Source organism: Cajanus cajan, chromosome 2 (assembly GCF_000230855.2).
Source record: "Cajanus cajan strain Asha chromosome 2, NIPB_CcT2T_4, whole genome shotgun sequence".
Lineage (NCBI taxonomy): Eukaryota > Viridiplantae > Streptophyta > Magnoliopsida > Fabales > Fabaceae > Cajanus > Cajanus cajan.
In genome coordinates, this window is record NC_138518.1 from 44,460,827 (window position 1) to 44,605,005 (window position 144,179).

A 144,179-nucleotide genomic window follows, 5' to 3' on the forward strand; every position below is an offset into this window, starting at 1 on the left:
CCTTTTAGAATAAGAATAAATAGGAATAAGAATCTTCCATTACATGGTGTTAACATCTACCCTCATCACATTCATGTAGGTAGTTTCCCTTTTCACCCAAAAAATACAAAAAACAAAATACCCAAAAAAAAAGGTTATTTATCCAAACCAAGCAATATCATGCATCATCTTAGGAGCATCCTGAAAACATGATAATGCTTAGTTGAATAAACACAATGCATGCATATTCAACGCCATCATCTCATATCATGCATTCTTATTGAAGATCATGGAGGGGTCTAGGGGAGTGCAAGGGCAGTTAAAGAAAGTGGACTTCTTCTTATACCGTGCCGAGAGGTTGGACCACCTCTGTTCTTTGATGCCACATGAGGCTCGTGTTGAGTTCGAGAAATCATATGGACGAGTCCTCGATTTGATGAAGATATGTGTGGATCCGGCCTTTTTGAGAGCATTGGTTCACTTTTGGAGTCTCGATCTGCATTGCTTCGAGTTCCCCCAGTTTGACTTAGTTCCTACTCTCGAGGAGTACGAGCTCATGCTGCGATGGCCCAAATCAGCAGGAGTCTATGTTTTTCATGGTAATTATGTGGCCGTGGAGAGGGTCGCTACTCAAGTCAAACTACCATCACGATCATCTGCCTTAGTGGGGAACGGCAGTATCAAAGGTTGGAAGCTCGCTATGATTGAGGATCACCTTTCTTCCTTAGCTGGTGAGGGAGATTGGTTAGCTTTCAACAAGACTCTAGTGTTAGCCGTGTTTGGGACAGTCCTATTCCCCTTTCACGCTAACACAGTGGACCATGCCACTATGGATGCTTTCTTCGCATGGGACGTGCACATGAAGAGTCTCGTGCCTACCATTCTTGCTGACACCTTGCTTTCTATCAACATATCTCAGCAGAAGCAAGGGAAGATTATCCGATGCTGCACCTCCTTGTTATATGTGTGGAGCATCACACACTTCTACGCCTCTAGTCACATGGGGACTTTCCCCGATCCGTTGAGGAGCTTTTCGAAGATCCCCGTATGCCGCCGTTATGCTTCCGAATGGAAGGAAGAGATGGAACAGTGGAGCATCAAGCACTTCACATGGGTTTGTCCTTGGTTCCGTCCAAGCAACATATTGATGAGATGCGGCAGTTACCCAAGCGTACCTTTGATGGGCCTCAGAGGTTGTATAGCTTATTCACCTAGATTGGCTGTGAGGCAACTTATGAGGACTCAGATTGTTCCTACTAAAGAGGAGCTTGGAGGATTGTGTTTCTCCTTTGATTCCGAGCATCAAAGGGACATGCACGCTGTCGTTAGAACATGGGAGAGACCAATCTACGAGGGAGATCGAGAGCTTGGAAAGCCTCGGGTATCCGTCTCCACCGACTACGAGACTTGGAGGAGCGAGAGGGGAGTGCCCCAACCATCCACCTCTTGCGCAACCGCAGTCACGAGGAGGTTGCTGCAAGAACAAGTCGATGCCTTGACCAAGAAGCTGGAAATCATGGGAGCTCAGATGAGAGTTCTTGAGGAGAAAAGCGAAGAATCCAGTTTCGCCATTGACGGTCTACAAAGGCAGTGCAAGAAAAAAGACCATGAGATAGAGCGGCTCAAGGACGAGTGTGCTAACCTTAATGAGAAGGCTATTCGGGCATCTAAAATGCCAAAGGTCGAACCGAGTAGTCAACTCCAAGATGTCGACGCAAAGATAGCACGCCTTGAAGCCGAGTACGCAAGGCAGGCACAGTTGATCAAGGATATGCAAGATGATCTACTCTTGACTCGATCCGATGCGCAGCAATGGCAGGAAGTTGCTCAACAACAAACCGCAAGCCTTTCCGATTTTCGCAAGAAGGAAAGGGAAGGATTAGCACATATGGCTAAGCTCCGAGAGGAGAAGGATCGAGCCGAAGACGAGCTTAATGAGCTGCAAGCCATGATCAACTACTATATTCAAAAGGCGAAGGACGCTCAAAAGATTAGTGATAATATGAGCCAAGCGGTCCATACGCAAGCCGAAGCAATGGCCCGTCATGTAGAGGAAGCCGAAGTTGAATGGAGAAGAAACATGAACCCGCCTGTGGGTTTCTATCGGCTTTTCTCATTTTGTAAAAATTTGTTTCGAAGCATTGTATAATGAGTTGTACACTTTCTTTGATTAATAAATCGAATTTTGAGATCTATGAAATCTTTCAATTGCCTTTGCATTTCATAGTCATTCATTTGCATACATCTCTCCTAGTAATTCATTAATAACATTAATAAAAAGAAAGGATTAATCGATGCGTATGTTCAGAATGGATCGCACGCCGTTTGTTATTAAGTGTAAGCCAACAACCGCGCCAAGCGAACGCACATCAACTCCATTGTTGGTAATCAAGACGAATAAAGGGGAAGGTCCGACACCGTTGAAGATCACTGCTCCAAGACCTTTTCCCTACGAATCGAATAAAGCTGTGCCATGGATATACGACATCCATTCTTCTGCCGACAACGATATCTCTAACATCGCTGGACTTGGGGGCATGACTAGGAGTGGCAGGATCTACACTCCCGAAGATCTTCATGATAAAGCTCCCAAGAATAAAGGAAAGGAAAAAGAAAAGGAGAAAACCGAGGAAAATAAAGAACCCGAGGAGGAGACTGACGAGCTGTTAAAATATATCCGACAGAGCGAGTACTCCATCGTGGATCAACTTCATAAGACGCCAGCAAAGATTACTCTGTTGTCGTTGATCCTATGCTCCGAACCGCATCAGCAAGCTCTGTTGAAAGTCTTGAACGAGGCATACGTGTCGCACACTATCTCCCAAGACAAGTTTGAGGGGATTGTTAGTCACATCACGGCGAATGATCACCTCACTTTCACCGATGAAGAGATCCCCGCTGAGGGACCGAACCACAACAAGCCCTTGCACATCTCTGTAAAGTGCAAGGAATATCACATCGCTAAAGTCTTGGTGGATAATGGATCTTCCTTGAATGTGATGCCAAAAAGAACGTTTGATCAAGTGGCAATCAAGGGAATCCAAATGCGCCCGAGCAACATGATCGTCCGAGCTTTCGACGGTTCTAAAAGAGAAGTGGTGGGAGAAATCAATCTTCCAATCCAAATTGGACCCACCATCTTTAATGTCGAATTTCAAGTGATGGACATTACTCCCGCGTACAGCTGTCTCCTCGGCCGACCTTGGATTCATGATGCGAAAGTTGTTCCCTCTACACTCCACCAGAAAGTCAAATTCATAATGGGTGACAAGCTGGTGACCGTACAAGCCAAAGATGACATACTCATCAGCAAGACATCTGCCATACCTTACGTGGATGCAGCAGAGGAAGCTCTAGAGACCGCCTTCCAAGCATTGGAGATTGCCAATGTCGAAACGTTTCCCCGAGAAATGAAGAAGGTAGCCTACATGCTCACCAAGAACGGATACTTGCCTGGATAAGGACTTGGCAAGGATTCCCAAGGAATTCCCGAGCTACCCATTATTAAGGATAATCCGGGGAAACAAGGGTTAGGATACAACCCTAATAAAGATCAAAGGACGAAGAGGAACCAAGATCCTTCTCGACGTTCTTTAAGCCAGATCTTTAGGAAGGTCGGTTCACAAGCGTCAAGGCCGGTCGTCGTCATCAAGTGCTCTTCTTCTTCCGATAGGGATGTATAGACCTGATGACTGTTAGAGATCACTCCTCGGGGACATCCCGACCCCCGAGCCTCGATAGGGCACATGTTTCCGCTAGAATTATAATAAAATCGTTCTTTATTAGTTCTTATTGCTTCTTTTCTTGCTTGCAATAAATTTCTAGACCACATTATTTTTAACCTTGTTTGAATAAGCATGAATGAGGTTAAAATCGTCTTAATAACAATAAACCCGCATCATTTTTATGTGGAAGTGTGTGTGACAACTTGAAGCACCTTTCCTTGGCCTCGACAAGTGCCATCATGGATAAAAAAGAAATCCTTTAAGGACAAAATCCTAAAAACAAAAAAAGCTCGGCAGGAAACCCAAAAAGGGGGCTGCGCAAAAATAAGAGCAAAGAACCCGCTAGGAATCCCACGAAAGGGTGACCTAGGCAAAAATTAGGGTTGCAAAAATGAACAAAAACAAAGGTCCGCTGAGACGCCACAAAGGGGTGTTTTAGGCAAAAATAAGGACAATCAAAAAGCAAAAGAAATCCATGATGGTACCATGAGCTGAATTCAAAAAGAAAGGTTCAAGGGAAACTATCTAAGTTGTCGAATCACAACGTCAATAACAAGACTTTCTTAACTTCATAAGTGTTTAATCAAACAAGCCTAAACACATGAGCCTACCTTGGCCAGCCATTCTTACAAAAACCGTTTTCAAAACAATAATAATCCCCTCTAAAACACAAACTTTTGAACAAAAATATCTTTCCTTTCTTTTCTCTTGTCCCAAACGATTTTAGAATAATCTAGTAGAAACATGGAGATATAGTGGTCAATAGGAAGGTTGATACGTCTTCTAAAGGAAGGGAAGGATCACTGGGTTGATGACACCAATCTCGATATAACATGCATCATTCCTCGGTTACAGAAATCGGCAGCGCACAGCCCGTCTAGAGGAATGGCAAAAATCCAAGCAAAGAAACGCATCGGTTAATTTTTTTGAAAAATAAATCAAATAGAATTAGGTGCATCATACTGCATACATGCATACAGATGATAGGTGTACTGGAAGATCACTTATTCTCTATTTATTAAAAAAAAATGAACTTCAGAAAAAACAATGCGCCCGTACCATGTTCAGTACGCCCGTACTAAAATTAGGGTTATGAACAAATTTTCAACTCAATACGGGCGTACTGAAATGAATACGGCCGTATTGGCCATAACGTCCACACCAATATGGGCGTATTGAATTCAATACGGCCCGTATTGGCCCATTCTTTTGTACATCAACAGTAAGATCAGTACGGCCGTACTGAATTCAGTACGGGCCGTACTGACCTAATTTTTTCTATAAATACGTCCCTCCTCCTCTCATTCATCACAACATCTTCATTCCTCTGCATACTTTATCTGTGAGTGTGTTTGAGATCCCTCTGATTCCGAAAAAATGGCCGAGTCTTCAAGGAAGAGGCAGAGGGTCCCTGCGCAACTTGAAATGATCGCGTGGCACCAAGAGAGGTTGGATCTCCTCGAGTCATTCGTCTTCCAGCCGTCGAGGGTGCTCAACTTCAGCATCCTTCGGGCAATGGAATGGGAAGATGAGGTCAGAGGCTACATCGATGCCATAGGATGGGGGTTCCTCCTTGATCCCCACCCTAAGATCTATCCGACCGCGACAAAGGAATTTCTGGCTACCGTCGGTGTCACAGAGTCGACAAACAGCTACGGCGCAACGGTCTACTCTGTAGACTTCTGGATGAAGGGAGGATACCGCTCCCTGACACTGGATGAATTCAACGTCTAGGCTAGTTTCTTTCGGCGAGCCGATCAGTTGGAAGATCGGGACGCCGTCTGTGAGTGCCCTGATAATCTGACCCCGACCGAGATGTGGAAAGAGGTCATGGGTCAGATGGATTATCACGCTGGAGTAAAGGGTACCCGGCTCCCGACTGCGCTCCAGATTTGCCACAAGCTGATCACCGGCTCCATCCACGCCAGACTGAAGAGTCTAGAGTCAGTAACGCGGCAGGATCTGCTAGCTCTTTACTGCATGGCCACCAGGCAGAAGGCCAACCCCGGATTCTTTTTTCTCGAGCATATAAAGAATCTGGGGGCAAGAGAGGGCAGCGACGCTCGGCGAGGATACATTTTGGTCTCTACGCTTCTTTCACGACTCGCCGAGACTTGGGGGTGCCCTGATGGCGTAGATGCGGGGGAGTTGGCGCCCAAGCCTATCAATGCTGCCACCCTGCTCAATATGAAGATCATTGCTAAGGCAGGGAGGCAATATGTACGTGCGACCACCCACGACACCTTCAGTGAGCTTTTCGAGAACATCGAGCTCCCGGGTGAAGGGGACCCGCAGACAGAGGCCGACACCTTGCAGCAAGACACGGCCTACTTTGATGCTCGTTTCGACGCGTTGCAACAGAGCATCGACGCCCGATTCGACAATGCGCAGCACAGCATTGACGCCCTGAGACAAGATTTTGACAACCTGTCAGTCTGGCTGCATCGTCGCTTCCCAGACCCTCCACAGGATCCGCCGGCAGAGGAATGAAGACCGGCCATTTGCTGTGTTTTCCTGCTTTTTGTTTATTTTGATTGATCGGGCTGTGCCCCACTCTTTTTATCATCATTGTACAAATTTCATTCCGTTTGATTAATGAAATTTTCCACTTTCGAGTTCAAAATTCTTTAGCACTTTAATTTCTGTACAGAAAAAGCCGAAAAAGCCGAAATCGACAAAAAAGGCAAAAAATTCAGAAAATCCAACAATCGTACAGAATGACTGAGCCTGGAGAGGCTTGCCGAAATAATACTCCCCAGAGACATCTCAGCTTGCACTCTTGGGCCGAATTCCCAATGAAAGCTATCAGAGCAAGATCGACAAGATTCCCCAGTGGAAGCATGATCATCCAAACAAAATATCCGAGTCAAAGGACTTAGACTTCCTCAGTGGAAGATGGCTTTCCAACTCGAGCGACGAGTGAAGCTAAGCCTGAAGAGGCTTTCTAAATAATACTCTGGGATACATAAGATCCTCAATCCCCATTCGCCTACTCAGAGGCACTCCTTCAAAAAGAGAAAATCCGAAAAGATCAATAACTATTCCCCAAGCGGAATTCGGTATTCAGCTAAACACCGAACGTCAAGATAATCCGCCTAACAGAAGAGGCCAATCAAGATCAATACGACAGAATCCCCCAGCGGATAACAGCCTACGCAGAGGCAACAAAACCAGAAAATCAAAAAAAAGTCACCCGAATAAGGATAACCGGGATACTCCACCAACGTCGAAAGGACGTCAGCCAATCATAAGGCATCGCTCACCTCAGAAAGAGCATCTTTGTGTCTGCATCCCCAAGGAATCAGAATTTCCCCAGTGGGCACCAACTATGCAATGGAAAGTTGGGACACAAGAACCTATGAGTAACTGCACATCCCCTAGACGGATCCCTGCGTTATCCAGCCCTCAGCGGCACCAAAATCAAAAAACAATCGTCGAAGCAGCATCGTGGACTGTGGAGACAAAATCATCACAAATCCCTGGAGAGGGCAAACTCACGCTACCAAAGTGACCAGAAGCACGGAGGTATGCAACCCTGGGGAGGGCAAACTGCAGACCCTGGAGAGGGCAAACTCACGCTACCGAGGTCGTCAGAAACACCGAGGTATGCACGAGCCTGGAGAGGCGACGACTAATACTCAGCTACCGACGTCGTCAGAAACACGGAGGTATGCAGCTGCCAACGTCGTCAGAAACACGGAGGCATGCAGACCCTGGAGAGGGCAAACTCACGCTACCGAGGTCGTTAGAAACACCGAGGTATGCACGAGCCTGGAGAGGCGACGACTAATACTCAGCTACCGACGTCGTCAGAAACACGGAGGCATGCAGACCCTGGAGAGGGCAAACTCACGCTACCGAGGTCGTTAGAAACACCGAGGTATGCACGAGCCTGGAGAGGCGATGACTAATACTCAGCTACCGACGTCGTCAGAAACACGGATGTATGCAGCTGCCAACGTCGTTAGAAACACGGAGGCATGCAGACCCTGGAGAGGGCAAACTCACGCTACCGAGGTCGTCAGAAACACCGAGGTATGCACGAGCCTGGAGAGGCGATGACTAATACTCAGCTACCGACGTCGTCAGAAACACGGAGGTATGCAGCTGCCAACGTCGTCAGAAACACGGAGGCATGCAGACCCTGGAGAGGGCAAACTCACGCTACCGAGGTCGTCAGAAACACCGAGGTATGCACGAGCCTGGAGAGGCGACGACTAATACTCAGCTACCGACATCGTCAGAAACACGGAGGTATGCAGCTGCCAACGTCGTCAGAAACACGGAGGCATGCAGACCCTGGAGAGGGCAAACTCACGCTACCGAGGTCGTCAGAAACACCGAGGTATGCACGAGCCTGGAGAGGCGACGACTAATACTCAGCTACTGACGTCGTCAGAAACACGGATGTATGCAGCTGCCAACGTCGTCAGAAACATGGAGGCATGCAGACCCTGGAGAGGGCAAACTCACGCTACCGAGGTCGTCAGAAACACCAAGGTATGCACGAGCCTGGAGAGGCGACGACTAATACTCAGCTACCGACGTCGTCAGAAACACGGAGGTATGCAGCTGCCAACGTCGTCAGAAACACGGAGGCATGCAGACCTTGGAGAGGGCAAACTCACGCTACCAAGGTCGTCAGAAACACCGAGGTATGCACGAGCCTGGAGAGGCGACGACTAATACTCACCCTGGAGAGGGCAAACTCAACCTGGAGAGGCTACTCGACAATTTTCCCACCTGAAGACACTACAAGTCGGAAGGACGGCTTACTCCCCGAACAATTGGGTCAACTCCTTTACTTGTCAACCGGTACACCAAAAAAAGTCGTTCGACTAAGTAAAGGGGGGGCAGCTGTAGACCCCTAAAATTGTTCGGGTCGGAAATAAGACTCAAAAACTCTCGAAGACCGAAGGAAAGTCAGCCGGAAGGACTCCTAGAAGACCCTAGGATGATATTTTGTAGGTCTAGAAGTCTTAGAGTAGCTTAGAATAACGGTGTGTGAGGATTGGAGCTCAATACGCCCTCCTAGAGGTTCAGTACGGCCGTACTGAGCCATTTGAACTACAATACGGCCATAATGAAATCAATACGGCCGTACTGAAGTTTTTGAACTTCAGTACGGCCGTACTGTAGTTCAAAAACTCAGTACGGGCCGTATTGACTCCTTAGGTCGTACTGTGCCAATCCTATAAATAGGACGTCATTGGCTCATCCTTCCACACATTTTGGAGCATTTCTCCACCCTCTGGCTGAGTATTCTTGGGTTTTTGAGCTATTCTCTGCCGTAGAAATCTCTCCGAGAGCTGATCCGACTAAGTTCTTGAGTTCACGAGCCTTTAGCTTGAGACTCGAACAAGTCGAAGGGAAATCTCTTTGATTTCCATAGTTAATATTTATTTTTAGGGAAAGGAGCGAGCGAACGTGTAGTGGGAAGGAGCGCCAAAAAGCCTCCTAACTCCTTTTTGAATATATAAAAGCACGCTTCGAAGGTTTCTTTCCAAATCCTTTCTTTTACCGCTTTCATTTATCGTTTTTTGATTGTTGCATTGCACGTTTAAAGCTTTCATCATGTAGATAGTTTCCTTATAATCGTTCTAATAAATAGGGGTAGTTTAGTAATTTTACGCTATTATTTATGAAATAATCCGTCATAGGGAACCCGAAAGGGGCGTTGTGGGGTGCTAACACCTTCCCCACACGTAATCGACTCCCTTACCCAACTCTGGTTGTAATGGCCAAAGTTGATTTGCGAAAATCAATTACCTTATGTCTTTTTCCAATGTTTTAAGTAAAACATTGGTGGCGACTCCAAGAACCCCTTTTTGCGAAAACCACTAATCCATGGAGGGTCCCGTTTGGGATTAACACGGATTGGTGAGAATCATTTAACAAAATTGTTAGTTCGATGAGGTCTCAGTTTTAGAATAAGTCGTTCTGACAATCCATCATTTTTCAAAACTAAAAAAAAGAGAGTCCAACCATCGTCGCGAATGCCAATGTCCGTTTCGGCGGGTGGCGACAATAACAACCTGTGTTGAAACAGTCCGTTTCAATCTAGGGTTTATAGGCCTTTTTAGTAGTTTAGAACAGCCCGTTCTAGGCTACTAAATCTCCCTTATTGGGCTTTGAGCCTTCTACTGTCATATCATGTTGTTTTCCCAGGCCTCGGGAGCTCCTTTCTTTGATAATAGAAGTCTATTTCTTTGTTTGTATGCTCGAGATGAAATTAGGTGTCTACAATATTTATACAAAATATCAAAATAATTTCTAAAATACCTTCATATAATTTATGAAAATTGGGGTGTTACAATTATTCATCACTATTTTAAAAATAAACAAGTAAATCATAATTACTATTATTTTAAAAAAAATGTACTGAGAATATAATATTACCACACTTAATTAATTAAAATATATTTAATATTTTATTAAGAAAATTTGGGATGTTACATGAGAAATCATGTTGTTTTGGATTACTATCCAAAATTGATTGTTGATCTAGTAGGTGTAAGAAGATCGTATTGGTTCAGTAAGGTCAAGACACTTATACTACTCATATTTATTGTAGAAAATCTCCATATGTGAATGCACGACGATGCATGTAGTTGATGTGACACTTGTTATATGCCCCAACATGTAAAGAAATTAAAATAAGAAAGAAATCCATTTATAACTGGAGTAAAACATGTTCACGTGTAATTTACCTTTGAACATCCAATCAAATGAATATAATTATAGGACATAAAGTCATCAATAGTGTTGTTTAAACAAGAAAGAAGTAGTAAATCAATTTGAAATATAAATTCTTATTTTAATCCTGTTGTCTCGATGTCACATTATCAAAGCAAAGTCATCGCTTTAGCTCTCGAGACCTTGTGTGTCGACCTCATCACTTACACCATTACCTAAAATTAAACCACAATATATATAGGTGAGAAAAATAGTCAATCATGTGTGCAATTCAAGAAAATAATTCCACCCAACATAAAATCAACCCATATACAATTCATAATAATAACCAATCACGACATTGTTATTAATTCATAAATCCATCAAATAATATCACCATAACTACATCACAATACAGCTCATGCATCATGCTCGTGCTCACGTCAATACATATGCATTGCAACCTCTTAAGAAGCATCAACTTAGAGCATCGCACAATGGGCGAACTTTATCAATCTCCTTAGGCACCGCCACACATGACCACACCGTTTACATCACTTATGACCAGTGTCACACTATTAATCACCACTTATGGTTAGTGTGTAAATAATGCATCCCACATTGTTTACATTACTTATGACCAATGTCACACGGTTAATCACCACTTATGGTCAGTGTGTAAAGATGCATCCTTTGTTAATCACCACTTATGCCCAGGATAAATGTGTATGCAACATGTACTCATGCTCATGTCATGTCACCTCATTCATTTGTCATTTTTATCCATGTCAATGCACAATTAATTATAAGCCACATCCGACCACATTTGTAATCAACTCATCCAAATACACATCATTCATACTTAATCATATAATAGTCATCAATGGACATCATATAATTCACAATCGTCATCGAAATTCATCAATATATAATATATCGATAGTCTGCATCGGGATTCACCCAACTCTAAGCTACAATAAAGAGCACACAATATTTTCATGCATAGCTTAATATAATTTCACCCAGCGTTACGAGCAGACAAAGAGCATCATGCCTCTTTCATGCCTAACGTCAGGGAGTCACACCCAGCACTAAGGCCAAAGAGAAACTCCCCAAAGTGGTCATGCCCAGCATGATACGTTCCACACCCAACTTAACCCCTTCTAGGCTTCACATTCATCAGTATGAATGCAAGCCCAGTGCCAAATGCATTTTCTAGAAACACAGCACGAACAGGGCATTACCAAAATTTATAAACAATCATGTAATCATCTTTTTACTACATCAATCGATCACAAACACTTATTTTTACACAAAAACACATCATACAACATTAATTCATGAATTCACATATCAATTAACAATATCCTAATTGCTCAAGAACCTTAACCCACAGATACCTTCCAATGAATTCAATTATCCTCCCATTACCCATTCTCTCTTGTAATCTCACATATGAATCACTCATTTCCTTCCTCGTAGCTTATTGTGATGATCTGAACAATTTGACGCAGTTTAGGACAATCTAAGTACTTCTCCTTAGAGCTCCTTCCTTCTCCTCCTTCTATCTCTTAGTCCTTCCAAAAATGCCAAATGAGACAGGTCAGGATAATTCTTCCTAACCCTTCTCCTAAAAATTCACAAAATCGGGTCAACTCAGCCCATTTACCCTTATCTCATTAAATTAAATAAATTAATAATAAAATAATTTTCCACTTGTAAAAATAAATAATAATTCTAACCATAATGTAATAACATTTTAATAATACTATTATTTTAGAAAATAGGATGTTATAGTTGAGGTATATGCATATGATGAGGTGTTTTTGTTCATATGCTTGTTGATCATATGGTTGAATGACATTGATGTGGTGGAATATAAAATTATCATATATTAATGAGTTACTTACTTTTGAAATACTGTTGAATGCCATATTGAAGTGCCATTGTTGTGTTGTTATGATGTAAGTCATGAGGTGTATTTGGAGTGGTTTACATGTATTGGTGTTGGTTGTATAGTTGCTTAAAATTTTGTACATGTTATATGATTATTGTTTGTACATTAGCTTACCCTTACATATTTCTTTGGACTATGATGATCATGCTTATATAGGAGCAGAACAAGGTTAGATTGAAGGCTTTTGGAGTGTCAACAACCAAGTTGTTAGCAATATAACTTGATGCTACTTTTGTTTTGGTTGTTTTGTAGTGTTGTTTGATTGACAACCTAGGTTCATATATTTTATTTTTTAAATCATTGTATATACAAATATAATTGTATAGTATTTTTAGTTGTTGGCAAAAAATAGTTATACATATATATATATATATATATATATATATATATATATATATATATATATATATATATATATATATATTATTTGTATATTCAGGAACTGCATGTGTGTTAATCTTAAGTAAGAACTTGTATATTTTTTAACGGCTAGTAGTAGATCCGTTGAATATAAGGACCACAAGGAGTATTTACAATTTGCATAAAAGTTATTTGATTCTTAATTTTGTAAAAATATATTTTATTATTATTATTTTATTAATAAGTAATGTGATAACATAATTAAATTATACTACGTGTTGATATTTTGTTTACAAATCAGTAAGTAGTAGAAAAAGAAAAGGAATATCATAATCTATAAGCATGTATTACTATTATGTATGAAATCACTAATTAAATATTTTTTAAAATTTAAATTTAAACCAACTAATTTTTTTACCAACTAAAAACCATTATTTTAAGTTGTCGGTCAATATTTAAATTAGTCTAACATTAGTGAAAATTGATTAAAAAAACTTGTTCCAACGTATATTTTCTATTTTTATTATTTTCTAATTTATCTAAAACAATTTTAGTTTTTAAAATGAATAAAACTCATTCAAAGACTATATGTAAGTATATATAAATTATTTTTCTTAATTATAATTATTTTTATCTCTTAAACATATATTTATAGTTTTATATTCTAATTTCTTGTAATTTTATTTAATTTTATTACTTAATTATTATATAAGCCAAAATTTCCTCTTTTGCACTCCTTAATCGTTGTTATATTCTTTTGTGAAAATAATTATTATTATATTGGATCCTCAATTTTAGTTCGTTTAATTATACAATTATAGTTCTTTAATTTGATAAAAAAAAATAACTTATAATTTTAGTTCAATTATTAAATATTTATTTATTAATCATTAAAAATATAACTTTTATTAAACGTTAAAATTATAACTTTGATTATGACGTGACAATATTTGAATAACATTAAAAAAATAATATTTAGTAATATTTAATCTAATTTATATTTTTAATCCTCTTTTTCACCTCATAAAAATGGTAATAATCTCTTTTAAGTTATTGCTAATGTTTTTATGAAGAAAAAAAATAATTTAACTTAAATATTAATAAATATTATCTATTACATTATTTATTTAATTAATATTATCACTTATAATATCAGGTTCAATCTAATATTTTAATAGTCAAGAAATATACGTTTAATAGTCAAATTAAAATTAAAATTTTATAAAAATAGTTTAAATTAAAAATTAAACATAAAATTAAAAACAAAAGATTATAAATATAATTTTTATAATAATATTATTAATATCTACTTGTTTTATCATAATTAATATTTATCGAAAAAAAATAGGTAATTAACTTTAGTGTAATTTTTTAAGATATTATATAATATTAAAATATTAATTTAATTTCTGCCTAATTTGAATAAAAAGGAATCGCTTTCACCGTTTGAATAACCAGTCCTGATTTTGTTATAATATTGTCAGAAACATGTTTAAGTTTTGACCTGCAAAGCCGAATTTCACCGGGTTTGGTTGGTGGCAAGAATATACAAACACAAAGCACATTGCTTGAGTTGACATTTTTCCTTGTACGCAGAAATCTGCAACTGGATTGAAGTTTCAATCTTTCACCTATCCATGGCTTCCTCCCACTTTCTTTGCACTAACTATGTCTTACCCACTTCCCATAACCCCTTCAGAATCAGCCATTTAGCTCAGTTCAGACCAAATGGGTCATCCAAATTTCACACAAAGCTTCAGTTTCAGAGACCCCACTCGGTCAAAGCCATGGTTTCTGATTCCAACTCCTCAAGGAAACAAATAGAGGTTACATGTTTTGCCCCTCTTTTTTCTGGTTATGTTGTTAGTTGATTGAAGTTTCAGTGTGGTTGTTTGTGTTGAGTGGCAAATTTTTAGAGATAAAGTTTGAATTTTTAGTGTATCATGCCTTGGATTGAATTTTCATCATTTTTGAGTGTTATGATTTGAATTGGAGTTTCAGTGCGGTTGTTTGGGTAGAATGAGATTTTTTTATCGTGTTATGCTTTTGTTTGGATTGATTTTTGTGGACATATTTAATAAATGTTTTTTAAATGTCTTATTTTTTGTTGGTAAAATTAGATAGTGTATGACCCTGAAGCTAGGATAAACAAGTTGGCTGATGCAGTGGACAGGGAAGCTCCCCTTTCAAGGCTTACTTTGTTTTCTCCTTGCAAGGTAATCCACCTTCCACCATGCTTTTGCTTAGAGGTTACCCAAATTTGTTTGCTTTGTTTTAAATTACCAACCCTTCTGCTGCAGATAAATGTTTTCTTGAGAATAACTAACAAGAGGGAAGATGGGTATCATGATTTGGCATCTCTTTTTCATGTAAGTTGTGATCGCAATTTGGCAAATGCTTCATTGCTCTTTTGTTTCATCTACTTGTTAATGTGGTTTATGTATTCTTGAGCATGGCTGACTTGCATCTCGAGTCTTCAGGTGATAAGTCTAGGTGACATAATTAAGTTCTCTTTGTCACCCTCAAACACCAAGGATAGCCTGTCAACCAACGTGTCTGGGGTGCCCCTTGATGATAGAAATTTGGTACTACTGCTTTCCCTTTGCAGCCTTTTCTTCTTCTTGTCATTTATTTGTTCAGAGAATGTTATGTGGGAATTCTCTTTATTTCAGATTATTAAGGCACTTAATCTTTATAGGAAGAAGACTGGCAGTGATAAATTCTTTTGGGTATGAGTTAACAATGCAATTTTCTTCCTCATTTTTATTATTTTTAATTAAAGTGCATGCTTTTTTAGATTGCTTGGAATTCTACTTAGCACAAGATGTAATGTGCGTATTGTATATTCATGTTGTTTTCAGATTCATCTTGATAAACGGGTGCCAACTGGGGCAGGGCTTGGTGGTGGAAGTAGCAATGCTGCAACTGCATTATGGGCAGCAAATCAATTCAGTGGTTGTCCTGCCTCGGAGAAAGAACTCCAAGAATGGTCAAGTGAGATTGGATCGGATATCCCCTTCTTTTTCTCCCAGGGAGCAGCCTTTTGCACTAGTCGAGGAGAGGTTAGTCCAAACATTAGGTACCTTCCTTTCTCAAAATCAGATTTGAGAAAAACCGCTAGATGTTTACTTCTTATTTATTTTTAAATCTTACTGTGGATTTTCAATGTGTACCACCGATTGATATTGATATATCTTACAATTTTAATGTGTTGCTATAACTAGAAGTGTTAAGACTTGAGAGACTTATACCACTGTCCTGCAATACAACTTAAGAGTCATGGTCCAAAAGTTTGATAGTCATTCACTGCTGATTAAATATGAGCGAGTGATATTATTGTATAATATGACCAAAGGGCCCAAACTTTACAGTTGTTTGTTCAGATCACCTAGATTGATCTTTATTTCTGAAACCTTAAATAATTTAGTGCTAGAAGACGTTAGATCATTTTGTCATGGATGGGAAGGGATTTATATCTATTCATAAAAGGCTATTCTATTTGACAATTACTAAAGAACACGCTCTCACATTTATAAACCTTTTAACCTTGTGCAGGCAGCTAGACTTATTCAATATGATCTCCCAATCATTATATTTTATTCAAGATTTTTTCTTTCACTTGTGCAGGTTGTTCAGAATATCCCTCCACCAGTATCTTTGGACATTCCAATGGTTCTCATCAAACCCCCACAAGCATGTTCAACTGCAGAAGTCTACAAGGTATTTCACTTTTTGTAGTAATGAAACCATACTTCCTCTCCTCCTTTTATAGTCACAAATTTAACAACTTCCAATGATACAGCGTCTAAGGATAGACCAGACTAGTAATGTTGATCCTTTAACATTGCTGGAGAAGATCTCAAAGACTGGCATCTCACAAGACGTTTGTATTAATGATTTAGGTATGCTTCTAGCTGCATATCATTTTTTGGCTTTGATTTGATCTTATTGAATGCACATTGCACATAATTCTGAGGTGTTCAGTATGAAGGTAATCTAGCAGAACCGATATTCTACTGCTCTAGTCTCATTATATAATCATGTGTACAACATACTGAAATATCAGTAATGTCCCTCACTGTCCTGCAAATCAATCATTCCTATCATTGACATTATTGTATTTGATCCAGATGCACATGTACAAGCATCAGAATACTAAATGAAGTTGCTACTGTTCTGATGTGTTTGACATTTTCATTTGATTTTTAATTTTCTTTTCATGTATTTCCCTTTTCTTCATCTGCAGAACCTCCAGCATTTGACGTTCTCCCTTCACTCAAAAAACTGAAGCAGCGAATAAGTGCAGCTGGTCGTGGAGAATATGATGCTGTTTTTATGTCAGGAAGGTGAAAATAGTGGAAAATCTATTATTCTATAGTATATAGCCTGACATTTTTGTGAAAGTCATATATACTTGCTAGAGCGCTCAAACATTAAGAAAATCAGCTTAAACATAACATAAAATATTAAAAATAATGTCTTAGTAGATTTCTTTTTGGGTGACTCGTTATCATTGGAAAAATCTAGAGCTTCCTAACTTTTTGAAGCTGAATATACCAATTTAGAATTGTATAATTCATCTTGTTTTGAATTTTTTCTTTTTGTAAAGAGAGGAAACAAAACTCTTACCAAAATGATGCCATTGCCTCTTAGTATTCTCTGTTTGACCCATTATCATTGGAAGAAGGTGAATATAGAAATATTGATTATCAACCTAGATCTTTTGTCATGTTCATATTCATTTCATTTGACTCTCATGTATGGATGTGTTAAATGTCTCGGTGTCCTACAGTTTGGGCATTAGCCTTGTTGGATTGTCCATGTCTGTGTTCGAGTCTATGCTCTGTAGTTCATTGGTTGAAACAGTCTTTGGTGAAAGGGAAATCCTAACAAGGAGATTTCTTTCTTTTTCTTTCAGATTTTAGTCTCCAATAACAGATTCATTCTTTGTTCATTCTATCTTTCATTCTGTTCTTCAATTATGGTTTGTTGGTTCAAAACAAGCATCACTCTCTAAGACTGTAACTGTGTCTAAGTTGTATACTTTTTCCATGAACTTCCTCAGTAGAGAATTTTCCAGAAATACCCATGTAATTGAATTATTGAATTTATTTCTTTACAGTTCTAATTCTATCAAAGGTTCTAAGCAAAAGTAAACTGAATTTACGCTTCCCTTCCTGAATGATATTAATTATGCTGAAGTAGTCCTGTATTTGTTTTGGTCTCCCTTTTTCTTTGATATAGAATCTCTTGATTTTGAAAGATGCAATCATCTTATATGCTGTCTTAATACATCTCATGCAGTGGAAGCACTATTGTAGGAGTTGGTTCTCCTGATCCTCCACAATTTGTCTATGATGAGGATGAATACAAAGATGTGTTCTTATCAGGTAAGCGTCCATAAATTAACCTTGAAAGTGAAAAACTACATCCATCTCTGTGATATATTGAGGCTCTAGTTCCATATGCACACATCCACTTATCCAGAAGCTAAAATGATTAAATCTATGTTTCATGTGCTGCAACAATTTTTTGTTGGAAAGTTGGCAATGAATTTTGTTGTTAACATCTGTTAAGCATAAGATTATGCAGTGATTCCACATGAAATATAAGTTGTTAAGAAACATAAATCCCTTAAAATAGCTGATTTTAATTTGAAAAATATACAAAGTTCAACTCAGGGCCACTCTTTGAATGCTGTTCTGATGGGGCAAGTGAAATCTGGTAAGCCAAATGGCATTTTGGGTGGAGTCTGCTGAAAAGTTTGTCACTACATTAATTAAAAAGATGCATTTTTGTCTCATTAAATTTTTTAGATAGTGCTGGTGTGTAATGATGTGTTTTATGGTCCTTAAACCCGTATTTTTGGAAAAATATGATTTATTTTCTTACATATGGTTATTGAAGTTAAGAATAGTGCGTGAAAGACCCTAATTATAACAATCCTTTGCATTTAGTTGATGGAACAACAGTGAACAAAGGAGCACTTCTTCAAAGAATTGAATGACTGAGATTTATTGAGTTATAAGCACATATACTAATTCCTAAGTTTTTACTAATAAGTTAGGTGGAGTCATGTTCACCCCTTTAACTAGTTTTGAAAAGTTAGAATGCCACCTCCAATGATAGAATCTGAATACTCCTCCTAGTTAACAAATAAAGAATTTAATGCTTTTTATGTAATCAAGATGTTGAATACATTTATTTTTTTATTAACAATTTAATACTTTATAAGGCATTAGGATTTAGGAGGTTGTTTTAGAACAATATAGAAAAACTTCTGATGGTTTTGGTTCTAATGGGGACTTTTCACCTTTATTCATTTCAATTGCAGATGCATATTTTCTCACTCGAGAGGCAAATCAGTGGTACCAAGAACCTGCTTCAACTCCTTCTGCCTCTGCTGTTGTTTCTGAGTCTGTTTAATATATGATTTATAAGATAATTAGATAGTAATGTAAAATTAACTTGGCTTTTTCCCTGCACCATTTATTGATGTAAAAATAAGTCCTTAGTCTCCCTGATGCCAAACATGTTTCTTGACATTTTTGGATTGGATGTGGTGCAGATCAATAAATTGGAAGTCGTCACCACAAAAATAAAAATTTTAAAAATGGGGTAAATATTTTTGGATAACTAAGGATTACTAGATTTCAGATTTCAGCTGTGGCTTCACTAGAGAAATGTGTATATATTTTGAATTTTGAACCTCTCTTACATTTGCAGGTGTGCCTTTTTAAGAAAAAATTGAAATTTGGGGTGGTTGAGTTGAGTCTTTTAAGGGCTAAGGAGGAAAATTGACATCACAATTCACATGATTTCCTCACCCTTCTGTTTCATCTTTCCACCCTCAGAGTTTTTTTTTGGACATTTTTTACGGAAACAAGTTTCTGTTCTGTATAAATCAGTTTCCGTCAAATCAGCAACACCTGAAAAAAAAAATGGAATGCTACAGGAGATATGAAAACTCACGTGGAGAAAACAATGAAGGACGAGAAAATGTAAAAGGAATGAGATGATTGAAGATGAAGTGAGGGTTGGGGAGAGGGAGGTGTGAAGGAGTAGAATAGTAATTTCCCTAAAAACATATATGAAAAAAATGAAAATAAAAATTGGGGTGTGATGATTAAGAAGTGAGTGTCAAAATTATGAGTTTATAGATATTCTAGATTCAAAATAGAAATTAAATCAACATGCCTCCCCAAACGTGATTAATTGTATCGACAATTGAAAGTTTTGTTTTTTTAACTATTGGAAGTCTATTTGATTATAAGAATAAGGTTTTTTTATTAGGTATTTTTTGTAGATATAATTGTGGGACTAATCCTAATTCCGATAGTTAATAATAGTTGAACAACTTCGTAGTGCAAAGTTGTAGTCGGAAAGTCTATAATTTTTTTTACTAATAAAATAAAAAGTATTAGAAAAAGTTGTTCATATAATAATACAAGGAAACTCTTAAAAGTTGCAAGTTCAAATGTGTCAAAACACTTCCATGGTTCCACCACAACAAACTAAAGTTGAGGACTAAAGTTGAGGTGAATAGAAAAGAATTATTCCATTCAAACCAACAATTATGCAAATTGATGTCTATCTTAACTTTTGAATTAATAGTAAGTTAATCACTTATACATTGTCAGTATAAAAAAATTTTATACTGACAATTAATTAGATCTTTTAATTGTGTCATGTCACAATTAAAAGTAAATGTGTTTATAGTGACATGTCACAATTAAAAAATTCTGACAGTGTATAGGTGATTAACTCTAATAGTAATAGAAAAGATTTATTCTATCTTAACAATTCCTAAAACTCTGAAGAAAAAAATTATACTTTTTTGCATCCAAACTTTAGTCTTTTTAAGAACAATATACATAGATTAAGAAATATAGAAGTATTTAATAGATATGGATTTAGACTACAAATCTCTTATTTAATATTCCATTATCTCAATTTCATTATCTTGTTTTTGTAAAACAAGAAAAGAAAAAGAAGTGAATACTTCTTTCTCTAATAATGAATGAATGCATTTTAAAGTCTCTACACACTTGAAGATAATAATAAATGTAACACTTTTTTGTACAATTTTACTAAAATATTCACCCTCAATAAATATAATACTTTTTATTATAGTGATTGAATAATTTATGAAAGAATAAAGAAAAATATAATAATTAATATTACATTAAGTGAGAAAATTATTTATTTTGGAACATTTTCTAAATGTTAAAACTACAATCATTGTTTATCAAATGGATTAATTAATAGAGAAAATGTTTATTAAATGAGTATAATTGAGAAAAAAAAGTCTTAATTAGATTTGGTGATTCTCCATCATTTGGAAATTCAAAGAGGACAATTATCATGACAAATAGGATTTAATGCCCGAATTTAAACAAAGCATTGAAGTTGAATCATGAATAGTAAAGTCATCTGATTAGTGTTAGTATCAGTTCACTTCTTAAGTTAGACTTCTTAAGTTGGACTTCTACACAGTTTATAGTGCGTACTTGTAGCTGTAATATAACTAAAATGTCTAGGTTTGTTAGTACTTGGTCGGACGATCAAAGTTAAGGTATGGAAGTAAATTGTGCATGTAACAGGGAGTGACGAGGTATTCTGTAGTGTGCATGTGAAATGGTACCAGAAATTAAACGCCAGTTTTCCGCTGAAAGCTTACCACCAACATCATATCAACTATAGCATCATAAGAACAAACATCAAATCCACACATTTTTTGGTCTTTTTTTATTCATTTGATTTCTCCCCTCCACTCTACAGAGAAGGAGAAGAAACAAACTGTCTCGGCAAACTAAAAAGGTCTTTCCCTTCGAATGGAGAACTCCATTCCCGAGAACCTGATGTTTCAGCAGAGGATACTCCACCATCTTGCAATCCAGGCAGGGGAACAATGCTACCATTAGAGGGTATTGATCTAATTCCTGGCTGAGCAGCCACGCCAGAAGCATTTGAGCCATATAGAGCACTACTCTTTGTAAAAGGTGAAAGCCCTAGCAATAATGCATTGGACCGTGGTGGAGATAAACCTCGATCCAAGGACCAGTCTATGTTGGTATAATCAAATTGCATTGTACCCCCAGTGCTCCAATCTACCGGGGAAGTTGCCCCTGATGTTGCTGCCGATCCTAGCCCAGAGAAAAGTCCAAGAGAAGAAGCAGCAGCAAGCGTTGGGGATGTAGCCGCTCTACTCCATATGCTATTCCCTCGGTTGGTTGCTTGAAGATCTACTGAACTGCTATTGCCAGCCAGAAACTGTTGAGGTGGTTGACACTGAAGTTGGTGGTACAGTTGATTAGAACTGAAATAGTTTGAACTGTGGCTTCTAGTGCTAGTGGGGTGAGACATAAAGCCATTGGACCTCATGACTTCTACACTGTTGGATGGATACCAACTGGCAGCTGCTCCAGGAGGAGATGAACTCATACTGGCTGGTGGAATCTGCTTTGCATTTAGAGTTTGTGGACGCTGCATCACAATTACTGGCTCCCTAGCTGCTCCAGGTTGAAGGTTCTTATAATCACCTCCAACAGTCATATAAGAAGCTTCTGTCTTGGCAGGTGTGGTTGAAACTTGCAAGGGTGGTGCCAACGAATAAGAAACTGAAGGATTAGATCCTGCAGTTGGCCACCTCTTGTCAGCTGGTACAGCAGTTTGTTGAGATTTTGTCCATTCAGACTTTGGTTGGATTCTCTTAAGAGGCTGCACAAGTCTGCTGCCGGATTCTGTAGATCCTCCCAGCATAACCGCTTGCTTTGTATAGTTAAAATCCTTTTCATCTTTTTTGGGCTGATTTGGGGAAAGAATGGGTTTTGTCTGGGTCCTGGCATTCTGAATCACTACTCCTGACTGCTTACTGCTATGGGAAGGAAGATCATCAATTTCCTCTGGCTTTGGTAGACCAGACGGTCGATCCAGCTTCAAATCTCTCAAAGACTCTGCAGCCTTATCAAGATCACCCTCACAAGCAACAACTGCTCTTTCAACCTCCTGCTTTGAGCAACTGTACCTGATTTCTAGGTCTGCAATCCGAGCAAGTTCTTCTGATATATCAATTTTCAAATTACCCCCACCTATATTAGTATCCTTATGATTGTCTGCTTCTTCACCACCTTCAAACAGCCATGCTACTGATTCTTCTACCCTTCCTTCATTCAGTATCAATGCTACTGTTGCACGCTCATGAGAAAACCCCATGGCCACAAGCTGTTGCGCAAGTGACTCAAGTTTCCTTGACATAATATATCCACTGCAACGATCATGCAACTCTTGTGCTCGCCTTTCCTTCTGTCGTTGATGTTTCCTCTCATTCTTTTGGCGGATTTTCTCTCTTTTGTCATTATCAGCTCCCGGTACTGCTTCCAATCGAACAGGAGGATTAGAACCTTTCTCTTTAGGATCTTCTGACTCACCAGACCAACTACCATTGTTAGAAACAGAATCATACTCCACACTAGCTACCACAGAGCCAGCAGGATGTTCATCAGTCTCATCTATGTTCCGAAAACGGCCATTAGAATGTACTTGGGAGGTAGATGTTGGTGACATCTCCAGAGTATGGAAAGTTCCCGATAAAGGGTTGTATGCACTAGCTGGTACTCCAGCTACTGCATTACCAGATCCCGAGGGCTTGGCAGAAGATTTTTGAGCTTCCTTTCCTGCCTTTTTGTCTTTAGACTTGGATTTGGAAGCAGGAGACATCTCTTTAGTAGCAAATATGTCCCTGGAACATTAAAGAAAAATAATCAGATTAACTTGTTCTCTAATGGACTACCAAATTACAAGAGTCACAATATATGCATATCAAGAAAATTAAAAACCAAACCAAGTATATCAGATAACATTCTGTTAACATCAATAATCGTGAGTGTGGATGTATATGCAAACAATGAAGTGCTCAAGGATTATTGAAGGAAAATATGCCCCAGTTTATACTATAACAAACTACAAAGGGAAAAGAAAAAGACAGAGGGGGAGTAACCAATAAAAAAATATTCATCAATAAAATTCTACAAAATCAAATGGACCGTCTCCTTAAAAGAAGTCTCCTTCAGAAGAAACTGCTTTGTCCAAGATTACTGTGTTACATGCAGATTTAGTTCAGAAATTGGGTCTCATTTGTTCTTGCATAGTTCAGCAGTTTCTTTCTCTGGAATAACTTGATTGGCAAACATTAAATTTCCCCCAACAACCCTCAAAAATTCCTACATGTTAATTTAGATTATTTGTCACTAGCAGAGATGCTAAAAACTTTTGATGCTGTTCTTAAGTTGTGGCTCTTTGGTGTATTTCAGTGGAAAGAAATGCTAAAATCTTCACTAGTTGTTGGTTGTCTCTTTAGTTTAATTGGGATCTAATTGTATTCCTACCTTTATGGCATTTTTCTCATTGTCTTTTTGCTCAGGAAGGGGGTGAACTTGCTAGTTCAACAGAGAAATTGGTATGCCATGTTATATGTTTCTTATTCTTAGTTTTATTTTCTGTTATTGTTGGTCTTGATTATTTTACACACTGAGGATTTCTTACCCTCTTGCAATTGCATTTGTACCTTTCTCTTCTATCTTAATAAATTCTTTGTTTGTACTTTGTAGAAGAAAAGAAAGAAAGAAAGAAATTTCTAGCAAGAAGGAGCAAGGGCAATAAAGAAAGAAGGTTTATGAATTTCATAGGTCCTCCAATATCTTTCCAGCACTAAAATTGATTCAAAAAAGAATTTAATAACACATGACCTTTCTTTTACCAGTGATGAGAAGCTTCATTTATATGCATGGCGATCTCTGGAAATTTTAATAACAATTAAAGAATTCAAACAGTACATGATCTATTTGACAACAAAAAATCATGTTCATCGTTATAAACCAATACAAGGATTTCCTCTATCCCTTACTTATACACAACAAAAGTAGATAACTTGTTTGATCAAGTATTGAAAGGATATCACAATGAATTCACAGTGGATAATAAGACTCAACTGAACTAAAAAGACACAATAGCACAGGAAATCTGGGATATCGTATCCATTTCTTAGTCACTACTTCCTTCCCTTCTATCTACTCTTCTCTTGATTAATATTTCTGCATAAGTTTACAACAGAATTCCCCTTTAATTTTCCTCTATGGCCATGCTAACTTTTAATTGTCTGTAATCCCAATAGAATCTTTCCACTTACCATTTCTGCAATAAATCTTTCCCAAACAGAAGACTTTCCCCCACCATGAAAGACATACAATACCGACCTCCAAAAAATGTACAAATATAACATACTTGTCAAGTCCATAGATAACAGCATTCATTGCAGCCGAGCCTTAGAAGAAGACTCTATGACTTCTCCCCCCGCCCCCCGCCCCCCACCCCCCCCCCCCCCCAAACAACAACAAAAGAAAATGGTTTATGCCCTACATCCAGGAAAACACGTCTCCATTCCAGTCATACCATCACTCAATATTATTAATTTATTACCTAATATTCCCATTCTTCTGTACAGAATCTTATGATAGAAAGAAAAAAACTAACAATAGTAGTATGTCTTTAGTGGACTTCCCCACAGCATATTGATCAGTTGAAGGAACACTAACTAAAACAGAAACAAAAATCAGAATTGTCATTATTTGATTAATATTCTTTTCTAGCATGCCCCCCACATGAATGTGGATAGACTAAAGTTAATAATCATATGCACAGTCAGTCACATGCAAGTCTTACTAATTATTATTATCTACCTTCCAATCCTTTTTACTAAGAGGATAAAACATGACATTAAGTTCCAAAAGTACATCCAGAAGTAAACAAAACAAAGAAAACCAAATCCTAACTTAAGCAAAGATCATAACAGTCATGTGCATCCATTCAACTACCTTTGAACAGCATGCAATTAATTAGTACGGTAGTGACACTATTATACTAATGAAAGGATAACCACCTAGAAAAGCAACACGCCTCAAGACAAAGATCACATTCTCTGACAAAGCAACACATACAATCAGCTGCCTATAAACTCAATCATCACCATATTCGCATAGAACAAGCACAACCAAATAGTCATGAAAACTATTAGCAAAAAATATTTTCAGATTAACAACTACAGCATATCCAGTGCTACTAATCAGTGTCATTAATTGTTCCTCAGTCTTCGAAACAGATTGCCAACGTGCGCTCAATACAAACCAATCAACAAATTCCACAACAACCAAAAAGCCACCGCAAATCCCCTCGAAGGATCCATCAACAGACAAACCCAATCCACATCCAAACATGTCCCGAAATTCCGATTCCATAAAGTCGATAACCACCGAATGCGGAATGCAAATCGCGAAATTCCACAATTGCGCAAACAAAATTATAAACAAAACCTAAAATCTAAAAAGCTGAAACCAGATAATAGTGTCAAATTCGCACAACATCATAGCTATGGTACAGGTCAAAAGCTAAAAATACTTAAAGAGAATTGAGAAACAGAGGAAGAAGAAGAAGAAGGAGGAGGACGAGGAGGAGGAGAAGGAAGAACCTGTGGATCGAGCTCTTGAATGGGAAAACCGTTGAGAAGTTAGAGAGGGAGATAGGTTTTTCGAGGCTGAAAACTGAAATTGGGGGAATTAGGGTTTTGATTCGAAGAAACAGAAGAGATCCGAAAATTTGCGAAAAGCGAAAAGAAAAAATGCCCAAATCGTATTAACGAAACATATATAGTGTGACGATCAGTTTTTGCATTCCTCTGACATCTTTATTTATTTATATTTTATGTAAAAAAAAAACACACACACACACACACATTATGTCTTTTCTCTAAATTCTTTAAATAATAATCTATACATTTATATCTATATAACTATACATATCTATATCTATACATATAATAATTACTCCAAAATTTATAATACATATTTTATAATTTAGTAATTTTTTTATTTTCACTTTTTATCAAAAACTTTTATCCCTAATTTATATTACATATTTTAAAATTATTAAAATTAATCACTCTCCACAATAATATAAAAAGTTATATTATATGATTACTTATTTTAAAATTTAAAAAAAAAATTGTTACAATCATCTTCTCTCAAAATCTCTTCAAAATATATATATATATATATATATATATATATATATATATAAAAGCAAAGTGTCTGATTCACCTACTTTTTTAAAATAATAATAATAATAATAATGAGAAAAAAAAATAAATACCACTTTTAAATCTGAGGGAAATTAAGTTCAATTTTACTCATATTATCGATTTTTTTTGTTGAGCATATTAACAACTTGGTGGTAAAATAGAGTTACATAAAATTTAATATAAAAATATGTCATTCTTCAAATATAAATACAAATTCATATTATAAAATTGATATGAATTTTAATTTATATTTTTGATTATTTATGTTTTACTTAAATTAAATGGTATAGAAATATTATGAATGTACATAAAGAATGCATTGATCTTCTTATTTTACTGAATACTTTATATTCCAATTTAGAGAATTTGTACTTTTATTTTTTGTGCTAAAATATTTGACATTTTAAAATTTTAAAGTCTAATTTATATTTTTTCTTAATTATATTCTTATATATTTGGTAGATATTTTCTTCATCTATTGTTCACTTATTTTTTAAGAAATTGAGATAATGGAACATTAAATAAAGTTATTTTAACTCATCAAATTTATATGTATTTAAAGTTTTGGAGGGAAATAATAATAATAATAATATAATTTTAAAAAATAATATAAAGATTCTTTGAACACTATTTGTTTAATAATAAAATAAGAATTGAAGCAACCAAGTATAATTTTTTATTGCATGAAAATTGTTTTTCTTGTTTTTATTTTGCGGGATAATTATTGAAAATAAAAATAAATTTGCAGGGTATTAAGTTTTACGTTACAAACATCAAGGTACAAGTAATTTAAACATATAGGAAAGTTTAATTCTAATAATTCTACATTCTTTATTCTTTATTTGGAAGTCAAAGTTTATAGATTTAAATATAATAATATTATATCAAAGACTAGGATCTACAATATGCTTTATAATTAAGGATAAGACACATATCTTATTAGTTCTTGATTTAGGCATTTTTTTAACAATTAATAAACATGAATAAATAGAATTAGTGAATTTCATGGGAACTTATTCTCTTTTCAAATGGGAGAAGGAAGTATGAGAGAAGGAAGTATGAGTTGTAATCTAGTACATTGATGACCATAATTAAAAGGGTTTTCATTATTTTTTAATGAACTAATACTAACATCTGTTCATGAAAGTTTATAGTTTAATGAGCTCTCTTAATTTGATCACATAAAATAAAGTCTACTAATAATAAAAAGTTAATATAATTATTTTATAATATTAGCTCAAATTAATTATTGAAATAAAAATTTTCAATAATCTCCCGCTTAGAAAATATATTTTAACAATTATATCTTAATTCTTTAGGTGTACATTCGTATATTATTTCTCTTTAGACTTCCACTCTAACAATTTGGCCCATCTCATATTTTAGGGAACTATCATAGCTTCTATTGTATCGAGCACTTACTGTAACGACCCGTCATGACTGCCATACTGCGCAACACACAACTAACTACGTATATACATCTACTGAAACAATAATATAATATAAGCACATTAACATCTCATGAATACGTACAATTATGTTGCTTGACCAGCAACTATATACAAACAAATATATAGAAGTATCTACCAATAACCGGTAGTCTACAAAATAAAATCCAACTCCATGCACCTCCTATGGCCTCTAGCAGTTATCTCTTAGCCTATCCCTACTCTGTTCCCATACATCATGTGATCATTGTAGTCTAAACCACATGGAAACATGTAAGGGTAAGCTAGAAAAAATAAACAATTCATAATAATAGTCACCATATTCAACACAACAACAAGTAACACATTTATTACATACCTCTCAACAACACACACACACACACACACACACACAAACATATATATGTGTGTGTGTGTGTGTATGAAAACAACTTACAACACTAGTAACTTCACATCACTATCATCATCAAATAGTTCAACATACAACACATAATACTTAAACAACATATGAATATAAAAGCAACCTACAACATAATATCACTATGAACAATAACAACTTATTTCCCATGCAACACACAACACATTGACAACATACATCTCAGCAACACCTTCACAACTCGTCAACACATATAACTCATATCATTACAATATCAACTAATCAGCACATATAACCTATATCATCACAATATCAATTCATCAACGCATATAACTAATATCATCACAATATCAACTCATCAACACATATGTGTCGTCACGCATTTCAACTCAGAGATCTCCTACAACACAAGATGAGCAGCTTAAGTGGCTAGATCCTACCAAACTGACAACATAGAACCTTTTTGGGCTTGTTAGGTAAACAACAAATTTGGATAAAAATCCACAACACGATAACAGTTTCTCAGACTTTGTCACTTAAAAAAGGAAGCATAGTATTATGTCAAGATATGACAACTGGGTTTATGCCTACCACGACATTAGCTAGGTCAACTAAGCCACATATGGGATTAGCCTACTAACTATCCTCCAAATATTACAACCATCCGATACTCGGTTAGGAACTAAGTTCCGGACTTCGTACTTTACTTGAATTGGCCGCTTGTAATCAGTATAGCTCGACCTGACCCCTATACCGTAGTCGCTTCATAGACGTGTGCCTTAACCTTGCCCACACACGGGACCAACTAAGTCCTAGAGGAGAACAACACATCAACCACTCCAAGGGACAACTTCCCAAGGAGGGTTTTCAACAAATTGGGCTCTTAGAGCACCACGACACTCTCAATCCACACAATGGGATGAGTAACTTCGAAAACATCTCCCTTAGTCTTAGTCATCAACAACTCGTCATCACAGCACAACAACACAGTTATCAACTCATCATCTCAATCAACTTTCAACTTGAACAACACAGTCAACTCATAACTTTAACAACATCGTTATCATCTGACCAGCTCAATTATTAACTCATTTCAACTTTAAACAACACAATCAACTCAAAAACTTAATAGTTCAACTCACAATTTACAACTCAATCATCATAAAGTAATATCTTTTCAACACATAGTACAACATACAACTTTATAACAACACACAACTCTCATCTAACAACTTAGCAACACAGTCTACTAATAACTTATGTATAAATCTCAACACATCTACACATTTCACCTCATGCTCCTCACAACTCACAACATTATCATCATGCACTTCACAACTCTCAACTAGATCATCTCATCATATTTCATAACATATAAATAGTCATCACACAACTTGTAAACAACCTCACAACTCAACTACAACATGCAACTCACATCTCACTTACTAAGTATCCTCATCATACTACACAACATCATCTTTCCACGCAAAACACATCAACCCATGTTATGCAATCATCTTTAACCATTTACAACATACACAACACATAATAGAACTTATACATCTCGATTACATCCCATCTTCATCATAAAAGCATCATTAACAACATCATTAATCAATATTTTATCATTTTATATCATCATACAACATTTTCATCACATAATACAACTCATACTACATATTTACAACTAATTTATCATGCCAACTTACAGACATAAACAACCTAAATCAACCTAAGCACCTAAAACAACTTTCAACTTAACCAAATCACTCCTTGTGAAATGGCAACCTTCACATAAAATAGCGTATCAGGAGTTATACTACTCCTATCATACTCATCCTTATCTCATATGAAAGATAAGAAGATTTTATACAACTCTAATTAGTACACCAAGTCTTAATTCCATCATCTACCTTGTTAAAAATTCTAAAAACCGCAACATCTATAACCAATGTTGATAGCTTGACCATGTTCACTAAAACATCTATATCTGGAGTTCTATACCTCCTTTTTGGGTGATTCCAGCGCCATTCGAAAGCTAATATCCAAGGCTACAAATTTTATGAAGACCGCAAGACCAAATTCGGTCATCTACTCTTACCGCTTCAGCGCTCAAATCAACACTCTAGCGCTGGATTTCTGCCAACTCAATTTTGTTCCCACGGCTACAATAGTGGATCTCTACCATCCCCTCTTTTCCATGGTTGCGGCCATGAACCATGGCTATAGATGTGGATCTCTGCCATCCCCTTTTTTACCCCATGGTTGAAGCCATGAGTCATGGCTTAAGCGGTGGGTGCAAAATTTTCTGCATTTCCATGGCTTCCACCTTCAATCTTCACCTTCTCTTCACCAATCTTCCCTCTAAACATGATCGATGTCCATGATTACTACTAATTCATTCAAGAAACCCAAAAACCATACAAATTTCAACATGCATGCATTAAACTCAATGAATCACTCATTTTCCCCAACTCATCCAAGAACCCCACATCCCAACAACATGCAACCTTCCCAACTCAACTACTCAGCCCCAAATCACATCCCAATTGATAATCCAACTACATGCAACCCAAAATACAATAATAATTTGAGTTCTAGCTTCCATTACCTCGAAACGGAGTGAACGACAAACTCCGAGTTAATCCAAGGTTGAAGAAGAAGAAGAAGAAGAAAATGGAACGACAATCCAACTCCAGGCTAAAGAGAAGGGAGAAGAAGTGTCCCACGACTCCTGGGTTGAAGAAGAAGAAGGATGGATGGTGAACCTTGCTTCATAGCCCTAGTACTCACCACCTCATCCTTGAGGAAAAGAAAACAATAATAAAGGTTTAGAGGTTTGAGAGAAAATGAGAGTGAAGGAGGTTCATGGGTCTTACACTTACCACTAAGTCAAAAGCTATAATTTAAGACGCAACTCTTTCTACTTAATTGTAGCATCCCAAGCGCCACATGTCTTGACTGTGTCTTAACCCACTTAGACCTACGCCATGGGACAATTGATACAACCCAATAAACAATCTCCCCTTCAGCAATTGCTCCCATTGGGAATCAAACACGGGACCTTGGCTTTGATACCAATTATTGGATTGAGTACTTACCACTAGATTAAAAGCTATAGTTGATAGTTAGGGTACAACTCTTTCAACTTAATTGTAGTAGCCCAAACACCATGTATTTCAACTGTGACTTGACCCACTCAGGACTCCGCCATGGGACAATTGATGCAACTCAGCAAACAACTTCCATTACTAGCATAAAATGTGATTAGACCTAATGACCACCACATTAATACATTAAATGATATAAATCAATATGGAAAAGCAACATGAAAATTACATGCTATGTGATCTCAATCATTCAATGTCATATTTCAGTCATTAGAGATACCATTCCAAAATTCCTATTGCAAAATAATTTTGCACACACATTATACAAACAAATAATTACTAATAAACTTATAATTCCATATTTCTACATAAAACCAAATATAACATAATGTTTGTATCAAAGCATAGAACATAAAGATTCCCACTAAACTAAGGCAACCTTAGGGACAATACTTATATGAGAAACATGTCCATAAAAACCTTAGATGTTAAACCTTTAGTTAGTGGAACAAATAACATAAAATTTTTCCCAAGATGTTCTATGAAAATTATTTATCAAGAGCTTTTTCCTTCAACAATGAACAATTATGTTATTAAAACTTCTACTAAATTATTTGTTGTTGTTGAAGCATGATATGACTAACTCAATTGTCACATATAACTTAAGTAGTATTTCAATACCTTTTAATGTATGGTATCAAGTGAAAAGTACTTTGGTCATGTCTTATGATTAGATGTCTACTATATTGACTTCCTAAAAAATTAGACTTAGGATTCTTGATGATCGCTAAACTATCATATTTTTAATTTGTAAGCACATTCACTTGATGTATATAAATGAGATCATGAATTACTCTTCCCACAACTAAAAAGCATAATCAAACTATTATGTTTATTAAATTACCAATTCTTTCTTTGGGCTATAACTAAAACTAAAAAATGCCCCTTGGTGATTGATGTATTTTCCAATGCTGTAGTTCTTAAGAGTATTAGGTCTGGTTTCTAGGAATAATTTCATTATCTTGAATGAGAGGAAGAATGGAAACCTGTCCTATCTACCCAATCATATATACATAGCAAAAAGGCTAGTCTAAACTAATTGTCAATACCCCATACCTATGCAAAAAGGTGTCATTTCTCCATGTCTAATCCTCTATGGTGTCATCTCTAGACATCTCTAACGTGATGGAACTCTGAGTACTTGAAGAAAGAGAAGATGGGTTAGATCCATCGTGGTATCCATTACTAAGAACTCACGATCCATGAATCAAAGATTCAGCAAGGACAAACTTGTGCTTAGGATATACTTCCTATTCTGGTGTTGGCTCTCTAGTATGAGTAGGGATTGCCTCCTAGGGATCTAGCTCAAGCGCTGGAGGTACCACAACAACTAGAGTGGTTGGAATAGGATCGAGAGGTACAAGAGGTGGATGAGCAAGGTTAGACAGTATCGGGAAAAGATCAGCTAAAGTAATACTATGTAACTTAGATACTAGTGATACCATGGAGGTCTATAGGAAACTATGATGATAATCCGGGTCAACCTCCATACTTTGGGCTCTTCCTATTGCCTAGTCAATGCTTAATGAAATCGTGACCAAAGGATATTCCATCTTCATAAAGTCCCACATACACAAAAATAGAAAACAAATATAAGGAGTGAGAAATATTAATCTCAACTCTTGTAAAGGTAAGAATACTTACCTACTAGACTCTTATAGGGGAAACTAGATTTCAATGTAGTTATACTTACATAACACTAATATAGTTTGGATCCATACTTCCACATTTTGGAAGTGACTGGGAGTACACATGTCCCTACCCATAAATGGTACGATTCAATCCCTCAAATGAATCTTAATATATATCAATGGGATATTCTTATCCTTATCCAAAATTTGGGACGTACTCTCATACCGATCTTGAATGTTGGAACAGTCGTTAGGGTTACTAAGTTGGTTAGGTGGAGACTCCGATACAAGGTGCTACCTTCCTTAGTTTTCTCAACCTCCTAGTACCTTACACCCAAGGTATTCCCACTAGTATGAGACCCTCTGCCTTTCATCCCTCAGCTTTGCCAAGTTGTAACTTCCAATGAAGGGTGTCATGTCATCACATGTCCCTTGCATCATTATCTTTAATATAATATTACTGTAAAAACTCATTATATAGAGTTTTATCAGTCTCAGTCATCCTGAGCACCAATACACAATAATTTATAGAGTCATCTCACATGATACACTATTGAAGAAAAATAACATTAACCTATAATTCTTAAACAACTTATTATAATAGTAATTAGGAGTGCATGTAATTCAATTAACATAATAACATATTACTTTATAACTTACTTAAAATATCATACTTTAAGTAATTAAAATAACTTTGTAGTTTATTATGAGACAACCAAATATATATATTTTTTAAAATATTTAAAATAGGAGATAATTAATTGAAGTTCTCCTATATCTACATTATTAAAAATATGTGAAATTAATTTCTAAATTGGTAAATTTTGTATTTAAAATAAAATCACAAAATTTATAAGAATTTATCCAATTCCATATGCTACTAGAAAAAATTTCAGAAATGTATTTTATCAAACCAACCATATTTGGTAGTTTAAAACCCTTTAATATAATTTAAAATTTCTAATGTTTAGCACATTTAATAAAGTTTTCAAAAAGGTAAAATTTATAATATTGAATAATTCAAAGTGTTCCTACCTTCCCAATATCTAAAAATTTCAGGTTCACCTTCCAGAAACAAAATTATTTTAAAATAGTAAATCAAACATTAAAATTATAAAATTTATATGTGTGGAAAGCTTATGAAGTCTAGTTTTAGAATATACAAACTTTACTTTGAAAATTGTCCAAAGTTGGTGCAGAAAATTCATAGAACCTAGATAGTTCATCTTGGATCTCCAGAAATAAACATCATTTTGAGAAGCAAATATCTTCATCTTTACAAAATCGTTTTGAGCAATTTCAAAGGCTAAATTGAAGCCCTTCGAGTCTAGTTTCTAACCCAACCGGTTTCATATTATGTGGATGAGTAAAATGTGATTTATGAATTTTTGATTAAAAGATGTTCATTGAAGTATTGGGTTGGCAGATTTTCTGGTTAGGAGTTCTTAATTCTATAAAAAATAGCAAATGAGTTTCATAAATTCTATAAATTTTTTTGCAGAGTCTCCCCTGTATTTAGAACATTTTTCAAAAATAAATTTAGCAAAATATCATTCCAATAGATTTTCAGAAATCCCAAAGTTCAACAGATTCACAATATAATCCAAATTTCTCATTTTATATTAGTAAAATAAAAGAACAATATATCAACATGAGAAAGATAATACATATCAAAAAGATCAATTCTTAGTCTCCCTTACCTTAAGTAAGTGGAAAAAAATGGAAAGTGATGGGAAAATTTATGAAGTGGAGCCTTAAAGGGGTTGGAGATGGTTAATTTATCATGAATTTTGAAATATAAAAGAAGTGTAAAAAGAAAAAAGAGGAAGAATTTTGGTGAGGAGGGAATAGAAGAGAGAATAGAAAAGGAGGGATGAGGGCAGATAGTAATGAGTCTTTTTGGGTAACTGCTTTAAGAAGTGGCTAGACTTAGAGCTTGACCAGCACCTAGGGTGTCTTATTTTGTTACTTTCATGATATTGGAATTATAATTTTTTTTTGGATTACTGTATAATCATTACTGAGAATGATGACTCTACTATAAAAATATGTTACATATTTTGGAATTTTTTTTTATATATTATTATATATTTACATTCTAGCGTAGCTGACTCTTGCTCTATTTTCTTTATTATATATTATTTTATTTTGATTGGTTCTGGATGTGACGGCTTAGGGTGAGTCGTTACACTTATCAGACGAGTAAAGGTATTTTGGTCATTTTCTCCATAATTTTTGAAAAAATAGAAAAAATTCACAAAATTATATTTTAATATATATAACATGATTATTAACTCAAAAGATCATTTTATAATTTCCTAAATTTTTTTCCTCATCAATCCCTAAATATAGATAAGTAAGAGTAAAATCATTAATTTTATAATTTTTCGAGCTCTGACTTGAAATAATTATTAAAAATAACGATTAAGTAGAATTCAAATTTTTTATTCCGATGATACACATCATAATTTTGAGATTCCTTTTTTATTTTCAAATATAAAATCTTAAATTAAATAAACAAATATAAAAAATTGGGTTGTTACACCTAAACCCAAAATTTGCATGATATAGCTAGGAATGGCTTATAAATCCAACTTGGTAAGTGTTACACAATCCCACAATTGATAACATGTTTCTCTTCCAATTGCTCAGTCTAAGACACCGTTTCCAATAAGAAGTTAAAATCTAGTTTAATTGCTTTCTTATGAAAAATGGGGACACCTAAGTACTTACCCAATTTGTCAATATTTGGATGCCAAAATGATAAGTAATATCACCCTTCAGCTGCTCATTGACATTATTTGAGAGAAAAAATCCCTGTTTTGACAATATTAACCTTCTTCCCTGAACCCTCACAAAACAGTTTCATAATTAGATTAATGACATCCATTTGGTCGCTATTAAACTCAACAAAGAGAATAACATCATTCACGAAAGCAAGGTGAGAAATTATGGGTCTTCCTCTAACCAAAGAAGTTGGTTTCCACACATTATTATTGACTACTAACTTAATAAGGTGGAAGAGCCTTTCAATAACCTCCTATGCCATGGAAATGTTATCGTTGCTATGGTGATTGTGAATGAAACAACATTGGCATGACCCAATCATGTTTCCCATCACTAGCCTTGTTCTTTGGGCCACAATCTTTGTGATCACTTTATAAGACACATTATATAAGCTAATGGACCTAAAATTTCCTAGCTTAATAACATTGTTAAGCTTTGGAAGTAAAATAATGAGAGTGGCCATTAAGTACTTCAACTCGATGAAGATTATATTAAAAATAGATGTGACAAGATATCATGCAAATCACTTCCCATAATCTCCCATAATGATTAACAAAAGAAAGCTAGCAAACCATTGGGTTTATAGTTAACCATAGAAAAGACTACCTACTTGATCTCATTTGTAGAAACTTCCTTGTCCATGTTAGCTATATCAACTTCCTCAAGCCTCGAGTACGAAGATGATAGGCAAAATGACACAAATGAAATAACATTTTGAAACATTTTTTTAATTTTCAATTAAAAAGTTCATTTAGTAAATTTAACCTTGCTTGATTATATTTTGAAGAAAAAACAAAATACTATATAATATATAAAATAAGACCAAAAGTATCTTTTTAAACCAAGACCAACCCAATTGTAAAGTTACTAAAACTCACACTTTAGGCCCACCATGTAAAAGTTATTTGCTATTAAGTTTTGTAAAGCAAAAAATGTCACATATATGATAAAAGAAAGCCCAACAAATAACTCTTTTATTTCAACTTTTCAAATATAAAAATTCTCTTAAATTTTGCTTTAGGCTTAGGTCATTGTTGGTCTGACCTGTTTTAAACTAATTTCATTTCACCTTAATTAGAAAATAAGAAGAGAAATATTGATTACATTTTTTATTAATTTAAATTGGAGAAATATATTTTTCGATAATCATTTTTAATAAACTTAAACCAATTGTTTTATTGTAATTCTCTATCAATAAAAATTAACATCACGTATCAATAGAAAAGAAGAAAACATAATATTTTTTCTTATAATAATTTGTGAATGGATAAATTTTATTTTTCTAGTTATTTTTATGCATGATAAATTAAACTTAATATTAAGAGAGTTTACAATAATAACACATGCTCAATCAATCAACGTGGAATCCTCATTGTTTATGATAATTTGAGTGTAAGTATATAGTCATTTAGCCTTTTTTTTATTTATTTTTTATACATGATAAAAAGAGGAAATTAAGACCAAAGGCGAATGACATCCATGCTATCAACTAAAAGAAGAAGCTCCAACTCAATTGAACACCAGTCCAAATTCTGAGACTGTCATCATGAGATGCATCATAATTTGTGAGCCAATCCACACTAACATTACCTTTGATTCTTCTTATAACACGTGTGTGGATCAAATAAATTGTGACTTTTTCTTAAACAATCATTTAAGATAAACTTTGTAAGAAAAATATTACAATAAATTTATACTTTATTATTAGTATAGAAAGATTTATTTTATTTTATTTATCATTTATTATTATAGATTAGATTTATAATTAGGATAGAAATATAAATTTATTATAGATGTAGATGGAAAAAAAAATAATAAAAAAATTGGGCGATGAACATAGTTCCCTCTCATCCTCTACGCAAGGTATTTCCCTATTTAAAATTCGATTACACTTGCACACTATAAAACTGCGAGTGGAAGTTGCCGTTGACTCACTCACTCACACACACACACTAGACGCAGCTTCAACAACACTTTGAGATGCAGCACCAGCAAGTAGAAGAGCACCTCGACGTGCTCACCAAAACCGGTCACAAAACCGGCGTTTCCAAGCCCAGGTAATCGCAAACTCTCAATCGCTATTCGCCTCAGTTCCTCAAAGTCGTCTGCGTAACGGTTGCGTTCGTTCGTTCGTGCGTTCGTTCAGGGGAGACGTGCATCGCGACGGCGATTACCACCGCGCCGTTCACGTGTGGATTTTCGCGGAGAGGACGCAGGAGTTTCTCCTCCAACGGCGCGCATCGTGCAAGGACTCGTGGCCTGATCTTTGGGATATCTCCAGCGCCGGCCACATCTCCGCCGGCGACTCATCGCTTACCTCTGCTAGGTATTCTACTCTGCGAAATTAGCGTTTGCGTTTTGTGTTCGGTTGGAGAAGGCTTTTTCTGTTTTCTGTTTTCGGTTTGTTTTGTGTTTTTGATAAGAAATATAGTGAATGCGTGGCCAGCAAAAACTAAAGCAGATTAGTTTTTGGTTGGGAGTTTCGGGACATTATATGCACTCCATGAAAAAAGAGAAAAAAAGAAATAGTGAAAGTAGAAATTGTTTATTGTTGTTTTATTTTCACTTTTTGCTGCATAAATTTCAGAAAAAGGAAAACAGATACGAACAGCAAACATTTTCTTTGATAATCTAAATATTGTCATCGTTAGTCAATTTGGCATTTGTTGTGATGAAACAAGTCGGTTTAAGTGCTAATTTGGTTCTTGATATTTAGTGTTTGGATCCGCAATTGAAGCAACTCTTATTGCACTCTGTGTTTTACGTGTTTTGACATACAGACAGGGATCTCAGGTGTCAGTTTAAACACGCAGATTATGAAAGAAGCAAATTTAGTTAATGACTTTTGACAAGTGTGGTCGTGGTCGCTGACCTGCACTAGTGTTAGGAGATAGGACCAAACTGAGAGATGGTACAAACCAAATTTACTGTGGATTGCTAATAGATTTGTTTACTTAGTAATATAGATTAGATTGACTGGTATTGGTAGTGCCATTCTTAGGGACCAAATCGATCGTTGGTGCTAATTTTAGGGACCAAATTGATGTTTTGCTCCAATTTGACTTGTTTGGCTTAATTTTTTTTTTTTTTAGAAAGAGATATATTTTTTTATTTGAAAAGCTTTTTCTAGAAGTAAGAAAAAAGAAAATATTTTGTTAAAATAAGTTGATTCAAATGCGCAGGACTTCAAGTGTTGATTACATCTGATCTGATACCCATCATCAGAAATTACACATATCTCCTTTAATTTGCTATTTACGAGGGGAAATAGTGTAGGACAGTTTATAAGGTATTGGAAGAAGGGTATTGGGGCAAAGAAGGATTATTAGTGTAATTTTCTAGACATCAAGTGTTTAGGGTGTTTGGAATGAGTGTTAAACTTATGGGAGGTCAGTGTAATTACTCCCTTTATTCTTAAATACCAAAGTAGGATTTTTAGCAGATAGAGCTTGCATTACTAATCAAGATTCAAGTATGTAGTGTTGTTAAGCGATTCATTTTTCAGGAGGGAGCTTGAAGAAGAGTTGGGTGTGACCCTTCGCAAGGATGCATTCGAATTGATATTTGTTTTCCTCCAAGAGTGGTATGTAGTGTATGGTGTTTGTATTACTGTATTTTGTTAAAATATTAAGGGCGTGTTTTTTATTTTTTATTTTTTTTATTTTTTTATTTTAATATTTAATATGTGTTAATTATTTTTTACTTATAATTACATACATGCTACCACATTGCTTTTTTACTGTTTTCTATTTCGAAAATTTCCTTTTCTTTTATCATTTACCTCACGCAACTTTGAAAATTGAATGTAAGCAAGGTCACATTTTTATGATTATAATGAAAACTTATGAACTGAAAACCAAAAATCGAAAAACAAAGTAAACACTCTAACTTTCCTTTCAAGCTATGTTAAGGGTTTATTTAGACTATAGAGGGGTCTCTTTCACTTATGAAGGAGACTGTTAAGTTGATTTGTGTACCTTTATTTTTATTTTATTTTATTATGTGCTCATAGGATTATTTATTTATTTATTTATTTTTTTTAATCTTCAACTAATGAAATTCTCTCTTTTTTATCTGTGGACTAGCTGATGTTATCTTTAAATATGGAATGCAGTGTCATAAATGATGGAAAATACATAAACAACGAATATAATGATGTGTATCTGGTAACAACTCTTGATCGAATACCGCTGGAAGCTTTTGCACTTCAGGTGAGGATGTGTAAGATGTTTTCAAATTGGACTCATTGGATCTCAGTTCATTGAGAAACATAATACACCATGTTTATTCGATTATGGAGCTAGCCTTTATGACTTTTCATTATTTGAAAAATTTAGCTTTTTCTAGACGTGCTAGAATTCAGTATAAAGGTATAACATTTATGATCATTGTATATTATTATATGATTTTAATTTTAATTTAATGTTTTTGTTTTGTAATTAGTTATTTGAGCCTTATTATTGAATTTAAATATTGAGAACTTGAGTTTTCTGATCATTTTCGCTTGGTCTCTATTATTGATCTACATCAATTTATGTTTCGTAATACTGTCTTAGTGAGCGTAATTAGGGTAGTCAGTAAATAGTTGAATATAGTTCTTTTATTTTGAGTATTTCCTTTTAAATAATTCTTTGGCACATGGGAATTACTTTAGAATAACTGGTGGCAGGAATGTTTGACATAAAAGAAGTAAACTCCATGAAATTCTAGTCCAAAAAGATTATTTATAACATCAATAACATGAATGTCAAACATTATTTGTTGGAGCCCAGACGATTTTGACATCACAAGAAGAATTCTCAGGGTGGTAATCTGTAAGACTATTATGGGTTGATAGTTTATAGTCTCTGTTCAAGAGTGATTGTAGACAAATGCTTGTAATTTCATGTGCTAATCCAATTCTATTCCTTTTATGCCCATCCTTTATGTCTTTTCTAGTTGCATGCATGATTTGTATTATAGGTTTTCCAGATCTTTTGTGAGGGGATCTTTTTACATTGGCAGGAAACAGAGGTCTCTGCTGTTAAATATATCTCTTATGAAGAATATAAAAGGTTACTGGCCAACGAAGATTCAGATTATGTCCCTTATGATGTTAATGGAGAATATGGTCAACTCTTTGATATAATCGAAAAGAGGTATATTATTATTTGAAGTTATGGTCAACTCTTTGATATACTTGAAAAAAGTATACTATTACCAAGTTTTGAATAATAAAAAATTCTTATTAGTGTAGTAAAACTTCTTTCATTTTGCAATAACTGTTAAAAATTTATCATTATTGTTAGAGTAGAGAGGAAGAAAGAATTGCAAACAGATTTAAGAAGATGATACTTTGTTATTCCTTCCATATTTCTGTTACACCCTGTGTATATATAGAGATGTTATTACAACAACAAACAAACCTAACTGAATGTTAACTCAACTGATTACAACATAACAGAAATCTAACCCACCTGATTAAGAAACAGAAAACTAACCCAAGAGATCAGTTGTTTTCACCGATCTTAATACAGTATGCACAATTATTCTGGTTTGTTTTCCTGTACCAACATAGAATTTCACTCTCAGTTCAGATAGTCATGTCTTTCTATTTTCTCCCTTTTTAAAATGATTTTCATTCAATAAAAAAGAAGTGATGACAAGGGAGAGGGTGAGATATCCTCTGAAACATAACACAAGAAAACAAGGAAATAAAAAGAAATAGGAGCTAATCAAAGCTGTATAATAGTTGAAATTCCCTTGTATAGGAACCAAATGATGAATTTAACCTTTTTTATATTTTAGAGTATATTTAAGTTTACTTTTCTGAATGTTATTGTTAAAGTTGAGAGAATTGGATTTCATTTCATAACCTGAATAGGTTGCAAGGATGTATATATATAAAACTACCCAAAGTATATATATAAAACTACCCAAATGGCTTAGTGGCCCAATACTTATAGTATACTAAGGTATCCTGTTTTCAATATTTCTAACTTCTAACATTTTTTATTCAAAATAATTGAACTTTTTTAATACCACATGTGTTCTTGAAATGTCCATCCATCCGAAGGTTTTAGTGAGGAGTGTCTAACACATGTTGGTGTTGGAAGCGTGTCTGGCACTTAGATACTTCCTGCAATAGGAGTGTCTGTACTTTATAGCTTAGAAGGTGACTTGGTAATGTGAGGCACATGCTTAGATGTTGGCTTGGCAGGGTGAAAAGTGGCTGTTTAAAGTATTATATACATCTACACAAAATTCTGACTTTGTCACCTCTTAAATCCTTTTAAATATACCCAGACAATTTTCTCCAAAGTGAGGGGGAAAATGGAATATTCATCCAACACACCAACCATCTCATACCAAGCAAAATATTGCCACCAGTATGTAGGGATAAGCGTGTTATTGTTTCTGTTTTCCAATCCAAACTCAAACTGTATATGTTTCAAGTGCAGATCCCCTTGAATCACATGGCCATCTTAAAACTCAACATTATTTAACTCTTCTTATACTTTATGACTATATTTTTTGATGGATAACCGCATGGTGTTTAAAACAGTCATCGCATATTATATCCTTATTTTTGTATTCCTTACATTTACATATTTGTTGAAGGTACAAGGAAAATACTGTTGCACGCAGTTTGACTCTACAGAAGCAAATCAGTCGTTATGCTCCAATTTCCCTTAGTGCAGAGGTTGTTGTAATTTTTATTTTCATTTGTTTTTGGTTCTTATTTTATTGAACTGTATCTGTCTACTGTTTAGCTTTTAATTCTATTTGTCTCCCCTACTCCATTTTGTCAATTTGGAATACCATTAATGTATGACAAGGTTGTCAAACTCGAGAGTTTATGTAAATGTAAACTTGTGAAAACTCTCTAAACTCGACTTGTAACTCATAAGAGTTTATTGAATATAAAAACTATTAAAATACCTGGAAATAGCATAATAATTCTATATTTCAACTCCATAATCATGCCTACAACAATAAAGTAGCAAAGTTTGGTAGTGCATTACTACTTAAAAAGATCAAACTACACCAAATTATGCATAAATTCATACAAAATATAAGTTCTTAAAATGAGTGTTTAAATAAAATAAAAGACGATTGATGTCTTAAAATCTCCATGTCTAATCCTCTAATAATATCATCTCCAAGTCCAAGATCATCATGGTTGGTCTTATACTGCAGAGGGAAAGAGAGACAACAAAATGTTGTTGCTCAACTGCTGTTAATTAGGTGTTTGGAGAGAAATGGAACAGGAAAAAATTCCCACTCAAGAACAAGGAGTGCAAATTGAAACAGAGCATAGAAGGTTGGATAAAGATCAGAGTGGACAACAGACCTTCAGTATGCGGGAGATAATGGTCTGGTTGTGAGAAAAAGACAAGCACCTAACACCCCTTGAAGATAACCCTATGTGCAATACTGACTGAGCAGCCACGACGGGAACCCACGAGCACAGAATCCACAAGAATGTCTGCTAGAACGGAAGAGAATGACCTAATTCTCTGTTTTGAGAGAAAAAAAAAAGAGACTGAAATTCCCCTTACAGTGTCATTTTGGGAATCTTTTTTGCCCTTCTAAACTTGTCTACTTTCATACAAAATTGCAAGACTGTGGATTTAGCCTGATTTTGCTTGAGTTTATCTGAGCTTGCTCAAAAGCGATTTTGTTTCTGAGTTAAACAGGATCTGGCAACTGAATTTGTGCATTTATATGGGTTAAAACTCTATTTTGAACCTGGCACTTAACCTTTGAGCTGAATCAAATATCCTTACAATGCCACTATTCACAAACTATATAATTTTAGTTGTATTCTGTTTTTACTTGCCAACAAGACCTTGATCCTGAATGGTAAGCGGAATTCTGCATCACATTGTCCACATAAAGCCCCATATAAAAGCATTAGCAGGAAATGAGTATAGTATCAATTATCGAATATTTTATTGATTTATAGGCAAAAGGAAGAATAAAACATATTAACATTGTCTCTCTGTATAAATTAGGATTATAATAACTATCTTGATCGAGAACATTTTTTGGGATTATTCTTTTTCAATGAGAGTGTTTATAGCTATTTTTCTTCAATGTTTTTGGATATTTTTCTTAACCTCTTATCTGTTTAGTCTATCTTTTTTACTTTTATTTCTTATTTAAATTTCAATCTTTTTTAAAAAGAAAATTATCAAAAAAATAACCTTGTATCACAATATAAATTATTTATCATATGTATAAAATTGATTTATATGATTAAAAGTCTATGTTTATTACAAATTTCAATAATAATATAAATTATATGTTGAAAACTATTTAATTATTATAAATTTTAGTTATATAAAATAAAAATTTATTCTGTTAAAATACTAGCTACATATAATTACAAGGAGATTTATTATCTAGCAATTAATGCTATGGTGCTTTTAAAACTGTGATTAACCGTGAAGGATTTGGATTATTTTTTGTTCCATATAAATTTATTAGAAGTGTCATATATGAATGTTGAAGGTTATGATATCATTATTGGATGTGAGTTTTTCATTCCTTGGATAACTAGTAATATATTTATCCTAAAATTTATGGTACTTCTTTAACCTAATAACTAGTTTAATGTTCATTTTGGTAGTTGACAGGGCTTACAGATTCAGACAAAGAGGCTCTTGGTTTTGTTGTCAGGGCTGCAACTATTATGGATGAAATTTTTCATCTGCAGGTTGTTACAATCCATTTATAGCTGTGTTTGTAAGCATTTGTTTATTGTTTATGTATCTTTTCTGTATTTATTGTATGTTATTTTAATATGCATGTTCGTATGAAGTATATAAAATTTAATGGTAAGTTTGACTTTCAAACTTTTATCCATGTAAGTGATTTTTATATGCTTGTAATTATGTGTCATGTAACATGCTTGATACCTAGGTTTTGTTCATCATATCATGAAATTTGATGGGTATTTTATCTCTTGCTCCAAAATACATTTTAATTTGTTTTAACTGATTTGTGGAGTAGAACCAGGAAGATGGATATATTCAGAAGATAATGTGCATTGCTAAAGTTTTTCTATTTATTTCCCTATCAGTCATGGTACAGTAATCCAATTCTTAGAGATTGGTTGAAGGAGCATGCTAATACATCGGAGTTGAATAGGTTGAAATGGTCCTATTATCAAATTAACAAGAGCCCGTGGTAAGTATTTTCTTGACAATTCATTCTACCAACTGAATGGTGTATATAATTATAATAGATAAAAAGGCAGACTTCGGTGATTTCTTATGCCAGCCTGGACTTAAGACCAAAAATCATAGAATTTGGCTCATGCCTTTAGTATTGAGTTTCTCACCGGAATCTGTTTTCTTAATCTAAGCGAGTCAGCAATCCTTTTACAATTCAAGATCTGTTTTGACACTTGAAATCCCTAGGACCAAATGCCAGATAGTGTTCTTGACAGTATATGAACATCCATACTGCAAATTGTTTTAATATAAAATACAGAGTAGAACAGCAGAAACTACTTATATTAAAATACCCGTTTATATTCTGATATGTTGTATAATTGTAATCTATTCATTGTTGGCAGGTCCTGCCTTGATGAAGATGAGGCATTTTTGACGACTGCAGATTCAGCAATAAGGTTGCTCTCTGAAGCAACTAGGACAGTTAGAGATTGGAAGGGTTTGGAATACAGAGCAGCATTTCCCATGCAGAAACCTGCTGGTGCTAATTTCTACCCACCAGACATGGACAAAATGGTATCATTATGCTAAGCATATGCTGTCAAAAGAATTTGGAAATTTGAAAATGATAAAACTTTTATCTTTCAGGAGTTTGAATTATGGAAGGACAGTCTCGGAAAGGATGAACAGAAAGAGGCAACAGGATTTTTCAGTGTTATTAAAAGGCACAGTGAATTTATTTTAGATTCTCATCAGTCTAATAACAAAGCAGGTTCTCATGATCTATATATAGTTCCTTACTCTGAAGAGTACAAGTCTCTTCTTGCAAAAGCTGCTGATTTATTGCATAAAGCTGGGGACATTACCAGCTCACCAAGGTATGCTGTTTTTTTTTATCCATATTCTCATTATTAAGCTATCATTGTTCTGTTTCATGCTAAATACTACCTACAAATGCTGGTTAACTCATTCATTCCTGGTGTAGTTTGAAGAGGCTGCTACATAGCAAGGCTGATGCTTTCCTTTCAAATGATTATTATGATTCAGATATAGCCTGGATGGAATTGGTTAGTCATATTAACCTTTATAAAGTCATAGGAAAGTTGGTGAGGTTTGTTATGAGTGCTGAATAGTATTTAGCTACTCTCTCGTATCAAAAGAACTCCGTTACTTAGATATTCTATATCAAACATCTATGTAATTGTACTATTTGCTTCATTAATGTCAATGGGGAAGCTTATTCAAAGAATGCTAATTTTTATCAGGGTTCCATTTTGTGTGTCTGTATTCTCTTAGTCATGCGCGTAGACATGGATATGCTAAACTACTTTCATGATAGTGTTATGATATTTGGTCCTCTTTTCTTCCATATTTATTTCTTTCTTCTCCTGTATAGCATTTACTTACCAAGTTAAATCCGTTTCCTTTGTAAAACAAAATAGAAAACATCATGATTGTTTCTCTTAACTGCCTCTGGCTGACTAAATTTAAGGATTTATATGAGGTGATATTTTTTGATGTGATAAGGTGTTATTAATGTTATATTGTTTTAACTTGTTGCCGAATTGCTTTTAAAAATATGGGAGCACTTTTTTTCTCTCTCCTGCAAACCAGCAAGTAACAAGTCTAACCATTGGTAATTTACTGCTGCTTAGAGAAAATGTTACTTAGGGATCATTTTGAATCTAAATTTGACAAAATAATTTGTTTAATCTGGAAAAAAATGATCTAAGTAAAAGAATATCAGGAAACTTTGGCTTTGTCCGAACACACGGAATTCCTTTCTTTATGCATGTTTATATATTTCGACAGACATCCATCCACACACCAAACTAAATGCTTTTATAGGAACTTCTATGTTGCTTCTCGATGGGACTCAGAATCTGATCATGCAAAACATCAAATGATCACACATTGAGTCTAGGAAACCCTTTTCACTTGAAAATTATGCTTTCTCGGATAGGCTTTACTATCAGTAATCAGTTTGGGCAAAATATAGGCTTTCTGTAAATTATGTATGTTAGTATCCTTACTGTAAGTGTAATGTGTTTCCATTGTGATTAATTTTAGGATCATAAAATTATTGTTACCTTCTATTTTCTGTGCAGGACTCTAAGTTGGATGTCACTATTGGGCCATATGAAACTTATGAGGATAAAATTTTTGGATACAAGGTAATTGTTGACAATGAGACTTTGTGAAGTTTTTGCAATTAAAGTCCTTTGGTTATATTTAACTCGAATGATTTTTTCATATTGGAAAAGTTCATACTTGTCAAAATTATGCATTTTACTATTGACTGAAGTTGCATGACAATGGACATTCAAATTTTTTATTCTATTTATGTAATTTCAAATTTAGATCATGAAATCAGTGTCCTGCATGGTTTGACGAAGATTAAATTCTATTCATCACAAAGAATGTCAGTATTTACTGTCAGATTTTCGAACACATTGATAATTTTCATGGTTGCATCCCTTGTATTCTCTGAGTTTCTTAATAGTTTGAGCTACTTCTGCATAGTGAGATTGACCAGATGAGTCTATAGAGAGAGTATTGCAGTACAATCATAAGTAAAAATATTTTTCAATGACTGTCATAGGGAAAAATATCTTTCAGTGACTGTCATATGGAAAAATATCTTTCACATATCCATATATTATCTGGCGATAGTTACACTTGCCAGGACAATGTAAGTATCCGAAAGAATAAAAGATATGATATGTAAAGTTGCTTTGGTGAAATCATAAAATAACTTTGACCAGCCAGAGCTTTATGGACCTGGTTCTGATGTAAATTGAAGCATATCTGTTTAATCATCTATTGGATATGGATGCCATGTTCTAGGTTGAATCTCTAAATTCTTTTAACTATCATGAGCAAACAAATATAAATTATTCCAGTCTAAATTCGCTGCTTATCCCACTTGAAAAAGACATATGCAATTGTCTTTGAAATTATGAATGAGTTATTGCTATGCAATTCTTTTAGGCTACGTTTGAAGCTTATATCGGAATCAGGGACGATGAAGCAACAACTCAATTGAAACTCTTTGGTGATAATCTGCAGGTACTATGCATCATGCATTCATTGTGAAAAGTTTTGTAGTTTTTATTTTTTCTAAACAAGTGTAATTGACATCTCAATACTAAAATAATTCTACATCATAAGCTTCTGGAGCAAAATCTCCCAATGGACAGTGCATACAAATCAAAAGATGTGAATGCAGCACCTATCCGTGTTATCCAGCTTCTATATAATGCAGGGGTGAGTGTTAGGAATATTTGAATAGCGTGTTTCTCTCTCTCTCTCTCTCTATACATATACATATATTATGTATATATATATGTGTGTGTGTGCATATATATGTGTATACACACACACACACATATATATATATATGTGTGTGTGTGTGTGTATTGAAATTTGAAAGTAAGGAAAGATGCTTGAGTTCTCAGTTCCGACAGTAATTGTCCCGTTACTGTTCAATTTTGAACTAACTTGTTATCCAAAATAGTGGCGCAGAACATGATTTAAATGGACAAACAATACAGTCCGTAATTTCTGGCTTAAGCTGTTCTTATGCTGGACACCTTTTTCCCTAAGTCCTTTCTAATAAAATTCACAAGGTGTTCTTAACTGTAATGCAGTAATTTCTGCTTAAAACTATCAAACTGGAAATTTTACATTGATGAATTATTTCAGGATGTCAAGGGACCACAAACTCTTGCTTTCAATCTACCAAATGATGAACGTATTGTACAAGACCGGGGATCCTCAATGGTCATGCTTAAAAATGTTTCAGAGGCTAAGTAAGGTTTTAGACCCTCAAATTTCTAGTTTGTTCAATTTTCAAGTTACAATTGTGAATGGGTCTCTTCCGTTACTTATTTTCTCAATTTTTATGTTGGGGTAACCTGCCAATTCATTACAGGTTCAAGCATATTCTTATTCCTATAGCTGCTGCCTGTGTTGCAAAGGAGCAACAAGAACATGTAGATTTTGAATCGTTCTTCACTCATACAATTTGCCATGAATGTTGCCATGGAATTGGACCACATACAATAACACTTCCAAATGGCCAAAAGTCTACGGTCAGATTGGTCAGTTACAGAATATACCTCACTGGCTATTTCTTTGATTGCTAAACTTAGTGACATAGTAATGGTGTTAGTATGGTCCACTAAATTAATTCATATTATTATTAAAAATTTACTTAATGAGATCTGCCATGGATATTATGCAATAAGTATAGCATTTTAGGCTTATTTCTTGGAGGACTAAACTTAGTAATGTAGAACCATAAGGCAAGCGTGAGAAAACACTACATAGGGTTTGTGAATAATTTTTTTTACAAGAATTTTTATAAGAAAAAAAATAAGGAGGAAAGATGAAATAAGCTTCTCCATAAGCTAAAATTAGTTTATGTATGAACTAATTTGTAGAAGTTCTCTCATATTAGCTTCTCCAAAAGCTTATTTTTAATTTATGCATAAATTAATTTTAACTTCTAGAGAAACTTATTTCATTTTCTCTAATTCTTTTTCTTTTTAAAAGTGTTTATGGAGAAGTTTATCCAAATAGGCTCATAATGTCACTCCATATATTTGTTATTAATATTGTTGTTAAAGATATGATTTTATGTTTATGTAGATGGGGAAATATGTCAATGTTGTATAGAAAAAATTAGGGATTACAATTGTTATTTGTTTCCTTGATTAGATCCTTATTCAACAAACCTAATATGGTATCAATACTCTAAAGGTTCTTCTTCTCCCCCCTTTCTCTCTTTCCCTCTTTTCTTTTTCTTTTGTGGTCCTTTTTTCTACGGAGTTGTGGCTATGCATGAACCCACGACCACTATGCTGCTATTTGCCTGCTCCATTGCACCTTTTTTTGCTGGTGTCACACTCTGGTCAGCTGGGTTTGTTGCTGCATGCGCCGCCACACTCTGGTGTGTACCGTTCATGCTTGATGTGAATGTGAGTTTTTTGCACGTTTCACTTGTACCCACTTGTTGGTGCCCTTTCTTTGCCTTCCACATTTAGGTGTCCCTTCTCACTTGTTCTTGTTGCTTGCTCCATGGCCACTCTAGGTTCCACTTTTGCTACTGGATCTGTAGTGACTTTTACCACAATTTTGTTGATTTCATGTGAAAATTTGACTAGTGTAACGACCTAATAAGTTTCTACACTTTATAGCTCAACATTTAAGCAGTGGAATACATAAATCTAATTATCTAGGATTATCATGCAAACCGTACTTGGATGTACATGTAGCAATATATATGTATTGTTGAGAGTGATGGTGAATGAAGAGAACATATTCCTTGTGTATTGCAAAGCAAAAAATGTGTTTAAATACAAAGTAGTGGGCCTAGGCCCATAAGATAAAATAACCATAAGATAAAAGACTATAAGATAAAATTATATCTAACACTCCCCCTCAAGCTGGTGTATATAGATCATATGCACCAAGCTTGTTACAAATATAATCAATCCTAGGACCCCGTAATGATTTGGTGAAGACATCTGCCAACTGATCAGTAGAGTTAACAAACTGAGTAGTAATGTCCCCAGATAAAATCTTCTCACGAATGAAGTGATAATCTATTTCAATGTGTTTGGTCCTCTCGTGAAATACTGGATTTGAGGCAATATGCAGGGCAGCTTGGTTATCACATATGAGAGTCATCTGTGAAACTTCGCCAAATCTCAGCTCTTTAAGCAACTGTTTGAGCCAAATAAGCTCACACGTAGCAAAGGCCATGGCACGGTATTCTGCTTCTGCACTAGATCTTGCCACTACATTCTGCTTCTTACTTTTCTACGAAATCAAGTTATCGCCAATAAAGACACAATAGCCTGAGGTGGATCTCCTGTCAGAGGGAGAGCCTGCCCAATCTGCATCTGAGTATCCCACAACCTGGGTATGATTGTTGTAGCCATATAATAAACCTTTTCCTGGAGCACCTTTGATATACTTCAGAATGCGGATGACTGCATTCCAATGTCCTGCACATGGAGAATTGAGAAATTGACTCACCACACTAACTGTAAAAGAGATGTGGGTAGCTGGAAAACGGAATGAAACACGTTCTCCGGGCATCGATGAACAGTGGGTCCACCGGGAGGTCAAAGATTAGGCTCTAGATACCATGTTGAGAGTGATGGTGAATGAAGAGAACATATTCCTTGTGTATTGCAAAGCAAAAGATGTGTTTAAATACAAAGTAGTGGGCCTAGGCCCATAAGATAAAATAACCATAAGATAAAAGACTATAAGATAAAATTATATCTAACATGTATAAAACTCATTAACTGAAATCGTTAATGTAAAGCCCAATAAAAACATAAATTCTAAGTTGCTGATCATGCAACTACTACATAACTGTCTCAAAACAACCCAAACAGAAACCACTATCTCTAGTATGACCCTCAAAATCTGGCTCGTCCTCCATCTTAATCCTGCCTTGCTTTCATATAAATATAATCATCATAGTTCAACAAGAAGGAGAATGCAAGGGTAAGCTCGAGATAAAAAAGTACAATACAATATAAAAGCAATAAGCTAACTATATAAACAACTTCAAATCAACACTAGCCCAAGGCCCAACTTTGGAATACAAAACAACTTATAAACTTACAACTCTTCAGCACATCAACACTGTAAAAGAACAACACAACACTAACACAAGTTAACATATCAACTTGAACAACATTATAACATAACAACACAATATCATAATGTGTCATCACGCATTTCAACTAAGATATCTCTTACAATGAGGTGAGTTGTCTAAGTGACTTGATCCTACTAAACAAAGTTAATAATGCGAATTTTTTTGGGCTTTCTAGATCAATAACAAATTTGGATATCAATCTACACATAACACGATTTCTCGGATTTTGCTACTTAAACTAAGAAAGTTCATGATTCCTGTTAGGAATAAAACAACTTGGTGTAAGCTTATTATGACCTTAGCATGCATAGCTAAACATATATGGAATTAGCTTGTCGACTAACCAACATATACTATGCCCTTTCCGATATTTAGTTAGGGATTTTGGCCCCTGCCCTTGTACCATACTCGATTGTCAATTCTTAAATCAATATGGCTTGACCTTGCCTTTATATGGTATCAACTAAGGATTTAGAGGGGACTTAATACTCCACTACAACAGACAACTATATTCAAGAAAGATTTTTCAACAATTGTTCTCTTATAGCATCACAACACATATCCTTACAGTGAGATATTCATCTTTTAAAACATCTCTCCTTTAGTCCTAAGTCAATAACACAGTACAACTAAATGCTTCAAGCACTCACAACACAATATACAACTCTACTACTAATCAACTTTCAACTTACTCAACTCAGAACATCATCATATGAAGCAATTATCATCATGATTCAACATTTCAAATCAATTAAGTTAAAATCTGCATTCAACATAATCACGCCCAACGTCACTCCACTTGCGCTGGATGTGAATGAGATAGGGGGTCTCCATGTACACCATGTCCGACATTGCAAAACCCACACCCAATGTTATGTAAGTAGAAAGCCTCTATTTGACCTACATTTGACGTCACAAAACTCGCATCTAGCGTCTAGGCAGAGAGTCATTGACTTGATCACGCTTGACATCACTAATCCTGTGCCTGACCACACCAAGTCAAAGAGCTTCTAACTAACTCATGTCTGATGTTGCCTATCCCGTGCTTGACACCAGTAAGGCAAACAACCCCTAACTTGCATCACACTTGGTACCATGAAACTGCGGTTGATGCGATGGGGATTTTTGTACTTCAGAACGTTATTTGGCTCCCAAACCTACAAATTCCAACAATACAACAACATGCAACTTATAATACTAAACATATGCATCACTACCAGTTGAACTTTAACTAGAAACCAACATGCATCTATAGAAGACCCTAAGATCATCAATGTCTTCCACGAAAAGCTTAGACACCCAAAACTCAGAACTCTAAATTCATTACATATCTCAATTCAAAGATAAAGCCATAAAATGATGAGTCTAAGAAGAAAACAACACAACAATTATAAATAACAAACTTCCCTTATCTCAAATCACGAAGAAAGGAGGTAGAAGAAGGAAGAAAGCCTAAGAACGTGGAACTCCCGTAAGACAACTTCTATTGATTCTTAGCTCCTGAAGCTTCAAATCACCACACTGCTACTCAATCTAACTCTGGTGAAGGATCCACACACTCTACAAGGTCAATAGAACGAAAGCAATCTTTCTGGCTTGGAGCTCCTCTTTCTAAAGTCTCTCTAGATTTGTTAAGAAACTGAACTTATGAAGTTCAAGTCTTAAGAAAACCTTAATATACCTTCCCTTAAGTATGGTCAACTTTGACCTCAACTCAAAGCAACAAAACAACTGAACACACAAAAATTCCTAAATCCTTAGAGTTTTAGAACACTAAACAAGAAAACATACACTCATTTTATTTTTATAAAAATTACTAAACAATTGTAAACATTTAGTGTTACAACTAGGACAACCAATTACAATACTTGGGTCGTTGGTATTTAGTTGTGGTTCCAAGGTCAAGGTTGTGCTAACCACTTGAGTGCCCAAGCCAAGGACATTCCTACCTCGGTTTAAGCTTGTTGGTAGCCAATTGATGATTCCTTATGTAACATCCTATGGTTTTCCATTGCTCCCAACCTATAGCCACAATACTAGGCTTATCTCACTTGTTACAAGGTTTGGACGAAGGCTAAGAAAGTCTATTCCAATGATGTCCATTGTCTCTATAGTTCATTATTGCTTTGATGAATAGAAAATTTGGAAACATGAATATGCAAACCTATCTTGGTAAGCTCGATCATTTAATTGTCGATTAAGCTACTCTCAACCTCATGCCTTTTACTAGTGATGTAGAGACATTTTACAAACAATGTAGTTAGTTCATTATGGAGCTTGTTCTTGCTAGTCTTTCATTTGACCTTGATTTCGTCTCAATAAGATTTTGTCAAGGTTCCACTGTTCCTACCTTTAACATGTTTAGTGAATAGTTGTTATGCATCTCCACTCTGCATGCTTTTGGGCCCTCCACCCTTATTGGTGATTCCTTTACTCTCGTGTCCCACCCTTATATTAATCATGGTGGGCTTAATGGGGCTTGTGATGGTTAACCCCATCCTTGTTGCAAGTATTGCAATTGCTATGGCCACGTTGAAGTCGAATGTAGCACCAAGGTTGAAAAAAAGTTGAAAGCTATCAATATGGCACAAGTTGCCTCCCCTGCTCCAACTACGAATGTTACTATTTTTGTTGCCGAGTATAATGGTCTTCTTTTTCTTTGAGCAACCCTCTCGCCTACATAACCTGTTACTACCTAACCCAATTTTGTAGCCTTTGATTCTTAATATTCTTATCTTAGACCCTAGGTTCTAGACTCTGGTGCCTCTGTTTACATGACTAGTAACTAAACTTTTCTATCTTTGTCCTTTTTGGACTCCATCCTTTGTTATTCTCTCAAATGGTTCTCAAATCCTAGTTTGTGGCATCAGGCAAATAGATTTGCTTCCCATTCTTTCCTTAATTTTTTTCTTATTTGTTCTTTGTTGTGCTTTTAATCTAATTTCAATTAGCAAACTTGCACCCTTGACTACTTTGATTTTTTTTTTTTTGTGTTAATAAATATGCTATGTCATCTTTTGCTTTAGCGCACTTTAATGTCTTAGTTGAGTTTGTTCAACCTTAAGTTTTTTTTATTTTGCCACTTTTTTTAATGATTTTTCCCAATGTACTTGGGTATTTGTAATGAAAAATTGTTTTGATGTTTTCTCTATCTTTTAAGGTTTCTAATGAGATCCACAACCAATTTTGTGTTTTAGTTAAAATTTTGCCTAATTTTCGGGAAGATATGTCTTCCTAGTTTTAGAAATTTTTAACTTTGTAGGGGATTCTTCATAAGGTCATGCGCTCACACAATCGAATGGAACAATCATCACTTAGTTGAAACAACTTATACCCTTTTCCTTCATTATAATGTGCCTCTTTGTTTTTGGGGTGATGCACATGTTATTTAATTAGCTGTATGTCTTCGTTCGTCCTTGATAATTAGGTTCTTTACTTCATCTTGTACCCTCAACACCCTTTATACATTGTCCCTTTGGGTGTCTTTGGTTTTACATGTTTTGTTCATGATTTCGCTCCAAGTAAAAGTGAACTTTTTGCTAAATTTGTCAAGTTACTCTCACCTTCAAAAGGGCTATTATTTTTTTTTTCCACAACTTAAACAATATCATGTTTTTGTTGATGTTAATTTTTAGGGACCACCCCTTTCTTCTCTTATTCCATTAATGCAAATGGTCATCTAGATGTTCCGCACGTTGTTCCAATACTAATAATTGTCTTTGCTCAACCTTTATTACTCACCTACCACAAATAGACACATCGTCCATCGTCCATCGTCCATTGTTAATCCCATCTATTGATCCTCTAGCATCCTGTCGTGCTCCAACCACCCCTTTGATGTTTTGTTTGCACCATAGCAAAACAACACCCCAAACAACTAATAACAAAAGTCCCATTTGATATGATAAAAGTTGTCTATGAAAGTTGGTAGACTATTGCACCCATTTGATTGAGCATGCAAATGACCTGTTATGTATCTTAGTATGTGGGTTTGAGCTTAACTTAGTCCTACAAATTAGCTTATAAGGTGAAAATTACTCTTCACTTATATGCATTATAATGGTCTTATCACTAGTCGATTTGGAATCTCCAACACCTCATGTTGAGGACTGACATCTTGAGCGTGAAGTTTGCAAGACTAGATATTTGCAAGTGGTCAATAGTGGGTGACATGATAGACTCAAAACAATCAATAGCTACTAAGATATAGACTCTATTACCACCTTAAAATGTGGGTTGGACCCCAATGCATTTTAACTCATTTTCTTAAGATGATATTAGAACTATCTTAGATCTGCTAAAAAAGGGTCACCTACCATTTATACACTCAACTAGTGCAATAGTGTTGGACATGAGGGGGTGTATTGAGAAAAACTCAAGTTCCTTCTATCCTAGATCATAAAAAAGGATTGTTTATCATATATGAAAGCACCAAGCCCAAAAGTGTTGGTCATGAGAGAGTGTATTGGAAAAAATCCAAGTTTCATATTGACTAGAGATAAGGCCAACAAAGAGTATATAATTGAGGGGCAACCCTCATTTGACAAGTCGGTTTTGTAAAGTTGAGTTAGATTTGAACTTACTTTCATAAGAATGTATTCCAACCTTGTAGTCATTTTTCCATAGGTTTGGGCTTGGCTAATTAAGTAATAAGTTGGACCCACTTTGTAGAATTCCAAATCTTTCCCTTCCTCTTTCTCATTCAACATAGTCAAATCATTTACTCTAATAGGACTGTGCCTCTTTGTTGTCCATCCATGGGGTTTCAATATTGAACCCACTAGCCACTACTTGCAAACTCAGGTCTAGTGGTTTTGGTGGTAGTGGGGACAAGGGGGGACTCTGTATAACTTGAACCTCCTTGATTGCCTTTGTACATCCCTTTTGCATTGGCTCCATTGTCATGTTATCATTGCAAAAATGTTAAATGATAAAGGCTTACCCAAAGAAATTTGAATCCCAAGATTTTGATGCCATTGATGCTTCAGCCATCTTCATGATCGAATTTAGGTCCAACGATGATTTTAGTTTCATTGGAACAATCTTTTTTTTTTTTTTTGGAAATTTGGATATTGAAAACAATGAGCCTTGGTTGCATCTCCACATTTTACTTGCTTCTTGATTGACTCTACTATTGGGTTATCTGATATCTGTAAAACAATCTTCACATCTCACATTCGTCACTTTGTTTTCCTTGTGTTTCTCTCCCTTTATCAATGGATCAAATTCCTCTAGTCTATTGTAACTTTTCCAGTCTTTGTATCTCTTGCTAATTTTGCTTCATCATTCTTGTTTTCTACTCCATCACTTATGTTGTGGTTCTTGATTGTTTAACCTTCTCTACTTCTACTTTCTAATTTCAAGAATTGCAATGGATCACCATCACCCTCAAAACTACTACCCTTTGAACCAATCCCCTTTCTTTGCTTCCATCAAATGCATCAAGTCACATTCCTTTTGGTTCCAAAATTAGAACCAATGCATTGCCAAACCTACAAATACATATTGCAACTTATGGAATGAATGGATTTCTTATAGCTCAGAATATTCCAACTCTAACAATGTACCCATTCATGAAGAATTTTTTCACCTTACAAGTTAGTTTTTTAAGATTGAGTTAGACCCAAATCCACATTATAAGACCTTTATTCTATATCTTAAGAGTCTCTCACTTAGCAATGAGTCATACAACTTAGCTATGTAAAGTTATACCCCTTAGTACATTTTCTCTTAATGGAGAATTTTCAAATTAACTTCTTTCTTTTTCATCTTTTTTCCTTTCTTTTTCTTCAAAATATATTATTTGTCATTGCAACTCCTATGCATTTAGTAATAACTTGGATCAATCAGGCTCGGCTTGGACTCAAGGACCAATATGAGCTGTCTATTGGATTGGATATGTCTTTGCACCTGTGTGAATCGTTTGACTTGAGTTTGTTGAAACTCGGTGACTCGGTGGTTAACATGACTTGCCTAGGTCACACTACTTGTTATAATGCACATTTTGTCCAACATGCATGCGAGTCATTGCAATGTCCATCATGCATCCCACGGTCGCATGGTATGGCTAAGAATTTAAAAAAATGTAATTATGTAAGGAGTTTTGTGCCTAATAGGGATTGAACTTAGGTGTTTTGGATTTTTAGCTAGTGAACACTAATCTAGTAGTGCCTTGACCGAGTTGATCACCAGTATGGATTTTATAACAATGCCTTGGATACTATCAATCAAGTAATGAGAAATGTCTTAAGCTTAGAAAATTACTATATACCTTACTGCACCATTCTATATTTTGCATATAATTTTATTTGCAATATCACTTCTTTTGATACAGGAATTACAAGAGTTTTACTCAGCTCTGGAAGAAGCAAAAGCTGATATAGTTGGCCTTTGGGCATTGAGGTTCTTAATCTCCCAGGTTAGTTTATACTCTATTTTATTCTCTCAGGGATGACATAAGAATTTATTGAGGGAAAGGAAATACATGGTAGGAGGATTAGAGTCCTAAAATTGGGAAATCCAGTTAAAAACATGAACTAAAAAGGGAAATACTTGAATATCAAACTTAAAATGATTTGAATGACTCCTCAACCCTTTATTTATAATTATCATAAATAAATTACAATATTGATAGGATCCCTTAATTGTAGGATTATACAATCAAACATTAAATACAATAAAATGATAACTTAGCAAGAATAATAAAATTAGAAATATGAAATAATAGTAATGACAAATTAGATGGAAATCAGGATAAATCAAAATCAAATTTCAACACTCTTGCTATCAAGCTCGAGCATATAGATCATATGCATCCAACTTGGAAAAAATGTATGATATCCTTGGCCTTCTTATGGACTTGGTAAAAGTATTTGGTAGTTTATTATTAGAATCGACAAAAGAGGTGATGACTTCGTTGGAAACTATCATTTGCTGTATAAAGTGACAGTTAATTTGAATTTGTTTAGTCCATTCATGTGAGACTAGATTAGATGCTACATAAGTTTCATGGACTTAATTTTGCAAAATTGAAGTTCACTAAGAAGTTGCTTAGCCAAATCAGCTGACGTAATAACAAACATGGCATGGTATTTTGCCTCTATACTAGTTTGTTGTTGCTTGCTCCTTCAAGAAATAAGATTACCACTAATTAGAACACAATATCCTAAGGTGGATAGATGATCACTCTAGAACCAACCCAACTCAAATATGTATATGCTACAATATCAGTGTGTTATGTTCTCATAAACTAACTGTTTTGGGAGATCCTTTTATGTATATCAAAATTCGAAGCACAACATCCCAATGACTTTTGTATGGATTGAGAAATTGACTCACAACGCTGAATGCAAAGGATATGTTAAGTCTAATCATGGTGAGATAATTCATCTTTCCAACTAGTCTACAATATCATCTTGGGTTCTGGAAAGACTCCCCCTATTTGGCATAAGCTTGGTGTGTGGATCCATGGGAGTGTTGATGGGTTTATAATCAAGCATCCTGGTTTCTTCTAAAATGTTGAGGGCATATTTTCTTTGGGATGTGGCAACACCTGTCGTTGTTTGGGCTACTTCATTCCCTAGAAAATATTTAAGTTGACCTAAATCTTTAGTTTGAAAATGCTTAAACAAACGACCTTTAAGGTCTCGGATACCCTTGAGGCCATCTCTATAATAACATCATCTACACACTACTAGATAAAGATATTTTCATTCTACCATCAAGTGGAGAAGATCTAATTCTTTTCAAGGTGTATTGAAGGATGGTAGATGGATTGATGATCCAAAACTTGTGAAAGAAGTGAAGACTTTTTTCCGTGAGAGATTCAAGAGGTTGGTGGGGTGAAGGTTGATTTGGAAGGGGTGTACTTTGAGAGGCTTGATGCTATTGATAAATGATAATAACTTGTTAATTGCACCTTTTTTCAAAAGTGGAAATCAAGGAAGTGGTGTGAGATTGAGGGGATGATAAACCCCCGGTCTGGATAAGTATAATTCCAACCTTATTAGGCTTTTGGGAAACCCTTAAAGGAGAGATATTTGTAAGACCTTGCAAGATTTCCTAGCAAATGGGAAACTTCCAAGAGGCACAAATGCTTTTTTCATTACCCTTATACCAAAAAAAAAAAACAACCCTCAAGGCCTATAAGATTTTAAACCCATTTCTTTCATCGGTTGTATTTACAAAATAATAGCAAAATTGCTATCAAAGAGAGTGAGAAGAATTCATCATGAAGTTATTGGTGAAGGGCAATCGGCAATTTTGGTGGATAGGAACATTTTTGACGGAGTGGTAATAGCCAATGAATTAGTGGATGATTTGAAGAAGAGAAAGAAGCCATCTTTTATTTTAAAAGTGGACTTTGAAAAAGCCTATGATTCAGTGAGGTGGGAATTTCTCCTTTACATGATGAGAAAAATGGGTTGGATAGATGATCACTCTAAAACCAACCCAACTCAAATTTGTATATGCTACAATATCAGTGTGTTATGTTCTCATAAACTAACTGTTTTGGGAGAACCTTTTATGTATATCAAAATTCTAAGCACAACATCCCAATGACTTTTGTATGGATTGAGAAATTGACTCACAACGCTGAATGCAAAGGATATGTTAAGTCTAATCATGGTGAGATAATTCATCTTTCCAACTAGTCTACAATATCATCTTTCCAGGCTCCACCCTTACAACAAGGTAGTAAATGTTTACATAATTGTTTCATATCTTCTAGACGTGATGTAATCAACAATGAAAGCACAAGTAATCTATAAAGAAATATGTACAAAATTTATAATAGAATAATTCTCTGTAGTTTTTTCAGCTTTGTATATTTTTGTATGTTTCTCTATACAAATTTCTTGATATATATTTCTTTGATCGCTTATGTTCTATGTGTGTCGTTCTCTTCCACTTGTTGTTTGAAGACTTGATTCTTTTATAATAGCTTCAAAGAAGATAACCATTATAACAACTTTGAGTTGAACTTATAATATGCCTTTCAGCAAAACATGTATCTCTTATCTAATCTATCAGACTACTTATCATTTCCTTCTAAAATGAGCACGACAGAAGTTATGTTTACACACATAGAGTAGTTGATGTCAGCCCAGATTAGTCTTTTGTAGAGCCTTTTTATGCTTTATACATGATATCTGGGATTTTACCTTTTTACTTTTGACGAACAATTGTCTTTTCCTTCTTTAACATATTTCGAGAGGTTTAAGGCTTCTTTCTTGTTCAATCTGTCAAGGAATAACACATTTAATGAAATTCAATGTTAGTCTCATTTGAAAATATATGTTTAATGCAATGAGACAGATTGTATGTTTCATTTGATTTTCTTCATCTTATAGATGATATATATTTTTCACATTTCGTCTGATATAGTATATCCTTGTAGAAATTTAACTTTGCCTAAAAAGAAAATATTTTTTTTGTTATTATTAAAACTTGAGAGATCCACGATCATCTTTTGACTTAATAATATATATTGTTTGATATAGTATATCTCTGTAGATATTTGACTTTGTTTAAAAAAAAATCTTTTATTTGTTATTATTAAAACTTGAGGGATCTACTATCGTCTTTTGACTTAATGATCTCTTTAACCGAATATACTCCTTTGTAGTTAGATCTTTGGGGACCTGCCCCATTTATATCATTTGGTAGTTATAATTACCATATAACTTTTGTAGATGCATTTTCAAGGCACTTGGTTGTTCCCTCTCAAAACCAAATCTAAAGCACTAAAAATGTTTTTGCAATTTAAAGCCAGTGCTGAGGCCCTACAAACTGACTAGGGAGGAGAGTTTAGACCCTTTTCTAATATGCTTTAACATTGGTATTTTACACAAAATTACATGCCCTCATACACACCACCAAAATGGGGCTATAGAGAGAAAACATAGGCACATTGTGGAACTAGGACTTCTCCTTGCTCATGCTTCCCTCCTTAAATGTTGGGATCATGCTTTTCCACCACAACTTATCTCACTAATATTTTACCTATTGCCTCTCTAAACTTTGACATACCACATGTCAATTTGTTTAATAGCAACCTAGATTATAATTTCCTCAAAATATTTGGTTGTGCTTGTTTTCCCTTGATGAGGCCATACAACTATTATAAAATGGAATATAGATCTCAATAATGCATGTTTCTTGGATATGCATCATCTCACAAAGGATATAAATGCTTAACTTTTTGGGAAAAGTATTAATTTCAAAGGATGTCATCTTCAATGAGATTAGATTTCCTTATCTTGTGTTGTTTCCCGCCCAAACACATTTATCACAGTCTCCCATTTCGGTTCCTCCTATTATTATCTTGCCTTCTCCATGTACACCATTAGCAAATTCTAATCCTTCCACTCCATTGTCTCAACACTCCAATTACTCTCCTAGCCAATCTGTCAATCAATCTCATTTTGTTTTAAATGCAACAAATATTCCTCTTCAACCTCCCATAAACAAAAACACTCATCCAACTGTCACTCATTCTAAAACTAATACTGCTAGAAATATTCCTTCTGCTCTAGTGTCTCAAGTTGAACCTAAGAATGTTAAAGAAGCTCTTAAAAGTCCAAATTGGCAATCTGCTACTAAAACATAATATAATAATGCCTTAATTAAAAACCACACTTGGACCTTGGTTCCTCTACCCTCAAATAGAGAAGTTATTGGGTGTAAATGGGTCTTTAGAATCAAGGAAAATCTGGATGGTATAGTTAACAGATATACGCAAGGTTGGTGGCCAAGGGGTTTCACCAACAGCTTGGATGTGACTATAGAAACATTTTCTCCTGTTATCAAACCTGTAACAGTAAGAATAATTCTGACATTGCCATTGACTTGTAATTGGTCCATTCAACAACTTGACATAAAAAATGCTTTCTTAAATGGTCAACTTCATGAAGAGGTTTACATGCAACAACCGCAAGGGTTTGAAGCTGCTGTCAGAACTCTAGTCTGCAAATTACAGAAAGCTCTCTATGGCTTGAAACAAGCACCACAAGCTTGGTTTGAGAAGCTCAAATCCACTCTCCTTCAAAAAGGGTTCACAACTAGTAAATGTGACCCTTCTTTGTGCCCAATATGGGGCTCATTTTAATTCTTGTAATTTTTCCTATTGTTTGTATTTACTTGACCATTGATTTAGGCCATTAGAATAGGATTATGGAAGGAAAACAATAATAGCTTCATTAGGCTTAATCCAAGTTTCATTTAGAAGTCATTTGGCGTGAATTTGGGTCACATGGTTTAAGCATGGAGGGGCTGAACATGTGCGCACCAAATTCACTCCAAATGATCCTTAAATGAAACCTAGATGAAGCTAGAAGCCTTAACTCATGGACTAGCACATGGATCATCAAAATTTGAATTTCAAATTCCATTTGAAATTCAAATATTGACGCCAATAGCAAGCCCATCCGCACCTATATATTGGCTTCCTTATCCATCTTGTATTCACTTTGATGCATAATTGAGAGTTCTGAAAATTGATTCAGGATTTTCTCTCCTCCAAAGTCTCTCCACCTAGTCTAGGTTCTTGGAGTTTCTCTAGGTTTAGGCACCTTTGTGAGTAATCACTTACTCACCTTGCTTGGGTGCTTCCTTCCTTCTAAATTCTTTCGTATTCAAACCTTCATCCAAGCTGGAAATTGTGTCCAGCAACCTTCAAGGAGAAGATCAAGTGGCCGGAGCAAGCTAGAGGTAAAGAACATCAATCTTCTCTACCTAGGTTTGCCATCAGATATCTAGAAGGTGTGCCTAATCTTGGCCTTATTATTCAACCAATACCTTCCTTAAGTCATCTTGAAATGACCGCATTTTTTAATGCTGATTAGGCATTAGATCCTGATGATAGAAGGTCTACATCCAGGTTGTGCATTTTCTTGAACCTCATATTTTGGTGGTCCAAGAAACAAAATATAGTTGCAAGATTCACTATAGAAGCTGAATACAGGAGTTTAGCAGCCACAACTGCTGAAACATTATGACATTATGGATACAATATCTACTATAGGAATTACATATTAAAACTAGGTCTCCTATCATATACTGTGATAACTTGAGCACAGTAGCTTTGTCTCATAATCCTATCCTACATGCAAGAACTAAACATGTGGAATTTGATATTTTCTTTTCTTAGAGAATGAGTAATCAACAACAGTCTCAAAGTTCTACACCCTGAGATGAACAATGTGCTGACATTCTCACTAAAGCTTTTTCTCCTACCCGATTTCGATACCTTCGAGCCAAGCTGCAGGTGACCTACAATCCTGCTCAGCCACCTACAGCTTGAGGGAGGAATGTTAGAATACTTAGTCTATGTTGTATATAACTCCTTTTCGGTTGTAAGTAGCATAGGTGCAGGTTCTTACTATAGAACCTAATGCATTGTATCTTTTCTCTTTTCTGTTTTAATTCTGTTAGAGTACAGTTATATCTGAACTATGTAATCTTTTCTATAAATTCTTGTTATCAAGTATTGTACATTCAGATTATATCAGCTTCTTTTACAAGCTTTCTCTCTCTTTCTCTTTGTTGAATACTTCTTCCTTCTTCCACTGTTTGCTGATGGTGTTTGGCCTCCTTGGCTGACTTCCACTTGTAAGTGTTGAAGAGATCAAGGTCCTGCCACACCATCTTCAAGGAGTGGAAGTATCTTGTGACATTGTCACCTCCCTGCCGAATTTTTCTAGCTTGTAAGGTGAGGTCTTAAATCTGAGATTTATTTCCAAGATCTGAATACATTTCAGTGACACTATCCCACAATTCTCTGACTCTGGAATAACACATAATTGTTGCTGCTGTTCTCCTCAATGGAGTTCACCAACCATATGATCCCACACAACGTGTTGTGGATCGTTAGCATTGGGCTTGGCTCGTCACCGGTATCCAAGCTTTCCTCTGCCACCACTATACATTTGAACGGAATGGAACCCCTGAAGATAGTTTGATCCATTAAGTTGAAAAGAGGTGATTTGAACAGAATGAGAATCGCCTAAAAGACCCTTTGCTCCTATTTTTGAGGCTGTGAATTTTGATCGCTGCTGATGGCTGAGGAACTGTCAGCCCTGGCTGCACATCCGAGGTGCAAAGATTGTGCTCTGATACCAAGTTTAAAATATGAAATATTATTGATAATTTTCTGTGTAGGGTTTCCTCCCTTTTATTAAGGGGAATTACATCAAATGAAATAAGGAAACTAAATCCTATAATAAGGAAAGAAAATATGACTAATGAATTAATTACCTAAAATAAGCTAAACTAGAAAAGGTAAAAAGTAATTATAGAAAATAAAGTAATTACTAGCTATACAAGGAAACAAATCAAACATATTAACTGAAATATTTTAGGGAATCAGATAAAGATTTAATCCTCTTTTGACACCCAGTCAACAAGTAGTTTCAGTGGTGTTTTGTGTTTGGCTTCTGATATTTTCTACACAATTTATTGTTTTGAGGTTTACAACTGATGCTAATTTATTGTTTGGCTTCTGATATTTTCTACACAATTTATTGTTTTCTACCAGGATTTGCTTTCTGAATGTTTATTGAAGTCCATGTATGTTTCGTTTCTTGCTGGATGCTTCCGGTCTGTACGCTTTGGTTTAAAGGAAGCTCATGGGTGCGCTGTTAACTATGCATTCTTGTTTTTTTTTTGGTTTTTATTATTGTGATGTGATTTAGCATTTAAATCTACCGCATATTGTCAGAAAAGGACAAGCATTGCAGTTCAACTGGTTATATGAGAAAGGTGCCTTTGTCTGGCATTCTGAAGGCACAATTTCTGTTGATTTTACCAAGGTATTATTGCTTCGAAATATTTGTTTCTATCTCAGTCCCTCCATCTTAAGTTTGTTTGAAACTTAGATGGGTGATAATAAATAAAATTTTCTTCCTTAAGATTGAAGGAGCAGTTGAAAGCCTGAGTAGGGAAATACTCACCATTCAAGCCAAAGGTGATAAAGAGGCTGCTGGTTTACTTCTCCAGAAATACTGTGTAATGACAGAACCACTGAAAGTTGCTCTCAAAAAGTTGGAAAATATTCAGGTATAAATATCTAGATCACAGTACTCTCTTAGTTTTGATAAGATGATGAGTATATTGTAGTGCCTAATGAGGTTTTACCAACATAAAGAATGAGTTTCACGCTGCAAAATCCCAATTAGTTGTCTAAGTAAGCATTTACTTATGACCCACGTTTTCAAAACATTTTAAGTTTATACCTTGTTTTTAATTTTTTGAATGTCAATTGAAGACCATTTTGAATTATTAAAAATATTTTACCATTTCACTTTGACATATTTTTTAAACTCAAGAATCTGATATCTTTCTTTACACTTTTTTGTCTTTAAATAACCATATTGAATTATTAGTAACATTTTAGCCTCCCACTGTGCATCAAATATCTTGCTGTCGTGTAAGTCATCCATACATGTTTTCATCCACCATATGATAGCTTGTTTATGTGTTATGCATCGTCAAGTTTGAATTTACATGCTCTTAAGAAAGTGGATTTGAGCCTAGTTCAACTCTACAAATTTAGTTTGAGGTGAGGGTTGTCTCCAACTTATATACTCGTTATTAGAGTCTTATTTCTAGTTGATGTAAGATTTAGATTTTTTCTAATACACTTTTTCATATTCAATATTATTGGACTTGACCCTTTTTAACTAGGATAGGGAGGACTTGGATTTTTTCCAATACACCTTCTCACGTTAAGCTTTATTGAGCTTGGTGTGTGTCTATCTTGACTAGATGTATATAGGAAAAGGAAGAACTGGAAGCATTCGAAAATTAAATTACAAACACATGCCACATGATCTTGATATCCTATCATTACAACCTCATAAGTATTTTTATCAACGACTCTTTAAAAAAATTGTCAATTTTCTGTACATGTTGTACATGTCTCCTTAAAAAATTAATCAATGTTACTGCTTTAAAAAGTGAGAGATGTTTCTTTAAGCAGTCATAATTACACTTTACATACTCTCTTTTGCAAGTCACTAGATAATAATGAGTTCCATTGTGAACTTTTTTGAGCAGTCCCAATTCTTCACACCCCTTAGGATGAATTTCCCAATTCTGAATCTTCCAAGACATTTTTCTGTCATACAAACTAATATTAAAAATATTACAAAAACTAATTCTGTGTATGTTGTATTGTGTACCCTAGGTACCTGTTGATGTAACTCCGACGTTTCCCATTGCCAACAAAATATTGCAATGAAGGCAAGAGGACCAATGTGCAAAAATTTCCATGCTGTGTCATCTTTGCGTCAGCCAGGAAAAATTTATTCAATTGATATGCTTCTCTTTGCAAGTTGTTACTATGAAATAATGAAATATTTGGGATGTAGCTGTTTTCCCTTGATTGATTCGAAAGGAAAGCGATCACTGTCTTGTAAACGGTGTTTTCAGTCTTGTCTTAATTATAAGGTTATTATGCTAATAATGAATGGCCCAATTGATATTGAATCGTATCAATGGTGAAGTTTTGATTCCATTCTTATCTGTTCTGTGTTTGTAGGATAAGTGAAAGCGTAACACTGTAAATCTCATCAATCGCTATTTCGTATTTAAGGAAACATCTCACTTCTTCCACCAAAAACGAAATTATGTCAAACAATAAGCTATATCTTGAATTAATAAGCTTTATATTCATGGTATCTTTCTCCAAATCTAATTTAGTTATTTAAGCTTAGTCCACATTATATAAAGGGATTAGTTTATTTCAAGAACAAGTCTATATAGGCTTATTTTGTTCATTAACTCATGTTTTATATTAAATTTTAATGATCTAATTGTTAAAATTAAAATTTTAATATATAAATTAAGTTTGTAAATTTTTAAAAAATTTAAAAAGTATTTGATATTTTGTCTCATTAATTCAAATTAACAAATAATCATAAAAATACTTTATATCACTTGAATTAATGAAACAAAATATCAAATAGTTTTTAAATTTTTATAAAAATTTATAAATTTAATTTACGTATTAAGAACTTTAAATTTAACATTTGAATTATTAAAACTTGATGTAAGATATGAATAATTGAACATAATAAATGTATGTGAACATATTTTTAAAATAAACGGATCATCTCTCTCTCTCTCTCTATATATATATATATATATATATATATATATATATGTTAAATATTATTTTAATCCTTCAAAAATTGGCTCAATTTATTTTTAGTCCTTAAAAAAGCATTTCTTACTTTTAATCCTCTAAATTTGCATAATACTTATTTTGAATTCTTTTTTGACATTGTTAAAAATAGTCACGTTAGCTTTCTAATCACCATTAATTTTATATGACATAAAAAATCACTTTTTTATTTTAAAAATAGTTAATTATTTGAATACGTGATCTATTTTCACCCTTTTTTTTGTGTTTTTTCTTCTTTTTCGATGTGGAGAACAAGTACACAATGAGTGGATCAAGAAAACATGTTTTGAGAAAAAGAAAAGTTCAATGGAGATTAAGGATAAATATTTTATTTAAACTACAAGAAAATTAACATTTTTTCCACGGAATTTCTCATTTTCATTCTTTCAACATGCTTTCTTGATCCATTCATTGCTTACAAAACAAATTCCTGTGCAGTCAAATTTCAATCCAAAATCACATAAAAAGTATCACACGACAAGTTACAAAGTTGAAGAATAAATTTCAGGTCAACAGTTCATTTCCTTCCTAACATAAATGAAATGTGATAGAAATCATCATAACTCTTCAATATTGTTGTAAATTTTAAGTGCCCTCAATGATTTTGCACTGCATAATCACTTTCAAAAGATACATATCCGCCTTGGTTTGGGATGAATAATAGGAGTGTAAAATTAAATTAGTTTTATTGTAAGACTTAATTTAATCTTAAAATAATTTAACTATTTTAAATTAAAAAAATTATGGAAAATAAAATTAATGGTGATTTAGAAATTTAAGTGATCTACTATTGACAACAAAATTAATCAATGTTAAAAAAGATTTAAATCAAGCCACGCCTAGTTCATGACATCTCACATTTCTTTTTCTTTTCCCATCTCAATTTCTATTTATTCCTTCTCTTATCTCTCTACCATCCATCCCTCTTTACTTTTTCTCTCTATACACTTTCTTTCACGTCTTTATGTCATCCCACATCTCTCTTATTTTTCCTAACTCTTTCTCTACTTTATCAATATGTAAAAGATATCAATAAATATTTTTAATTATTAAATAATTAAAATTATTTTTAAATTATTAAATATTTTTAAATTATCAATAAAGCTTAATATTAAAACTTCAAAATATCAGAGTTGGAGTTCAATTTTGTACTTACATGAAATCGCAACTAAAAGTTTCAATTTATTCCTAAACTGTCGAATTTGGTAAGGAGGAATTACACCTCCTTATCAAAACAATATATTCAACCATGTAATACAAAAGTTTTAGACTTAAAGAATCAAAATGTTACTGAGAGTAAAAATGTCCAAAGACTTTGATAAAAAAAAAATTAAAAAAAAAAATTATTAAAAAATTATTTAAAAAGATTAAAATTAAAAAAAAATTAAGAACTAATAACATATTTAATTCTCATTCAAGATATTCGATCATGTAGCACAAGTGAACTCAAGACTATAGATTCAACGAGATCGTAAACCAGAAAGTAGCAAATATGATAGCTTCAATCTATCACTTCCAACTTAGTGTTATAATCAAAAGAACATATCTATCGTAAATTATAAATATTCAACTTGGAGCAATAGAATAAAGTTTACATACCAATATTTTATTACAAGAATACACTGCTAACAAACCATTATCAAATGATTCAACACAAATTTCAATTTCTAATTTGAATAAACTTGGATGATTCAACACCAATATCGCAATCCTAATCCAATATATTGAAGTTTTAGAAAGATAGTTCAGTGAAAGAAAACCAACTAACAGTACATTAACATCAACAAACCACAAATTTAGTTTGACCAATTACAAATGTTAATGAGGGAATTTGTAGAATTTGATTAAGATGATTGAAAGACAACCAACGTGACAATGAGATTGAACTAGATACAAGAATGCAACCAATAGAACAAGCTCGAACCTTCACAATCAACAAATATTACTAGCTTGCCACCTCAGCTACCAACTGTATTCATTAAGAAAAAAAATATTGTCATCTCATCAAAATTTAAAGATCAATATTATTAATAAAATCAGCTCAACACTACATTATTCAATGACAAGTTTTAAATTATAGAAGAGATAGTAATCGACTTCATCAAATGAAACTCCATTTGAGTTTTGTAAATAGGGTATTTGATGGAATTTCTATTTTTTAAAAGATAAGAAATTAGAAAGTTGATTCCATTGTTTTCTTTCTTTGATTTATCCAATCTACTCAATAAAGTTAAGGGTTCACTTACACACTGTTGCACTTCCTTCTTTCTTTTTTTCTCTCTTTCTTTTTTTTTTCCCTTATTCATCAAATTGACTTTATATTACCTCAGACTTACATCTCTCACTATGTGATTTAACCATACCCAGAAAAAGTCTAATTAATCAAACATAATTAAACGGAATCAAATTTAAACTAAATATATAATTGTTCTTATACTCCACTTTACAAACAATCTAAATCAATAAATCATATTACTGTCTCTTGAGACAAGCAAAACGTGAAAATTTAATTAAATTAAAGATTTATCTACTTAAGCATGTTTCAAGTTCCAAACTTTGAAAAAAGAATTAAATATGTTATAAATATAGAAGTATTCATTTTCAGTCTCTTCAAAATAAACCATCTCATTTTGATTCCTCGTTTTATAAAAATGTGAGTTGCAGTTCCTATTATTCACAAAAGTCATATTCTTTTGCTTTCTCGTTTTTAAAATTAAGAATCATACAATACAAAATACATTTTCATAAATAAAAAGATTAAAATGAGATTCTATTTTTAGAGGAACTAAAAGTGAACATGACCTTATTTAGAGAGAAAATAAAAACATATTAAACTAATTATTAAAAATGACATTTTATCCAACTTGTGGACAACTCTTACCAATTTACTAAATTTAATAAATAGGTTTTCAGTTAATAGCATGAATTACCATTCATTCTGATAAATCCATTTTGATTTAGTTTAATTTTAAGCATAATGAAATACCAAAATCCGATGTACCACAATTACACCAAAAAATGGTTTGAAATAAATAGTTTATAGCTAGGTAGATAATAATTTAAGCAGTCAAGCGTTAGAGTCGTGAGATATTAAATTGACATCATACTTTCTGGAAATAATTTAATGATGTGTTTGAATGTGGAAGTTATATAAGGTAATTCATTTATTTAAAGAATTTCAAATTTTTTGAGGTGAAATATTTTGTTTAGATGAGTAATTTATAAAAAAATTTAAATCTAAGCATTTGTGAAATTCCTTAAAATAGTAAAATTTCAAATTCTCCCAAAAATGAGAGAATTTAAAATTCTTTATATTTATTTTTTTTATTTCACCTATATATTTTATCTTATCTCTTCATTTTTTTAATTATTGAATATTCAAAAATATTTTTAAAATTATTACAAATTATCTAATATTAATTTTTAGAATTATTAAATATTATCTAATATTAATTTTTAAAATTATTATATTTAAAAATAGATTAATATTTATTTTTATAAAATTTAATTTAAAAATCTCAACATATAAATATATTTTTAAAATTAATTTTACTATGATGGAATAAAATTATCATATTCAACCTTACAATTTAAAATTTAAAAATTTGAATTGACTCATCTAAATAAAATATTTTAAAAATAATAAAAATTAAAACCAAAATAATTTAAATACTAAAAATTTAAAAATTTTTGAATTTATAAAATTCACCATCCAAACATATTACTTTGTGGAAATAATTTAAGGCTTTACCTTTTCGATGATTCCTAGTCATCCAACCACTCATATTATCACTTCATCCTTTATCTCGATGGCAGGAATGTGGGCAATCTTAGACCAATATTTCCCTTTCTGATTTTGATACCTTTCTTCTAGTAAAGGACATCTGTATATCTCCAATAATTCAAGAGAGGATGGCAAGTGATCTTCTGGCAAAGACTCAAGGCTTCCACAACCATCAATCCGAAGCATTCGGAGAGAAGTGAGATGTTGAAGCCCATTCCCTTCCCACGACTTCAATTCATCTAAACGCCATAGGGTGAGAGACTGGAGAGATGTGAGATGTTGAAGCCCTTTTCCTTCCATTCCCAAACACTTCAAACCATCAAGACTCTCAAGGTACAACCCTTGAAGAGAAGTGGGCAGTAACGGCTCCTTCAGCATGATGTTAACAACATCTGCCTCCCCACCACCCTTAATACAAAGCTCAGACAGAGAAGTGGGGCGTTGGAATAGGAAACCTAGCTCATCTTTAGACATACATGATAACATTCCAACACCAACCGTCAGTGATTGTAAACTTGAAGGCAAACACCTTGCACCCAATGATGCTACCACTGCAAGCTTAGAGAGACTTAAGTATTTAAGGGAAGGGAGATCAATCAGTTCTGGAAGTGACCTAAGTTTCTCACAATCATGGACCCAAAAATTTATTAATTTGGGAGCAGGCCCTCCACCTTGAGTAGTAATTGCTTCCAAGTTGGGACACGAGTAGATACATAGAGTTTCAAGAGCAGGGAAACAATCTAATGTAATGAACGTAAGAGAATGACAACTATGTGAAATTCTCAGAGATTCAAGTGATGTGTATTTGTGCCACGTTTCATGAGATAAAAATTCTAAGTTCTCACAATATCTAATCTCAAGTGATTTCAATGACGTGGGCAAACCATCATTTGGGAAGGAAATCAAAGAGGGGATATTGTTAAGAGTCAGCCTTTGAAGACAATTGGCACCTAGTATCATTCTTGGCAAACACGACAAGCTATCCCATTTGAAAATATTTAGCTTCTCATACGAAAATTCGTCAAGAAGAGACAACAAGCCTTTTCCCCCTTCACTAATTGATAAAGATTCAATTGATGTGTTCCAGTGTAGATCACATGATTTTGCCTCTAATTGGTTGCATTTTGAGATACTAACCTCTTTTAATGAAGGCAGATGGTTGGGCAAGTTTCCTCTCAACTTCGGACATTGGGATAAACTCAAATGCTTCAGCAAAGGAAAACAAAATTCGCTATTTTCACCTTTAAATGGTAGCCACTCCTCCCATTCTAACATCTTTTCAAACCGGAGACTCTCCAACATTGGAAATGGCTGAAATAAAGAGGATCTTTCATTGTTGCTATAGAATTCTTCATCAACTGTCTTCACCATTTTCATCCTTTGAATCACAAGCTCCTTAAGAGAAGGTAATTGTCCAAATGGTGGAAGTGAAAAGCAATAGTTGCAGTTACTGATACGAAGGACTATAACATTAGAATACGAAGACTCACTTAACCATTTCGGAAAGCTTGTGCCACTATAGTATCTGATGGTGAGTTTCTTTAGATTTGTTGATGGTTGCAGGTTCTCAAGTACATCTTTCTCAATTTGTGAATCTTGTGGATCTCTTCCCCACTCCAGCGTAAGCTCCTCAATCTGCTTTTTTTTCTTCATGTTGGCTTGAAATGCATCCATGGGATCAACAACATTTTGTAGCTTCAAAATGGAAAGGTTAACTTGTAGAAAAATAAATTTTCGTAATTCTTTGATGCTTAATCCATCTTTTCTTCCTACAACAAAGGAAGTCAATGTACGAAGATCCTGTAGTTTGCATATTTGTGTTGGTAACTCATTCAAATTTGTGTCCCTAATATCTAGGTGACGTAGATTGATCAAATTTTCTATCTGTCTTGGAAGCTGGATAAGAAATTTACAATTTGCTAATTTCAGAGTTTGCAAATTGTAAAGTGTAAAGGTTGCATCGGGCAATTTTTTGATGGGAGTAGAGGAAAGGTCAAGATACCGTAAAAGCACCAAATTTCCAATCGAATCAGGCAACTCAGTGATATTTTTGTATTCTGACAATGATAGTGTTCGCAAACATCTTAGTTTTGGCAACCAACCATGTGACACCCTTTTGGTTAAGTAAAAATCACCAAATGGATAAGGGGACTGTGGTAGAAAAGTGCGCACAAACTTTAGATCATACAAGCCCTCAAATCTTTTAGAGACATCAAATATTTTCACAGGAAATGCTAAATGACGAGCAGTTCTTGGAATTTCATTACCATCAAAGTTGTAAGAACTTTTTCCCGATACTAGTCTAGCTAAATCATAGATGAGATCATGCATTCGAAACTTTTCCTCTACTTTAGCTTTGTCTTTTTCAATTAAAGATCTTGATAATAATTCATTAAAGCATTCATCACCTACTGATTCCAATGATTTCTCTCCATGGATTTGTTGAAGAAAGCCTTCAGCCATCCATAACAAAATCAATTCCTTCCTATCCAACAAATGTTGTTTGGGAAAAATTGAGCAATAAGCAAAACATCTTTTCAAATGTGCCGGAAGATGAAGATAACTTATGCGTAAAGCAGGTGTAACATCGTCATGTGCCCATAAGTTGCTGTTCAGAATTCTATTCCATTCCTCTACATCAACAACTGATCTCAAAAGACCTCCCAATGTTTTAGCTGCTAGTGGTAGGCCATCGCATTTTCTTGCAATTCTTCTACCAATTTCTTCTAGCATTGGATATTTGTTGAATCCTTCATTTCCAAATGCATGTTTTGCAAGTATGCACCAACAATTTTCATCTGTTAGACGATTCAGCTCACATATGGGAAATGTGTGTGTTATTTGTGCAACTCTATGTTGTCGGGTTGTCACAATGATCTTACTTCCCTTCTTTCCACTGGTAAAAGGTGCTATTAAATGATTCCAGTCATTGTATTTTTCATTCCAAAGGTCATCCAGCACAAGCAAGAATTTTTTATCAGTTAAGTTGTTCTTCAATTCAACCCGAAGTGCATCTAAATTAGTATTATCAAACTTTTTAGAAGTGACAGATTCAACAATAGTCTTCGTAACTCTAAACACATCAAAATCATCAGATACCCATGCCCAAGTTGTCAAATCAAAATGTTTCTGCACTGCATTATCATTATAAAGACATTGAGCTAGGGTTGTTTTTCCAAGACCACCCATGCCCAATATTGTCAGCACTTCTATATGATTGTTCTTCCCATCTTCATCAGATAGAAGCATTCTCAGTAGCTTCTCTTTGTCATCCTCCCTTGCAACAACAACTGATTCAACCAATGAATCTGTAACTGTTCTGGAAGATACTCTCCTAGAAACACTTTGCAAACCAAGAATATCTTTATGTTTCACAAAATGTTCTAGCCTTGTAGATATTGCTTCAAGATTGGAATTGATGCTCCGATAAAATTGATTAAAGGGAGAAGAAAGGAATGATCTGACCTGGGTAGTGAAGGTTTTAGATTCTCCCTCCACCTTGCACCTCAAAGAATCTGTGTTGATTTCATCCAACAAGTCCTCCGCATCTAAGACAGCATCTTTCAGCTTATCAAGCCATGCCCTCACTGCAAGATCAGTGATCTGTTTTTCCTCAGCATCATTCAGCACAGCATTGAGTGAAAACAACTTTATCTGCAGCTCATCCAAGAGAGAAACATTGAACTTTCTGTTGGCAAAGTAATCTCGAAACTCTGGAGAAGTAATTCTATCCAGCAAGATCTCCACAGAAGCAGAGATAAGAGCCTCTCCCACCACCATAGCAAGGGCCATTTCTTCTCTTATTTAGCAAAAAAGTAGATCTGATCTGAACATTGAAGCTTGAACTATGCTTTTAAGTAAAGTCAATGCTCTGAGTGCGCGTGAACCTTTCACTTTTTGGTTTTTGTTTTTAGCATAAAAGAATGTTGACTGACCAACAACAGTGGCATTATTGATTTACTGTATTGGTAATCAATCGTTTGTGCATTTTTTATTTACTCAAAATCATGATTCAACAAAAAATACCATCCAAGAACACTTTCATTATCATTTTTTTCTTTAAAATCATAGAATCTAATTCGGGTATTAATTAAGTCTTTGTTACAAGATCACGGTTTATTATTAAACTTAATCCATCAAGTATGTGAGTGATGTTTCCTTTTCTGAAAATAAATTTATATTTTTTTACCAATAAACTTATTTTTCTCGTTCTACTGCCAGAATAAAGGGAATTATTATATTCCTTTCCTTTCCATATAGTAGTCGTAGATGCCTCAATAATTCTAACATCTTTGTTCAGTTTTGGTTGGGTGAACTAACTAAACAAAATACAAAAGTTAAAAGTTAGAACCTTCTATCTACAACTGGTATTATGTCATTGGTTTAATCGTAGGAAATTGCCTCAGTATTTTAATTAGATTTACAAAGTTTTTGCATGTATTTTGATTCTTTTAGTTAAAACATTATTATTCTTTTTTAATGAAAGATTATTATTGCTTACTTACAACTAGTAAATATTTTAGCATTGAGCCAATATTTTCAAATTATTTTAATTTACACAATTCACTGAGTAAATGTTATTTTATATAGCTTTAATTTCTAATTAGATATCGAACTGTGCGATGCGCAGAAAAATAATGAATAATTTCAATTTTATTTAATTAAAAATTATATTAAATATAGAATCAAATTATTTAATTTAAATATAATTTCTTCTATCAATTATTAAATTTTTTATTTTTTACATTAAAACAATATTTAAAATAATAATTTAACATTAAAATTTTTAGCATAATTATCAACATTATATTTCTTTTATAGATATTTTATATCTTTTGAAGAAAAAAATTTAAATATGTTTTTCTTAAAGCAATAAAAGTATTATAATTTAACCATGAGTTTCAAATGATAAATGTTAATATGTTACTTTAAAAAATGCATAATTCACATATAAAACATAAATAATTTATTAACATATTACTTTGATTTTGCAATACAGTAGAGAAATATGGGTGCTAAAACAATGATATATTCTTTCCTCCTTCAACTTTTAAATCATTTTATAATGACATTTCCAACAGATAAGAATCGCGAATCAAATAATTAATGAGAAAAGAGAATAAATATCATATATACTTGACAATTTAATTTTATGACATAAGAAAAAAAGAATTACCTTTAGATTTTAATAAGAAATTATCCAAAATAAGATGAGAATTCTAATTTAGATTATTTATGAGAGAATTAATACACCTAATTACGATAAAAATTAAGATTATGACAATAAATGAGAGTAAAAGATAAAACGAATATGATTTTTTTGCAATTTAATATTTTAAAATAAGAAAAAGAATGAAAATTACTTTTAATTTTTTATAAAAATTGTAACATAAGATGAAAATTACAATTTAGAGTTAAAAATAGAAGAAAATGAAAAATTAGAGAAAATATACTATATAAATTATAATATTCACATGCTATGGAAAGTCACACAAGAAACAATACCTATTATCCCTTCAACTTTCCTCTTTTTCATTAGTTGATTCTTTGGAATTTTTTCCCATGGCAAATTCTCTTCCTCCTATACAAATAAAATAGTCAAAGAGACAAACAAATAGGAAGAGACTTAGCATTTCTGAGTGTTGTGAACTGTGAAGGATTCTAGCAAGTGATGGCAAATATACCCGTGTCCGCGGGTAATACTCGAATCCGTCTCGACTTTGACTGGGAATATCCGGTTTGACCGGGTACGGGTACAGATATGGGAAATACCCGATATATTAAATTGGATACGGATACGGGTATGTGTATATACTTACCCGCCCCGTACCCGTACCCGTATCTGTCCTCGTTCTCATTTTTAATTTAATACTCACTTTTAATTTAATTATATTAAAAAATTTTAAGATTTTTTTATGTGTGATTATTTATTATAATATAAAATAAAAAAATAACCTAATTATAATTATAATATAATAAAAAAATAATTTAAAAATATCAATTTTTTTACAAAAAATAAAAAATAAAAAAAATTGACAGGTACGGGTATACCCGATACCCGACGGGGACGGGAACGGAGATGAAAATTTATACCTGACGAGTATGGAAACAGAAACGGAAACGGGAATGGATTTAACTCGCGAGAACAGAGACGGGTATCATGAAACCCGTACCCGTCCTGTCCTTTTGCCATCCCTAATTCTAGCAAATTGCGGTTGGAGAGACTTCTCAAACTGCATAATTATGGCTTAAACAACATTTAACAAGAGTGGGGTACGGTACGAGTTTAAAGCTTGGTTCATATAAAATTTACATTTCTATACTGATTGAATAAATCTGATTTACAAAATAAATAGACTTTTTTTTAAGTGTATTCGATTCGTCAAAATTTATAGATAAACGAATTAATTTGTGGGTCTAAATAATAATTAAAAAAATAAAAATAAAAAAATATATAAAATTAGAAAATATTTTTTATTTTTTGGTGTAAAAAATTATTTTTAAGTTAAAATCTATCACACTAAAATTTATCAATATCTAGAATGGTGTAACTAACTAATATGAAAAAGTTAAAATATACAATAGAAGATTAATATGAAAAAGATAAAATATACGATAGAAGATTACATGTATTTATGGAAATTAACTAACGCCAAACACCTAACTAATTAACTAACTAACAACTTTTGAGAAACAAGATTAACCAATATCCTGTAACACACCTTACAAGCTGCTATCGGTGATGAACTAAGACGATTTTGCTATTTGCATAGTTTTTTACGGTCTTTTTGAATACAAGTTTAGAAGTATATTTTTATAAGTGTTTCTCTATTAAAAAATAAATAATATTTTCAAGTAATAAAGAAACTTTTAACGATATTTATAATTTGTATCCAAATAGATTCTGAGTAACAAATAGACTATGTAGTATCATTGGTAGGCAAAAGGAGAAATGAACGCACCTGCCAAGGTATGTTATGGAAATTCGTGACATGATTGTAACCTTCAATTTCTACAGTGCGTATCCTTTGCTCTGAGAATGCTTCGTGTTTCACCAACAACTCACCATTCTCTATAGTGAAACTTTCATCTGTCATAGTTAGGAGACTAAGAATTCACAAAGTACCAACATATATGAGAAATCTCTTTCGTTGAAATTCCAATTGAGAAGGACAAGCCTTATGTTAAGTGTGTTATGATCAATGTATTGTTTTTAGTTTTCTGAGGGAACTACCTATAATATATATATATTTTGAGGTGAGAATTACAAGGTTTTTTCTTTTAACTTTTGCAGGTTTCAATGGTATCAATGCTGAAGCAGGACAATTTATCAATTGTTTGATTATTTTGTTGGAGAGAGGAAGAGGAGGAATCCCTCCTCATTAATTTGTGAGCAAATTAAGATGTAACTCGTTTCACTTTCTTATAGTAAACTTCCAAGTTTGGACTTAATAGGACAACGACCAAATTTTCCATAAATACCAAATTAAGTCTCACACTTTATAATATATTTAGTTAGCATCGCATATAAACAAGGCTTTACACATAACAAGTTTTGGTCTATGCTTTCCAAGTGTCATCATCACTGGGTAACTAGGTACAAGTTTCAGTGGTGTTTTGTGTTTAGTTTCTTATATTTCTATACAATTTATTGTTTTGAGGCTTACAACTGATGCTAATATATCTTTGATTTTACCAGGATTTGCTTTCTGAAAGTTTATTGAAGTCTATGCATGCTAGCTATGCATTTTTGTTTTTTCTGGTGTTTATTATTTTGATGTGATTTAGCATCTAAATCTACTGCATATATAAAGAGGTTGTTGGTTTGCTTCTCCAGAAATATTGTCATGACTCATGATAAAACCACTAAAAGTTGCTCTAAAAAAGTTGGAAATATTCAAGTATAAATTTTTATATCATTGTACTCAGTACGCTGTTAGTTTTGATAAGATGATGAATATATTGTAGTGCTTAACGAGGCTTTTGCCAATATAAAGAATGAGTTTCACGTTACAAAATCCAAATTAGTTGTCCATCTTAGAATTTAGCCATTTACTTATGACGATTGCATGACAAAATATACTCGAACTTTATATATATTAGCAGAAAAATATCTTTAATTGGAGGGTAAAATTCGCATAAATATGGGAATAGACATTGGTGAAAATTTATCCGCAAAATTCAATAAAGATGGTGACGGAAATGGATACTATAATACCCACCTCAAATTTGACACCTTTATTTATATATAATTAATTACAATTTTTTATTTTATAATGTAAATTCTTAAATTAAAATTCTAAATTTCAATGTTTTATTATTTAATTAGAGTTATTGTCTTTTTTATTTTTATTTTAAAATTTTAAATTGCAGTTGGTTTAATCCTTAGTCTCATCTCATGTTTAAGTTTTTTAATTTAGATATTATTAGACCAAAATAATATTTAAATTTGAGAGATATATGTTTACAAAATATCTCATTGTAATAAGATTAATATATAATATGTATGAAATGCACAAATGAGGATTAAAGTTGTTACCTCAAGCAGGTATAGGAATAGATACATATTTTTTTCAAATGTGAATTTGGAGACAAGAACTACAGTATACGACACAAACCTTACCAATTTTCATCTCTAGTAGCCCACATTTTCAAATCATTTGAAGTTTATACTTTGTTTTAAATTTTTCAAATGCAAATTGAAGACCATTTTGAAATATTAAAAATATTTCAGCATTTCACTTTGACACATTTTTAAAACTCACGAAGATGATATCTTCTTTACACTTTTTTGTCTTTTAATTAAACCATATTCAATTATCAGTAACATTTTAGCATTTCACCCTGCATCTAATATTTAGTTGTAGTGTAAGTCATTTGTGATACCCTCAATCCTGCATATCTAACATATTAATAATAGAAGTTAAATAACGTAATTCTTTATAAATAAAATAAATATGTTCAGATAAAAAGCATCAAATTCTTACCTAAAATAAAATAACATCATCAATTAAAATTACAAGAAAATAAAACTAATATTTTTCAAAATAATTGAACAAAAGTGACATCTTAAATAAATATAATTACGCCATGATGTCACAACTTATCAGAGTACAACCCTTAACACCAACATCTTTGATCAATCTCATGTTGATGATCTCTTGTATAATAATCAAAGGCAAACAATACAAAAGAAAGAGGATGAGAAACATCTCATTCTAGCCTATGGTGTAGAAATACAAATCGAATGGCCAAACACAAATTATAAATACAAGACATAGCATACATAGATAATACCATTATTAGGCTTAGTTCATTCATGGAATAACAAGTAATAATAATAGTGAATATTGTAATGCGTATGCAATGAACATGAAATACATGTTATCATGTATGTGATGTTAGTAAAAACATCATACTTGTGCATTAGCACTAGCAACACACATAGTACATGTTAGATCATACCCTCTGCGTATTCTCACTAGAAGAACATATTACCAGGATTTGGTCGGGATAGTTAAGCCACAAGATACATCTCATGCATACAAGGACAAGACTAAGACTTTCAAACTAAGCTATCCAAGGACAACTACAAGAAAACATTGAAATAGTTGCAGAAAATAAGTGTTGGCTAATAGCTGACGCAAATACTATTAAAAAACGTTTACATTATTTTAAGATGCAGCATTAGATTTTTTGACATTGAATTTAAATTGAGTTTAGTATCGAAAAAGTCAACGTTATTCTCTAAATATAGCGTCGGCTTTTCTAACACTAACTTAATTTAAATTAGTGTTGGAAAAACCCATGCTATATGTAAAGAATATAGTATCGACTTTTCTAATACTAACTTAAATTAAGTTTAGAGTCAAAAAAGCCAGCATTATTTCTTTAGATATAATGTTGACTTTTCCGACGCTAATTTAAATTAAGTTAGTATCAGAAAAGTCAACGTTATATGTAAAGAATAGCCTTCGTTTATCTGACACTAAACTCAATTTAAATTTAACGTCAGAAAAGATTATGCTATATCTAAAGAATAATGCTGGCTTTTTTGACACTATACATGTTTTGAGAGAGATAAAGATAATTTTTTCAATCTTATATACACATAATGTGTCGTGGTGTAGTTGGTTATGAAGTTAACTTAACGCATCGAGGTTCTAGGATCAAGTCTCGACAATGCTAAAATAATACGAACGCTTAAATGATAAGCTAGAAAAAGAAGATGAAAAAAAAAATTGTAGTTGACAGCTTGGCTGACACATAAAAATTTGCGTCAACTTATTTAGAATGAGCTAAAAATCGATAAATGGCCAACAATAAATATAATATTATGTTAATTTTTATTATTTAGAGTCAATTTTGGCTTACTATAAAGTAAAACATTTTTGTAGTGGACTATCTCCAAGCTTTTACATTGAGGGCCACATAAGCATAAATAAGAGCCTCTCCCACCACAGCAAAGATAATTTAATGTTGTTGAATTAAAGTGATAGGGACTCGTCTTAGTGAGAAATTATGTATTATATAAATAATTTCCAATAATTTTTTGATTTCACATTCAGCAGTATTGAAAATGCGTGAATCTCTATGCATTTTGGATTTGTTTTATTGCTTAAATGTTGTATATAAAACATACTTTAAACAAAAATATATTCTAATAACATTTTCATTGTAACTTTTTCTTTTAGATAAAATAAACTTTCAGTTAGCAATTATGTCTTGATTATAATACAGTTTATCGTTATACTGGATGGTTCAAGTATATGTAATGCATTTCAGGGATAAAACTTTTCTTTTTCTTGTTCTAATACTATAAATAAAAGGTCATAGCTATCTGCTGGCAAATTTTCGAAACTCTTTAAAACTATCTAGTGTAATAGCATCTCCACAGAAGCAGGGATAAAAGAATGTTGACTCACCAAAAGTATATTGCATTTTTTATTTACTCAACATCATGATTCAACAAAAAATACCATCCAAGAACATTTTCATTATCATTTTCTCTTTAAAATCATAGAATCTAATTCGGCTATTAATTACATCTTTGTTACAAGATCATGTTTTATTATTAAAATCATATAGATATTTTTTTTACCAATAAACTTCTTTTACTCGTTCTACTACCAGAACAAAGGGAATTATTATATTCCTCCTTCCTTCTGTATTCCTTTTCTTTCCATATAATATTTGAGCAAATTGTTAGGGCCTTCTATTTACACCTGCTATTATGTCATTCGTTTAATCGTAGAAAATTGCGAGTATTTAAATTAGATTTACAAAGTTTTAGAATGTATTTTTATTTTTTTAGTTAAAAGATTATTATTATTTTTTTAATGAAAGATTATTATTGCTTACTGACAACTAGTAAATATTTTAGCATTTAGAGAATATTTTTAAATTAATATTTTAATTTACACAATGCACTAAATAAATGCTATTTTATATAACTTTAATTTATAATTAGATATCGAACTGTGCGATGCGCAGAATATATAATTTAATTATTTAATTTGTTAATTTAAATATAATTTCTTCTATCAATAATTAATTTATTATTATAAATATTTATTTATTTTACATTAAAACAATATTTAAAATAATAATTTAACATTTAATCTTTTTAGCATAATTATCAACATTATATTTCTTGCATAGATATTTTATATCTTTTGGAAAAAAAAAACAGTTAAACGTGTTTTTCTTATTAGAAGTTTTAAGACATGAAAGAACCCTATGTTTTTTAATATTGTATGAGTATGCTATATTATGAAATTAAAGTGATTGATATCTAAGGATTTATTTATCTTCCAGTCGAGTTAAATTAATTTAAGGCAAAATTTTAAGATATTAGTGTAAGATCAAAAAATTAATTTTCTAATTATAAATTTTTTTAATTAATTAGAATCAGGTGTTAACTTAATATAAATTATAATATAACCAATTATTATTGTAATTAATTTTATTAAAATAAGTCTAAATTATTATACTTAAATATGCAAAAATTAGTATGAATTTATCACATGTAAAATATGTAAAAAGTAAGAATGAAAAATATTAAAAAAAAAAGAGTTAATATTAATATTTTCATAATTTTATCATGTAACCGATTATTATAAATGGTCAGTTATAACAAAATTTTATTAATTTTAATTTTAAGTGAGATCATATAAATAAAGTATTTTAGATGAAATAAACATAAAGATATTATGATTTTTAATATTCATAACATAGAGGAGCTAAAATGTGTTTTTTAATTAAATATAATTAGGTTGGTATATATCTTTGAATTTGAAAATTTTTAAAATAATATAATATGTACAATTAATGATTGTTGGTAACAATAATTAAAATTAATTATGAATTAAATTAATTATAATTAAAAGATATTAAATAATTATTTTTAGGTTACGTAGCATATAATTTAGTTAATTGATATTTAATTATAATATTCACCATAGGCAACCCAAACAACTACAACTCCCACAACTCGCGATATATAGCAATTAAAGCTATTAACAACATACAACATATATTTTATCATAACAAACAACTTTATAACAAAAATACATTAGGTCCACCCCCACAAAGTGTCCCTAAAGGTTCGACTCAGCTCTGATACTATACAGTGTAACGACTAGTCAGGTCTCACACAATCTATAGCAACATGGGAAAATTCTAACTTGCATTTCCCTTACCATACACAATTAATGCATTGGATAATACATCATCATTAAATAGTTATATACATACTAGAAAATAACAACTAATGTCCCATGTACATATATATATGACTGATAATATAATGTAATATTCTATACAAAACGACTGGCGGCCTACAACAAAAGTTTCACAACAAAAGCCTTAGCTCTCCTACTGAGTCTCACCAGAGTTTGTTAACCCGCCACAACACCACCTACTCTTGATCTGCTCGCTTACAATGTATGGTCATGGCAGTCCCAATCCACATGGAAACATGCAAGGGGTAAGCTTACAACAATAATCATCACAAAATAACATCGACATAAAATAAACAACAATAGAATTCAACATTTAATCTTTACATCTTTCAACTTTAAAACGACAGGTATAGGGCATCGTTAGGAACTTCGAAGAGAACCAAGTATAGACAACAATAGGCGATTGCTCAGGTGTGCCACTTAGATTCGGAGATCCAATACTACTGTCAAGACAAAAGGGTTTGGGTATGGGCCTACCACGACCTTGGCTTGCATCACCAATCCACATATGGAGTTAGCCCACTCACTACCCTCCAAGTACCACGCACCCTCTAGTACCTAGTCAAAGACTACATCTCTAACTAGATACCTTACTCAAATTGGTCATTCAATCATGACATGGATCGACTACTTCCATGTAGCCCACACAGTACTAAGGGATTCAACTTCAAAATAACTTTCAACTTATCACTTTAGTATTATGTATCTCAACATAGGACATATATCTTCATCATATTTCCCCAACTTTACCACTTTACAACAATAGACATTTTTATACAACTACAACAATAGACATATTTATACAACTTTACAACAATAGTGATCTTCACAACAATAAGCAACATAATAACATCTTGAGTAAATAATTTAAGCAACTATAGTCATCAAAAAATATTAATCTTTTATACATCATCTACTTATATTAGCACCCAACATTTTCATCACATAATACAACATATATCAACCTAAGCACCCAAAACAACTTTCAACTTAACCAAATCACTTATTGTGAAATGACAATTTTCACATAAAACAGCATATTGAAGTTATACTACTCCTATCATTCTCTTCCTTAGCTCAAATAAAAGATAATAAGATTTCCTACAACTCTCATAAAGACATCAACTCCTAATTCTATCATCTACTTTGTTAAAAATTTTAAAAACCGCAACAGCTCCAACCAAAGCTGATAGCTTGACCCTTGTTCACTAAAACAGACATATTTGGAGTTATACTGCTATTGGAATGCTCATCCTTATCTCATATGAAAGATAAGAAGATTTCCTACAAATATTATGAAGATATAAACTCCTAATTTCATCATCTAGTTGGTTAAAAATTTTAAAAACCGCAACAGTTCCAACCAATGCTGACAGCTTGACCCCTGCTCACTAAAATAGACATATATGGAGTTCCAGACCTCCGTTTTGGTTGATTCTAGTGTCATTGGAAAGCTAACATCCAAGGCTACAATTTTTATGAAAACCCTGAGACCAAATTCAGTCATTTAGCCCCAGTATTTCAGTGCTCAATTCAGCGTTCCAGATTAAACTTTCTGCCCTTCCATGACTGCCCACATGTTTTCCACCCAAAACCCATCAAAACTTTCAACCCTAAGAGACCCAACACCTGCACTTGCAAGAAAACAGTACCACTATCAACATGAAACTCATAAAACATCACAAACCTCACATGCAACAAGAAATCCGACCCAATCCATCAAATTCTTCAAATAACTCAAAATCCCACTTTCTAATTTCACACACACTAATTCAATCAACATGCAACCAACAATTTGCTGCAACAATACAACATTTTGTCTCAAAATCAACAAATTCCAACTTCTCTTACCTCGGAGGGAGAAAAAGTCCAGTTTCGAGCTCCCAGAGAAGAGAAGGAGAAGAAGAGAAATGGACTTGCTTCAGGGAGGAAGACTAGCCTTAGTACTTTCCTTGATTCTCAATAGTTCCACCTTCCAATATCAAACACAACCACCTAGGATTCAGCCAGGAAAAAAGATAATGGAAGGAAGAAGAAATGGAAAAATGAGAAGGAGAGGGTTGTGGGTGCGGGGGGTGCGGGTCTCACAATACTTAAAAAAATAATTACATATATAAAATATATAATTTGTTAACATATTACAAATTATTTGATATATATCAATAATAAGTTTACATAGACTTATTTAACTCAATAACTTGTCTTTTATATCAATTTTCAAAAATTCAACAGTTAAATTAAAAGTTCTTAATGTTAAAAGTCTATAAATTTTTAAAAGAATTAAAAACTATTTGATACTTGGTTTTATTAATTCAAATAGACAGATAATTATAAAAATATTTTATACATAATTTGACTTATGAGTCAAAGTATCAAATAGTTTTTAAATTTTTAAAAATTTGTAAATTTGATTTATGCATTATGAATTTTTAATTCAATAGTTGAATCATTGAAATTTAACATAAAACACAAGTTAGTGAAATAAGTATAATTAAACTTACTCTTAGAATAACTAAATTCTTCATCATATATATAGAGGTTCATTTACTCCTAGAATAAATTTATAGTAAGTTTTGATGAACTTACTTCACTCAATAGTTCATATTTTACATCAAATATTCTATATATTGAAACATGCTTGAAATGCTTTAATATACATAATTTCAAACATTTCCCGAAATTAATTGAAATTATTGGTTCAAAAGAACAAAATATCCTTGGTTAATTTCATGAGCTTAACCAGAAATCTTTTGGCCTAAAAATGATTTGAAAAATTAAAATAAGATTGTTATAATTTGAAATTCTTATTTGAGGGTATACATTTTAAAATTAGAATTCATTTAGCATAAAAATTCATTTATTAGGTAATTAATTAGTATTTTTACAAAACGTAATTAATATATAATAATTGAAAATTATGAAAAAAAATTGTGACAATCAGTTGAATATGAAAATTTGAGAGAATCAGTTTATGCGAGAAGCACCTTAAGCTTATAAAATTACAATTGAGTATACTTCATCGCACCATTCTATTTGTATACAAATTTGTTTGTAATTCTATTTATAAAATTGATGCAGGAGTTACAAGAGTTTTACTCAGCTAAGAGAGAAGCAAAAGCTAATATATAGCTGGCCTTTAGACATTGAGGTTCTTAATCTCTCCCAGGTTAGTTATTAACTTATTATGCTCTATTTTATTCTTTGAGGGATGAAATAAGAATTTATTGAGAGAAAGGAAATACATGGTAAGAGTGAGGAGGATCAAGAGTCCTACAACAGGGAAAGTCTATAAAAGGAACATGAACAAAAAAGCAAAAAAAAAAAAAAACCATAAGCTTGATTATATATGATTTCAAAATCCTTGAGTTTCTAAGAAAAAAACCCCCGAAAAATCCATGGCAGATATTAAATTCTTACATAAAATTCTTATGTTACACATGCACTCAAGCCAAATGTGAGCAAATTATGCTGTAACTCATTTCACTTTCTTATAGTAAACATCCAAGTTTGGACTTAATTAATTAATAGGACAAAGACCAAATTTTCCACAGATACCAAATTAAGTCTTATACAACTATTGAGCAACTTTATAATATATTTAGTTAGCATCGCATACTTTGTATACAATTTATTGTTTTGAGGCTTACAACAGATACTAATGTCATTGACTGTATCCATGATATTAACTGGATTTGCTTTCTGAGAGTTTATTGAAGCCCATGCATGCTAGCTATGCATTTTTGTTTTTTATATATGTTTATTACTGTGATGTGATTTAGCATCTAAAGCTACTGCATATATAGAAAAGCTGCTAGTTTGCTTCTCCAGAAAGTGTGTCATGACAGAAACATCGAAAAAGTTGCCTAATGATAAGATCACAATACTGAGTACTGGCTATTCTGATAGTTTTGATAAGATAATGAGTATATTGTAGTGACTAATGAGGCCTTTACCAATATATAAAGAATGAGTTTATTCACAAACTTTATGGATATCAGCAGAAGTACTTTTAATGGGAGGATACAATCTGCATAAATTGGAATGGAGACGGGTTAAAATTTATCCACAAAATTTAATGGAGATAGAAACGGATATGGATATTATAATACTTACCTAATATCCTGCATCTTTATTTATATATAATTAATTAAAAAAATATTTTATAATATAAATTTTTAAATTAAAATTATGAATTGCAATATTTTATTTATTTAATTAAGGTTATTGTATCTTTTTTATTTCTATTTTTAATTTTTTTTATTATTGTTGTAATTAGTTTCATCCTTAGTCTCATATCATGTTTTAACTTCTATTATTAGACGAAAATAATATTTATATTTGACAGATAAATATTTACAAAATATCTTTTGATAATGAGATTTATATATAGTATGTACAAAATACATATATATATATATATATATATATATATATATATATATATATATACGAAGGGGATTTACTTACTCAAAAGAGTAAATATATTTAGACGTACCTCACTCAACAACTAATATTTTACATCAAATTTTAATGATTTAATCATTAAATTAAATTTTTTTAATATATAGATCAAGTTTGCAAACTTTTAAAAATTTTGAAAGTTATTTGATACTCCATTTCTTTAATTTAAGTTGGCAAATAATCATAAAAATATTTTATACTCTGGTTTAAATTAATGAAACAAAGTATCAAATAGTTTTCAATTTTTTTTAAAATATGCAAACTTGATTTATATACATTAAGAAATTTTAATCCAATAGTTGAATCACTGAAATTTGATATAAAATATGAGTTCTTGAATGAAGTAAATTCAAATAAACTTACTTTTGAAATAAGTGATTGAATCCTTTCTTTAAATGTGTGTTTTTTTATTTAATATGCATAATTACTAATATTAAGTTTTAAAATACAATATTTAATTCCAAATTTTAAAAGTTTTACCATTATTACATAAAAGTAAGGCTAACAACAAATGTTCACTAACTTTTCACCTTTATATTTGTTTTTTCTTGCATTTTAAATTTTTGTTATAGGGAAGTGATCATTTTTTTTGTACCATGGTATTGATAGAAGTATCTATTGGTTTTGTCAAAAATTAGTCTCTTTGAAGACCTTGAATCCATTAAGGTTATCCCTCTCAATGTTGTTTTATTATCAAAACCAAGACTAAAACTCAAGACCTTGAGATTTGAGGACTAACTACATCATCGGACGATAAATGAACATTGGTAACGAATTAGTGGCCATTTTAACATGCAATAAAAAATCTAAAATTTCTCTATATATATTTGACATCTATAATCTCTATAAGTAAATTTAAAATTTTGAAGTTATAGAGTGTGACACCTCTACTCCGCATACCATAACACTTGAAATAAATAAAATTGAATCAAAAAGTTTATCATAATGAAAATTCATAATATTAAACATAGAGAGCATCATATTTTAACATAACAAAACCAACTAATATCCAAATGAAATATATTACAAGAAAACTAATAATTATCTCAAAACATGACAAAAAAAGATAATCCCTACGTAAGTCTCAATGTCATATCCTATTAGAGCATAAACCCAACTGCAAGTGGTAGGCCTCATCGACAATATCCTCAACCACATGATGTAAATCACCTGTAAGAACTTACACAGTACTACAGGATACACATTCTACATCAGTTTTTTTAAACATTTTACATCAATTTTGGAAACGATGTAAATTAAAACTGATGTAAGAAATCTCATTTTTACATCGGTTCTGCTAAAAACCGATGTAAAATATTGCATATTCTACATCGGTTTTGTCAACATTAGTAGGCAAAATTCATTTAGTCGATTACCCCAAAAATCTCTTATAGCATCACTTTATTAAAATAGTAATCACCAAAGTCATTTGCCTCCTGAAAGAACTAATGCACCTAAAGTGAAAAATAACTAAAATGGAGGAGGAAAAAAATAAAAAGGTTTTCTCTTTATGATTGGTACAAGTAAAAAACCATAAGAAATATTCAAAAAAACTAATAAATTTTGGAAATTAATTAATTTACACTATATATATTAGATAAATATTTATACATCAGGTAGTCTAAGTCATCAACAAGTGTCATTTCATCTAGTATAATAGCGTTGGGTAATTCTGCACTTTTTCAATGCCAAATAATAGCTTCCTAATAAATTTCACACTATTGTTTACATGCATTCTATAAGATATTGCTTTCATAACTTGTTTTTGAGCTACATTTTTATTGGGAAAACCCTTAGGAGATTTGCGGAACTAGAAATAAATAGTGAAGATGAAATTAAGAAGATATACAATATAATAAGCAAAACTTAGTGGGTAACAAAATAAAATGCGCCATCGAATTACAAGCTTTATTTTCTTATAGTTTTAACATTCAGGGCCAAACATTCAAGGGAAAAAAAGGTTTACTAGCAACCTCTCAAGTTTCAATAAAAATACAAAATAAGATGTAGCCATATATAGGAAGAGAATATCATTGTCGAACCCTACATCACCGTACTGCATCACGTGAGAGCCATAGTATGCACCTCCATATAAAGTGTTATCTGTAACCAAAAAACATAGTAGTAAAGGTATCAATCACACCAACTCTCAACACATACCAATGTTTGTCCATAAAATTAGATCAAGAATTTAACAAAAACAACAACTAAAATAAATCTCACTTATAACAAAGAAATCAAGGAATTGAATTATATTCTTCAATTTATATCCTCCAGAAAGCATAAGAATGAAATTAAGGGTGAAATTCAAGATGCAAGAGGGCACATATTCTATGCTCTGCTGGTTTTTTTTGCTTAACTTGAGAACTCATGTGATTGGTTTTCATTTTTTTCCTTGTTCAATGATCCACAATTGTTTAACCTTTCATTCAATGATGCACTTTTACTCTTGTAAGAAGCATTTTACTATTTCTGCATGAATTTGTGCATGTTGAACTAGACAAATACCAAGCAGATTTGATTTTTCACTAATTGAAGTAAAATCTCTTTACTCTGTTAATTCTGTAACCGGTATTAGCCACCATTGAAAATCTCTTAACTAAATTGTTATAAAATACATGTACTTGGGTAATAAATCACAAAACTGTTCTATTTTATTGATTTTTTTTAATCAATGGTGATAACTTTACATTTTATCCTTTAAAGGGTGTCCCTCACATTAAAGAAACTAAATCCAAGTTTAATCATAATCTCAGAAGAACATTCTCACAGCTCGGTATGAAAGCATATAATATAACATAAAATATTGTTGTTAAAGCATGTAACATTCTTACAAGTTGCTCTGTACCTGTTCATGATGGCAGTGCAAGGGTAAATAAATAGTAAAAGGAATTTATTTATACCTACCTGTTCACATCAACATAAACATTGCTAAACAAAATTTTTAATTTATTGTGAAGAAAAATATTAATGGATTATTAACTAAATGAAAAATGAAGAAAGGTAGTCAAAAATAATTTCATTGATATGGCTCTATAGTATGGTTTAGGTGTTTCTGAAATTTTTTAAAAAACAAAAGAGTTGGATAAAGGTGACTTAACAATAAAATGAAAACAAAAGTTGTTTCACCTTTTCTTGTAAGTTATTTTCTTTCCGTGGAAAGTTTTTAATGGTTACAAACTGATGGCTACCACCTGCAAGGAAAGGTTTATATTAATAATTAATTATATAAAATAAAATTAACCATTTTTACAAGTTTTTACTTGTGGAGTACTTAAACCAAAACAACCAGTAAACAAAAGCATTGCTGGTACAAGGGAATAAAAAAGAAAAATTACTTATTCTTCTATCATTGCTTGCAAGTTGTCAAGTTTAGGAATCTAGAAAATATCTAGTTTTCAATATTTGTTAAGGGCCAGAGTTTGACATTCCAAAATTCGACTTTTAGACATAGAACTCTATATTATATATTATATTCTTCCTTTTAATTAGAATTGCTAAGAATCCCTGTACCCTACGTAAATGATAAATATACTAAAATAGAAGAATTATATATTATATTGTAGAATGGAAGAATCACATTCTAAAACAAAAGGTTTTAAGTGCAACTTTTTTAGAGGCAAAGCCCCGAATGTTCCAGAATAAAAATTTTATGTTTAAAATTTTGAATTGATTAATACAACAATATTTACATCACAAAATCCTATTTTAAAGGGCTGGAAAAAATTGATGCCAATATCAACAGTAAAAGTTTGGACAAGCTTAAAACAATTCAATATACTAATATTAAAGATTAGTAAAAATGGTACAGAAGATTTTTTAACAAAACTGAAAGTTATATGAAGAGAATAAACCGGATTGTTTGTTGGTTGAGTCATTAGGACACGTGTAATTTCTTTAGCCAAACTACCCAGCAGCTGCCACCAAGCAAAAGCAAGCAGTTTAAGCATGCACTACCTGGGCAAGGTGCATCATCGTCCTTTACAGTAGCCACACACTGGTTTTATATTGGTTTCCAAAACTTTATCATCAACAATTGCTGACACCTAGTAAAATAATATATAATAATCAGTCAAAGTAACCAAATTCATAAAAGTGCATATTTATATCAAAATTGAAGCAAAAGTACCTTCTGCATTTTGTCAGCTTCATCTTCCTTTACAGTAGCCACGGACTGCAGTTTTATATTGGTTTCCAGAACTTTATTATCAACATTTGCCTACGTATAGTAAAAAGTATATGATCAGTCAAAGGAACCAAATTTAAAAGTACATATTTGTCATCAAAATTGAAGCAAAAGTACCTTAAGCATTTTGTCTGCATCGCCTTCCTCTGTTTTGGTAGTTATGCTCTATGGTTGTGTATTGGTTTCCTGAGCATTATCATAAACACTAGCTAACATCTGGTAAAACAACAGATAATCAGTTAAAGGAGTCAAAATGAAAGTACATCTATATCACCAAAATTGAAGTGACTGTGTACCTTCTGCATGTATTATCATCCTCGCTAAAATCACACAAGCTATCTACAGTAATAGATCTAGCAGTCTTGATTTTAGGCATGAATGCTGCAACAACAATTTGAAAACCCAAAAAAAGCTCAACTGAGTAATTCTTTCATAAAAAATACAAAATTGTCTCTCAAGCTACTTTCATCACTCTCTGAGAGAACATCTAGAAAGAAAAAAAATCATTGAGTTTAGGCTAAGAGCCATTATACATTCGCCAATCACAACATACAAAAACAAGGCGCAGAGTGAAAGAGTTGAATTTTAATTTCCAATAAAATAAATTACAGAGTTTGAAACAAAGCTGAGATCGAAAAACATCAGCTTAAGTCAATAGCACAGAAACCACTCGCTACTAAAACCTGAGAAGCAATTGAAAGCAGAGCAACCTCGCCATATAGTTTATGACAAAATGAAATGATGCACGAAAGAAGCATTCACATTCACACCATAATAGCATCAACTGTTTCATCTAACAGAACAGCGAATTCATTTCTCTGCTAGATACAAAACGCGATTCCACATTGATATTCAAAATCAATAAGAAAACCTAATTTCCTCCTCTCCATTTCAACATTCCACTCTGCCAAAATTTTTGATCAATAAACTCTCGACCTACGAATCACAACTTCGGTCCAAAGAACAGAACCCTAACTTCCGTCGATTCTAATCCCTAATCCTAAATATCATTATCAGAATGGAAAATAAGCGATTAACGTAGAGTGAGAAAGAACGAGAGAGAAGAGGCACAGAACAAACATACGCGAAGGAGCGTAGGAGAGAGCCGTATCGAACCAGAGTTCGGCCTTATTGGCATCCTCGTCGGACTCGCCTTTGACAAAATCGAAGAATCGCGGTGCGGAGAATTTGTAGCTCTGGTTGATGATAGTGGTGGCGCCGGCGATTTCCTCCGTCACAACCATTTGGGGTTCCGATTAGGGTTTCCTTCGGGAAATTAAGGAGTGACTAATAAGAGAGCGTGTGTTGTGTGTTGTTACTGGGAAAGGAAACGAAAGGAGCGAGGGAGAGGGAGAGTATAATAACACTGTAACGAAAGGAGCCTAAAATCGCCACCGCTCTAGGGTTTCAGATGCTTAGAGAGGGCAAGGGCCATGCGTGCGCGGGGGCAGTCAAATAGATGTTTCTCACTGTTACATCGGTCACTCAGTGAATCAATGTAAATCTCTTTAGGGTTATTCACAAAAATATCACCGTACTTTTAATACTATATCGGTTCCAAAATTGATAATATATTATATCGATTTCACTCAAAATTGATGTAAATAAATATGCTTTATATTATACATTTAATTACAAAAATGCTATCACATTTGATTTCTACATCAGTTTTATTAAAATCGATGTAGAATTGATGACATAAAATATTATCTTTCTAATAGTGACAATAGAGACAAATACAAAATAAGGGGAGTGAAAAATATATTACTCTAACTCACAGCGTAAGATGTAGTCGGACAATCAAACACAAACAAGACATATATATACATATATACATAACATAGATAGATTGGTAACAATAACTCATTTCACCCTTTAATGACATAATAATCAAATACCACATAAAATTAAGATGCATTATGCAATGGAAACAAACTATATGTTATCATGCATATGGTGTAACACCCTAGGATTTTTTCTAATAATTAATTAGGAAGATAATGATGGTTTTACTTAATTTTATGATTAATAGTTTTTATTTTATTTATTTAAATGAATTTAATCATTTAAGAGGAGAATTAGAAATAATTAAAAATAAAGGGATTTAGAGAAATAGGGAGTTATATATTAGAAGAGAGGAAGAGAAGAGCATATATATTTTTATCTTCATGTTCTATGACGCTCTTATGCTATGAAGAGAATGCATCCGGGGAGTAAGGAGAAGGGACCATCGGAGAGGAGGCAAAGGCTTAAATCTGATATGTTGCATCACTCCAAGTAAGGAGGGAGTGAGAACACTCATCTCTAGAAATTGGGTGTATTCATGAAGGGTAGAGGGATTGAACCTATTCCCATAAGTATTTTGTTTGATGAAATTTTGTGTGCGTTTGATGTGGTTTTTCGAGTAGATTTTGAATATGAATTTTATTTGGTGATCTGATGTTTCTAAAGTGATTAGTTGAGTGCTCTATAAAAAGGGGTTAAAATCCTAAGGGAGAAGAATTGATGAATTTTAGAGGTAAAAGTCGTAGACATTTAATTGGATGAATTCGCATTGAACAATGAACTTTTTGGACTAAAATGAGTTTTGGCTGTTTATATTTTTGTATGATCGTTTATCGTGATGTTTGTTTGAGATTATTGTTCTGGTGATGGTATGATTGGGTGCTAGATCGCACGCGGCACTAGGCTTAAGTGCTCGACGTTGGGCGTGCCTTGATGTGCATGAAGCACTATCTAGACATGTTGGCGTTAGGCATGGAAATGTCCATGTTGAGCGTGAGGTGACCGGGTGATTTTTGTCTCAACTTACGTCAGACGTGGATTTGTTAAGTCGTGCTTGAAAAGATCAGGATGTTTTCTGTTTTGGCTTAAAGTCGAGCATGGATTTGTTAATAGCCTGAAAAGATCAAGATGCTCTCTATTTTAGTTTAGAGCCAAATGTGGGTTTCCAAGCCTAACGTAGATTGTCAAGAGACTCTTTTATGATGTTTTAAATGATGATATTATGATTGATTATATGATGATGAATGTATATATATATATATATATATATATATATATATACATACATACATACACTTTGTGAATGATGATTATTATCTAGATGGGTGACAATTGATGTGGATGAATATAGATGTTGATGACAGCTGATAAATTATAAGATGATCATGATGTAGTTATATAAAAACATTTGTATGGTTGTGACATGCATCATACTTGCATGATTCTGTGGTTCTGGTGGGAACCTGTTGGTATTTTGGTGGAACACTTCTATGTTGGTAGCCTAGGATTAACTTAGGACTTAGGTACCAACTGTATATTCTCGATGATGATGGTCGGGTATCCATGCATTTAGATGTAGGTACACACCATATTGCATTACTGTGTATGTATTTGTGAGTGTAGTGATGGTGTTTATATTTGAAATTGATGTATTAATTGTTGTTATTATATTTATTATCGTGAAGGGATAGGATGCCAAGGGTTACGATCCATTCCCTATAAAGTGAGATTGTTCTAACTCCCTGTTTGTTTGTTGATATGTTTTATATGTTTTGCAAACGAGAATCCTTAGTCTTAGGAGGAATAAGGAGAGATCTAGGTGCGTGTGGAAACTCTTATACCAATGTGACATCAAGGATTTGGAGTAGTTAGGAAATTATGTTACCTCTTTGTTTAGTTCAATACTTTCAAGTTGTAACTTATTTACCATTATTCCGTTTATTTACTTCACAGATGAACTAGTTTACTCTATTTATAATTTCTATAAGAATGAGTTGAGAATTTATAAGTTTAATTATATCTTAATTGGTATCTTTCTTGGAGATAGTTGAGTATCATATAACACATTATAAGGCATAATATTTAATAGTAAAAATAATACATACTAATTTGTTCCACATAATTTGTTATGTTAATCCTAAAATTACATATTTTGATAACAATGATATTTCTTAAGTTGATTACTCTTGTAGTAAACATTCAATACTCTCCTTTTAAAGTTAATTTATTTGTAAATAAATATATTGTTATTTAATTAAAAGTAAGAAAAGTTTAACTCAATAAATTATTTAAAGATAAAGACGTCCTTATTTGCGTGGATGAGTAGAGAAATTTTTTCTCCAACATTTTACATGTTGAATTTAACTTTATATTTATATGATACTATTGTTAAAATTGTATACATATAACTACTATATAATGTCTTTTACAATTTTCTATATGTGGTGTAAATAACAGTTATCTATGCATATTGCAAATCTAATTTAAAAGTTATTCTATGTTAATAAATGTATTTTAGCATCTACATATACACACAAAAAATAGTGTAACCCTATTTAAAAAATTTATTTTATTATTGACTTAAATATTATAATATTATTATATATCTCATGATAAAATCAAAAATAAAAAATCAAAATGAAATAGATAAGAAGAGGAAACAATACCATACAAATTAAATTCTTAAATGAGATATAGTTCAAAAATTACTATATTATTTTGTAATATATAAGTAACAATTAAAATAAAGATTTTCTTAATTTAATTTAAACTATTAATTTTTTTTCTTTCTTTAATTTTCATTCTTAAAGAGGGGATTTAATTATCAAGTTTAATTTGACAGAAGAAAATTGTGCTTATTGTTATGAATAATAATTGGTGACTTAATTAGTGGATGTTAATATTCAATGTACATTATTATCATTTATATTCTTGTTATGTATTATTTCTTTTTTTTTTTGTATAATTATTCGGCTATCATATATAATTATAAATAAGTTGATCTTCTTCGATAAATAATACATCAATTAGATTCTTTTTTCTATCTTATATTGTCTTATTTGTTCTCTCTATTTTATCTATCTTTTCATAACATGTTAAATATGATAATTTTTCCTCTATTGGTGTTGTAACCTGTAAGATAAAACTATGAAAATGTTTTTTGAAGAAAGTCATATTTTTCAAGACAAATATTTCAAGGTTAGCTATTCATTTTTCATAATGTGTATTTTATCAAATATTTATATTATTTACATTATAATGAATAAAAGTAGTCTTGAAGACACCATTAAATAAATTTTTTTTCCTCTCACCAAAAGTGAGAAATATCAATTATTTATTGATGTAATATATTTTTTTTACATATATTTATTCTTCCATTATTCATATTATTCTATCTTTAATGATATTCTTCATATTATGTATTTGATAAAATATTTATATTATTGATATAATTTTGAAATTTATTTAAATACAATTGGTCTTGAAGACAAATCAAGAAAATAAATTATAAGAATATTTTTGCAATGGTTTAGAAGACATTGTTAAATAGCAAACTTTGAAGAATATTTTTCCATTAGAAGTGGGATAATGGTGCAAAAAAAAGGGAAAACAAAAGTATAACACCCCATTTTTCAAAAATATTATTATTATTATTATGATGATGTAGTATTTGGTCAAAATTACTTTATTATTATATGGGAATATTGTGACACCCTCTACCCCAACATACATATACAATAATTATAAAAATAAAATTCTTCATTATAAAAATCAAATCTCCAATCACATAAGGGTAAAAAGTTCACATTCATAAACTTAATAACATGGCAATGAAATCACAAAGAAATAAAACTGAATTTTCAAATAGTTTAATGAAAATAGCATCCTAAATTAAGCCTGGCTATGCCTTGATGTCACATATCCTATCAGAGCATGCCCAATTGAAGCCTAAGTCTCATCACCAACATCCTCACGCTGATGATCACCTACAACACAATTTAAACACATACAAAGAACAACAAAGGAGTGAGAAACATCTCACTCAGGTTCATGCAGAAATAAAGGTTAGATAGCACACATACAACAAACATAAGTCACAAGCACAAATCACATGTAAACAATACACATACACAATCAATATCACTTGCACACTCATTTATCATGTAATGATGTCATGGAATCGACTCATAAATTCATGCATGTGGCGCCATACAAAAGTTTCACATTTCTCATCATTTCATCACTAGTGACCCAAGGTACACCTAGAATAGCTTGTTAGATCACTGGTATGCGGCCTAAGCGACACACCTGGAATAAATCATTTCATCACATAGTTTGTTACATCACTGGCATGCGGCCTAAGCGGCATACCTGGAATAAGTCATTTATGCACATGATGCATGTCACACATTCACAATTTCATTGACTCAATGTTTCACTTATCATGAAATTTCATGTCTTATCTTATTTCATCACATTTCACATTCTCATAGTCATAGCTTATCTCATCTCATCACATTTCACATTCTCATAGTCATAGTGTTCACATTAGCACATTCTCATTTACATCATGCCTCATGTCATTTGTTCATATTTCACATAGTCATACTCATAATGGAACCCACATAACATTCTAATTCATATCAAAACTTATCTAATTTTGAAATCAAATACATATTCACACTCTACATCACACAAGGAACGTAACAAAACATTCATAAAGCAAAACAGAAAACATGCATATTTTGCCTGTTTCTTATAGGATTCTCTCAAGAACCCATAGAGCACTCTAATTCATATCAAAACATATTTATTTTCAAAATCAATCACATATTCATACATCATATCCAACAAGGAATACAATGAAAGAATCAGTCAATAGTGCAAAAAGACGCTTTTACGTCACCTAAATGACGTCGGAACAAGGCACCACCGACGTTATAAAAATGCGGTGGCAGAATGGTAAATAATGGGAACTAATTTACGTCAGACAGAGGGGGTCCGACGTAAATTAGCCCATTAACGTCGAAGCTCTCACTATCCGACGTAAATTTACGTCGGACCCCCCCTAGTCCGACATAAATTTACGTCGCACCACCCTAAATTGACGTAAATATGCCCCTAAAATCATGCACCTTTCATTTTTCATTCCCGCGCTCCCTGTTTACGGAAACATAATCCCTTTTCTCTCATTCTCTAAGTCTCCCAGTGCGTTTGTTTCTACATTGGATGTTTATAACTCTCTAAGTGTTTGCACATTACACTTTTGAGGTTAGTTTCTTGTTTACGCAAAATTTTGGTTTATTTTCTGCTATTTGTTCATCTGGAACAGGCCGTTCTGCAACTAGAACGGCCTGTACTGCTTGCAGAACGGGCCATTCTACAAGCAGTACAGGCCGTTATGGTTGCAAAACGGCCCGTTCTGCTTAAATTTTTTTGTATTGTAAATTGTTGATCTCGAACAGCCCGTTCTGATTTTAGTATGGGTTTTTCTAGATGCATTAAAGATGGAATTTTTTAGGCATTGAGCTTTAGTTTACCATCGTATTAATAGAAATATTTATGGATTTTATCCAAAATTACTATCGATTTTTTAGGTTTGTAGTTTAGGTTAGAAAAATTATGAATAACTGAGTCAATAGTTAATTTGTGTTAATATATAGATAATGAATCAAAGTTGGATGAATGCAAGTCGCATTAGTCAAGAGTACAGAAATGGAGTTGAAGAGTTCTTGGAATTTGCAAGACAAAATGGGAAACCCATCAAAGGGGCATATTATTGTCCATGTGTTCGTTGTTTGAATCAGATACGTCAAGAAGTTGGAGAAATACGTGATCACTTGTTTATATATGGTATTGTGAAGAGTTATACAGTATGGACATGGCACGGAGAAATATTAGACATTCCAACAGTGTCAACAACTAAAACTTTTGAAGGGATGGACGATAACTTAGAAGAGATGATACGTGATGTTGGTGAAGAAAATTTTGAAAGAGCACATGTGTATGATACTTTAAAGTCTGATTTTGAGCAACCATTGTACCCAGGATGCAGTATGTTTACAAGATTATCAGCAACTTTAAGATTGTTTAGTTTAAAAGCAAGAAATGGCTGGACTGATAAAAGCTTCACAGAATTGTTGGAGTTATTGAAGGAGATGCTTCCAGAAGATAACACGTTACCTAATCGCAACTATGAGGCAAAAAAGATACTATGTCTAATGGGTTTGGAGTATAAGAAGATACACGCGTGCCCTAATGATTGCATATTGTATACAAATGATTTTGCTACACTGAAAGTGTGTCCCACATGTTGATTGTCGCGGTTCAAAAAGAAAACTAATGGAAGTAGTGGTGAGGAAGAAATAGAGGGTCCCCCTGCTAAGGTCTTATGGTATTTGCCAATAATACCTAGGTTTAAAAGATTGTTTGCCATTAAAGAGGATGCAAAAAACCTCACATGGCATGAAAATGGTAGAAAATGTGACAGTTTTCTTCGACATCCAGCTGGTTCTCCGCAATGAAAGAGGATTGATGAAACATTTCCAGAATTTGGTACAGAGTCAAGAAACTTGAGAATTGGTCTAGCTACAGATGGCATGAATCCTTATGGGAACTTAAGTAGTAAACACAGTTCATGGCCAGTTTTGTTGGTCATTTACAATTTGCCTCCTTGGCTATGCATGAAGAGAAAATATATTATGTTGTCTATGATGATATCAGGTCCCCGACAACCAGGAAATGACATAGATGTGTATCTTAGTCCATTGATTGATGACTTGAAAATGTTGTGGGACACAGGAGTGGAGGTCTTTGATGCATATCGTGAAGAAAATTTACCATGCGTGCAATGTTATTTTGCACAATAAATGATTTTCCAGCATATGGTAACTTGAGTGGGTATAGTGTGAAGGGTCATTATGCATGTCCTATATGTGAAGAAAACACAAGTTATACCCAATTGAAACATGGGCAAAAGACTGCGTACACTAGGCATCGTAAGTTTCTTGTTCGTAGTCATCCATACCGTAGATTGAAGAAAGCATTCAATGGATGTCAGGAGGATGAAATTGCCTCAACACCGCGCAATGGTGAAGAAGTATATCAACGGGTGAAGAACATTAACATTGTGTTCAGAAAGACGCAAAAGAAGTCAACTGAGAGAAATATCTGGAAGAAACGATCAATATTCTTTAATCTTCCTTACTGGTGCAAGCTAGATGTTAGACACTGCATAGATATGATGCATGTGGAGAAAAATGTTTATGATAGTGTAATTGGGACATTGCTAAACATCAAAGGAAAGACTAAAGATGGAGCGAAAGCACGACAAGATTTAGTGGACATGGGTATACGTTCTGAGTTACATCCTCTGTCTATTGGAAGACGCACTTACTTGCCTCCAACTTGTCATACTCTATCAAAGAAAGAAAAAAAAAAAAGCTTTTGTGAGTGCTTAAGCAGTGTGAAAGTTCCACAAGGGTACTCCTCAAATGTTAAGAGTCTGGTGTCTATGCAAGATTTGAAGTTGATTGGTTTAAAGTCTCACGATTGTCATGTGTTAATGCAACAACTTTTTCCTGTCGCTATTCGTAACATTTTACCATCTTCTGTTAGAGTTGCTATTACTCGATTGTGTTTATTCTTCAATGCCATTTGCAACAAAGTAATTGACCCTGTAAAGTTAGATGAGTTAGAAAATGAAGCAATCACAATCTTGTGTCAATTGGAAATGTATTTTCCACCTTCATTTTTTGATATCATGGTGCATTTGATAGTTCATTTGGTTAGGGAGATTCGATTGTGTGGCCCGGTTTATCTTAGATGGATGTACCCTGTTGAGAGATACATGAAGATCTTAAAAGGATATGTCAAGAATCAATACTACCCAGAAGCCTCTATTGTGGAGAGGTACATTGCAGAAGAAGCCATTGAGTTTTGTTCAGGGTACATGTCGAAATCAGAACCAATAGGAATTCCCAAGACTCGACATGATGGGAAACAATTTGGTAAGGGTACTCGAAGTTTAAAGATTAGAATTGTGAGTCGAACAGAAGTTGACCAAGCACATTTGTACATATTGAACAACACTGATGAAGTAATTCCTTACATATCTGAACACATAGATGAAATCAAGATAGCACACCCCTGGATGAATGAGAAATGGGTATTGAATGAACATAACAAGAGTTTCTTAGCTTGGTTTAAGAAAAAGGTTTATGGTGAGGTTAATGCTTCTGATATACTTTTGAGACTCGCGCGTGGGCCTAACAACGATGTCATTATATTTGGTGGGTATGACATTAACAAATATTGTTTCTATACAAAGACAGAAGATGACAAAAGTAGAGTACAAAATAGTGGGGTTACAATTCAGGCTGAGGTTGTGCACTTTGCTAGTTCAAAAGATAAAAATCCCATTACAGCATCCATGAGTTATTTCGGAGTCATAGAAGACATATGGGAAATTGATTATGTTACGTTTAGAGTGCCTGTGTTCAAGTGTAAATGGGTTGATGGCAATACAGGTGTGCGGACAGATGATTTAGGATTTACTTTGGTTGGTTTGAATAAGGTCGGCTATAAGGATGAACCTTTTATTATGGCATATCAAGCAAGACAAGTTTTTTATGTCAGGGATCCATGTAATGAGAAATGGTCAGTGGTCCTCGAAGGAAGAACCATGCATGGAACTCATGAAGATGAGTCTCTAGATATGCATGAGAGACCGTCTTTCTCAAGCAGATCATTTGGTCCTATTGCGGACCATGAAGTGGAAGAAATACATGCTATTCGAAGTGATCATGATGAAGGAATATGGGAAAACATTCCAACCTAATAGGTTTCTGTTTGTGTATTATTTGTTTTTTTATTAGTTATTATGTTGCTATATTGTTATTATGTTTTTTACTTTATTTGTCTATTCAGTTAATTCATTGTTTTAATAATGAGAGTTTAATTTTTTCAGGATTATGGAGGATTCTGGTTCTGGCAGTGGAAGGAGGGAAGGTAGATCTGTCACCCGATTGTCTAGGTTGACAGCTGGGCGCATTGCCAAGCAGAGGACACAGGTTGAGGTGGATCCTCGTTCTGGCAAGGCATCATGCCCAAATACTGCCAAGTTTAAGAGCTATTTGGGAGTCCTAGCTCGACGACATGTTTCTATTATCATTCTATCATGGGATGACGTTCAGGAGGTTGACAAGAACCTCATGTGGCAGGATATTCAAGTATATACTTTCACATCCCTTGAATATTATATAACTTAAATACATTATTTATTAATTGTTGTTATTTTCATAGAAAAATTTTGACATTCCCAACACTGAGGTCATGAAGAGGAAGATGTTATCTGCCCTGGCCACCAGGTGGAGAGACTTCAAGACTTTCTTGACACGGGAGTATGTATTTGGAGAGCTACAAAATGAGACTCCCTGTCTAAAATACCAGATCACTGATGAGGAGTGGATGCAATTTCGTGCCACTCGATTGGACCCTTCTTGGCAGGTTAGTTATTGATAACTCTTACATTGACACAAATACTTAAGGTATATTTTAATTAATCTCATTTTCTTTTTTGTATTATTGCAGGCTAAAAGAATAGCTGCCCAAGAACGACAGGCCAAGAATGATGCACCCCATCTATTGTCAAGAGGGGGATATGAAAGAAAAAAAAGGAAATGAAGAAGGCTAGGGCAGAGGCAGCAGGGGTTGAGTCTGCTGACCGTGTGGAGTCACCTCCCCGCCATGAGATGTGGATAACAGCCCGGACAAAATCAGATGGGCAAATGACTTCTAAGTCTACAAGGGTCGTTGCTGATAAAATAGTAAGTAAAAATATACAAACTAATACTCTTCATTTCAACTCATTTAATTCATAAGTGTAGTTTAGGGTATACTTATTGTTAATATGTTGTAGGAGGGTTTAGTTGAACAGAGCACCCAGGGCTCATTTGTTTCCGATGGTCGGAATGATATCCTCACAACGGCCATAGGAAGGCCAGAGCACGGAGGTCGTGTGCGTGGTGTTGGTGGTTCTTGGAGCCACCGAGATTTCTTTGGTGCCCGATCATCGAAGAGCACTGTTGACTCTTGCAGTCAAGAGGTTATGCAGAGAATGGAGTAGAGATTGGAGATGCAGTTTGAAGAGAAATTGAAGAATATTCAAAAAGAGTTTGAACAGAAGTTTGAACTTTTGGCTCGTTCTCAGCAACAGACTGCAGTTTCTCATGATGGTGTTCGAGTCAGCACTAAAGGGAGTTGTGCTGCTCCAAATCCCTCACCGGATCAGACTCACACTAATGTACCAAACCAGTGTGAGTTATATGTTGAGGATGACCCCCCACGGTTAGTGGCTATTGGCTGAGTATTTGAGGGTGGCTCAACCATCCATGGTGTCCCTCTACAGCCAGAATGGACACGGGTTATGGTTGACCAAGTTCAAGATGCTGCTGCTCCAGTGCCTTTTCCCAATACAGAGGTTCAACTAGTGGGGCAGGCAACCGACACATTCATAGCTTGACCAAAATGTTTGGTCATGCCGCTTTCAGCACGGGCAAAGGTAATTATATTATTTCTCTTTTATATTCTTGTAATTCTATTATTGTTTAACTAATTTTGATTATTTCTTTAGGATTTTATCAATCGTGGTAAGGAGGTCATGAGAGAACCTCATGTTGATGATGCTAATATCGCCGAAGCTGAGGGTGATCCCATATCTAAGCTTCTAATCATATTACCACGATTAAAGAAGAAGCCAATTCAATTGCAGTGAGACATTAGAGTTTTTGGAGTTGATAGCTCTGATGTTCCACTATACATATCTTTGCTTGATGCATTAGAGATTGTTGGGGAAAACTCAATGTTAAATATATCTATCATACAGCTGTGGGCCATGTAAGTCATATTTTCTTTTATGAGTCTAAATTTACAATAATTACATTTAACTTATAATAATTATTTGTGTTAGGTACATGGACAAATTGAGTGTGGAGCAAGCACAAGCAGAAGTATATGGATTTATTGAGCCTCAATCAATCCAAAAATCAGGAAACACTCAGGTCCAGATCCAACAATATATGCAAACATGGATGAGTGACTCAAGAAGAGATATATACATGGCTCCATACATTGACGGGTTAGTTTTTTAATTGATTTTTTAATCATAGTAATTTTATAACTAATTTGTTTGTCATACAATGTAGGTCCCATTGGCAGTTAATGGTAATCATTCCTAAGGAATACACCGTGGTGTGGTTTTGTTCACTACATTGAAAACCAAGCCACGAAATTAAATGCCAATTACAAGGGTAACTAATTTTTTTCATTATGTTTTAAAACTGTAATTATATATATTGGCTAACATTTGTTTTTATTTCAATTAATTAGAATCGTGTTTGAAGCTAATATTTTAAGTGGAAGAGCCAGATCATCAAAGTCATTGCATTTCATATACCCTAAGGTTAGCAAATTAATTCATGCAGTCAATAATATTTAAATTTATTGACTTTGGAAATAATAGTTATTTGTTTCTCATTTTAGTGTAATAAGCAACAAGACTCGTTTGAATGTGGCTATTACATCATGTATTGGATGAGAGCCATAGTTTCTGCGGGTATTATTGATTCTTGGGCGCAGGTAATTCATATCAAAATTTATTTAACTATATTTACCTTTAGGATAATTAACATTGCATGTTAATGACACTTAAATTAATGTTTCAGGTCTTTCAAGATCCATCTCCATTGCCCGAAGAAGAGATGCTCAAGATAAGAGAACAATGGGCAACTTTTTTTCTAAGTTTAGTTAGTTAGATATTATGTTTATAGTTTGATAGTTAGTTAGTTTAGTTAGTTAGATAGCATTGACAAACATATGTTTTATAGCTTTTTTAGGATAATAGGATTTACATTGTCATAATTTATGTTTTTTAAGATTTATATATTATTTTCTTTTTGTCATTCAATTTTGAAATATAATTTGAATTTCTATTCTGGACTTCCTGGTTTAGATTTGGTATTCTGGACTATATTTATATGCAAGTGTTGGGTATATCAAAAATTTATAAACGTTTTTAAAAAAAAAACTCCCACAATTTACGTCGGACAACGCCATGTCTGACATAAATTTACGTCGGGCCTTGCAATGGCCGACGTAAATTTACGTCGGACATGGCGTTGTCCGACGTAAAATTGTGGCATGTTTTTGGTCCCTTTTTACGTCGGTCTGGGAGAATCTCCGACGTAAATTTACGTTGTCTTTCTCCCATATTAACGTCGGAACCTTTTCCGACGTAAAAGGCTCAAAATATGAGACGTAAAAGACCCTTTGTGTACTAGTAAGTAAACAAAACAGAAAAAATTTATATTCTGTCTGTTCCTAGAAGCATGTATCAAGCAAGGGATTGGGGTCAATCCTACTACCCAACAATTATTCCCACACTCCCGAGAAAGTTTTCTCACTCCCCTCTTACCTAGATAAGCAGAAGATGAAGCTAGAGCAAAATCTAGTTGATCTCCTTCTCTTAGTTCTCCTTGGTCTATAGAGAGTGTGTCCAAAAACAGTTCCAGAGTGCTGCTTTATTTATAGATTTTAGGAGTGGCCAGAACGACCTATTTCGAATCTAGAACGGCCCGTTTTGGATCCTTACGGCATGTGTAAACTTGGCATATGGAACGACCTGTTCTAAAACCAGAACGGTCCGTTCTGAGTTTGTATTTTAACACACAACAACCATATTTGGAACGGGCCGTTCCCAACTAGGGTTATAGGCCATTTTAGTAGTTTGGAACACCCCGTTCTAGTTTGGAAACGGTCCGTTCTGGACTACTAAATATCAAACATTTTAATAGCTTGGAACGACCTGTTTCAATTTGGGAACATTTTGTTCTGAGCTTCTAAAACACCCTAAATAAATTTTATGAAAATTACTAAATCACCCTCAATAAAAGTATGAAAACTGGGGTATTACAATATTGTTTTGTACGTTTTAAATAATTATTTTGTACATATTAAATAAGTGTTTTTATTAGCATTTTAAATAATTATTTGTGTATTTTAAGGGATAATTTAGGAGTCGATTAATTATATATATATTTTATTATAAAATTTAAAAGGTTGATTTTATATGATATTTTGATATTGAAACTATATTATTATATTTGGGTCAGAAATATTTTATTATTATTATTGGAGAAAAAGTATTTTATATTATATATTTATTTAATTACTTTGGGAAGGAAAGAGAGATGAGTCGGAATTGAGTTGGGTTGGGTTGACCTGGTTCAAGGGAATGAAAAGAAAGGGTTAGCAAACTAATCCCATTAGTTCTCTTTTTTACATTCTGAAGAAGTAAGAGGAGAAAGGGGAGAATACACAGAAACTCTAAGGAAGAGTGCTTAGGAACAATCTCATTTGGCATCAAGATCATTCAGAGTAACGTAATCAGGTATGGGGAAAGAGGATTATTTATGTACAAAGTCACATGAGGGAATTGGGTAGAAGAGGAACCCTGTAGAATTTCGAGTAATTTGATAATTGTTTCTGTTTGGATAATGAGTGATTCTTTTGAATTCTACATGTATTAAGGATTAGTAATCTGTAAACAATTGTTGAAAATGACGATCTAGGAGGGAGAATGAAATGGTTTAAAAGTGCCTGTAGGTTAGGTTTTGGAGAATTGGAGTTTTAGTATTTAATTTATGATTTCATGAAATTGATGCAATGGATGATGTGTTAGTATAATAAGGATTAATTTGACCGATTCCGTTCTTAAAATATGATGCTAAATAGGTTAATTCGAATTTGGATGAATATTTGTAGTTGTTCATAATTCTAAAATCGCGTAGGGCGCTAAGCAGATTTATCCACGTAGGGCACCAGGCGAAGTTATTCATGTCGGGTGCATCTTCATAGAAATGGGAACTATGTTCCCAGGGGCTTTCACATTGGGCGCGTGCAACCCTGTCAGGCGCAAGCCTCCAGAGAGATCCACGCTAGCGCAAATCCTTGGGCACCGGGCATGAAACTCTGAAATACATGCGATAATTAAATCATAGGGCGTGCTTTGGGTGCGTTGGGCATGTAAGCTCCGCATTTGGTACGAAATTGAAATTCGTCGGGCGTGATTAGGGTCATGTCAAGCATGAAAGCGCGCTGGGCGTGGACGTGGGCACGACCCCTTTTAGTGATCTTAATTTTTTTTATCATGTTTTACGAATTATTTATACCTTATATCCATTATTTTAGTAATGAATTGGATTGCATGATGTAGTTAATGGTGTGTTATGGTTTAATTGATGAATTAATCATGATATGAGTATGTTTGTCATAAATTGAGATGTTGTGATGATTATGAATGAGATGTGATTACGAATATCCTCACACTTATGTCAGTGTGGTACGACCCTAAACATGAGGTGCTACATGGGTGGCATGAACATGGCATAGTGTGGAACGTGTGAGGCAATTAACACATATGTCGGCATGGCATGACCTTGGGCATGAGATGCTACAAGGATGGTATGAGCATGGCATAATGTTGATTGCAAGATTTGTGTGTGGCAGTTAGAACTTATGTTGGCATAACACGACCTTGGGCATGAGCATAACATAGTACAAAATTGCATGATATGATGGATTGGTATGCTTGAAGGTTGAGATGTAAATATGATTCTTGTTTAGAGAAATATGACATGTAGGAATGGTTATAAATATTTCATTGTGTGATGAGTTATGATGATATTACACTGTGGTTTGTCTATATGTGCTTTATATATAAATAATTTATTTTCTTACCGTACAATTGTGGATGTTTTTAGGTGAGGAAGATCTAGATGTGAGTGGCATCTAAATGCTGGTGGCTGAGTCAAGGGAATGCTCTAATAGTGTGACATCAGGGCAAGGGTTTTCTAGAAATAAAGTTAATTGTATTCGGAGTTATGTTGAACTTTTATATTTTTAAAAAAACCCAGTTAGTTATGGGAGTTTATTTGTGAATGATGTATGTGAACCATTTTACCTTTGCTAAAAATTTCTTTCCTTATTCATTTATATTATTACAATATGTCTTAAGATAGAATGGGTGTCATATTTAGAATGAATTTTCTCACTAGAGGTGAGAAAAATAATACAAAATATGAAAAATAAAATAATTTTCACTAAAAGTAAAAATTTTGTTTGAAAAGTGGAAAAGAAAAGGATAGATAAAGTAACAAATATGATATGAATATATTATATTGTGTTTGATCCTTTCATATATATAAGGACACCACAAAAAATGGAATAATTTTGTGAATATCATAATTATAATATTGAATGATATTTGAGACACTTATAAAAATTATGAATAGTGAAACCCATTCTTAAACCTATTTAGTTTTTTGTGTCATATCTCGAAATAGTTATGAGTATCTCTATACTTATAATTTGATTATGATTTGTATAGGAATAATAAAATTTAATGAAGATATGATCAACTTTTATTTCCTTAATTTTTTTTATACAACATTTATAAGGAGAATAATTTTCCTACTTTTTAGTATTATTTTTCCTCCTTAAAGTTAGCCTAACAATTATATAAATATATTTTTATTAAATGATTTTTTAATCATTATAATGAGAAAGATTCACTTTTTTTTAAAATAAGAGAAAGACATAAATTGTGACACCCTCTACTCCAACATACATATACAATAATTATAAAAACATATTCTCAGGGTAATAAAATTTTTTTGGATCAAAAGAATGATTACACTAACATAAGAGTAAATGATTCACATTCGTAAACTTAAATCATGGTCAAATGCAGAATTTACAAGAAAATGAAACATGAGTTTTTTAAAACAAAATAACAATAATGAAATCTTAAACTAAGCCTAACTACGCCCCGATGTCACATGTCCTATCAAAGCATGCCCAATTGAAGCCTAAACCTCATCACCAACATCCTCATGCTGATGATCACCTGCAACACAATTTAAACACATACAAAGAACAACAAGGGAGTGAGAAACTCATACCCCGTCACATAAATACATATGATGCATGTCACACATTCACAAACTCATGGACTCAACATTTTACTTGTCAAGGAATTTCATGTTTTTATCTCATTTCACCAGGTTTCACATTCTCATAGTCATAGTGTTCACAATAGCACGTATTTCACATCATGGCTCATAGAACACATCACTTACGTTAACATAGTAATAAGGTAATTTCCACACAATTTGCACCATCAAACAAGACATAAAACACGTAAAAAATCATAGGGATCATGCCTGGTGCGCCCCAACTCGTGCCCAGTGCATTAAATGCTGCACCAAAAGTGGAACATCACGCCCAGGGCGCCCTGAGCGCGCTCGGTGAATTTAATATTGTGCCTAAAGTAGAGAATCCTGCTCGGCGTAGCTTCACACGCGCCCAACGTGGATTTCTTGCACCCAACGCAACTTTCCTGAGCTTGACACAATTTTTCTTAGGAAACTATGAATTTGTGCTCGACACCCTTGGTGCGAACCTACACTTTGCAATCAAACAATTTTTTCACAACAAACATGTAATTATAACATTCAATTGATAAAAACTGATAGAATAACACTAAGGCCAAGAAGTCCAAGAGGTGATGTATTGAAGGAAGCAAAAAGAATGGGTTAGTGTTGAAAAACCAGAGGAGGAGTGAGGCCACTTTTGGACCTTAGCTCCTAAGTTTTTATTAGCATAGCATTTATTTTTATTCTTATTTTGCCCTTATCTTTGATTTACTATTTTACCCTTGTATCTTGGGGTATTTTAGTCCTAGAATTTATTTTACTTGTATTTCCAATTTTACCCTTGTATTTTTTGGTATTTTAGTCATAGGGTTTATTTTCTTTGTATTTCCCATTTTACCCTTGTATTATGGGGTGCTTTAGATCATAGGTTTTTATTTTTGGGCTAAGGTATTTGATTAGGGTGGGAACAAAAACCTAGACGTATTTTTGTGGCTATTGGACCTATTTTTGGTGTTAGAAAGGCTTAGACCCAAGTGGAGGGAAAAGGTTGCATGGTCTTATCATGCACCTAGATGTACCCTAACTAATCCCAAAGATTCCATCCTTGGCCACCAAGTTGCATCTAGGGTTAATTTGCATTTCATTTGGTGTGCATTTGGCTTGTGAATTTAAGCCATGCACTCTCCAAATGCAACCCTAGATGCCTCCCACTCCTATAAATACCCTAGGCTATGCATCATGTAAATACTTTGGATATTGAATATAAAGAGAGCCTTTTGTGCCTTTATATCTTTCCTTAGTCACCTTTGGCTATTTTCAGCCAAACCCTACCATCTCCACCTTGAGAGAAATAACCCTAGAAGTGGCCTTCATCATCATGAAGTGAGCCAACCCTAGAGTACCCTTCTCAAGCATTTCCTCAAACACCTTTTACCCAACCTCCATTTTCGTCCATTCCATCATCATCCACCTTAAAACCTTGTGCCACCTTTGAAGAACTTGATCCTTGGAGTAGGCGTCCTCTTCCTTTGCTCATCATCTCATGTTCATGCAAGTAAGGATGCCATCACCCAGATCACCCAGATCACGAATCCATACTCAATTTCATGTAAACTATTTCAAATCTAGTCAAAAGATCATACGCCTAATTGTTCCTCATAGGATTTCACACAAGAACCCACAAAACACTCTAATTCATATCAAAACTTATTTATTTTTGAAATTAAATACATATTCACGCATCACATCCAACTAGAAACCCAACAAAAAACTCAGATAACAAAACAAAAAACTTTTATAATTTGCCTATTCCTAAAGCATGCATCAGGCAAGGGATGAGAACCAATCTTGCTACCCAACAATTATTTTCACACCCCTGAGTGAGGTTTCTCACTCCTCCCTTACCTTGATGATTAGAAGATGAGGCACGAGCGAAATCTGGTTCGCCTCCTTTGCTTGGTTCCCCTTGTCTTTAGAGAGGGTAGATAGAAAATGAGTCGGGAAAAAGTGAATGCGTGAAATGCCTCAGATAACTTCTAATAACCTCCCTTTTATCAAATTAATAAAATAATAATAATAATAATAATAAACATATCTCCCCCCTTTTATAAGATAACTTAAACATAATTATTAATAATAAAATACATTTCATAAAAATAACTCTTGCTCCACTAATTAAACAAAATATAATTACAAATCATGTGACATAATTAAAATAGAGCTCATATCACTAATTAAATAATATTCAAAACACTAAAATAAATACATTAAACGTGAAAATAATTTCTAAAATACTATTTATTATAATATATGCAATTCAGTGTATTACATAAATACTAAAGAACTATGATTTTTTCAAAAGAATATATGATTGTGTTAGATGATTGCTAGTAGTTAAATTTAATATATATTTTTTGTTTTTCTTGTGTCATTTACTTCCTAAAATTTTAAAATAAAGTGTTAGTGAGATATGTTATGGTATAAAAATTAGTGTAACTTTTTAGATTAAATTGATGTCTAAAGATACATCAAGAAAAATGTTATTTTTACAATGATTTCTCAATTTGAAAAAAAATGCTACATTTTTCATACATATATCGTGCTTCTAAAAAAGCAATATTGAAAGAAAAAAAATAAAAAGAGATTAAGAAATGTCTTAAGTTAATTTGTTGTCTCCTGTAGACTAAAAAATAATGAAATTTTTTATGCATGAGACCATTTTAACTAGCATTGTTTCATTCCTTAAAGTATATGTACTAATATATTAATTTTTGTCTTCTCATATTCAATAATGTGAGAAGTTAATATTATATGCTACTACAACATATAATTGAAGACTTTAGAAGAGATAATATATTGTTATCGAGAGGAAAAAAGTAACATATTAAAAGTGCATTATATTCTTCTAAGTTTTGTATAAACTTATTAAGTTTCAAAGATGTTCATTTACATAGGTACTATATTGAAACAATCCCCAATCCTTTGCTTGTTGTGCAGTGACAATACCAATATCCACTAATCATTGTTTCTAGATATAGTTGTCGGTTGACATCTCTTTTTGTCGATACGAGAAGCAAATTGTTGTATGAAGGAATCAATATCTTGACATAAGCCAAGAGGCAGATCTTGTGCCACTCCACCTAGTCGTATGAAACTCTCATGCATCTTGGCTCCTGAGACTCTTTCATAGAATTCCAACAATTTCTCCCACTCTTCAAAAGCCCACAAGGATGGAGTTGATGCTCCACATCCATAACATGAGTAGTTAAAACAAGTAAATGATTTGAAATTCGAGTTATTTCACAAAATAACACTCATATATGTTGAGCTTGTAATGGTACCTTGAAGGAAATGTAAAATATCTATATCACAAAACTTCTTAAATAAAAAAGCAAGTGTTGAAAAAAAAATACTCGTTTCCTTCTATAGTTTGTATAACACATATATTAATACATTTGAAATGTGACACCCTTACTACCCCAACACATATATTGTAATAATAAAACTAACGAATAGATTTTTCAACGTTGGTAAAAGGGTTCACATGAGAAACTTCAAAATTATTCTTCAATAACCACAATAATAAAAATTTAGAATATGAAACACAAGAGTTTACAAATTATTTTCAAAATAATAATTACAATTCCAAATCCATATAAAAATCTATGTCTTAAAGATCCTCTGCCCCGATGTCACAATATAAGAGCATACCCACAATTTAATTGTGGGCATTCTAGATGCCACTCGTAGCTGGATCTTCCTCACCTAAAACATCCACAATTTGTACGGTGAGAAAAGAAAACATCTATATGAAAAGCACACGAGGAAAAACACAACATAATCATAACTCATTATTTAATGAAATATTCACAAGTATTTCTATATATCACAATTTATCAATCATTCATCTTCACATCTCAATTCACAATTACACCAATCCATCACAATCCACAAAAATCTTGCAATTAACATTATGCCAATGATCACGCCACCTCAAGGTCGTGCCACTCTAGAGATAAGTGATACGTATTAATTGCCTCACTCATCCCACACCATGTCAGGGGTACGCTCGTCCTTGTAGCATCACTTACTCAAGGTTCATCTCATCCTTGGTCATATGTGTGAGGAACCATAATCACATCACAATCACAATCATCACAAATCTTACTATGTCAAGGTCACGCTATCCTTCAGCCTAGGGTCGTGCTCACCCCTGACATCACAATGTGTCAAGGTCACGCTACCCTTTTAGTAGCCTAGGGTCGTGCTCACCCCTGACATAATTGTGCCAAGGTCACGCTACCCTTTTAACAGTTTAGGGCCGTGCTCACCCCTGGTCATTAGTATATGAATCCACAATCACATCTCATTCACATTCCACACATCTCATTTCATAACTCAAATTCATATCACATACACAATTCTATAACACATACACAACAGATAAGTCCAACAAAATGAGGGTTTACATACCCCTCAAGCAATTCACATCTAGATCATCAATTCTTAACAAGTAATATAATAATAATATTCATAAATTAATATAATAATCAATGGAATTACCAATTTAATATAATCTTAACATAAACGGTAAAACCCCCCAATTATTCCAAAACCTAGCTCACAGACACTTTTCTACAATTTCGTTCTCTCTCCCAGATCATCATTCTTACAAATTATTAGCATATTTCTAATCCTCAATACTTATACAGTCTAATGGGATCATCAATTTCTCAAAAAAAAAAATAATCCAATTTTTCCAAAACCTAGATTACAGGCACTTTTCTATAATTTCGTTCTTTCTCTCAAATCATCATTTTTACAAACTAATCATATATTCATAATCCTTAACACATACAGAATCACATAAGACCAATAATTCTCCAAACATAAATAATTATAAAATTACTCATAATCTTAAGGGCTCTTCCTCTACCCAATTCCCTCATGTAACTCTACATATATATAATCCTCATTTTCCCCCATACCTGGATAAATAGCAGTTGAAACTACAATAAAGATCTCTTGGTCTCCTCCTCTAAGTGCCCCTCGGTCTTCAAAGAGTGTAGAAGGGAAAGAAGAGAATGTAGAAGAAAGCAGTCAGAACTAAATCACAATGGTTATGCATATGTAGGTTATTTTTCAGATCGTCATAATGGTAAATCACAAATAGAATATTTGTTTACAAGTGGTGGTACAACCATTTCATGACAATCTGTAAAACAAACCATAGTAATCACTTCATCTAATCATGCAGAAATTTTAGCATTACATTAGACAAGTTGTGAATGTATTTGGCTAAGATATGTGATTCAACATGTGTGGGAAACTTGTGATTTATCTTATAGAAAAATGACATCGATAATTTTATATGAAGATGATGTTGCATGTATTGCATAATTGAAAGATGAATACATAAAAGAGATAGAACAAAACATATTCTACCAATTTTTTTTTATACTCATGATCTTTAAAAGAATGATGATATAAATGTTTAACAAGTTCTCTCATGTGACAACCTAATAGATCTCTTTATAAAGTCACTTCTAAGAAACATTTTTGAGTAGTTAGATATAAAAGATTGGACTCAGTCATCTTAAAGATAATTGTACGCATGAAGAGCAAAAATAAATATTTACGAATGATGTACTCCTTTTCTTTCATTAGGGTTTTATCCCACAAGATTTTTCCTAGAAGGTTTTAATGGGATATATTCTAAATATTGGACATCCAAGGGGAGTGCTATGAATAATAATTGGTGGCTTAATTAGTAGATATTCATATTCAATGTGTATTATTACTATTTATATTTTCATTATGTATTATTTTCATCTTTGCATAATTATTCAATTACTATAATAGGTTAGTTGTCCCCTAAAAATAATACATCAATCAAATTTTTTCTTCCATCTCATATTTATTGTTTATTCTCTCTACTTTATCTTTATTTTCATATCACTTAACAATTATTTATAATCAACATTAATATTAATCATTTCAATTAATATTTATTATTTTCCTTTTTAGTTAAACTTGATCTCTTAATTGTTAAAATCGTTAATATATATATATATATATACTAATAAAATTTAAATTCAAAATTTTAAATATTCTGTACAATTAGTGTTGTGTCATTTTTGTTAATAATTAATAATAATAACTATTCTATTTATTGTTTGTTCGTAACTAATAATACGTTGATATAACATATTTAAAATTAAGAGTATAATAATATTTTAAGATAATAGTTTATATTTTACCTTTTATATTATAAATAGATAAATAAATGAAATTAAATGAACTCAAATTTTACATATTCTTTTGCAAGTCACTAGATTCCCTTAAGATGAATTTCCTAAATTAGTGAACCACCCAATACATTTTTCTTTCATACAAACTGATTTAAAAATATTAGGAAAACCAATTTAGCATATATTTATTTGAATCTCTCGAGACATTTTTATGTAGAAATTTAGAAAGGAAATTAAAATGTCGATTTTTTTAATATATAAAATTATTTATTTATTTATTTAAATAATCTGGGCCCAAAATTATTTACGCAAATAACCCAAACCCAAATGAGAAATCGGTTACTAGGTAACCGATTTCTCAAAGGGATTTTAAATTTTTTTTTTCAAAATCCCTTTTAAAAATCGGTTACCCAGTAACCGATTTCCTAGTTGGGCCTTTATTTTTCTTCATTTTTTTTTACCCTTTTTTGTTCAGATTTTGTAAAAAAAATAATTTTTCATTTTTTGATTTTCAGATTTTTAAAAAAAGTATAATTAATTTTAAAAAATATATTTAATATTTTAATTAAATAATTTATAAAGAATAATACTTAATAATAAAATTAATATTATATTTATTTATAAATTATAATATTTCTGTTTTTAATTTTTTTAAAAATAAATATAGTTAACTATAATTTTCAGAATTATATATAAAATTATAAAATTATAAAATTTTGTATAATATTTTAAATTTATGTTAAAAATAAAGAAAATGTTAAAACTTATTTATTATACTAAATTTTAGAATTATAAAATTAATTTTATTATTTAAATTAAATTTATTAAATATAGAAAATTTAAAACTGTAATTTATTAATGTCATTATATATTAAGTACACTAATTATAACAGTTACATCATTAAAATGAAAATAACTTAAAAAAAGATACAAAAGATCAATTCTTTTCAGTTATTGCACTCTTTAATTTCGTTGATATTGTTTTTCAAGAATGTTTTCTTCATCTTCAACTATGTTGTGGAAACAACACCTCCATGGGTCAAATGAAACTCATCTTATGGTAAGTTAATATATATTACATAATGTTTACAACTAATATTATTCATTACTAACATTTCAATTCTACCATTTTCACAGACAACAAGTGATCAAGTGATTCAATCTTACTATCATTCCATGCCTACACCTGACCCAAGAATTGAGCATTTGTTGGAGATTGCTGACTTTGGCGAGGTTGCGAAAATAAGACATTTTAAAATCGATGATTGTTTGATAACGTCTTTGGTGGAGAGGTGGAGACTTGAGACACATACTTTTCACCTCCTAGTTGGTGAGTGCATGGTCACTTTAGAAGATGTGGCACTACAATTAGGTTTAAGGATCGATGGCAAACCAGTCACAGGACCAACTTTCTTTGACTAGGATGAATTGTGTTACGAGTTGTTAGGCTTCGTACCTCCGAAAGGGGAAACTCTAGTTGACTCAAGCATAAAACTAAAATGGTTAAGAGACCATACAATTGCACTACCAAATGAACCCATTGAACAACAATTGCTCTAACATTGTAGGACATATATCTTAGGGTTGATGGTGGTGTCATTATGCCAGATAAGTCAGGTAACAGAATTCACTTAATGTATTTACTACTATTGGCTGACTTGGAATGTGCAGGACGATATAGTTAGGGTTCTACTTGTTTGACACATTTGTACAGAAAAATGTGTAGGCAATCTATCCATCGTCAAAGAAAATGGGTGGATGTTCTTTGCTTCTACAATCTTGGGCTTGGTATCGCATGCCCTTCATCCAACCAAGAGTCCAACGAGATATTACATTTCCGCTAGCATCGAGGTATGGATTAATTTTTATACCACTTTAATACATCGAACAACTAATCCCCAATGTACAAATTTTTTAGGTAGTCAGGAAGAGGGCTAAGATTTTCAAGCACGCCCCATGGAGACTTACTTGGCTACAGATTAAGATATGACAACATGAACCATAACGAGGTAATACAATGTAAAATTCTCTCAAACATACTCACTTATACTCAATTGATTCATACCCTAAACCTTTTTCTTTTCCAGTTTTTATGGATGCCATATAAGGAATTTCAGTCCTCACTGCCAACACGTGCTTTTAATGATTCTAGAATATGTACTTCTTGTACTGTTTTAACTTCATTAATTGCAATTTGGCTTATGGAAATCAATCCCCAATGAAGCTCATAATCTTGATAAAATGCATGAAATAGACATGAGAAGACATAGCGACACCAACTGGGCTGAACAACATGCAAATTGGATTTTCATTTGGAAAGACAGACGCAAACATGTTATTTTTTGGGAACCACTTCAGGGGCCTCCCCAACACACTTCTGAGTATTTGCAATGGTTTCGTGCTAATTCTAAATTATTTCTTTGTAGCTAGTATTCTTCATCTCATGCATCCACTTCTAGTACACAACTCCCAACAACAACTGGAACAACATTCCCAATGGCTGGAGATAACCACCCACCTTATAGTGTGGAACAACATCCCTAGTCTAATCCACCATTTCATACGCACTATAAACAATCCATGTACACCCCACTATCAACAACAACTTCAGCAGGGGACTTCATGAGCAATCTTTTCGGCGTCGACGTACACACGCCACAAAATGCATATAATTACATGCAAAGCATGAATTTTCCTTCATTTTCTTCTTATCACTCTGAGGTCGATGCAAGTGGTTCGTCAAATCCAGCCGATACTGTTAATATAGAACATGATGAGGAGCAAGTTGAACCATAACAACCACGCATTGGTCGTCGAAACCCAACAAGGAACCGACAACCTCCAAGGTGTGGAACTGGTGGGCATAGACATCATTAAAGTTAGATTGTAATTTCGTGGATTGGAATTATATTGTTGTTCTTTTTATTCGATCTCCTATTTTGTTGTTATTTTGTTTTTATTTAAAGTTGTTCATCTCAATTAAAGTTGTTTTTATTTAAAGTTGTGATTTATCATAATTTTTTTCATTTATTTAAATTTCTATTTAAAATTAATTTTATTAAATTTTATTCTTTAAATTTTATTTTAAATAGATTTTTATAATCTAAAATAAAAATAAAAACTAAATAAATTTTTTAAAAATTCATTATAATTTTTTTTTTAAATCTGAATATTAAAAACTGAAAAAAATAACAAATTTGAAAAAAAAAACAAAAGTCCAAAAACGGGTTATTTGCGTAAATAATCTTGGACCCAGGTTATTTAAATAAATAAATAAAAAATTTGATATATTAAAAAAAGGCTTAAATATGTTTTTAGTCCTTCAAATTTAAGATAAATTTGTCTTTGGTCTCTCAAATTTAAAACTGTTGTTTTTAATCCCTGTAATTTTCAAAAATCTTGTTTTAGTCCCTATATTCAAATTTTGTTAAAAAATTTATCACACATTATTGCATAAAATCTACCTATTAGTGTCCCTATTAGTGAAAATATCACATTAAATCTGGTTGATATTGTATAATTGTCTTAATTAGTCACTTTTAAATATGTTATTAGTCACCAATAACATATTTAAAAGTGACTAATTAAGACAATTATGCAATATCAACCAGATTTAATGTGATATTTTCACTAATAGGGACAAAATTTGAATATAAAGACTAAATTAAGATTTTTTGAAATTACAAGAACTAAAAACAATAATTTTAAATTTGAGAGATTAAAAATAGATTTACCCTAAATTTGAGGGATTAAAAACATATTTAAGCTTGAAAAAAAAAATTCTTAAAATGTCAGATTTTTGTGGTTGAACCTCTGGGTCAGTGTTTTCTCTTTGGAAAAACTCTCATTCTCTCGCTGTTCAGCCATTGATGTGTTGTTCCCGTGGAGGCCTTCTGTGGTGCCGTTGTCTCTGGCGTTCTTTCCTACGTTCTGATTTACTCTCTCTCACACATTCTGTCTCCCACCGTCACGCATCCACTATCCCTGCTCGTAAGTGTTTCTTTTATCGATGCCCATGCTGCTCCTCTTGGTTGTTCTATTGTATAATAAGTTAGTTTGTCAATGGGAAAGTTTATTCAAAGAATGCTAATTTTTATCAGGGTTCCATTTTGCGTGTCTGTATTCTCTTAGTCATGCGCGTAAACATGGATATGCTACACTACTTTCATGATCGTGTTATGACATTTTCATGATATTTGGTCCTCTTTTCTTCCATATTTATTTCTTTTCTCTCCTGTGTAGCCTTTACTTACCAACTTAAATCTGTTTCCTTTGTAAAACAAAATAGAAAACATCATGATTGTTTCTCTTAACTGCCTCTGGCTGACTAAATTATGCTTTCTTGGATAGGCTTTACTATCAGTAATCAGTTTGGGCAAAATATAGGCTTTCTCTAAATTATGTATGTTAATGTTAGTATCCTTACTGTGAGTGTGATGTGTTTCTATTGTGATAAATTTTAGGATCGTAAAACTATTTTTTACCTTCTATTTTCTGTTCAGGACTCGAAGTTGGATGTCACTATTGGGCCATATGAAACTTATGAGGATATAAGGTAATTCTTGACAATGAGGCTTTGTGAATTTTTTGCAGTTAAAGTCCTTTGGTTATATTTAACTCGAATGATTTTTTCATATTGGAAAAGTTCATACTTCTCAAAATTATGGCATTTTACTATTGACTGAAGTTGCATGACAATGGACATTCAAAATTTTTATTTTATTTATGTAATTTCAAATTTAGATAATGAAATCAGTGTCCTGACATGGTTTGACGAAGATTAAATTCTATTCATCACAAAGAATGTTAGTATTTACTGTCAGATTTTCGAACACATTGATAATTTTCGTTGTTGCACCCCTTGTATTCTCTGAGGTTCTTAATAGTTTAAGCTACTTCTGCATAATGAGATTGACCGGATGAGTCTATAGAGAGAAGATCGCAGTACAATCATAAGTAAAAAAAATTTTCAATGACTGTCATGGTGAAAAATATCTTTCAGTGACTGTCATATGGAAAAATATCTTTCACATATCCATATATTATTTGGCGATAGTTACACTTGCCAGGACAATGTAAGTATCCAAAAGAATAAAAGATATGATATGTAAAGTTGCTTTGGTGAAAACATAAAATAACTTTGACCAGCCAGAGCTTTATGGACCAAGTTCTGATGTAAATTGAAGCATATCTGTGTGATCATCTATTGGACCATGTTCTAGGTTGAACTTGAATCTCTAAATTCTTTTAACTATCATGAGCAAACAAATAAATTATTCCGGTCTAAATTCGCTGCCTATCCTACTTGAAAAGACATATGACAGTGTCTTTGAAATTATGAATGAGTTATTTCTTTGCAATTCTTTTAGGCTACCTTTGAAGCTTATATTGGAATCAGGAACGATGAAGCAACACTTCAATTGAAACTGTACGGGTAAGGGCGTTTGGCCACCACCCGGTCGGCTGCCAAAAGGCAAAACCAAGTGACCGAGTGGCGTTCGGCCACCTGGATCGGCCCATCATCTCTCATGGTCCTTAATCCATGATTAGGAGTTAATTAGTTGATTAAGGTGTATTACCTAATACGGTAAATACGTTGCAGGGCCCATGGGGTCCAAAGCCCATAAATGTCAATATAAATAGCTCAAGTCAAAAGGTAACGTTACTGTTCATTAATTACCCTCGATATTGGTGCTTGTCCTGACTTGAGCGTTGGAGTGCCTTTTGCAGGTACCAACCCTTCACTCGCGTTGAATCGGACCACTCGTTCGGCCTTCAGAGTACGAGAAGATTTGGTGTATCCTCCAGGCAGGTACATTTGGCGCCCACCGTGGGGCCGAACGAAAGTGGTTGAAAGTTTGCTAAGAACGATGCCGATAACTAGGAGAACGAACACGCAAGACCGCCCTACTGAAGAACATGTGGAGATGGTGGATGAAACAGATCTCACCGAAACAGTACGACTACTCAAGCAAGAAATGGAATTGATGAAACAACAAAGAGAAAAAGATGCAAGGGAGCTTTCAGCCTTGAGGGCTGAAAATGAAGCGCTGAGAAGTCAGGATACTTCTTGGAAGCCTACCCATGCCACCAACACACAAACTCAGGGATCATACCAATCTCATGCGGTCCATACATCGGTCCCCCACGCTTCAGCAGTAGCCCCTGAGAGATTCCCTTCGGCTTTACCTACTGTAGTTCGTCCTGCAGATGTAACCACTATCGGATCACACCGACATCCGTTTACTCCCTCCATTATGCAACTCCCCCTGATGGACAACTGGAAGGCTTTACCTATTGACAAGTATGATGGTACCACTGATCCTGATGAACATTTAGATGTTTTTCTGACACAGGTAACTCTGAGTACGACCGATGACGCTGCATTGTGTCGGATTTTTCCTACGTCCCTCAAAGGCAGAGCTCTCAGCTGGTTCACTCGTCTCCCACCTAACTCAATCGATTCCTTTAATACATTATCATCCCAGTTCATTATCCAATTTGCGACAAGTCGCCCTCACAGTCTAACATCTTTATCTTTGGTTAGTCTTAGGCAGGATAAAAAAGAGTCTCTTCGGGCGTTTATGGATCGGTTTAACAAGGCTACTTTGGAGATCAGAGATCTCAACCCAGCCGTGGCGCTGCATCATCTCACAACGGCTTTAAAACCAGGCCCATTCGTCAACAGCATTTGTAAAAAGCCTCCTTCGGACATGAATGAATTACGTAGGAGGGCAGATAAGTACATGCAGATGGAGGAGTTGGCAGAATTTAGAAATCAGGCCCGCGCCGAGCAGTCCACTAAATCCGAGAAACCAGTTGAACCATCATACAGGGGGCGAGGCAAAGAAATATCCCTTCGGGAGAGGCCTATTCGTGGACCGAAGTATACTCAGTATACTCCCCTTAGTGCCAATCGCGCGGCGGTCCTCGAACAGGCCTTGGCATCTGAAGTGTTAACGATCCCGAAGAGAGCATCTACTCCGCCAAGAGCAGATACTAGCAAATCTTGTCGGTATCATAGGAATCGGGGACATTCAACTGATGAATGCGCGGCCCTCAAAGACAAGATCGAAGACCTGATTAAGCAAGGGAAACTGCACAATTTTGTGGACCGGTCTGGTTCGTCTCAAAATCGTTCATACCAACCCAGGTATCAGGATCGGCACAGGCAAGACCGTTCTGATAAAACCTCTGATAGAGGTCGGCGCGAGAGAAGCAGGTCACGTGAAAGAAAAGATGATTCGGCACCCTCGCATCGAAGGATTATCAATACCATTGCTGGTGGCTTTGCAGGTGGAGGCACAACTTCTTCGGCCCAAAAGAGACATCTCCGAGCTATCCGGTCGGTCAACGCTGTTCACCGACAGTCGTCTCGGCGATTACCAACGATAACCTTCACAGATGCAGACTTCAAGGGTATTGACCCAGAACAAGATGATCCGATGGTCATTAGTGTTGAGATTCACAACTGCATTGTCAAAAAAACACTGGTTGATCAGGGCAGTTCGGCGGACATACTATATTGGAGCACATTCCAACAGTTGGGTATCTCGGAAAAAGAGTTGCTTCCTTATGACGATCCGTTGGTTGGCTTTGCAGGAGAGAGAGTCAGCACCAAGGGATACATAAAACTTTTTACAAGGTTTTGTTTTGACGAAAAGGAGAGCAGAGAGATCCAAGTAAAGTACATTGTCGTTGAAGCTAATACCTCGTATAATATCCTACTTGGTAGACCATCCCTAAATGCATTAGGAGCTATTGTTTCAACGCCACATTTGGCAATGAAGTTCCCGTCAGATAGGGGAAATATCATTACAATTCACGCCGATCAAAAGGCTGCTAGGGAATGTTATTACGCTAGTTTGCGTGTTGAGCCGAGGGAGGAAAGAAAATCCAAATCCAACAAAATTCATGCTGTGAACGTTTCGGCACTAGTAGAAGAGGCTGTGTTGGATCTTGATCCAAGAATGAATAATGAAGAAAGGGTGGAACCAATTGAGTCTAAAGTGCCGTTCCAGATAGGCTCACGTCCCGAGCAGGTCACGTACATCGGTGCCGAAATCTCTGAAGATGACCACTCGGCCTTATGTCAGGTTATAGAGAAGAACAGAGATCTCTTCGCATGGACACCCTCCGATATGCCAGGAGTGGATCCAAAAGTCATGTGTCATAAGCTTTCAGTCTGTGCCGAAGCAAAACCAATCGCGCAGCGCAAGAGAAAAATGGGGACCGAAAGAAAGCTGGCAGTTGAAACAGAGGTTGCCAAATTGCTTGATGCCGGATTCATTCGAGAGGTTCATTACACCACTTGGTTGGCGAATGTGGTCATGGTAAAAAAGTCAAATGGAAAGTGGAGAATGTGCACAGATTATACAAGTCTCAACAAGGCATGCCCTAAGGATGCCTATCCACTTCCAAACATAGATCGATTAGTCGATGGAGCCTCGGGACACGAAATGTTGACATTCCTGGATGCTTATTCGGGATACAATCAAATTCCCATGCATGCTCGGGATGAGGAAAAGACGGCGTTCATTACCGATTCGGCTAATTACTGCTATCGGGTAATGCCGTTTGGTTTGAAAAACGCTGGAGCAACGTACCAAAGGTTAATGAATAAAGTTTTTCAACATCAGATAGGCAAGAACATGGAGGTATATGTGGATGATATGGTGGTAAAATCCAGAAATGTTGATCAGCATGCAATGGATCTTTCTGAAATATTCAAACAGTTGCGCAAGTATGATATGAGGCTTAATCCGGAGAAGTGTGTGTTTGGAGTATCAGGAGGAAAATTCCTTGGCTTCATGCTTTCGGTTAGGGGGATCGAAGCTAATCCCGATAAGTGTATGGCAATCGTCAAAATGATCAGCCCTAAGAATCTTAAGCAAGTTCAGCAGTTAGCAGGTCGGCTTACAGCGTTGTCAAGATTCCTCCCGTGTTTGGCTGAAATAACCAAACCTATGGTAAAATTACTGAGAAAAGCGAACAAGTTTGAATGGTCTGCCGAATGTGAGAAGTCTTTTCAGACTTTAAAAGAACGTCTTGGTTCTCCACCTATCCTTTCTAAGCCCGATCCGGCAATACCAATCCTGGTCTACTTGTGTGTCTCGAATGACACAATAAGTACGGTTTTAATTCAAGAAAAAGAGGGACAACAGCCCATTTATTTCATCAGTCGTATGTTACAGGAAGCCGAAACAAGGTACCAGCTTTTAGAAAAAGTTGCACTCGGGCTTGTTCACACTGCTCGGCGCCTTCGGCAATATTTTCAGAGTCATCAGATTATTGTTCGAACTGATTGCCCGATAGCCAAAGTGTTACGCAAACCCGAGTTAGCAGGAAGGATGATGGCTTGGTCAATTGAGTTATCGGAGTTTGATATTTGTTTTCAACCTAGGGGACCTATCCGGTCCCAATGCTTGGTGGACTTCGTTGATGAATTGCAACCGAAAGGATATTTTGTTAATACTGTATGGACGATACACGTGGATGGTTCCTCAAACAATCAAGGGTGTGGGGCAGGTATAATTTTGGAGGGACCAACAGGATTAATCATAGAACAGTCCTTACGGTTTGCGTTCAAAGCTTCAAATAATCAGGCCGAGTATGAAGCGTTATTGGCTGGCTTAAGACTCGCGCAAGAAATTGGTGTCAACCGGCTGGAGTGCTGGACCGATTCAAAGGTCATAGCCGAACAAGTGAATGATAATTTTCAGGTAAAAGATGCAAACTTGTTGAAATATTATCATTTATTCCAAAAAATGCGCGATACGTTTGAAGAAGTTCAAGTAAAACACACACCAAGGGAACACAATACGAGAGCGGACCAATTGGCTCGGTTGGCAAGCAACACCAGAAAGCCTGGACAACTACGAACCACACTTCACTTGGACCTCGAATCGCCAAGTGTGGTAGCCGCCGAATGTTTGGCAGTGGAGCGATCCGTTCGTACGTGGATCACTGAGATAATGGATTATCTTGAGCAGGGCACACTACCATCGGACCCAACAGCGGCTAAAAAGCTCCGAACGCAGGCCGCTAGATATGTTATTCTTGGAGGAGATTTGTATAGGAGAGGATTCTCGACTCCATTATTGAAATGTGTTGATGAGGCACAAGCTAGCTACATTTTGAGAGAAATGCATGAAGGGATATGTGGTTTTCATTCGGGGGGACGGACTTTAGCAACGAAAGTGCTACGAGCCGGATACTACTGGCCTACTCTCAAGGACGACTGTGTAAATTTTGTGAAGCATTGTGTGTCATGTCAGCGACATGGTAACCTTATCCACGCTTCGGCCGAAGAACTGCACGGCATAAGTTCGCCGTGGCCATTTGCGATGTGGGGTATGGACATTCTAGGCCCCTTCCCGATAGCCAAAGGACAGTGCAAGTTTCTACTGGTAGCTGTGGATTACTTCACAAAATGGGTTGAAGCCGAGCCGCTTGCAAGTATCACAGCTGCCAATGTCCAAAAATTTTTATGGAAGAACATCATTACTCGCTTCGGCATTCCATATGCACTTGTTACCGATAATGGGCTGCAGTTCACCGATCAGAAACTCAATCGGTTCATACAAGATCTCGGTATCAAGCACAGATTTACCTCTGTTGAGCATCCACAAGCCAATGGGCAAGCCGAAGCAGCAAACAAAGTCATACTTGGCGAACTGAAGAGACGGTTGGGAGACGCTAAAGGAGCTTGGGCGGAGGAATTGTTGGAAGTTCTATGGGCTTACCGGTGCACGCCCCAATCCACGACTAAAGAAACACCATTTCGGCTGACATATGGCACCGAAGCTATGATACCTGTGGAGGTTGGAGAACCTTCTTTTCGAAGAATGCATTTTGATGAAAATACCAATGATATGTCTCTCCAAGCTGAAGTGGATATGGCGGACGAGGTTCGTCTCAAAGCAGAAATCACGGCTGAGGCTTGCAAGCAAAGGATGACTCGCAGATTTAATTCCAATCTTATCAGAAGAAGTTTTAAAGAAGGTGATCTAGTATGGAGAGCACAAGGATCGGCGAGGCGTAATCCGAGAGAAGGAAAGTTGGCTGCTAATTGGGATGGCCCATTTCGGATTCGGCATAGCTTGGAGAACGGTGCATATAAATTGGAAGAGCTTTCAGGCAAGGTCATTTCGCGAACTTGGAATGCATCCCATCTGAAGACATATTATAGTTAATGTTTGTTGTAAATCAGACCTTGTATACATAGATGGTGTACTCTTTTCCTTATTCGGTCTTTTCTCCCCTTGTAAAAAAGTGAAAAGGGGTTTTGGCCGATAAGGTTTTTAACGAGGCACCTGTTAATAAAAATCTATGCAGTTCTTCCATTCTTACAGCTCAATTTTCGATTCTGTTACTCAATCAACGCAACAGGCTTCCCTCCCGAGTTGTTCAACTCGGCCAAGGATGTGCCTCAAAAAATCTCGCAACAGGCTTCCCTCCCGAGTTGTTCAACTCGGCCAAGGATGTGCCTCAAAGTCTCGCAACAGGCTTCCCTCCCGAGTTGTTCAACTCGGCCAAGGATGTGCCTCAAAGTCTCGCAACAGGCTTCCCTCCCGAGTTGTTCAACTCGGCCAAGGATGTGCCTCAAAGTCTCGCAACAGGCTTCCCTCCCGAGTTGTTCAACTCGGCCAAGGATGTGCCTCAAAGTCTCGCAACAGGCTTCCCTCCCGAGTTGTTCAACTCGGCCAAGGATGTGCCTTAACAAATATGCTTCCATCACAGATATACAAGCCGAAGCAATTCATTCGGTTTTATTAATAAAAGTTCTACAAGCCGAGGCGTGTTCCTTCGGTTTTACATAAAACAGAAGTACAAGCCGAGCCAATTCGTTCGGTTTTATTCATAAATGTTCTAGAAACCGAGGCTTGTTCGTTCGGTTTTACATAAAACAGAAGTACAAGCCGAGGCAATTCGTTCGGTTTTATTCACAAATGTTCTAGAAACCGAAGCTTGTTCGTTCGGTTTTACATAAAACAGAAGTACAAGCCGAGCCAATTCGTTCGGTTTTATTCATAAATGTTCTAGAAACCGAGGCTTGATCGTTCGGTTTTACATAAAACAGAAGTACAAGCCGAGCAAATTCGTTCGGTTTTATTCATAAATGTTCTAGAAACCGAGGCTTGTTCGTTCGGTTTTACATAAAACAGAAGTACAAGCCGAGGCAATTCATTCGGTTTTATTCATAAATGTTCTAGAAACCGAGGCTTGTTCGTTCGGTTTTTCATAAAACAAGTACAAGCCGAGGCAACCCATTCGGTGTTATTCAAGATCTACAAACCGGTACGCGTTCTTTCGGTCTTACATAAAACGTGCAAGCACTAGCCGAAGGAAGTTGATTCGGTTTTACCCAAAAGAAAGCTACCAACCGAAGCAGGTCCTTTCGGATTTGTCAAAGTTGATTTAGTTTTACCCAAAAGACAGCTACCAATTCGGGTTTATTTCCTATCTTTGGTTTTATTTAACTGAAAGGTGAAACTGGCTTGTTCAGCTTTTATTCAGGCGTTCAAATGGTTACCCATTCGGTCCTAGATATATACATACAAGTGGTTAATCCATTCGGCTCTTTATCAGGATTCAAGAATGATGATTTTTATTTAACTAATCATTAATGGACAGCAAGTCAAAACAGATTGCTTAAGAAAAACGATATCATTCAGATAAGAAAGCTCTATCGGCCTCCAAACTACAACAAAAAGGCATTTTGATTACAAGTATAATTAACTACTCTTCCGGCGTCCGGACGGATTCATCTCCCGTAACGGTATCGGGGTTTCCCTCAGTATCGTTGGTAGGATCATGGTGTCCCTCATCCAGTGTGTTTTCCTCGGAGGTCTCCACATCATCTTCAGCTTGGGGGGCAGGATCATCATCCAGTTCAGCTCCTTCAGGCAGATCGGCATAAGATATCAAGGACCCTTGATAGAAATCCTTAGTCATATCAAATTCAAAGCCCTCTTCAAATTGACCGAAATGCTTAGCCTGACGAATGGCCTGCTTGAACCCAGCCTCATGTTGAGCAACGATCTTTTCTTGAGCTTGCTTTTTGAGGGTGTCATAGGCAGTCTCAGCCTCCTCCAGTCGGCGACGCCCTTCATTGGTTATTTTTTGAAGTTCCAGACGAAGGGTATCATTATCACGCCGAACAGCATCCAACTCGGCAGCGAGATCCCTATTCTTGGCAGTCACCTCTTCATTGACTGAAATTGCATCGGCTGCAGTCTTTTCAGCATCCTCTAAATTTTGTTTCAAAGACTGAACCTCGCCAAGAGGTTCCATAGCAAGGTGATGGGCCAGAGCCAAAGAGCGTGCTTGCACCTCACAAAAAAGTCTCCACTTTGTTTTCCCATCCAAGGATGATAAAAATTCTTGCCCGAATGGAGAGACAAGATCAGACCGAATCACTGACTCAGAGGGAGTATCCTCGCTTAGAAACGCACGAGACATCAGTGGAGGAGGCACCACAATGACGGTTCGGTTTGGAGAGGACTCAGGCAATGACTTCGCCTTTTTGGACACTTCTGGTTGATCGTCAGAACTTTTTCTCTTTACGCGCTCTCGGTTGGTCTCTTTTTCCTTTTTCTTCTTCTTGCGTTCGGGATGAGGAGGCAACCGGTCGTCCGTATTGGGTCGGGGAGAGGAAGCAACAGTTGAAGTACCTATTTCCCCGGATCGCCGAGCTTGCTTCACCCTTGCGGCAAGCAAGCTACGAATGTCTAAGTCAGCAGCACCACTTTTGACCATGATTCCTGCACGATGAGTTAAGTAAACATCAATAGGATTTAAATTGTTAGAAAAAAATAGGACGAATAGCATACCTATCAGGTCGGTCCACCAACGGGGCGATACAATTAAATTGATTAATGACCTAGTCGGCAATCGCCGAGGGAGGCGCATTAACAATTTCAAATCTGTTCGTTCTTCAGCTGTCAGCATCTTCTTCGGTACCACGTCATAGGGCCGAGGGGTACGAGTCCAGTATAACGGAAATAAACTTTGCCCATTACCGTCAAAGAAGAAACGTTGCCCATTCGGTCGTATGGTCACTCGGAAAAATCCAGTTTTGAAATTCTTATACGATGAAGTGAAACTATTTAATAAAAGCCGATCCCCTATTCGGCTTAGGGAATGCCACTTTGCTAAAATCGTTGGCCGAGACGAGTAGAAATACAGAAAGAGAAGAGGGGAAGGCTTAATATGAAGACATTTACATAAGTGCTTGAAGCCCTGCAGTTGTGCCCAGCTGTTCGGGTGCAATTGAGTAGGAGCTACATTCAACACTCGTAGCACTCCCATCGTGAACTCGTCAAACGGCAACGTAACCTTGAGATCTCGGAGGAGACAATCATACATATAGAATGATGGCATTTTGCCATCACTTTGATCAAGACAAACTAAATCAGGATTAACAAAAGCATTGTTTCGGCATGACCGAATCCCAATCGGGTAGGGATTCTCTTTAGTATCAAAATTTAAACAGTTGGTGTAATCAAGGAGATTTGTGATCATTTTGGTGTCTTGATAGCGCGAATAATATGAAGTCACTTCCCCGTTTACCCATTCATATCCAGGCACATCAGATGGACCATATCGTTGACGGTTAGACGCTCGTGTTCTTTTCTCTTGAACCTCTTCACCGCCACTAGTAGAAGCTTCGTCGGTTGCGGCACTGCTTTCACCTGACCTTTCGGCATGCATGGGAGATTGAGATAACCTAGGACTTGATATACTGGACGAGAACCCCTCGGAAGACGAGGACCGAGAGCTGCTAGCCGAAGAACTAGAAGAAGTATCAACCATGGTTACAAGAACTTACCAATTTTTCTAAACGAAGGATAACCGGATCGGCTTCTGAGGTCTCGGAATAACTCAACTCGGATTATGATAAAGTGTATGAATGGCCCTACCGTTTAACCTATTTATAGGAATGAAAAAAGGCGCGAAAATTTAAAGTATCGAAAAGTTGTAACCGTTAGATCTTCCATATCTAACGGTTATTTAATACATGACTCTTCACCTTACCCTAACCGCCATCTTCAGTTTACCCTTAAAGAAAGTCACGTCTCTCTTCAAGGCTGGGGGGCAGTGTACGGGTAAGGGCGTTTGGCCACCACCCGGTCGGCTGCCAAAAGGCAAAACCAAGTGACCGAGTGGCGTTCGGCCACCTGGATCGGCCCATCATCTCTCATGGTCCTTAATCCATGATTAGGAGTTAATTAGTTGATTAAGGTGTATTACCTAATACGGTAAATACGTTGCAGGGCCCATGGGGTCCAAAGCCCATAAATGTCAATATAAATAGCTCAAGTCAAAAGGTAACGTCACTGTTCATTAATTACCCTCGATATTGGTGCTTGTCCTGACTTGAGCGTTGGAGTGCCTTTTGCAGGTACCAACCCTTCACTCGCGTTGAATCGGACCACTCGTTCGGCCTTCAGAGTACGAGAAGATTTGGTGTATCCTCCAGGCAGGTACAGAAACTATTTGGTGATAATCTGCAGGTACTATGCATCATGCATTCATTGTGAAAAGTTTTGTAGTTTTTATTTTTTCTAAACAAGTGTAATTGACATCTCAATTCTAAAATAATTCTACATCTTAAGCTTCTGGAGCAAAATCTCCCAATGGACAGTGCTTACAAATCAAAAGATGTGAATTCAGCACCTATCCGCGTTATCCAGCTTCTATATAATGCAGGGGTGAGTCTTAGGAATATTTGAATAGAATCTCTCTAGTTTACTTCAAGAATAATTCTAGTTTAATAACTCACGTTTTATATCAAATTTTAATGATCCAACTACTAAATTTAAAGTTCTTAATAACTTATGTTTTACATTAAATGCTAACGATTCAATTGTTAAATTTAAAATTCTTAATGCATAAATCAAATATAATTTTTTTTAAAAATTTGAAAATTATTTGATATTTCGTTTCATTAATTTAAATCATATTTTATTAAATATTCAATTTTAAAATAAGCCTAATTCTAAATTTTGAAATTTATATAATTTTTATGAGTTTTATAATTAAAAAAATTCAAATAACTAAATTAATGTTATTTTTAATATTTTATTTGGAAATTTGATTTCTTTTGAGTTTTTTTTTCAAAAAAAAAAATTATAAAAAAATATACTATAAATTATTACTTTTAGTTATTTTTTAATCTAAATTAAATAATAAATTAAATATATATTTTTTTCAATTGTAATCATTTTTTACCATGTCATTTTGTTAATAATTTCTACAATAAATATTAAATTTACTCATTTTTTAGCTAAATAATGTTTACTTATTTTATATAAAAATATTAAATTAAAATTAAAATTAATAAATTAAATGTGTTCCTCAACTTTAATCATTTTTTTACCATGAAATACAAAAGTTTATGAACAAAAGTTTTTGACTCCAAGGATCAAAATGTTAATGGGAGTAAAAAAGTTTAAAGACTAAAAATAAAAATTGATAAAAGTTTAAAATAAAAATTATTAAAAATTTATTCAAAGACTAAAATTAAAAATTGGCAAAAGTTAATAACTAACAACATATTTAATTCTCATTTAAAATATTCGACCATGTAGTTCAAGTGAGCTCAAGACTTAAAGCTTCAACGAAATCATAAACCCAAAAGTAGCAAATATGATAGCTTCAATCTATCACTTCCAAGTTAGTGCTATAATTAATCAAAAGAACATATCTATGATAAATTATAAATATTCAACTTGGAGCAAAAGAATTAGGTTTACATACCAGTATTTTATTACAAGAATACACTGCTAACAAACCATTATCAAATGATTCAATACAAATTTCAATTTCTAATATGCATAAAGTTGGATGATTCCACGCCAACATCACAATCCTAATCCAATATATTGAAGTTTTAGAAAGATAGTTCAGTGAAAGAAAACCAGCTAACAGGACATTAACATAAACAAACCACAAACTTAGTTTGGCCAATTACAAATGTTAATGAGAGAATTTATAGAGTTTGATTAAGATGATTGAATGACAACCAAAGTGACAATGAGATTGAATAGATACAAGAATGCAACCAATAGAACAAATTGGAATCTTCACAATCCACAAATATTACTAGCCCGCCACCTCAGCTACCAACTGTATTCATTAAGAAAAAAAAATAGTCATCTCATCAAAATTTGAAGATCAATATTATTAATAAAATCAGCTCAACATTGCATTATTCAATAACAAGTTTTAAATTATAGAAGAAATAGTAATCAATTTCATCAAATGAAACTCCATTTGAATTTTGTAAATAGAGTATTTGATAGAATTTCTATATTTTAAAAGATAAAAAATTAGAAAGTTGATAAAATTTTGTTTTCTTTCCTTGGCATAGCTTTACTTACGCTACTCGATATCTACCAATAAACCACCAAACAATTGAAATATCATGGGAAAAAGGCAAGACTAAGTATACATATGCTATAAACACTAATTAAATCAAAAACAAAATAATGTAATTATTGCCTTTAAAAGCATCTTTATCTTGTTACTTGGCTATTCTTTGCACAATTGATTTATCCAATCTACTCAATAAAGTTAAGGGTTCACTTACACACTGTTGCACTTCCTTTTTTTTTTTTTCTCTCTCTTTCTTTTTTACCCCTATTCATCAAATGGACTTTATATTACCTCAAACTTACATCTCTCACTATGCGGTTTAGCCATACCCAGAAAAAGTCTTGTTAATCAAACATAATAAAATGGAATCAAATTTAAACTAAATATATCATCATTCTTATTATACTCCACTTTACAAACAACCTAAATCAAGAAATTATATTACCATCTCTCGAGACGAGGAAGAACGTGAAACTTTAATTAAATAAAAGTTTTAACCACCTTAAAAGCATGTTTCAAGTTGGAAAATAAGTTTCCAAGACTATGAAAAAAAGAATTAAATATGTTACAAATATAGAAATATTCATTTTCAGTTTCTTCAAAATAAACTGTTCTTACCGGAAATCTGTCGTAGGGATGATTCTCCAAGTAAGATTGGTGAGTCTCCTTCACGGGTACGTTGATGCTCCAAGATGGGGGTGATACCTGCAAAAGAGACTTCGATGCTAAAGTTAGTGTTTGTGTGAGTATTAGTCTCGTATATATAATGCACGTACCTTGGTGTGATTTAGGGTTGCCTTGGGCCTGAGATAAGATGTAATATGATTAGATAACGGACCTCGTCTGGGGTGAGATCCTCGGGAATCAGTTATGATTCACTCAAATGCCGAGCTGAGGCCACGCGGTGCGCGTCCGAGGTCGGCTTGCGTTGTGGTGCCGAGCTCAGAGCTCGGCTTCGCAGTACAGATAGTACACTAGTCCCTTGAGCTCTGAAGACCGTAGGTCGAGGAGTTGAGACCGAGCTCGCTGGGAGGAGGTGACCTTTCGCGTATGCCTGCCTGTTGAGATGCCATGTGTCGCGGCTGTTCATTTTCCGAAAACGTGCGAGTGGCGCGTTAAGGGAAATGACGGTTATGTAATGATGGTTTGGAAATTAATGTGTTGTCAGGTGTGTCCTTAGGTTGACACGTGGCATGGCCGTTTTGAAATTTGGGGAAAGACCCTTTTTCTTTTTCTCTCCCGCGTCTCTTCCCATTCATTCTACTTTCTTCCACTCTTTGGCTTCCTGGGTACGATAGTCCTCTGTGCCTTCTCGTTTCTGCTCGCTTTCCGTCTCCATTTCCGGTAACCCTGTCATTACTAGGGTTGTTTTCTGAGGAGGAGTACCAGGTACTTCCTTTCTACAGTTCTCTTTTTTCTTTTCCCCAGATCTTCTCTTTCTTTAATGGCTGGTGGGAGTGGTGCCGGCTCTTCTGCGCCTGCTAGGGGCAAGGCGCGCGGTAAGGCGGTGGCTACCGGGAGAGCCGCCGCCGAGAAGAGGGATCCGCCTCCGCCCCGGGGTCCGGAGCTAGGCATCCCTGGCTACGACTGGGTCAAGAGTGAGATGTTTTTGGTCCTTTCTTGAGGTTAACGGGATCCCACGGTCGTGCAGGGTTTGTGACCCTTCTATTTCCTAGATGATCTGGCTTGAACCTTGTCAGGCCGGTGAGGGTGTGTACATGGGGAAGTCTACCGACCCTCCCCATTTCTATATGTATCATTATTTTTTTAGAGATTTGGGTGTCTGTCTTCCCTTCACTCAGTTTGAGTGTGATTTTTTGAACTTCGTCAACTCGGATCTTTGCTAGTTGCACCCCAATAGTTGGGGTTTTTTGAGGGCTTTTCAAGTCCTGTGTACAATTTTGGGGATAGAGGTGTCTCTTCCCGTCTTCCTTCATGTTTATCAGTTGAAGGTAGGCGTTCTGCCATACGGCATATTATCTCTGAGTGGGAGTAGGGATGGGGGTTTGTTTACTCTCTACTCCCAGTCGTACAAAAATTTCAAGCAAGAGTTTTTCCGAGTCGCTCTTGTGAATGTTGACCCCTTGGAAGATGGGGCGTTTTATTTTGGGGGGTTGTCGAGATTTCCCTTCTATTGGTGCCCTCGACCTTCTAGGTTTCATGGGTTGGGCCAAGTGAAGCTGACGGCTTCGGAGGCGGCTGCCATCGAGAACCTCGTCGCGCTTCCTCGTCCGTTGGATTGCAAGCTCGTTTTGTCGCTTGCGAACTCGGCGTACAGGGAGAGGGGCTTGGAGAGTGAGTGTTTCATTTTTTGGTGGCTTGGAGTTTGTGTAGCTTACTTTTGCTGATGTGTTTTATTTCTTGTCTGTAGGTATCATGGGGAAGAACTTGTGGCGCGAGCTTAAGCATCGGTACAACATCACCGAGCTCGAGGTCCCCGAGCCCCGAGAGGAGGATGCTTCCCCCCTGAGGGTTAACCGAAAAAGAAAAAGGGGAGCGAAGGAGGTTGGGGGGACCTCCGCCCCTCCGGATGCCGAGGAGGTGACCTCCAAAGCTGCCGATGTTGGCGCGGTGGACCTTACTGAGAGTCCGCCGCCCATGGGGGCTCCTCAGGTGGCCGTTGAGGAGATAGCTCAGGCTGCTGAGCAGGTTGTTCAACCCGCCGAGGTGGTGAGTGCCTTGTCTCTTCGGCTTTTTGTTGTCTTCTATTGTGCTTTTTCTGTTTTCTGACCTAGGGCTGTCTTCCATAGGCAGGAGAGGCTGCCGAGGCGGTGACTCAGGCTGCTGGGCAGGCCGCCCGGGTTGCCGAGGTGGCGACCCCAACCGCCGAGCAGGCCGCCCACGCTGTTGAGGTAGGTAATGTACCCTGATTTTTGTGATTCCCCGTTTGTTATCCTTTTATTTTTTTGACATGGTGCTGATTTTTACAGGCGAGGTCAGAGATTCCTATTGCCAACCCCCCAGTTGCCGAGCAGGGGACGCCGGCTTCTGCCTCTACCGAGGCTCGTGGCAAGGGGCCAAGTTTTGAGGTCCCCGTGTCCACCCCTGCAGCTTCGGCGCCGCCGTCTGGTTCGTCACAGGGGGCTTCCCGGAGCCGATACATAGCCCACCGCTTCGGGAGGGGCCTCTCCAAGGTGCGATTGGACCATGTGAGTGCCTCGGCCGACATCAATTCGCTATGGAGCGCAGGGGTGACCGCTGAGAAGTTCTTCCCTCCAGGCTCGCTAAGCTCTGAAGACCATGGGATGATAGACGAGACCGGGCCTGTGGATGGCTTTGACGCCGCCCAGGTCCTTCTGCAGAGGGCTATGGCCATTGTGGGTCACTGGAAGCCTCAGTGGTCCAAGCAGCAGGGGGACCTAGCCAGACTGAGGGGCCGAGTTCAACCCCTGAGGGACGAGAACAAGGTTCTGAAGGGGGAGAATAAGGTTCTTAAGGAGGAGCACGAGGTTCTGAGTGCCGAGCTCCGAGCTGCGAGGGGGGATCTTGCGAGGGTGCAGAAGTCCCTAGAGATTGCTCTGCGCTCGAACGAGAACTATGCTTCTCAGGTGGGCGAGCTGCAGGGGTTGGCCTCCTCATCCCGGAGTCGGGTGCGCTTCCTCGAAGATGAGGTGACGTCTTCTCGTGGCCGAGTTCGCTCTTTGGAGGATGAGGTAACCTCTCTAAAGAGCGAGCTGGCGACGGCGGCCGAGAAGCGCCTCTACGACGAGGTCGTGATTAGGGGTAAAGAGGAGGAGGTCACCACCTTGTAGGCGGACTTGGCGAGGCAGGAGGCGGAGAGAAAAGAGCTGGAGAAGAAGCTGGAGGAAACCGAAAAAGCTATCGTTGTTGAGCATAAGCGCGGTTTCCTCAAGGCAGCTCGCCAGGCAAGGCTTCTCGCCCCGGGGTTCGACTTCTCTACCATGCACGTGGAGAAGGTAGTCCGCTTTGGGAAGTTGGTGAAGGAGGACGACCTCGAGGGTAGCTCTAGTGAAAATGCCTCTGCGTAGGCCGGTTAATGTTTTTGTGTTTTATTTTTCTTTTCTTTTCATGTATTGAACTCCGTAAACAAGGCTTTGTATATACGTATTTTCTTTGTTTGCAGACGTTTGCTCTTGATTTTTGCTGTTTGCGCATTTTGAGGCACACGTTTGATGTCTGTTGTATGTTTTTGCATGCGGGGATGCCTTTGCCTTGTGTTGACCAAGTCAAGGTTCGAACTCGCTCTTGGTTTTTCGTTGAGTGAGTGTTTCCGTGAAGGTTCGAGTTCGACCTTGATTTATTAGCGCCGAGGTTCAAAGTCGACCTCAAATTGAAGTAGAGTGAATTGCGCTAAGGTCCAGATTCGACCTTGTATGTTTGTTAAGTAGCACGTTGCAAAGGTTCGAACTCGTCCTTGGATAAGTGGTTCGTACTTGTCTTCAAATTTATACCTTTCACCAAGGTTCGAACACGTCCTTGGATTTAGAGTAATATGTGTTTCATCAAGGCTCGAATTCGACCTCGGATAAGGGTGTTAAGGTTCGTACTCGACCTCGTAATTTTAGCGAGGTTCAGACTCGACCTCGGATAAGAGTATTAAGGTTCGTACTCGACCTCGTAATTTTAGCGAGGTTCGGACTCGACCTCGGATAAAAGTATTAAGGTTCGTACTCGACCTCGTAATTTTAGCGAGGTTCGGACTCGACCTCGTAATTTTAGCGAGGTTCGGACTCGACCTCGGATAAGAGTATTAAGGTTCGTACTCGACCTCGTAATTTTAGCGAGGTTCGGACTCGACCTCGGATAAGAGTATTAAGGTTCGTACTCGACCTCGTAATTTTAGCGAGGTTCGGACTCGACCTCGGATAAGAGTATTAAGGTTCGTACTCGACCTCGTAATTTTAGCGAGGTTCGGACTCGACCTCGGATAAGAGTATTAAGGTTCATACTCGACCTCGTAATTTTAACGAGGTTCGAACTCGACCTCGGATAAGAGTATTAAGGTTCGTACTCGACCTCGTAATTTTAGCGAGGTTCGGACTCGACCTCAGATAAGAGTATTAAGGTTCATAATTGACCTCGTAATTTTAGCGAGGTTCGGACTCGACCTCGGATAAGAGTATTAAGGTTCGTACTCGACCTCGTAAATTTAACGAGATTCAAACTCGACCTCGGATAAGAGTATTAAGGTTCGTACTCGACCTCGTAATTTTAGCGAGGTTCAGACTCGACCTCGGATAAGAGTATTAAGGTTCGTACTCGACCTCGTAATTTTAGCGAGGTTCGGACTCGACCTCGGATAAGAGTATTAAGGTTCATACTCGACCTCGTAATTTTAACGAGGTTCGAACTCGACCTCAGATAAGAGTATTAAGGTTCGTACTCGACCTCGTAATTTTAGCGAGGTTCGGACTCGACCTCAGATAAGAGTATTAAGGTTCGTAATTAACCTCGTAATTTTAGCGAGGTTCGGACTCGACCTCGGATAAGAGTATTAAGGTTCGTACTCGACCTCGTAATTTTAACGAGGTTCAAACTCGACCTCGGATAAGAGTATTAAGGTTCGTACTCGACCTCGTAATTTTAGCGAGGTTCGGACTCGACCTCGGATAAGAGTATTAAGGTTCGTACTCGACCTCGTAATTTTAGCGAGGTTCGGACTCGACCTCGGATAAGAGTATTAAGGTTCGTACTCGACCTCGTAATTTTAGCGAGGTTCGGACTCGACTTCGGATAAGAGTATTAAGGTTCGTACTCGACCTCGTAATTTTAGCGAGGATCGGACTCGACCTCGGATAAGAGTATTAAGGTTCGTACTCGACCTCGTAATTTTAGCGAGAGTGAAAGAGGTTGGTTCGACTTCTTCCTTTATACAATCAATAAATGAGAATATGGATTGAGCAAAATGAGTGATTTTATTGATCATTTTTGTGTGCCTCGTTAAAAACCCTCTCAATCAAGGACTGAGGCAGGAAAAGAGTGCACAACTTCGTTCATACAGAAAAGAGAAATGGAACTTAAGAAGCTACTGTGGGGGGACCCTCTTTGCTTTGCTTGCCGGACGAGGAGATCTTTAGACTCTCGGCGTAACATTGTCGAGCTATCTTCTGATTTGCTTTGACGGAGATGATCTTACCGTCATTCCCTGGGAACTTCATCGTGAGGTGTGGAGTGGATACCACCGCTCCAAGCTGATTCAAGGTTGGCCTCCCGATAATGATGTTATAGGAGGTGTTGGCCTCCACGAGGAGGTATCGAACCATGATTCTCCTTGTATCCGGAGGTGCCCTGAAAGTTGTTAGTAGGTCTACGTATCCGCGAGTGTGAACCCGCTCTCCTGCGAAGCCGACTAGGGCCTCCGTGTGAGGTTGGATGAGAGAATGGGGGACGTCTAGCCTGAGGAACGTCGGCCAGTACAGGACATCGGCCGAACTTCCTTGGTCAATGAGTGTCTTCTGTACCTCCCAGTTGGCGACTTCCACCACGATAACCATGGGATCATCTTGGTTGGGGCTGACCCCTACGTAGTCCTCGTCAGAGAAGGCGATCGGTGGTGATCTTTGGTGCGAGGCCAAGGTAGAGTGGAAGCAGTTGACATTTCGCAGGTGCCTCTTTCGGGCCGAGCTGCTAGCGCCTCCCCCAGCGAAACCACCTGCGATTGTGTTAATCACTCCTCGTAAGGGGGTTGTCCTTGTCTCCTGGCTTATCTCGGCCTGCACTGCGCCGCAGGCATTTTGTTGGGAGCCAGAGGATTGGTCTGTGCGAGCTCCCGAACCTCAGCCCCTGCCACGCCCCCGACCGCCATAGCCTCCTCAGTGACCCTGCTGTCACTGGACATATTGGCCGAGGTGGCCTGCCTGGATGAGCTCTTCGATACGGTCCCGGAGCGTGCGACACTCCTCCGTGGTGTGACCGTGGTTTCGGTGGTACTGATAGTGCTTGGACTTGTCGGCGCTGTTGGGAGTGTGACCTAGTGACGAAAGGGCGAGTAGGTTGTTATTGCTGGCTTCTTCCAGGATGTGGACTCTGGGTGCGTTCAGGGGAGTGTAGAAATCATATCTCCCCCCTCTGTTTGCCCTAGTCGACTTCTTGAACTGGCTGTCATTGTTGACTTTGATCTTATTGTTGTGCCCTTGTTCTGGCTTCGCTGGTCCTTTTCCGCGAATTTGGTCACGGAAGGCGGAGTGTTCCTCCATCTGGATGTATCCTGCAGCGCGGGCGCGGAGCTCGTCCATGTCGTGGGGAGACTCGCGACACAGGCTGTTGACGAATGGCTCGGGTTTGAGTGCCATGAGCATGGCATGTAGGGCGACCTTGGGATTCAGGTTTCTGATCTTGATCGAGGTGGCAGCGAATCGTTCCATGAATGCCCGGAGTGGTTCGTCATCGTTTTGCCTGAGACTGGCCAGGGCGGCTGAAGTGACGTGGTGAGGTCGGCTCGTCGCATATTGTGCAGTGAACCTCCTGACTAGGGTGCTGAAGCTATCAATGGACTCGGCAGGCAGTTGGGTGTACCAGATGAGCGCGGCCCCCTTAAGTGATGTCGGAAACACCCTACACAAGATAGCATCATTGTTAGTGTAAAGGTTTACATGCATTGTATACAGGTCGATGTGCTCGTCCGGGTCCGTCGTGCCATCGTAGCGATCGAGGTGGAGAGGCTTCCACTCGTGAGGGAGTGGTGTCTCCATGATGCCATCCACAAAGGGGTGGCGGCGGAAAGTTGCCTGATCTCCTGCGATATGAGTAGGGGCCTTGCTGACTTCATGGGTCGGTTTGTGCGTCGGTGCATGAGATCGATGTGAAGCAAGTCTGGGGGTTGAAACCCTAGTTACAGTCCGGGATTGGGAGACTGAGTGTGCTTCTCCCTCGTGGAGGTTGCTCGCTTGGGGCTGATGGTCAGAGGGGCGCCGAGGGAGTTGAGCGCGAATACGTTCATTCTCGGCGCACAGCGCCGCCAGGTCGGCTTCATTGGCGGTCTGCATTGCTGCTAAGTCGGTTTCGTGCTTGGCACACATGTTGCGCAGATCGGCATCGTGTTGCTGCCGCATCTGCTCGACTTGGTCGATCAGTCTCCTCAATGTGGCTTCGTTATCCATGGCAATTGAATGTTCTGCGTCGTCTGTTGCGCGTCTACTATGGCTTCTAGTAAATACCATGAGCGTGACCGATAAGAGCTTGTCTCGATCGGCCCCACAATGGGAGCCAAATGTTCTTACCGGAAATCTGCCGTAGGGATGATTCTCCGAGTAAGATTGGTGAGTCTCCTTCACGGGTACGTTGATGCTCCAAGATGGGGGTGGTACCTGCAAAAGAGACTCCGATGCTAAAGTTAGTGTCTGTGTGAGTATTAGTCTCGTATATATAATGCACGTACCTTGGTGTGATTTAGGGTTGCCTTGGGCCTTGGGCCTGAGATAAGATGTAATATGATTAGATAACGGACCTCGTCTAGGGTGAGATCCTCGGGAATCAGTTATGATTCACTCAAATGCCGAGCCGAGGCCACGCGATGCGCGTTCGAGGTCGGCTTGCGTTGTGGTGCCGAGCTCAGAGCTCAGCTTCGCAGTACGGATAGTACATAAACCATCTCATTTTCATTCCTCATTTTATAAAATGTGAGTTGCAGTCCTATTATTCACAAAAGTCATATTCTTTTGCTTTCTCATTTTTAAAAATAAGAATTGTACAATACAAAACACATTTTCATAAATAAAAGATTAAAATGAGATTATATTTTTAGAGGAACTAAAAGTGAACATGGCCATATTTAGAGAGAAAATAAAAAACATATTAAACTCATTATTAAAATTGACATTATATCCAACTTGTGGACAACTCTTAACAATTTACTAAATTTAATAAATAGATTTTCAGTGAATAACATGAATTACCATTTGTTCTGATAAATCTATTTTGATTTATTTTAATTTTAAGCATAATTAAACATATTGAAATAAATCCTAAACGCTAAACCAAAATTGAATATACCACAATTATACTAGAAAATGGTTTGAAATAATTAGTTTATAGATAGATAATAATTTAAGCAATCAAGCATTAAACTCATATTTATATGTGTATAGTGAGATATTAATTAACATCATAGTTTCACCAAATAATTGAAGGCTTTACCTTTTCGGTGATTCCTAGTCATCCAACCACTCATATTACTTCATCATTTATCTTAGGAATGTGAGCAATCTTAGACCAATATTTCCCTTTCTGATTTTGATACCTTTCTTCTAGTAAAGGACAATCAATTATCTAAAAAAATTCAAGAGAGGATGGCAAGTGATCTTCTGGCAAGGGCTCTAGGCTTCCACAATAATTGATGTGAAGCTTTCGGAGAGAAGTGAGATGTTG

General features: G+C 34.8%; 5 protein-coding genes, 1 long non-coding RNA gene and 1 pseudogene across 14 annotated transcripts; 3 read left to right on the forward strand and 4 right to left on the reverse strand.

Moving 5' to 3' along the window:
- The first annotated feature begins 14,162 nt into the window (after nt 1–14,162).
- On the forward strand, nt 14,163–19,332 carry CDPMEK (4-(cytidine 5'-phospho)-2-C-methyl-D-erithritol kinase). The gene is made up of 11 exons (XM_020375843.3): nt 14,163–14,522; nt 14,817–14,912; nt 14,997–15,065; nt 15,177–15,281; nt 15,369–15,425; nt 15,558–15,758; nt 16,324–16,416; nt 16,499–16,598; nt 16,943–17,042; nt 18,001–18,086; nt 19,031–19,332. Exons 1-11 carry the CDS (start codon nt 14,334–14,336, stop codon nt 19,120–19,122), a joined length of 1,188 nt encoding a protein of 395 aa, XP_020231432.1. The 5' UTR covers nt 14,163–14,333; the 3' UTR covers nt 19,123–19,332.
- Nucleotides 19,333–21,357: 2,025 nt separating this feature from the next.
- On the reverse strand, nt 21,358–26,403 carry LOC109811996 (uncharacterized). The gene is made up of 2 exons (XM_020375852.3): nt 26,219–26,403; nt 21,358–23,437 (listed from the first exon to the last, which is right to left on the reverse strand). Exon 2 carries the CDS (start codon nt 23,413–23,415, stop codon nt 21,472–21,474), a length of 1,944 nt encoding a protein of 647 aa, XP_020231441.1. The 5' UTR covers nt 23,416–23,437; nt 26,219–26,403; the 3' UTR covers nt 21,358–21,471.
- An 11,723-nt stretch (nt 26,404–38,126) lies between these two features.
- On the forward strand, nt 38,127–79,850 carry NUDT3 (nudix hydrolase homolog 3). 3 transcript variants are annotated; one of them, XM_083068251.1, is made up of 21 exons: nt 38,133–38,296; nt 38,386–38,565; nt 39,745–39,822; nt 40,354–40,450; nt 41,244–41,377; nt 42,840–42,921; nt 44,854–44,940; nt 45,307–45,413; nt 45,805–45,976; nt 46,049–46,278; nt 46,386–46,467; nt 47,509–47,574; nt 48,392–48,469; nt 48,572–48,667; nt 49,106–49,212; nt 49,335–49,503; nt 58,417–58,500; nt 65,620–65,714; nt 65,803–65,893; nt 65,994–66,140; nt 67,270–67,605. In XM_083068251.1, exons 1-21 carry the CDS (start codon nt 38,220–38,222, stop codon nt 67,321–67,323), a joined length of 2,313 nt encoding a protein of 770 aa, XP_082924377.1. In that variant the 5' UTR covers nt 38,133–38,219; the 3' UTR covers nt 67,324–67,605. The 3 variants fall into 3 exon arrangements, with proteins under 3 accessions (XP_082924379.1, XP_082924378.1, XP_082924377.1); XM_083068252.1 differs by lacking the exon at nt 48,572–48,667 and having other exon boundaries at nt 38,131–38,296; XM_083068253.1 differs by lacking the exons at nt 65,620–65,714; nt 65,803–65,893; nt 65,994–66,140; nt 67,270–67,605 and adding an exon at nt 79,752–79,850 and having other exon boundaries at nt 38,127–38,296.
- LOC145954279 (uncharacterized) lies at nt 43,254–44,193 on the reverse strand. Its single transcript, XR_014431475.1, has 2 exons — nt 43,781–44,193; nt 43,254–43,707 (listed from the first exon to the last, which is right to left on the reverse strand). It is a non-coding gene; the product is annotated as an uncharacterized LOC145954279 (long non-coding RNA).
- LOC109793806 (putative disease resistance RPP13-like protein 1 pseudogene) lies at nt 69,818–75,926 on the reverse strand (annotated as a pseudogene). Its single transcript, XR_002239378.3, has 2 exons — nt 72,020–75,926; nt 69,818–70,237 (listed from the first exon to the last, which is right to left on the reverse strand). The product of XR_002239378.3 is annotated as a putative disease resistance RPP13-like protein 1 pseudogene (transcript).
- Nucleotides 79,851–91,130: 11,280 nt separating the features above from the next.
- On the reverse strand, nt 91,131–94,935 carry LOC109812005 (protein TPX2). 6 transcript variants are annotated; one of them, XM_083068259.1, is made up of 8 exons: nt 94,527–94,935; nt 93,739–93,823; nt 93,560–93,658; nt 93,386–93,475; nt 93,214–93,302; nt 92,386–92,450; nt 92,105–92,163; nt 91,131–91,359 (listed from the first exon to the last, which is right to left on the reverse strand). In XM_083068259.1, the coding sequence occupies exons 1-3, from the start codon at nt 94,684–94,686 to the stop codon at nt 93,652–93,654; spliced, it is 252 nt and encodes an 83-aa protein (XP_082924385.1). In that variant the 5' UTR covers nt 94,687–94,935; the 3' UTR covers nt 91,131–91,359; nt 92,105–92,163; nt 92,386–92,450; nt 93,214–93,302; nt 93,386–93,475; nt 93,560–93,651. The 6 variants fall into 6 exon arrangements, with proteins under 6 accessions (XP_082924385.1, XP_082924382.1, XP_082924383.1 ...); XM_083068256.1 differs by having other exon boundaries at nt 93,111–93,302; XM_083068257.1 differs by lacking the exon at nt 92,105–92,163.
- A 27,963-nt stretch (nt 94,936–122,898) lies between these two features.
- On the forward strand, nt 122,899–128,815 carry LOC145954280 (uncharacterized). The gene is made up of 2 exons (XM_083068260.1): nt 122,899–123,126; nt 123,201–128,815. The coding sequence occupies exon 2, from the start codon at nt 123,341–123,343 to the stop codon at nt 128,663–128,665; it is 5,325 nt and encodes a 1,774-aa protein (XP_082924386.1). The 5' UTR covers nt 122,899–123,126; nt 123,201–123,340; the 3' UTR covers nt 128,666–128,815.
- Nucleotides 128,816–144,179: the final 15,364 nt, after the last annotated feature.

What these genes read in the sequence shown, in the direction of transcription:
- NUDT3 (XM_083068251.1), top strand. Translation starts at nt 38,220, where the DNA reads ATGCAGCACCAGCAAGTAGAAGAGCACCTCGACGTGCTCACCAAAACC. An exon ending in TGGAAGCTTTTGCACTTCAG is followed by an intron (nt 40,451 to 41,243) that starts GTGAGGATGTGT and finishes TTACATTGGCAG; the next exon opens with GAAACAGAGGTCTCTGCTGT. An exon ending in CAATTTCCCTTAGTGCAGAG is followed by an intron (nt 42,922 to 44,853) that starts GTTGTTGTAATT and finishes TCATTTTGGTAG; the next exon opens with TTGACAGGGCTTACAGATTC.
- LOC109811996 (XM_020375852.3), bottom strand. Translation starts at nt 23,415, where the DNA reads ATGTCTCCTGCTTCCAAATCCAAGTCTAAAGACAAAAAGGCAGGAAAG.
- LOC145954280 (XM_083068260.1), top strand. Translation starts at nt 123,341, where the DNA reads ATGCCGATAACTAGGAGAACGAACACGCAAGACCGCCCTACTGAAGAA.
- CDPMEK (XM_020375843.3), top strand. Translation starts at nt 14,334, where the DNA reads ATGGCTTCCTCCCACTTTCTTTGCACTAACTATGTCTTACCCACTTCC. An exon ending in GCAGTGATAAATTCTTTTGG is followed by an intron (nt 15,426 to 15,557) that starts GTATGAGTTAAC and finishes TGTTGTTTTCAG; the next exon opens with ATTCATCTTGATAAACGGGT. An exon ending in CAAAGATGTGTTCTTATCAG is followed by an intron (nt 18,087 to 19,030) that starts GTAAGCGTCCAT and finishes TTTCAATTGCAG; the next exon opens with ATGCATATTTTCTCACTCGA.
- LOC109812005 (XM_083068257.1), bottom strand. Translation starts at nt 94,686, where the DNA reads ATGGTTGTGACGGAGGAAATCGCCGGCGCCACCACTATCATCAACCAG. An exon ending in TCTCTCCTACGCTCCTTCGC is followed by an intron (nt 93,824 to 94,526) that starts GTATGTTTGTTC and finishes TTGTTGTTGCAG; the next exon opens with CATTCATGCCTAAAATCAAG.